The 144,179-nt window shown below is 41.8% G+C and overlaps 4 protein-coding genes across 10 annotated transcripts; 1 reads left to right on the top strand and 3 right to left on the bottom strand.

The window, feature by feature from the left end:
• Nucleotides 1–858: 858 nt before the first annotated feature.
• Nucleotides 859–48,890, bottom strand: stim2b (stromal interaction molecule 2b). 4 transcript variants are annotated; one of them, XM_038732207.1, is made up of 13 exons: nucleotides 47,708–48,890; nucleotides 32,021–32,115; nucleotides 26,245–26,375; nucleotides 12,779–12,890; nucleotides 11,091–11,202; nucleotides 9,519–9,634; nucleotides 9,212–9,389; nucleotides 8,824–9,001; nucleotides 8,263–8,424; nucleotides 7,123–7,223; nucleotides 5,785–6,023; nucleotides 5,448–5,691; nucleotides 859–3,306 (listed from the first exon to the last, which is right to left on the bottom strand). In XM_038732207.1, the coding sequence occupies exons 2-13, from the start codon at nucleotides 32,073–32,075 to the stop codon at nucleotides 2,688–2,690; spliced, it is 2,247 nt and encodes a 748-aa protein (XP_038588135.1). In that variant the 5' UTR covers nucleotides 32,076–32,115; nucleotides 47,708–48,890; the 3' UTR covers nucleotides 859–2,687. The 4 variants fall into 4 exon arrangements, with proteins under 4 accessions (XP_038588135.1, XP_038588133.1, XP_038588132.1 ...); XM_038732205.1 differs by lacking the exon at nucleotides 32,021–32,115 and having other exon boundaries at nucleotides 5,502–5,691; XM_038732204.1 differs by lacking the exon at nucleotides 32,021–32,115 and having other exon boundaries at nucleotides 5,448–5,688.
• A 2,949-nt stretch (nucleotides 48,891–51,839) lies between these two features.
• On the bottom strand, nucleotides 51,840–70,116 carry tbc1d19 (TBC1 domain family, member 19). Of its 2 annotated transcripts, XM_038732198.1 has the most exons (22): nucleotides 69,921–70,116; nucleotides 69,682–69,754; nucleotides 69,493–69,538; nucleotides 66,554–66,629; nucleotides 66,287–66,361; nucleotides 65,797–65,860; nucleotides 63,342–63,388; nucleotides 63,107–63,217; nucleotides 62,900–62,972; nucleotides 61,928–61,966; nucleotides 59,346–59,458; nucleotides 58,080–58,154; nucleotides 57,698–57,760; nucleotides 56,046–56,130; nucleotides 55,774–55,818; nucleotides 55,550–55,582; nucleotides 55,313–55,422; nucleotides 55,096–55,187; nucleotides 54,102–54,217; nucleotides 53,822–53,892; nucleotides 52,772–52,877; nucleotides 51,840–52,467 (listed from the first exon to the last, which is right to left on the bottom strand). In XM_038732198.1, exons 1-21 carry the CDS (start codon nucleotides 70,014–70,016, stop codon nucleotides 52,803–52,805), a joined length of 1,578 nt encoding a protein of 525 aa, XP_038588126.1. In that variant the 5' UTR covers nucleotides 70,017–70,116; the 3' UTR covers nucleotides 51,840–52,467; nucleotides 52,772–52,802. The 2 variants fall into 2 exon arrangements, with proteins under 2 accessions (XP_038588126.1, XP_038588124.1); XM_038732196.1 differs by having other exon boundaries at nucleotides 51,840–52,877.
• Nucleotides 70,117–71,697: 1,581 nt separating this feature from the next.
• Nucleotides 71,698–78,222, top strand: cckar (cholecystokinin A receptor). The gene is made up of 5 exons (XM_038732202.1): nucleotides 71,698–71,824; nucleotides 72,420–72,671; nucleotides 75,920–76,181; nucleotides 76,638–76,765; nucleotides 77,611–78,222. The coding sequence occupies exons 1-5, from the start codon at nucleotides 71,698–71,700 to the stop codon at nucleotides 78,207–78,209; spliced, it is 1,368 nt and encodes a 455-aa protein (XP_038588130.1). The 3' UTR covers nucleotides 78,210–78,222.
• A 2,701-nt stretch (nucleotides 78,223–80,923) lies between these two features.
• On the bottom strand, nucleotides 80,924–131,262 carry rbpjb (recombination signal binding protein for immunoglobulin kappa J region b). Of its 3 annotated transcripts, none has more exons than XM_038732199.1 (11): nucleotides 131,060–131,262; nucleotides 100,357–100,395; nucleotides 93,916–94,011; nucleotides 90,805–90,970; nucleotides 90,244–90,418; nucleotides 88,850–88,987; nucleotides 88,418–88,530; nucleotides 87,897–88,037; nucleotides 87,442–87,597; nucleotides 87,174–87,277; nucleotides 80,924–84,941 (listed from the first exon to the last, which is right to left on the bottom strand). In XM_038732199.1, exons 1-11 carry the CDS (start codon nucleotides 131,077–131,079, stop codon nucleotides 84,617–84,619), a joined length of 1,473 nt encoding a protein of 490 aa, XP_038588127.1. In that variant the 5' UTR covers nucleotides 131,080–131,262; the 3' UTR covers nucleotides 80,924–84,616. The 3 variants fall into 3 exon arrangements, with proteins under 3 accessions (XP_038588127.1, XP_038588128.1, XP_038588129.1); XM_038732200.1 differs by lacking the exon at nucleotides 131,060–131,262 and adding an exon at nucleotides 124,456–124,474 and having other exon boundaries at nucleotides 84,617–84,941; XM_038732201.1 differs by lacking the exon at nucleotides 131,060–131,262 and adding an exon at nucleotides 111,731–111,752 and having other exon boundaries at nucleotides 84,617–84,941.
• Nucleotides 131,263–144,179: the final 12,917 nt, after the last annotated feature.

The following is a 144,179-nucleotide window of genomic DNA, read 5'->3' as shown; positions in this document are numbered from 1 at the left end:
AAAGTGATAAAAAAATATAGACGGCAAGGATGGTACTAAGGCAATTAGTTGATTAGTAGATAAACAGGAGATGAATCTGTAGCGATTTTTTCTAATGATGAAACATCAACAACAATTTATCAAATCATCATTGTACATTTATAATCTTTGGTTTGGGGCAACTTGTTGCAACTATTGGCTGGCATTATTTTGGACTCTGGGAATGCGATGAGATTTTTTTTCAATATGACATTTTAAAAACATAATTTGATGGATTGTTAATGAAAATTATAGTTAATTGCAGCCTAGATGTGTCCTGTTTTTTATTTAATTTCCAGTTATGTAATTGCAAGAAAAGAAAAAAAAATTATTCTAAATTGTAGCGGCAGATGCCAACCTTTATATTTGGCTCCATTCAATACCTAAAACACCAATATTTCCCATAATGCAACGTGATACCATATTTTGTTAGTCCCGCCATGGTTGGATATGCCCTCTACACACCTCCAGTTTGTAACTCAGGCTTTCTGTTTTAAATTTGCCATCTGAAAGCCCAAGCTAGAGGTCACCCTGATGACATCATCAGGTATTATGCCACAAAAGACATACAACTCTTTTTATAGATTTTATATCAAATCATAATCTCAAGACAAATAAACTGTAAAATTAGAGGGTGTTTCTTTAACATGAAAAGAACGACATCAGTGTTATCCTTTTAAATGTTTTATTTGTCCACTTGCTCAGTGACAGGTACACAGAGCAGTTAGAAATGAAATATATAACTTAATAACATCTGAAATGGGCTTTTTTTCCCAATACATGTATAGAAAAAGTAAACATGACCATGAAACAGTGCAGCAAACATGACTCTGAAACGTCTACGATTGCCTCCATTTTTTTTTATTAATTCTTCTACAGTATACAAATATTCACACACAAAATGTTCTCAAAAAACCTAATGTCTCGTAAACATTCATCTTCTCCTCGTCCTGCAGTTCCGTCGTCTTTTTCCTTCATTGTGTGCTGTGTTGCCACAAAGTTCCAATATATTATTATTTTTTCTTTAAAAACAGAGCCCTCTGGATCCTCACGTCATTCTGTCACCCAGACACACCTCGTACACGGCACCACGCCCCCCTTTCACCCAACCTGACATTTCACCGCCTCTGTCACAGTCGTCACATGACGGGTCGTGTTTAAATTGCAGCAGTGACAGCCAGGTCCAGGGATGAAGGGAAGAAGGCAGAAATCACAGTGTGAAGCAGAAGCTCTTGACATCAGTGCGCTCGGTGCGGGCCCTGAGGTGGGGAATGGGAAAGGTGCCATATTGCATGGGTCTGCTTCGAGCTTAGTGGATGTAATGGGGGGGGGGGGGTATTGATCAGATCTGGACCAAGTAATTTTTTAATACAGATAATCCTTAAGTGCTGGTCTTAGAGCAACACAGATGGTACAGGTCACATCAAAACAATACAGCAAAGACAGTGTAGTCAGCTGCAGTCTTGTGTAAGATTAAATGTGGCACAAATACTCCACTCCAACCACAAAAATAATTTTTTGCACAGACAATTTGGCCAAAATCTGTTAGTAACACCCAAATTCTACTGAGGTGACAGGATATTTAAGACAAAAAAGTGGAAATGGTACGTTGGTATGGCTACAGGACACAGTAAATCAAGTAATATGGGACAGATTACAGGGAAAATGACTCGTACGGGTTGATTCTGCATAATCAATAAACTTTCAGTTCATAAGAACACCCACTGATATAAATCTATTTAAAACATCTATAGGAACATAATAATGTGAAAACAAAGTGTGTGTATATAGTATGTATATATATATATATTGAGACATCCATAAGTAGTGGCGTTGAAGATGCATCAGATAATATTGGCTCTGGCATTATGTTACTGCATCTCCACTGCCGCTGCCCATGTATTAATCTCATCTCTATATCTTTATTCAATATGTACTCCGCAAGCAGCGGCGCCTTCCCAAAATACCAGGAAAGCAGTAGTGCAACAAACTTTTAGCAGGATTCTTTTGTTTCTCAAAGGAAATTAATCAAGTACACGAGTTTAGGACTCAAACACTTTTGCAAGATGCAATCCATAATTTGAACGGAGAGAAGTAGTTAGAACGCTTTAGAAAGACAACGTCAAAATTATGTTTTTAAGAAATCTTAGAGCCTTTTTTCTGGGTGGTATTCAGGTGTTGCTGTTACTGCTGTTTCAGCAGCAACAGCACTAGTCAGTCTGGAGTACACATCGACAGTGAAACACTGGACCTTGTGTACTTAAGAACACATTTATGGACTGCACCTTTAGACAGCTACACAAAGTGGCTTTTCGGTTTGAAACTCAAACCAAAATGAATAGAAGACAGTAAACAGGTCACGCGTTTTGGCTGCCTGGATGACAACGATCATGAGCTTTGACCTTTCCTTGACCATCTCAGGTTTCCCTGTGAGGCTATAAGTGGACTAAATAAAATGACATTATTGAAAAATAAGGCTACCAGTCTGAGGCGTTTAAAGGCACCCAGACTGAGCTACATTCCATCTTTGACGACAAAAAGATGAAAAATAAGAGAGAAAATGAAATGTTTTAGCTTTCAGTGATGTCCATTTTTTAATATTAGGGCTAAAACAATCTTTACATTTTATTTTCTCTGTCTCGCTCACACTATTTCTCATTCTGCAAGTTTTATTTCTTCTTCTTAAATAAGCTTTTAATTTTAGAGGAGGAGCGCTTGATTTTCTCTCCATTGTCGCTGGAGTCCTGGGAGGAGGTGCTCTGGAGCTTGTGTTCCCTTCCCATGCTCCGTCCCTCCGAGTCCAGGGAGGTAAGAGACGGGTAGCGCCCCACGTTGGGCTGCATGCTGGCGGGCAGCTGGCCGAAGCTGTAGGACTTCTCCAGGATGCCGTTATACATGCCCTTGCCAGTCGGAGAGGTTACGTTCCCCTGTGAGAAGGTTGCGCTTTGGGACTCTGGTATGATGCGGGTTAGGTCGGGCGAGCCTCTGTGTGCAAAGGGGTGGTGCTCCAAGGCCGGGGAAGGCGAGGTGGAGGGTGGACCAGAGGGGGTGGTGGCCGGGGTTGGAGGCAGAGGGGGAGGCGTGGAGTCCCTGAGACTGCTGCTGCTGCTGCTGCTGGTGTGGGTGGACGCGGGAAGCTCCGGACTCTGGCCAAACAGCAGCAGCTCCTCGCGGGAGATCTTGCGGTATGGGGTGTCTGAGCCCGGCACGCAGGTGTTGTGCAGCTGCTTGCGGCCCATGGAGGAGTTGAGGGAGTCTGTGTCGGAGCTGCCCTCCTGTGACGCTTCCCTGAGGAAGGAGAGCAGACGCACCACGGTCACAACTCATAAACACTGCCCAACAACAGAAAAAGACAAAAATGTTCTGTCATTTTTAGTTCTGAAAATGTCTCAGTATGTATTTTAGCCAATACATCTTTATTTTGATTTATGTTTTACGCCTCCAAGTCAAATTAAGACCTTTTTATATGTCTGTGACTGGACACTTAAAATATAGGACAGATAATAATCCCATCTGTCGTCGTACGTCAGCAGTAGAACAGACTCCAGCATGGAGGTCACCTGAAGCAACTGAATATAAACAGATGGAGGAGGTGCAATTATTGTGGCCCTTTCTTGGAGAGGGGCCCTGTGTCTTATTCTACTTTCAACATGTTTATTATTTGAATCTATATTTTTTATATATAAAAAAACAAACTTACAAAGCCAGTTAGTTTTATTCCTGGTTGGTCTCTGGGCAGTCCAGTCTGTTGTGTGTTCTGTACTCAATGGGTACTTGGAGGGCACATGCACAGAGGGCAGTAGGTAGTAGGCAGGGTGTCAATAGAGGCCCAAAAGCAAATAGGTAAATATGGCCATGTGTGCACATTATTCTGTGACATTTTTCAATCTATATATATATATTGCAAAAATGTCACTTCCCCAAATCTACCAACTGTTGGTGTGCATCATGTATTATTAATGGCTATAGAGAGCCAAGTCACTCACTTCTGCTTCCGGCCCATGGGACCTTATTTTTGAAAAAACTCTCTTAAACTCTCTCAACTTATTTTTTTTATCCTGTTTGCCCTGAATTACACATACGATGTTGATGTCAATTTAAAAGGTTTTGTCTGTCAAGAAAGTTGCAGTTTGTTGTAAATCAGTAAAGTTACATGTCGTACACAAGTACACAGAAGTGCTAACAAACAGTATAAACTACAGCTTTCACTAACTGTTGATACCCAGAGCAGCCATCTTGGATCACAAAGTGATGGTAGTGTGGTTCTCTCGACTTTTGAAGTTGGAAATCCGACTTACGGGGGCGTTCGCATTGAAATTTCCGACTTTGAACTCGGAGATTACAACTTCCTATGTCAAATGGAATGCAAAAAAATGTACGTTAGTCAACAGGGAAAGACAACTTATTTATTTATCCCGCTTGAATCGCGCCCTGGATTACACATATGATGTTTGTCAATTTAAAAGATAATTTTGTCTGCTAAGAAAGTCGCACTTAAAATAAAAATAAAAACATAAAACAGTAAAGAGACATTTAGTTTTCTGTAAAAAAACAAAACATTGAATGAATTACATCTTTTGTCTCACACGATATGCATCAGCAACATGTTAACCCGGTAATGCTAGCTACTGTTAATTGCTTGGTTGCTGCTAATTAGAAAACTCCGCTATGTTCCACACAGAAATATATCTCACCTGATGTGTTTAATCCAACGGCTCTTGGTCCTTTCATCAAATCATCTACACATGTAACTTCTTTCAGTCTTATACTTCAGCAGTTTTAAAACAAACTGCAAATTTCTTGACTTTTAAATGTACATTTTAAATTGAACATCATCATGTGTGTAATTCAGAGCACAATTCAAACGGGATCAAAAATGTTGTTCTCTTGCCATTGTCTACCGTACAGATTTTTTCCAAAGTAAGGTCCCATGGTAGTCCGGCGGAAGGGGAGGGACTCAGGCTCTCTATAACGTATGTATTTTTAAAAAGAAATCACTTAAGAGTTGGTAGAGCGTGCGCCTCTCTCTATCCACTGTCCTAGGTAGGTACAGGTAAGTTGGGCATCCGTTCACAAAGGCTTCTTATTTAATCAGAATGCAAAACTAGAAAAGTAAAACTTATCCAGTCAGGCGCTTGAGTCATGAAAATTACAAATTCTTGCTGGTGGATTTTTTTGTTATAGTTGTCATTCATTCATTTCACTTTTTCCTTCAGTCTATACTGACACATTAGTAATGCAAATTGGGGACAAAGTTTAGGAATTGAAATGGAGATAAGATCTTTCTTATTAATTATGGTAGACATTAACTAATTATGGTGTTAACAGGTAATTCATGCGTCCTCCACAGACTAGATGGCACCCAGTAACAAATGGCACTGTTTAACCGCCAAGCTTAAAGCATCAGTGTGAGGGTCTGGATAAAACACCTGTGAGTCCAAACTGTAAAACCATTCCGCGGTGTTCCGGCCACCGCTACATACCCCCTCCTATCCGAGCTGAACATGATATGTTCGTCGTCTGCCTCGGGGCGATAGGAGAGGGAAGAGCTGGCCATGGACAGTAGGTCGGGGTCCGCGGACATCAGCGAGGACTGCGGAGAGCTTAGCAGGCTCCGGCGGGAACGACACAGGCTGCTGCTGCGGGTCAGCGAGGGCCGGATCATCGTGGCCGCTGGAGGGAAAGGCGAGGACATTATTTATTATAGCACAATTCATTTCACTGTGTCAGTAAAGGGCGGTAAAAATCCTCGGCCATCTTACGCACTTGGGAACTGCGGAATGATGGGAGGCGTGTCCTCGTCCAGGTCATCCACTCCCCCTGCGATGGGGTAGGGAGGCACCGAGACTCGCGGCATGACCACCCAGCTGTGGTCTGAGTAGAGGCTGGCTGTCAGGCTCGGCAGCCCCGAGTTATTGACAACAGGGAAGTTGCAAAGCTTCTCGATCTGCTGCCAGCGATGCAGACGCTCCCTCAGGCATGCCGTTACCTCTGACAGGGCTTTCCTGTAGAAAAGGGGGATCCGGTCACTGATACTGATTGAAATTCTTGAGACAGACCCAGAGAGGAGCTGTCTTTGCTTTGATTTAACAGGATTTAGACAGTTTTGGCACACAAGCTGGCTCTTTTATGATAATGGATGTGCCTATAAAGTGGTCATGCAGAAGATTTCACTTTGTTCCCCTCTGTTATGTGACTCTCTTTTCTTTTTGGCTTTTAAACACAAAGGAATTCTTTATATCAGCGACAACACCTGGATTCTAAAAGAGTTCTGAATATATTAAATATATGTGGAATAAAACTTTTGCTGTCTACCTAATAAAATGTAAGTGTAATTAAGTGTTCAAATTTGTGCATGAGCTCGACATAGTACAGTCAGGTATGGTCACTGCTTGGTTAACTTCAATTTAGACAGTACCTCTGATGGCCCTGAGCAAACAAAGATAAAGTCTTTATTAGTGTAAAATGGCACCAAAGGCCTAGTTTAATCTATCAGCAGATTCTGAATAGTGTGTATGTATATATAATATAAATAAATGTATTATATATTATGTGCCCAGCTGAGATCTGGTATTTTACCATGTACTGTTGAAACTGGACGATATGTCTGACTGGAAGAGGAAAAGCAGATTTGTTCAACGTGCTGTTAGGTGCAATACTTTTAAAGATGTAACTTGAAAGATTTTAAAGTTCCTCTTTTCTTTGTTTTTGTTTTGTGTACTGTATTACTGAGAGATGCATGCATTGTAAAGTATCGATGTCTTGTAATCCACACAGAAATAAAAGTAAAGTAAACTAAGCTAAACTATACGGCTGACTGAAGGTTTCAGTATCGCCATATTGATAACATACCATATGACCTGCTATTCAATATGACACATTGACACGAAAGGGCCTTTCTTGCAATATTTCGTATCAATAAGCATTGTGATACATTATAGCAAGTCAATAGGTATGGCTAAAAAGATGTGGCTGACAAAATATGCAGACAAAGACAGTGAACTCTCCTGAAGTCACATGTTTGGCTCCACACATTGTTAGAATTGACCTCCAGCTGCCGTTGTATCACGTGCAGTGTGTGTATGTGAGGGGTTTGTATCTTACTTTGCTTCTAGTATCTTGTGGTCCACCTCATCCAGCGATGAACTGTGGGCTACATGAAGAGTTCCAAACACAGAACTTCTTTTCTTTTTTATTTTCTCTGCCTGAGATTTAAAACAAACAAACAAACATTCTATGAAAAGACTGGACCGATATCAGGATGGCCCCAAAAGGTCTCCCGCTGTAACACAGACTTATGACTCTTCAACAGGCTTTCTAAAATGGAAAGTAAATGGAAATGTGGATGAACTCATTAATCAAACAAGCAAGCTATGTTTTTAGTCCACCCCCACTTGAAGGTTTGATGTGAATTTGCAGCCAAAGTTAATCGAGTTTGGCAGCTTCTGCCAGACTTCTGCCAGATGCAAGGAGCAAAAACAAAAATGGCCAATTACAACACCATTTAACCACATCGTTATGAAAAAGTCATTTGAAAAATGGAACCATTAACTATATCATTTCTGCTGTGGTTTTTTCAACTGATCAGTGACAGCATAAAAATACAGTTAAATGTATCATATTTATATTTAAACTTTTGATATATGAAGATGAAGAGACATTTCTCTGTTTCAGGTGTGAAGCAGAAGATTATTATCACCTGCCATCACTGGATCCCTCACGCTCTTCAGATAACCAGTGAAAATATTAAAGTGATATTTTACACTATTCCAGCACTATTGAGTAACACTGCCTTTAAACAATGTCGGGCTGTCTACGAAAAAGCAGACTGACACACTGAGCTCTCACTGCAGCCCAATATAAAGAGTAGTGCTAAGTTCCTTTTTAATGTTAAAAACTGTATTGTTTTGTTTTTCACAGTTCCACGCAATTTCAATCAAAATCGAAATAGTAGCTGAAATCAAATGCTTTCATTCAACAAATGTATTTTTCAAATTGGTGGTTCATTGGCTTATGAACGAGATAAATTCAAATTCATGCCATTGTAAAATCTGTGCCAGACACAATCTCTTTTCACTTGGTAATTCCCACAACATATGAGCATGCCGAACATTAAATAAACCCACTGAACACACTATGTGACGTGTAAGCCGTTGCTGACTAACGCCACATGCTCACTTTTCTTGCTGTTCATTCACCGTATGTAAAGGGCATTAATTAGTATAATTAATAAATAAACCTCACCTCATCTTTGGCGACGCACAGCTGAAACTCTGCATTCTGTTTCTTGATGTTGTAGTACTGAACCTCGACCTCGTGCGTGAGCTGGAGCCACTTCTGAAGCGCTTCGGGCACCGACCGCTCCGACTGCATCTCCTTCTCTGCTCGCTTTAGAGCTTTTCGCACCTACGAGGGGTGGGGGAGGACAGGACATGACACGTTCAGGGTCCAGGTTAAATTCACTCTGAAATATTTAAAAACCTCTCCCCGCGAGATCTTTGATCAAATACTGTGAGCGGGAGTGAATGCTCGTTGAATTTTAAAAATGAGTCTGATCCCGGCTCGTCTGTGCGTAGAGGACCTCTTGATGTATTGGTGCTGTATTTTTTATGTGTAGGGCCAAAGGAGGTATTTTGTGAAAAAATTAAAAGTTAACATGAAAAATATGAAATTAATCTTTTCACATCAAGGTGTTTTACATAAACATTTATATACAGGGACGATCCGTATACTGGCTATGTAAATACATTTGAACATCTTAATAGTGACAAATCTGTTTGCAAGTGGCAGTCTGGAAAGCCCTACCTGTACAAGCTCTTCCTCTGCATATTTGAGGCGGCTGAGTTCGCATTCGGCACCCTCTCGCAGCTCTCGAAGCCTGTGAGCCTCTGTTTTGGCGCCGGTGATCTCATCCCTCATCTTCTGCTCCAGGTTCTGCTTCTCCACGGCCACCGTCCGGTTCTCCTCCTGAGCCTTTTCCAGCCTGCAACATGAGGGGGTGGACAAAAAAAATGCAGAATATTAAGTCTGGCGTGGTGTAGGTTTAAGCCAATAGTTTTGCATGCACTATTTCTACACAGCCTGAAGAAGTTTGACCAAAGAAAGTTAAAAGTGAACTCCATTTCATCCCCATCTCATTATATATGTTTACATTCCCATTTTAATATAAATCTGATCCGTTTCCTTCTCTTACCGGCTCTGCAGGTCTAAGAGGCTTTGCTCAGCATGTTGCAGGCTCTCCAGATCCTTCATCATCTGAGAGATGTGCACCTTGCTGGACTTGTTCTGCACATAGGCAAACCAGCAGCCCCCGACACCAATCACTATGGAAACCATGAGGACAAAGTCTTTCATCCAGTTATGTTGTGGACCTGCGGAGACGAGGAGGAACAGGAGAAGAGGGAAGGCTTTAGCAAATACTTCACTTTATTTCTTTCTGCCTGCAAACATTAATAGTGTGGGCAAAACTAATGTCCAAGTTAAATGCATTGCATACTTACGGAGAGGAGGGCCAAAAAGCACTGCATCTAGTGCCTTTAGGTTTAGTTTTTGTTTATGCCGCTGGTCTAATATCTTCAGCTGCATCGACATAAACGACGGTTCATTTGCCGCTATTCTGAAATACGGAGAAAAAGAACATCAGCTTGCTAAACAGTTAGAGTTCAACTATTTCAGTTTCCAGTGTGCATTATATTTGTCTTTAAGTGGAGAGTCAAGTATATGTCTGTGTTTTTGAGTCTTTGAGCATTTAAAATTTGTATACAGCCACGAGAGAAAACTTAAGTGTAGGGTAACTATTAAAGGTTAGAAACAGGGCTTGTTGTTGGGGATGGTGTTAAGGGTTACAGAGTGAATAAAACATTTTATTTATCTTGCAGACAGTACATATGACGTACAATCAATATGACTGAAAATGCCCGTCAGGAGTACAAAAAAGTTAGATTACAGATGTGCACGAGTATCAACTGATTTGTGCAAGGTACAACTAAAAAAGACGTGATGCCAGGTTGTTTTGAAGCATGTTGCAGAAAAAAAAGTGTATGATTCACTGAAAAGAAGACACATCTAGAAATGCAAGAGCGTATTTATCCAGGAAAATGTCAGCGAATATTAGTTAGGTTATGAGTCTAATGTTGTCAGATCATTAAAAAGATCATTCATTCAAAAAAAAATTAGATCACATAAAAATACATATAGTATCTCACACTGGTATTTAAAAAATAACACTTTTGAGTTGGGGTGCTGAATGAACAGTCATGTAATGTAACTTCATCAAGCATCTTTTAATTGCTGTGGCGTTCTTTACAGTCACTGAAGTGTTCTCATTGTCTGAACTGTTAAGACGCTGTAACACCACCACCATGTTAAACAGTTCACACAACATGGCCCCCTTGCTGTGACATCACTTCATGAGTCAGCGCCATTCAGCCCCGTGGCGTAACATGAAACGCCTCAATAACCCCGCCCCCCGACACACACACACACACACACACACACACACACACACACACACACACACACACACACACACACTGACCCCTCTGTCTACACATGCCGTACATGTAGTCTGCAGCGAGTCACATTCCACAAGTGTCCCACCAGCCTCATCTAGAATGTCGGCACTCAGATGACTTTGTTAACAATTTTATCTTTACTGTGCTGTAGGAAGGAATTATGCAGCATTCAGATTGTAACAATGGCTGCGTTTAAGATCATGTGACGAAAAATGTCTACAAGCCCTGAGAAACATTTCTCAATACAACAGCAGCAGAAGACCAACGGCAGTGAGGCTGAATCTACCTGTTCCAGAGCATCTTTTCTTGTTGTGCTGCCTTTATGTGACCAGCAGTGGGCAGCGTTAAACAGAGCAATGAAGATTAAAGGTGCCCTTGGGTATTGTAAGAAAGACCATAACACTGTTACTGTTCATAAAAACACTTCACTGCTCACCAATGGCAAAGCAAAACATCTTAATTAAGGGCAAAGAAGTGGCACTGCGAGCACACACGCAGTGTTAATATAAAGCACTGCTCCTGTGAGGGAAGACGTCACTTGAGGTGAGACAAACTAACCGTGGTAAGGTGTTCCCTGTGACCGGGAAGTCCCGGAAGTTCTTCTCATACTGCGGCAGCTCCACAGACTCCTTCAGCCACTGCACGGTGTCCTCCGTGGTCCAGTTGTGGACTGGATGAGGAGACAGGAAAGGAAAAAGTGGAAGGGGAAAGATGAAGGTCATTACTTTCCTGTTAAACATTTAGCTGATGCTTTAATCAAGAGCAACACACAGAGTTACACAAGGTTAAGAACAAACAGTGATGGAAGAAGAATTAACAGACTTTACTTCAGTAGAAGTACAAATACACCAAGTGAAAGTCCTTCATTTAGAATGAAGTAAAAGTACAGAAATTATCAGCTAAATGTACTAAATGTATCATAGCAAAAGTACTTGTGAAACAGAAAAATGGCCCCATGATTGATATATTATTAAATATTTTATCATTAGGTTGTTAATACTGATTCATCATTGCTTAAGCAGCATTTTACTGTCTGGTCGAGGTGGAGCTAGTTTTAACTACCTACTATATATACCATTTTGGTATTCTAGTCCAGTTAAGCCTGACCCCCTTCAAAGGGTAACAAGATAGAGACAAAGAAAAAAACTAGTTCTGCTCCCCAAATTTGTATTTTATTTTTTGGACTTTTCTCTAAGCTTAGGTTTTAGGAAATATCATCAAGTCGTCCCTCTTTGAGCCTTGAAACAATTGTTTAAATTTAAATCTGAGACATTTAAAGGGGAATCACTCTTTGCTGGAATCTCTAACATGGGTTTAACCCTCTTTATCTGAAAAGAGACTAAGGAATAGAAGTAAATACTAACAGAAAATTTAAACACTCAGGTAAAGTAGCTTAAAATTGTACATAAGTATAAATGTTGTACAGTCAGCAAATGAGTGTGAGCCATGAAAGAAGATAGTAAACTGATTAAAATATGCAAAATATTTATTATTAACTATGAGAAAAAAATGTTTATATAACACCAATGCGTTTATTTGTGGTGGCGTGCGGGCAATGGCCCTGCAGGTAGCAAAAAAGCCTCGCCACCATAACACGTTTGTTGATGTTTGGTTTCTGCAGAGTGTGTATTTATTTCAAATGCTGAGGAAACATGAGCGCACATGTTCCAAAACCAGCTAGCTCCACACGCATACTCAGAGTCATAAACAAACACTTGCAAATACAGGCTGAGGATGACAGACTGGGGGGGCGTGCGTGTTTGAAGATGAACCACAGACGTGTTATAAAAAGAAGAGGACTTTGGGTCACATTTTGTCCCCATCGGAAATTCAAGACGGGATTTTTCAAGATGTATCATTTACAGGGGAAGTGTGTGTGACCAAAATTAAAACTGAAAGCACTTGAGCTGACTAATAATTAAAATAACAGCAGTAAATGAATAAAACTCCTCCTAATCTGTGATGGGTTTCTTGAATAAATAAGTTCCTCAAACATAAATGCGAGTCTTTTTACTTGTACTTTTATATCTCTAGATGTTCCATTACACATTGTGCAGAGAAAACATAGATCACATTCAGTGTAAATATGCCCTTGAGCGTGCATCATCAAGTCCACTTTGAGTTTTCAGAAAACTGGACAAACATTCTCCCAAAGAGATAGCCGACAAAAGCTTGTTGTTTGTCATTTTTTCCCCGACGTTACTACAGATGTAGTAGCAGCAGACAGCTGACTTCTCTTGCTTTACCTTCAGAGGTCTTCCAGGCCTTCCACAGCTCCTCCACAGTGATGTGCTGGTCTTCACGATGCAGGTTGCTGTGTTTGTTGGTTTGCTGCTGCTTCATGTCTTCTATTATAAACTAGAAAGTAAAGAGAGACAGAATTGAGTTTTACAGGCTTTTCAGAAGAGGAAGTGAATGGCTTTACATATAGTTTGTTTGTTTTTTTTTTAAAACAAGCATTTTTCCCTGTGAACTCGGGGGAGAGATACAGACGGCTGTGCTTGTCTGTGTATGTCCATGTGTGGTTTTAACAGAGAGAGCTGTAGAGAGTTGGCTTTGCCTAAACGTCTGGCTTTGGATCTTTTTGCTCTCCTTTCTTCCTTTTAGGGACTTTGAAAAGAGAAAGAGACCCACCACTTCCACCTGTGTGTGTGTGTGTGTCTGTGTCTGTGTGTGTCTGTCTGTGTGTGTCTGTGTGTGTGTGTCTGTGTGTGTGTGTGTGTGTGTGTGTGTGTGTGTGTGTGTGTGTGTCTGTGTGTCTGTGTGTCTGTGTGTCTGTGTGTGTGTGTGTGTGTGTGTGTTTTTTAGTTTCCGGCTGTCCTCCTTTTGGTCGCTCAGAACTAAATGCCCCTGCAGAGAAAGCCTTAGCAACCAAACCCGCTAAAGAATTGCCAGAACACGAGCAGCATTAACAGCAAAGAGGAAAAGGACCACATCAAAACATTCATCTTGTAGCACTGTGTGTATGTGTGTGTGGACTGTAAACTAAAACCTCCTGTCTAGTTCAAACACCCCACCTGCTGTTGATAATTAGCCTGTGATATAACTGTAGTACAGTATTATACGTTACACGGTACAGTTAGCATGCACTGTAACTTTGATGATTGCCTCGGCTATGTTAGCTGTATTAGAGGAAAAAAAGCAAATGGTTGCTGCGCTAAAAGTTGCATCCTGTTGGTGTTTTCCCATGCAAAATGATAATTAGTTGAATTTAAACTTGAGGTGTAGATTACATTTCGGTTAGTAGTGCTCTCACAGTACTACTGTATGTCAGAAAGACCTTATAATACCGGACTTTCTGTGGTTTAAAAAATCCAATTTACTTATAGATGTGGTTTGCTACGACCTTTCCAACTACCTCTCAAAGTTAGCTAGCTAAACTGCCGCCAGGCAAACACTATTTACACTGTAACTGGACAGATGAGTTTTATGCTAATGTCATTATAGTGAGCTACTACAATAACTTTTTTGCTTAAACTTTTTATCGTCCACCCCGTTTGGGAGTGATTGGCCTAGATTTAAACAAGCGGACTAATTTTAATAATTAGATGGACTTAAAGTTTTCAAGCATTTATAGTTGACGTCACGCCGTGCTGAATTATGTGTAACATTTTGTTGATGCCACCATGTTGTGAGGATCCTGCGGTTTTCTTTTTATGCACACACTGCAAGACTAACCTGTAAAATCATATCACCATTAATTTCTACTTGACATAACCAAATACTAAATCTATCTGCCCACTGGTAGAAAAGCATGTGTTTTTTAAATGAGGTCCAAGATTAAAGAAAATATTTGTAATTAATAATGTGACTGATCTAACCCACTGCCTATGACTGAATAAAATAACGTAGCTGAATGTTTTTGAAAGTGTCCATTTAGAGGAGCCATCTTACCTTTGCGAGTATGGCTCTTGCAGTTTGCCGGCTTGTGAATGAGCAGGTCTTGCACCCAACCACTGCAAAGCTGTTCATGAGCATCTAGTGATTTATAACTTTTAAACTCACGCAAAGAGTACGCACTCAGTCCAAAAAGAAGGTAATTGACAATGTCCTGGTATCTGACTGTAATCCAGTCTTGGGCTGCCAAGTCTTATGGATCGATGTTTATACTTGTTACTAGTTTGTCCAAATACCGTTTCTTGGCAGTGACATTCAATTTCTCCTGATAGGATTCTTTTTCTTTTTCTCTTCCTTTCTCCATCAGATTTCACCGATTTAAAGAACTTTGTGGCCAAACTGGGGCTGGGCGATATGGCCAAAAATTTAATGTTCCGATAAAAACATTTCATATCATTCGATATCAATAGTTGTCATGATAAATGTCAAATAATTATTTCTTCCAAGTTTAAAGGCTGAATTTTGCTCCTGAGTGAATGTTGAAGAGACCATCTGGTTAATTGTGGATCAACTACCAAATCTGAGGTAGAATATTCAAAACTATTATGATAAATCAATTAAAATGATTAGTAAATCTTTTTTCAGTCCCTTTTCGTCAACAAAATAAATATCTTAATAGAAAAATTAAGAGCTAATTCATTCGTGATTCAAATTAATTAAACCAAACTTTTTTTGACGATATACTGAACATTCATTATACTGTTATTGAAGGAAGGATTGTTTATTGCCCAGCCCTAGGCCAAACTAAACAAAAGGTAATCAGGTAACCAGGATAGCAACCAGGAGGCTCACTGGTAAACAGAGCGGGTACCTCACAAGATGCCGACCCTGTCCCAACATGGAAAACACGGCGAGACGTACCTTCACATTCCCTGTTACATTGTTTGATTGCTTGACTGTTGTGACACCATATTTTGAAGGTTTTGGCATTAGCCTATACTAAGCTGTGCATTGTAGCCTACCTTAATTATTTTTATGACTGGATGTTTTTCAAAATTGTCCACAATGTCTGGAAAGATGAGAGTGTACTTAATTTCAATACATACATTACATGCTCATATTCATATTCAACTTTTCATTGTAGTGGCAGTTCTAGTCTTCACCACAGAGACCTAGTCCTAGCGTGCGCTAAGTACGGAGCTGTAGCCGGAGTTAGTTTAGCATAAAGAACAGAAACAATGGGAAATAGCAATGTACCTCCCCATATAAAACTTTTTGTAAGGATAAAACAAACTACATAACATGTGTCAGTTAGTGAGGTGTATTTTTGAATGTTAGAGTAAGCTAGGCTAAATGTTTTCCTCTAGCTTCCAGTTTTTACGTTAAGGATCTGTAGCAAGGAGGCATTAGCCTAGCTTAACGCGCACACTTGAGAATGGTTTTGATCTTCTCACCTGACAAGAAAACAAGTGTGTTTCAAAAACTATTCCTTAAATTCTCATCCTTTTATCTGGACACAAGACAAAATTCCTAAAAATGTCTGATGACCTACTTGAATAAAGTAAATAAACCTACCTGAAACTTGTTTGTTATTATACTCATAAATAAGCGATATGCTGAAGGTGCATGTAACTATTTAATATATTATGTATATAATGTAAGCTAGTAGAAAGGTCTGCAGCTAGATGTTAAGTGTTGTTAAGGGGCACATTAAGAGAAGCTTAGCTGGTAGAATCAGTAGTTAAGATGCATAAGTGCGTTAATTCACAGACTAATTAAAAGTTCCTGAGTTTTGAACCTAGGTGTGATCCGTGGGAAGCTGAATGTGCTGTCTGTTAAGTGCAAGCAAGAAAACTCATCAGAAACATAGACAGACTACAGTAGCTTGAATCATGTGAAACTGTAGCTGTAGCTGAGGGTGTTTTGACATTTCACACCCTTATCTATCACAACAGTTACAGATCTGACTTGAAGAAATGTCTGCTCTAAGACAGACGTCATCATCAACGCCTGACTGCACCAAATCCCTCTGGAACAGCATGTAAAGATACATCTTGAACAACTGTACTTTATCATGACATAGAGACATGTACACGTCATGTGGCTTTCATTCTCAAAATCCACCTGTCCTTTCACACATCTACGCTGTGTACACAGAGATTCTGAAGGAGTGCTGCGAGTTTGACATTGAATGCGTAATGACAGTCTGGTACAGAGAGGCTGCCTGCAACTACATACTCCAGTGATGAACACATTTTTCCTGTCAGAAGAAAAAAAAAAAACTCCCTCTGTGATCAAGAAATCATTTAAAAATGTCCTCTGTGAGATTCACTTCTGGCACATGCACACATTTGAATGTTCTAATCACACAATCAAGACATAGGAATGGATGATACTTAAGTTGTCAGAGCGAAGAAAAAAAACAAAAAAAGACCCCACACAATCTGGTGTCTCTCCCACTGACAAAAAAAGGTGAAAATGTATGTGCTAGCCAAAAGTCTGTACGATTCACGGCAGGAATATAGTGAAACATAAACGTCGACGACACCCTCGTTTTGAGATCTCTTCGTTTGCTTGGATGAATCTGAGCCCCTGCCTGTGGCAAAGGGGATGTGCCCACTGGTGATGTAATCAGCACTCCAATTTTTCACTTTCACTCACACACACACTCTCACACACACTCTCACACACACTCTCACACACACTCTCACACACACACACACACACACACACACACACACACACACACACACCTGGTGTGTGATGCAGGATATTGAACACTCAACAACAAAACAAAGGTGGCATATTCTCTGTCTAAAGGGGCTCTTGTATTGGGCTTTAATGGCGAATCTGAAAACCTTTTAATTCCCCTTATCCAATTGTTTGTTTTGGGTGGGAGACAATTTGCTTTGTGAATAAAAAGTGTAGTGTTTTCTATTGATCTCAAAAGTTATAAACAACTAAGAATACCTGAAGACAGAGAACATTTACAACATTTGCTCAACATTGGTGATTTAGCTTGATAACTACGTGAATCTTCTTGCTAGTAATCAAGACTAAGAGTCAGAGCTCCATAAGCACTGCGCTGCTTGACAATGCTAACATGCTGATATCTAGTATATAGGGCTGCGACTATTTTCATTGTTGATTAATCTGTCAGTTATTTTGATGAATTATCGTTGAAACTCTTTTAGTCAGGACTATGTTCACGAGTTTAGGTTAACACGTTAACATTTACCAGTTCATGCTAAACACAAGTACAGCTAAGGCTGATGTGAATGTCATTGGTTTTGCAAGTATTTGGTCAACAAAGTACTGGACAAATTAAAAGTCTGATCTGACGACAGATGAAAAGTTAAGTGATCGCCACAGTTCTGACAATTCGTCTTGAGAGGGGTCATAATACACAATATATATTTGTACACAAGTTCATGGCCATCCACCCATCGTTGAGATATTTTAGTTTGGAACATCCTCAGGGCAAAAAAAATCAGAGGAGGTAAAATATTTCATAAGAGATTCATTAGACTCAGATTAATGTATCATGGATTTTTCCAGAATCTAATCCTATTATTTTATCTCATTATAAAAGGATCATCCAACACTACTGTAATGCAATAGAGAAGAGTGGAATTTATTTTTGAGAGGCCTTGAACACTGGTAGCTACAGTTGTAGGGTTGCAGAAATAATAGATTTATATCGAACCTTAACCCTTTCACGCAGAGTGATCACTACAGTGGACAGCTATTCAAAAGCCATTTACTTGAATGGGCAGTGGACACTAGTGTGCCATGCCATACACTGCCACCCTCTGGTAAACCGTTGTAAGTGCAACTTAAATTCGTCAAAACCAAGATGGCCGACGGACGTTCGGGAACACTGTGCAGCTCAGGTAAATCTTGCCATTCCTCCAATTATAGGAGACCCCTGCAGGTAAATAAAATTTGGTAACATCAAGTAACAACTTTCCAAGTATTGATTTTATGTTGGGAGGAAATTAGGATTAATCACCTGTCCACTAAATTGGACATTATGTATCACTGGCTATATTTCAACTACAATGAACTATTACTGAGACTTTGTTTTTCTATAAAATACTTCATGTGCACTAACTTTTTTGGATGTAAATCAATGGATTTATGTTACACTTGCAGTTTTTGTAACAAAAACAACATTTTGTGCAGATTAGTTCCATTATGTAAGTAACATTTAGTGTGTTGCAGCAAGTGATAGAAAGAATCAAGTAAGGATAATAGTAGTATAGGAGAAACCCCAAATGAAAAAATCCTGACAGACGCCTCATAATTCATGCATCTCTTTATCTGTTTTAGCCTCTGTTCACGTAGGTCAAAACTTTTTCTAGTGTCTGAAAAGATCTTTCAGCACAGCAGTACTAATGACAAAATAGGAGCCTGAAAACCTTGCCCAGTGTTTTTTCCCTTTGCCTCCTTCTTACACAATACAAATGCAAATTGGTTTTCACACTGACGTAAAGCCACAAACCAACTGTCTGCTGAGTCACTGGATGGACTACAATGTGTGCAGTACGAGTCCCAACAAATGTCTCGCAAAGCCTTTAATGCTCACTGTACTTTATGACAAATGAAGTCCTGCTGGCAAAGACGCAAATGACATTTGCCAGAGGATGTGAACGAGAATAGAAAAGGCCTGATGACTGAACAGACAGATGTAAGTTCTCTTTATAGCCAGAAAAGAAAACATTTCAAATGTCTAAATTTGTCTTCATTTTGTTTGTAAGACATTTATAAAAAGGTCATTATTTAAAAGTTAAACTAGGTAAATTTGGTTAGAAATATTATCAAGTGTCACTAGAGTGCAGACATGTGTTGACTGTTAAAGGTGTTCTTATTTGAAATCCTACACCTGATCACTTTATTAAAGTCATACTGTGTAATCAAAAACTTACAAATTATCCAAGTTTACTTTATGCACTTGTTAAAGAGAGATAACTCTTCTCAAAAAACTACAAAAAAATCTGCTTAAAAGAGTATTAAAAAGTAAATGTAATTGGTTCAAGTGTTGCTATCTCAGTATGTAACTTCTATTTGCGGACAGGCTAGCGGAGCAGTTTTGCATATGGTCAAAGACAGCTCTGTGATGCTTTATGGAGTCATATAAAATATGTGGTGAGCCGCACATATAAAGATAGGCCTTTGTGTGGGTGCCTCGCAGCTTCTGTGGTTAAGAGTTTAGATAGTGTGATAGCGGCGATAATTACGGCCATGTGGTGTAGCAGATAGAAACGTCAAAGGAGAAGTTCCTGCAACAAGAACAGATAAAGCTGTCTCATGATTGTGTTTGCACTTTGATGTGATAGTAAACACTCAAAGACGTGTTGCATGACTTGTAAACATGACTTTGGGATAAAGCGTCTCAACTCTGCCTGGGGACCAACAGTCTGTCCTGAAAAGACAATACAGTATGTACACAGGCAGATGCCTAGCACAGACAGGGTATGACACATGCTCAGATACAGACAGGAACAGACAAAGACATATTTGTTCCTATCAGATTCCAGATTGTGGGGAGCTGGCTGAGTTCCAGGCTCTTCCCATGAGCCTCTGCTCTCTCCAGGGAACTCTAGTCTCTCCTGATATCTACTGTATCAGTCCATCTGTCCACATCTACTCGTCTAATTCACTGACAGTTATTACATCCGTCGCTCATCTATCATCATAAACTCAAATTGTATTCTTATTTTAACTCAACAAATGCACCTCAACATTAATCAGACCCGTTATGTGAAACTGCAGGAAGGGGATTATCCATCCATCCATCCATCCATCCATTGTCAACCGCTTATCCTGCGTACAGGGTCGCGGGGGGGGGGCTGGAGCCAATCCCAGCTGACATTGGGCGCAAGGCGGGGTACACCTTGGACAGGTCGCCAGTAAGGGGATTATTAGATTGTTTAATTGTTATTAATCTGTTGGGACAAAAACTATGCTGTACTTGAACATGATTTATAAAAACACGTGAACTACTTGGAACACAGCTGATTTATCACACACGTCAGCCGGCCAGTCTCGACTGTGAAACTGTTACTTATGCGATAAAATCTTCCTCGAGTTCAGTGAGACCTGTTCCCTTGACCGAGATCAAAGTGGATGACAATGTGCTCTGTTGTTAGACATTTTAAACAACATGTTGCAGGGTCTTATCAAGTTGTCCTCAGAGTAGCAGAGGTGTCTGCTTTTTGACTTTAGATGGTGTAAATAATGAAAATTGCCATGTAAGTTGTGATGGAAACAGGGTATGGATAAAATAACTAAATACAAATGGCTGGCTAATGCTAATCCACAAATGAAGGTGCTTAATGAGAAAGTTAAAGAAATTGTGAAAATCCAATATTACTATTTGCGCCGCTGCTTACTGATTAAAATACTCAGTGTACTCTAACTCGCTGAAAGTTAGAGGAGACAATTGATACCATTCTCATGTGTGCTATATATGGAGCTAGAACCGGGAAACGATTAGCTTAGCTTAGCATAAAGACTGGAAGCAGGGGGAAACAGTTAGCGTAGCTCTGTCTCTGGTGTTTTTAATCCATACACGAACGTACGAGGTGAGGTTAATTACGCCACTTTAGTTATTTGTGGGCACATTTTTCCATTTTTAAAAGAAAGCCAGGCTAGCAGTTTCACCTTGCATCTAGTCCGTATGCTAAGCTAGTGGGGAGGTGACTAGCTTAGTATATGGACTAAAGTTCTAGGTTCTTGCACAGATATCTGAACAGTATCAATCCCCTCATCTTGGCAAGAGAGCAAATTATCACGTCCCAAAATGTTGAACAAATTGCTAGATATCACTAGGTTTAAGAGAGAAAATATGTTTTTATGTTGAACCAACCCTTCAATGCACCAGTTCTACGTCTCCATTCAAAGCAGTAGGTCATAAATAAAATCTCTCTCTTGAAGGTTCCCACTATCCTCAGACAAGCCAAACACCTTCTTGAACCTTCTGAGATTTCTCCTTTCTATTACAACCTACACACTTGACGGGCCTCCTACTGTTTCTTCTGTTCATATCCACCAAGACACGAGCAAGTCATACATGCAGTAGGCTTGCACAGATGTAGGACTAGTTTTTCCACTAAGGTCTGTCAAGACTGAATAAAGTACACAGACACACACAAGCAGCGCCATAGTCCCTCTGCTGTGATGTGGGCTGGGTTCTTGTGATATCAAAGTGATGCAACACGATCCAGCCAAGTGTCTCCTAGGCAGACCGGCAGCACATAGCCCACCACCCTGCGGAGAGTACTCGCACCTGCCGTCCCCAGATATGGCGCTCAGAAAAAGACCCCCCGGATGTTACTCAAAACCCAGACTACGCCCAGACCCACACAGTAATCAGAGACTTATGTTTCACAGGATTAGAGCTGTAAAATAAAATTCCTCCACAGCCGTCAAATTATAGATGCTTTTGGAAGACTGTAAAAAAAGACAAAGTGATTTTATTTTATTTTGAGACTATACATACACGTTGTTTCTGTATTTATTTAGGCTGATGTAGACATTGAGGGCATACATATTTGACAGTTTTGATCTGAGACAAACTTCACAAATAGAAAATCACTATCTGGGAGATTTCTGGCCACAGGCTACACACTATTCCACACCCCTTCAAATATCAAAGAATCATGAGATTGTGTGGCAAGGCTGGTGAAATTGCATCATTCAACTACAAAACCGACCTTTTACCCTCATCATGCCAACTCATTCTGACAAAAATCAATCCGTTTGCTTCACTACGGACTTATTTCTCTCTGATCCACCTCACCACTTCCTTGTTTGCATTCCACCACTCCGCATTATCATGTGGAAGGTACACATTGTTACTGGGTCCAGAGGTGTTTTAATGCTCTGGATTACTTTGCTGTGGTGACCATTGCAACTTCTGAAAATCATGTGTGGTGATATAAACTGTGAAACATGGGTAGGCGTTAATATATCTGTGGGTTCATTTCCCTGTTACTTAGCATCACCGATTGTTGTTAAGTCACAGGGGAATTTTAACATTAAAGGAAATGTTACGTTTCAGCGCTACCAGGTAACTCAAAGTCACTCCTGATAAGGCCGCTTTCTATTAGGCTACAGAAAGTTGTTAGCTAAAGCTCAACTGTTGAAAGGTGAATAGATAGTGTTTCAGATCTTCCAGTTAAGACCATGACTAAAGCGGTTGTGATAGCGCAACGTGCCAGTGTCTGGTTCATGCATGACTTGAAAATGGCCATGACAAATGACCTGCAATCAAAATACCATTAATACGTGTGAAATGACTTAGCTGTAGCCAAAATTGCTAGACTGCCTGAACAAAAACAATCCGTAAATATTCTCTTTGTCTGCCTGGACCTTTTTATTGCTGCAGTCCCTCTTAATACATGGACAATCTCATGCTGCCTTGAATCTACACTGAACAAAATTATAAACGCAACACTTTTGTTTTTGCCCCCATTCATCATGAGCTGAACTCAAAGATCTAAGACTTTCTCTATGTACACAAGACCCATTTCTCTCAAATATTGTTCACAAATCTGTCAAAAGACAGGATTCTCTATATTTTTTACCCAAAAGCCAGTGGTATCATTGCCTCCATGTATCACCACTCATATCATCTTTACCACAAGCGTTAAGAATCTCTGAAATGCATGTCATAAAAAACTCGATATCCTGACCACGGCTGTAACATTACAAATATGTCCATCCTCTCATCTTACTCATCCTCTCATATTCTCGGATGAGGATGACAAGCAGGGGCTTTCAGCTGAGTGCTCCTTTTTAGTGAGCTCTCTTTTAAGGCCACTTTAAAGTGTGCTGTCAAGTAAAACATTGTGTTTTAGGCCTGAAAGCCTTGAACATAACTTTGATTCAAAGTTGCACAAAGGCCATGAATTTGAGCCTTTTTTGTAGCCAATATGAATAAATGCATAGTTAAGTAATAAGTTTTCAAAATGGCTGTGTACTGTTTCTTGATTTTCTTCATGCAATGGCTGTTATTGGGTAAGCAGTATCTGCATCACCCCTGCAGCAAAGACCAGGCAAGTCTTTTCACTTAAAGGATAACTGGTATTTTTCAACCTAGAACTTATTGTCCCATGTTTTTGTGTCTACGTGACAAACTGGGTTAACATTTTTGGAAACTGGTCCAGAAATGAGCAAGTGCGCTGCAGTTGGCAGCAGTGAGACAGGGCTCCAACGTAATCCTTGTGAGCAAGTGCGCCCCGTCAAAGCACGTCCACTGAAGAGCTTGTTTTTGCCACCAACTGAGATTGTTATCATAAGTGTCTGACAACATCATGGAAAGGATCACTACAGAGATAGACCCTTTTTTTTGCTCTCATCACAGCCACCAGACTCCATTGATAAATACAGATGTTTTACCTTGCAGTTGCTGGTCTCGACGCTTAGTTTATTTGTGTTTTTGTGTGACTTATTTGTTTCAAGGATTCAAAACACCAAAGTCAATAACACAAACAAACTGATCAAGGCAGCAGTAGAGAAGAGAAGTAAAATAATTTTTTGTGGTGGTTTTGATGCTCAATACTGGACCAATTTCAAAAAATGTCATCCCAATTAGTCACGAGACACAAAAACATCGGAAAATAAGGTCCAGATTGATAACTACAGATGTTACCCTTTAATGTCAGTTAACCTGTGAAAATCCACTTTGTTTTGCTTTGTTCCTACGCTCTTGGTCACATGACAGTGTCCTTCTTCCATAACTGATAGACAGCCACTTATTTGGTGTAAGGGGCATCAATCATGTTATGAAATCCTGCTCTGCCTGTCACCAGAGCCCAGAGAAGAAGCCTGGAAATCCTCAGTAATGAGTGGCGGCCAAAAACAACCAGGGCTTACTGCTGAGAAGAAACACTGCCCTTATAAAGACAAAGTGTGAAAACAGGGCAGGGGGAAATGTGCACAACACCTATACAGCACAGCAAAAACAGGCAGCAGATATATGCATAGATGCACATCGCCTTAATGTGGGCTGGGGGCCAGTTTAAACACTGCAGCCCTCAGGAGTCTTAAGCTGGGAACCAGCTCTTTACCGAAGGGCCAAAGCAGGGCTGCAGGGTATAACCGTTTCTCACACCAGCACTTCTCAGCCAGTTAAAAATGACTCCTGCCAACACACACACACACAAACAGAATGTGTCCATGGTCCCAAGTGGTTTCTTTTAAACTTAATAGGTTGCTGATTACCAAGAGAAGCAGAGGGCGCGGCAGGTCAGACTGATCTCAGGTGTCAGCTCTACCCCTCTAGTCACTCAAAGAAACCTGTCCCTTTTCTCTTCAGACCCACATCCACAAATACACACACACACACACACACACAGAATGTAACCATGATCCCAAGTGGTTTCCTTTAAATGTAAGAGGTTGCTGAATACCCAGAGGGCGCGGCAGGTCTGACTGCTCTCAGGTGTCAGTTCTACCTCTCTAGTCACTCACAATACCAGTGTCACTCCGTCCATTCTTCAACTACATCATATAAAGTTACATGATCACTAGCAAAGTTTGACCACAACTTTACGGGTCGGTAAGTGCTTTACGTTTAACATTTCGTAATGCCTCTCAAAGGGCAGGATGGTCACGTGAGCATGTATTTGTATGTGTGCGTATATATTTGTGCATAAAAAATAAAATCCAGATAAAACTACAAATATAAAATATATCTGCCTTTCTTGGCTTAAACTGAAGGTGTAATGTCTGTGAAAAGGATCTGTGTGCGTTTCTGATTAATATGTCACTGTTAAAAATTGTTGACACCAATTTGGCTCATTCCTGCAATTTAATATTAAAAATGATTTGACTTGTACCAGAGCTACAAAGCTTGACCCATTGATTTTCACTGTTACACACAGTTTACTTTGTAAACTCAATATTTACTTTACTATTCATTTTCTATGTACGGCCAATTCACTTACAGAGCTAACTGGCAATTAGTCTTTAATTAATAAGTAATTAATAAAATGAACTCAACCTGCATATATTTGGGACAGGTGTCTATATGAGACAGGACTTTAATTAGTTAAGAGTTGCTCAGCAAAAACAGGACATACCATCAAATAGTTTATTTAAACCAGTATGAATAATACTTAAAACATTAATTAAAAGTCATTTATTTGATCTAGCACTGAGAGACAGCGCATCTAGAGAGAGAGAGACCCGTATCAAAGTAGTGGTAGTCTACCTTAGAAAGGATGGCAGACTGGTGATTTAATTGTCGTTATCCGGGGATACACAGACTGCAGAAACCTCCCAAAGCTCCTTGCTGCATCCACTATAACTATTAGAAATAGCATCACTGCTGTTTGTTATTGTGTTTTTTAAATGACGTACTTATTTCACATATTTGTCAGTTGTGTCTAAACAGAGTGACAGAGAAGAGCACCTCCCTGCAGATCATCACACAAGGCGATGGGCCTTTTAACTTCATTGTTGCAGAAGAATCAATTTAGAGATTAGCCTGGCTGAGGGGGAGGTGGAGGCTACATGCTGCCTCCTATTTGTTTGGAGCATGTGGCCACAAATGACACACTGTACCTTTTAAGAGGTAAAATCATCAAATCATCATTCAGTATTTCACAAGAAAACAAAACTTAGATAAAAGTCTGTAAAAATATACATAATTTTGTGTTTGAAAAACTTTGTTATCCCTTTAATCATCTGATGACCACCTCATATTTACTTTGGGAGCCCTTCAGGAGGTCTGGCCCCCAGGCTGAAAACCACTACTTAAGCCTAAAAGATCCAACATTTTGCATTAGGTACCATTTAGAACCCATGTGCTTTGTCACAGATCCTCATGCCATAATACCCAAAATCATACATTCGCAAAGCTCACCTCCACACTCTCATTGACCTCTATTCCCCCGTCATTGTCGTCATCCAGCTGTTTGTGGATGTGCCGCAGCGCCTCCAGACTGAAGCGGTCGGCTTCGCCAACGCATGGCGGCATCACTATAAGACAGGGGTCTGCAGGGGGACCAAAAAAAAAATCAGGTCAGAGGCAAAGGGTCAAGTGAGGGTTAAGAAGCAGACAGTAAATGTACACAATGATCACACTGATTTACTGTATGTGCGAGGAGCAAACAAAAGAGCAATCAGCATACTTCCTCGTTCCGTATCACTTAGAGTTATAGCAGTAAATATAATTGTTGAGTTATTGTGAGCCAACAGTAGCTTCCAGGTGAAGGCTGCCTCTGCAGCGTTTGTTCCAGCCAACTTAAAATGAGCTCTGGCACAGATGCTAATTCAAAACACCATGACTTCCGAGGAATTGCTGCCATGTGGTTCACTGAAAACTGCATACTTGGCACACAGGAGACGGTACCTGCTGCAAAATGGGGATTACATTCAGAGCAAAACATAATGACACATCTTACTGTAGTAACGTGAGGTTGTGTTTTGCTAAGATAGTTCACGTTTTGTTTTAGTAGTCTATTCGATGACTCAAGAAAATCCCTTTTTCCCCCTTGAGAGTAAGCCGACTTGTTAAAATCTTTTTTTCCTGCGTCCAGAGCTGCAATGTTTGGTCTGTTAATCGATTAGCCTCTCGACAGACCAAACATTTGAGACTGTCCACTGTCTTTTATTATAATAAAATTATACCTTAGGCTGTAAAAAAACGTCATATTTAACAGTTTTCTGGTGTTATACAGATGAAACGATTATAATCAATTAATTGAGAAAATATTGTAGATGAATTTTCATTGGCATCCATGCGATAGACTTTGATTTCAATTATATCCAAATGCCAGGTGTCTTGAGTGGCAGAGTCACTTTGAGCTGCAGCTTTAGCTTTGCATAAACTTCTGATTTTGCATTGTAAAGAGGTGATAATGTTATGAACTACCTGGGATGATACAGTCACTAGCTGTGGTGTAGAAGTTAAAAATATTGATTGTCCCTCGCATAGTATTTGTTTCCCTTGAGATTATCGGCATCAGCCGATACCTGCACTCACAAGGCCGATAAACAATTAATGTCTGCAGGCGCATCTGCAGGCAGCCTGGTCAGTGCAGCTGCTGTGGAACGATGTCAACCGTGCACCTTGTGAGTTTTGGGAAGGTGGTGAAAAATTTAGTTTGGAGCACTAAATGTCCTCAGTCACCATTGTCTTTTTAAAATGTTAACATGTTTCTCCGAAATGACAGCAAATGTAATCTAAAACCAATACTGGCCAGCGTTAAATATATAGTTATACTGTAGAGGATAATGCAATTGAGTGATGTCACCTCTAACAAACTGTACCCCACTCTCCCTTAAACACCAGCCACGTTCTGAAATCTACAGATGAACCCAATGTATTTTTCTATTTCATTAATAAAAATTCCTTCTAAAACAACAACATACTGACTAAGATAGGCATGTATATTAGATTGTATCTGCATGGAATAACAGAATTATATAGGACTTTTCTTTATTTTGATAACAGTATTATATATTTCAGCCATCAGCCACACTGATCTCTAAATAATGGCATCAGCCTTCAAAAATCCATAAAGGTCGACCACTAGTTTGTGCTAACCTGGCTCCACCTGCCTCCAAGGGGGGTGACCACACCTGTTCTCCAGGTCTTTGTTAAAATTCTGGCCACTTCCTTGTGTGATCTGGAATAAGGACAAATTATGAAATGTGTTTACAAGCACTCAGCGTTCCTGCTGGACTCTCTCGTGTGCTGTTGTCATTCCCGCAGCGTCCCCAGGCATCCCCCACTTGTTTTAATTCAGTCCCCCTCCCGTCCCACCAGGGAAATGAGCCCATTACTTCCAGCCCTCCAAGCGACGGACAGTCTGAGCTGGCCAGGAGCCATACTGTCTCAGTGGAGCCACAAAACACACACAGCCGCAGAAACAGTGGCTCGTACACAAAAACACACATATAGGCACAAAACCACATTTTAAGAAGATTTAAGTCACAATGTTAAATCCACCGCTCCATCACCTGGACAAAAAATGACAGAAACAATTTGTTAAACCTTTAAATGTTTGTTTAATGTCAGCCTAAGTAGTGCCATGGCCTTGTCAAGCCGACCAAATAATGACGCTCCCTGTTTGCCAACAGTTTCAGACCAAACACAAAGCCGCACAGCAGCTGAGGGAGACACAGGAAGAACCAAACAGCAAGCAGACAGCAACACACCGGCCAAATGCATGTATCAGGCTTTGCTGCTGGCGATGAGTTGTGTATCAAAGGAGCTATCTGGCCAACAGGAAAAAAAACCCCACCAGAAACCTGCACACAAAAACTATAAACAAGAGACAGAAAATAAATATCTGTAAACGTAGTGCTTTTGGATCCACAAAATGTTACTGCAGAAACTCAGTAAATTATTTTATTTATAACATATTCACATTTTTTTTTTAAAACATGAGTTCAAAAGCTTGACATTTTCAGGAAATATACTGCTTCACTTGACAAGATTGATTCCTCCGCACGGTAAATATGAAGCTGGAGACAGTGGTTAGCAGGGGTTAGCTTAGCTTAGCATAAAGACTAAAAACAGGGGAATGTAAACAAAAAATACCTGTCAAATTAACACATAACATCTCGTTTGTTTAACCAGTACAAAACCAACAAGTTTAAAAACTAAAGTTATGGGTCTTTTTTGTTACCTTTGGACAGAGCCAGGCCAGCTGTTTAAACAGTTTCCAGTCTGCTAAGCTAAGCGCCTGCCTGTTCTAGCTCCATAGTTAACACACAGAAACAAGTGTGACATCAATCTTTTAATCTAACTCTCTGCAACAAAGCGAAGAAACGGATTTCCTAAAACTTCAAACTGCCGACTCTCAAATACTGAACAAACTTGCAAATAAGTCATAGCTATTTTGAATGCATGTTTTAAAAAAAGTATGCATCAGCACGTACAGTATAGCTGTATAGGCGACCATGTGGCATTGTCTGTGGGTTTCTGATGTGGGGTCAGTTTACTGAAACAACAAGACTTGACACGTCAGTTATAGGGTTGCCACTTGGCAATGCAGAGAAGAAGCAAAAGGAGACCTCTGATTGGACATGTGCCCGGGGCTAAGTCTGGATGAGAGGACACTGGGGAGGATGTCCAGGTCAAGTGGAGAAACTGGCACTGGCAAAGGCCTGCAAGTGGACTGAGCCTCACGACGACACAGAGGTTGAATAACACAGAGGTGGTTTGTTTTCGTGTAAACAGACACAGCAGGTTGGCCGGAGCGAGTGAAACCACAGCTAACATGACGGAGGCAGCACTGAACAAAATGATTAGCTTGTGTTTTGACTAAGCCAATTAGAAAATCCCCAGCCACTTCCTGGTATGACAACATAGCGTGTACCAATCAAGGCTCGACCTGCCTGACTGCTACAAAACGGTGCATAAAGCGCACATGCCGTAATTACTCTAAGCACTGTGCAGCACAAAAACAATGAAACATCAACCACAAAACACTGCTTCTGTTTTCAGCTTCCCACTTTAAGATAACCGCACTGGATGAAGATATGGCGTAGAATTATCGACACATTGAGGCTCTTTCAGATCAGCCTTATGTGTAAGTCTGTGTGCAGCCAAAAAGCATCTGATGCTTATAAAATAGGGTTACATAATGCATTTGAATAGCTTGCCAGTGCAGTTTACATAGCCTGTTGTTTGCATAGCATGCATATCTATTTGGCTGTTTGGTTATTTAAACAGGCACAAAACTCAAATGCTTTACTCGTGTTTTACATAAACACACACACACACACACACACACACACACACACACACACACACACACACACACACACACACACGGCTGCACGTCTTGTTGTGACTTCCTGTTCAATTTAATTCTTTGTTTTGCAGAAACATCAGAATTGATAACTTTTACAAACCACCTTCCACGACGGTGATAATTTTTTATTGCCATTTCTTTCAATACTGGCGTCCTAATTCTGTTCCTTTCATGAACCAGCTATTCTTCTGAAACTCAGAGGAAAAGATAATCCTAACATAAAACAAAACAAACAAACAAAAAACGCTGTCATTCGCTGACAGTATTTAGGCTGAGCCACCTTGTGTGCAATTCAGAAATATGAAAGCACAAGCCTTTACTTCCCTGGTGTCCTATTTTTGGGTATGTTTAATACATTTAAGGGACAGCTGTGACAGGAAGTGGCCGTCGGCGACCCCGAGCATTCCAGGGGGACGCACGCCAAATCAAAACAGGCGGGAAAAGCGGTCCCAAAAGATGACAAAATTGGAAAGCGCTGGGTTATTTTTAACCCATCACGCTCCAAGTTGTCAGGATGTAGAAGCCCAACAATGACAGAGGTCTCCCTTGCACAAACACACACACGCAGGCAAGCAGGAAAGCAGTTGTACAGGAATTCACTTTAGCTCACAAATGTGCGCAAGCTGTCACAGAGGGGGGCAGGTTTGGTTCAAAAGAATCTGATAATAAAAGCATTTAGCTGTCAGCTGCTTCCTTTAAAGTGAAGCCCAACACTTCAAAATAGTTTTTTTTCCTCTTCCTGCACAATGCACGCATTTTGATTAATAAGGTTGAGTCTTTACAGTCACAGAAAGCTAGTTAGGTAGTGACAGGACAAGCACACAGTCTGATGTGTTTACGGTGACTTTTTGGGGACTTCCTTAGTTGATCCCAATCCCTTGAGACATGTGGACATCATGTTTATACAACTGAATGTGATAAAGCGGACCTAGCTCGCCAAAAAGCCCACCACATTCTGGGCCACGTTAGGCATCTTCACAAAGTGCCATTAAAAATACATTTTCTCACGCAGGTTTGATGTGCTGATATGAGAGAAGTGGCAGCGTTGGACAAAAATTAGTTTTTCTGCATTCCAATTCTTGTGTGTGCTCCAATCAGTGCTGCGACAGGACTGGATTTTGTATTTATGCTACTGGTCTAAGTGGTTTAAGTATTTTTATCTTAACAGAGACACACTGCAATACATCAAAAGGATGGATTGTCAACAAATCTCATGGAAAGACCAAAACCAACGATTTACTGATCAACAGTATTTTGAGTCATTCCCATATACACTGTCCTGCTTCCGTAAATACTCAGTGAAGTACTGCACCAAATGTGTGTTAACCCACAGCTTTAAATAGTTCCCAACAAATGTAATAACTACAGTACCCAGCTGTCTTTGCTACTCAAAAATAACACTCTATATTTGTGACCCGTTTTGAAAGATTCACATGTCTTTAGGTACTAATGGGCTTGTGACTGAATGCCACAGGGAGGGTAGGGAAGATATCGTGACAATAAAAATACCAAGACAGAATCACAATATACAAGTGATGTAAGTGAAATGCACTCCCCTCACCTTACTTAAAAACCGGATCTTGGATGAGGAGTCAGTTTCAGTGAAAAAGTATCTGTGCTATGGGAGGGGAGCGGGTGGGTATGGGCCAAGGCGACGTTGAATTAAGACAGCAGGTTATGATGGACCTGAAACACGACTCTGTGCAGCCAAGGGGGGCTGAAATCGCCTCTTATTACCTGCAAACTGCTCCGAGATGCTTCTCCGTGTCCTCCGCTAATTCCTGCTTGCTTCTCACTCCCTCTCTCTCTAAGACACAGACATTTCAAAGGACACACACCTTGTGCACACATACGGCACCTACTCATACACACCCTGAATGGCAGCGCAGGCGGCGGCCTCAACAAGCAGACCAGGATGAGGTGACATGGAAGCAGATTAGAGAACAAGTCAGCGAACACACCACCTGCTAAAACAGATGAGAGAGAGCTCACTTACACACAGAAGAGTGTCTCCTCTTCATATTTCAGCCCCCTGACGGTGAACACCTCTCAGATACTCTGGGGACATGAGCTGCTAGGGTCAGACAGTATTTGTGTCTGCGGCTGAAGCCTAATTAGGTCAGGATTAGCCTCAGAAAACAATAAATTACGGATGAAAATGTTTGTATGAAAAAAACCCAAAAGCCACACTTCTGTGAGTTCCTTTCCCACCATACTACCCATGCGTACACTGCTGCTTTTGCCCAACATCCATGTAAAGCATGTGGCCTCATACATACAACATTAGTAGCATCAAAGCTTCAAGGAACTTGACCTGATCCTGAGCCACATCCACTTTCACACAATGCTCGAATCTGTGCCCTCAGTGCAATGGAAAAAGTACTTTTTCCAACAGTCCCACAACGTGTGGGGCTTTTTTTAACATGGGTCCTTTTTCATTTGTGTCTAAAACCTTAATTTTTGACTCATTAAAGAGAAAAACCTGTGTAGAGGAATAAGTCACAGATTCCAGCCCCACTAAAAGACGTGTGTGGAAATATTAGCTAGAATTAACTTGCAGGAGAAGTTCGGGTTGGTTAATTAAAGGGAGACTCAACTTCACCTTTAAACATTAGACTGACTATAGAATAATAAAAAAAGAAAAATCCTACTTCATTCAAATAAAATTTGATTTTCTAATACTTGCGCAAACTGTCCAACAATATTTTTGGTGTACGTCCTTTATTGTCAGCTTTAAAACACTGTACGTCTCAGCAGTAGTAACCTATTCAGTCAATTAACAATATGAGTCAGCTGGACACAGATAAGAGAATATGATTTGATCTGCTGCTGCTCGGGACTCTTGTCTTGCTCAGGTACAGCATTCAGCATTGCAGACACTGGGGCCTGAACTCTATTGTTTGTATTTTTTTTACCAGTCTCTGACCAAGGGCGTGTCCCTCAGCTCTCCGTACGGCAAAGTGCACCCAGTGGTGAACCTTTCACCAAGCAGCACATTACCACACTGTGTCAGCAGTTCATCAGATCCACAGGCAGGGCGCCGTGCCAAACTCTTATCAGCTTTCACACGTTTATGATGTGTGCACTTACCATATGGATGACGACTGAGATGTTGAGTTTACTCAGATAAATTCCTGCATTTTATTGATTGCTTCGGTAGTCACGGGTTAGTCAACCTCTGCTCCTGGGGACTCTTGTGATCACTTGGAAGTTATGTCTGTGTGTGTTGTGAATTATGCTGAAATCCTAATTGCACTGTTTTAAATACATCAATTAGATGATCCAAATTGTGTTAAAGTTGGAGGGTGTGCGTGTTAGGGGGGTCAGTATGTACCCGACCTGTCCCCTGTAACTGGTGCCCATATGGCGCAGTCATAAGTCAAGCTGACGGGTCAGTATTAAAGGCAAGTAAATAAAGCTTCTGGAGAGTCTACCATTTCAGCTCATCAGCAGCCATTAATAAGACACCAATATCATTAGCTGCCTCCAAATACCACCAGCTAGTGCAGAGGGTCGGAGAGAGAGAGTGAGGCAGAAAGGGAGGGTGGTTTAATAGAAGAGGAAGAAACAAGATACAGAAGGTGTTACTAGCTGCGAAGATGGACGCGTCATGAGCGTACATTTAAAAAAACTGACCTCTCTGAGTGACACAGGAAAGCAGGAGGGGAAAAGGATCTGACAGATGATAGCGAACATCTCTATCCGATTGATTTCCCATCTCGATGCACTTGCAGAAGAAAGCAGTATTTACTTGCCAGGCTTTGGGCTTTTGTTATGTTTGAGCTACTGCTGCGCTGACAGGTGAGCTTTCTAACTCCCCGGGGTGCCCTTGGGCATGGAAGGAGACTGTGGCACTGCAAAATCACCGATGAGCAAACAAAAAAAGCACAGTGTCACACACAAACGCATAAGTACTCTTTTTACTTTTTTTTTGGAGTTGGAGTCAAAAAAATTTTCTTTTTTTTTTTTTTAACGTACACACCCATGATTCTTTTAAGAGCCACCTACACATACACAGAGTCTGACTCCAAGCCCAAACAACTTCTTGCAAAACCACACACACACACTAAGGTACACTGTACGGGCTCCAGACGTTTGACATGTCTCAACTAAACCTGATCCACCTTTGTCACCATTTCCCTGTAAAAACTGTAAGAAGCAAACAGGTTTTACAAACAATACAGGTGGAGCTGGAGCAGCTCAGGCAAAAGCGTCTGGACTTTCAATGAATAAAAGGTCCGACTCATTTAGGGCTCAGCAGGGTCTATGAGTACATTAAAGGCACCCTGTGGAGTTTGGAGCAATGTTTTTACAAGTGGGTCCCCGTTGTGTTGGAGGGAAACACTGAATGTAAACAGCACCTCTGAGGGCACCTTTAAGTTTGCAAAAGTAGAATCTAAAAAATGTTAAAATACTGAATAGATACAAGCCTTCTACTTCCCTTTCTCTGGTTCAGTGTGGGATGGGGAATCATCTTTGACCAGCTGAACCCAGTCATTTCCACTGGTATCACTTACTCATCTAAACCACCTTAATGAGCATCAGTAATCCTCTGCTTAGGCCACATCTTTAAAAAATAGAGGGCAAATGGGGGTGGGGGCCTGGCTCTGATCTAAAAACTTCCACAAAAGGAGACACTCCTCGCGCTCCGGCGTCCCTGGAATGTTTCAATAGCAGCCCTGAACACGAGATGTGTGATATATATGCGTCCCGAGGAAGAAAATAAGGAGAGGAGAATGAAAAGACGTGAAGAGGCCAAGCACTCGTTTACTTATCTCACTTTGCCCCTGACATGCTCTTCTGGATATAAGGTTAATGGACTGTATGTCAGACCAGCCGTCTGCTGGTCTGAGGAAGAGATCACATGCTAGGCTTTAACAATTAACAAAGAACAATGAAAAGCATGATGCGCACTCAACATGCATTAGCCAATTAGTAATGGGATTTAATGTTCTTGCGCAGTTAGTGATTACAAAGGCAAAGTAAATGATTTTAGTCTAAATCCTGCCCACAAGTGTGTAGAAGATGCAGCCTGGATAACCACAAGAGTGATTATGTTTTCCTCGTCTGTGTCGTGGCCTCAGTAAAGAAAAGCTGAGGGTTAAGACTTTCCCACTGGACTTCTGAGAAGCATCTCCTTAAGGGTATGGTACCCCATGGTCCCCGACCTTGTCACGAATTGGATAAACAAATAAAAGAAGGAAACCAAATGTGTATGGACGCAATAAATAATCTTTTGAATCTTGCAGACAACTGAACACCTAATTGGGAAATTCAATCACTTATGAATACTTGAAGATCAATTTCAAATGCCCCCAAATTAATAACACATTAATTAATTAATTAATAACAACATAACAAAAAGCAACTTAAGTTTTAATATATTACCCTCTTTGAACATTTCCAGAAAGCAATTTCACTTCAGGCTTTAAGAAACAAGACACTGCACACTGCTCCTGCAAAAGATTTTAATATTACTAACGTAATCATACATTGCCGGAGCATCGTTTAAGATGTGGGCAAATGGTAGGTATCTGGACTGTCAAAATCCATGGCTTAGACCTCTTGCACGGCCTTGAAAGATTTAAAATGACATTTATGTAAAGGAAAGGAACATTGAGACCAGCCTTTTTTACCACTACCTTTAAACCAACCACTTTTGGCAAAACAAACCGTTGCCTGTGTGCTCGGCGTGCTAGGACACGTGTTTTCACTTTAATTTTGAAAAGTGGCACTAAAAGACACATCTAATGGTTTTGGACGCTTCCGTCGCTGCATTAGAGCAGGAATGTCTCACTGTGACGATTTGTAGCTGACAGCAGACAGCAGGTTTGGCTCTCTGCCAGCTTCCTCTGTATGTCTACCTTCCTGCTTGACAGGATTCGGGTGGGTTTTTCTTTACTTGGTGCACCTAAATATGGTGTAGAAGCTAAAAATAAGCGACACAGTTCTGACAATAGCAAAGCCCAAATGAAGAGGCATATCAAATCTGAACAACGGAAAGAAGCTGAGATACACAAGTGATACAAGACAGAGGATTAATAGTGACAAAATATCAACATGCCACATTTCTTACTGGCTGCATCTTACAACAAAACCTCTGACATGAAACAATCACGTGGAGACAGAAGGCCTTAACCTCTGGCAGACCTTTGCTTCTGGACAGGAATAGAAGAAGAAAACAAATGAAAGTCATTCTGTTGTAATTAGGTGCTTTGATGTGTAATACAAACTGAATCCATTTTGGAAGAGATCAAGGGAAGGCTCCTGAAGTGACTCCTGAGAACCCACCTGTTGGTCCGGACATGCTACCGTAATCAGCACTATGATGGATTAGCAGTCAACAGCCTGACGGTGCCCAACCAAGACATGGGGCGGGAAAAAAACTGTTAATCCGCTCGCTTGAAAGTTGGAGCTCATGTTTCCTTTTACTGATATTCAAGTTTACATCTGCGGGAGATTGTCACAGCTGATTTCTAGCTCGTGTGATCAATATAAATCAAATGTTTAATCAAGCAACCCTGGGAACAGAAAGTTTCTGGGGGCCGACCGGACCTCGCTGATTACTGTACAAAAACAAAAACACATCTTTATTAACTGATTTTGGTAAAACTGGATCATATTTGATGGAGAACAATATTTTTTGGTTCTCCCTCTGATGTCCCCCGGCTGCTCTACCTCAGCTATCTGTGATTTACTGAGTTTGCTGATGAACAGATAGCTTTACTTGTTGCTAAACTAACAGCTAACTGCTACTAGCTGTTGTTCGTTAGCTCAGTTAGCTGTCAGCAGTCCATATGTCATATGGACTGGGAGCTTGGTGCACTGGAGGAGTGTTAGTGTTTAATGTTACACTTCTAGCGTTACTCAAACCATAGAGGTTTTTAGGCCAGGGGGCTATGTACAATCTATGGCCAGGGGCAGGGAACCCAGCAGGCAGTGGTGGCGGGTAGCGGCCCCAGAATGGGCGCCGGAGCCGTGCAAGCAAGCAATGAAAAAGCGCTCAGCAGCCTCCTGGTGAACACAGCCTGAAAAAGACCAAGCACACTGCGGAATGCAGTCCCGGGGGGATTCTGTCTGCATCTGTAGCTAATTAGCTTGGTTAACATTAGCCGCGCTGCTAGTGGTCCTATTAGCTGACTACAGTCCCGGGATTCTAAGAGCCAAACCTGGCAAAAAAACCCGCTCGGTACTGTATTCCGTCTCGTCAAACTGGCCTCTGTTAGCTCTCGGACCGCGGTGCCGTGTTCACTAGGTGGGACGTGGAACTAGTCCGCAAAGAGACGGGGTGGGGGCGTAACGCAGATTCAGCTCTACTAGCTACTGTAATCTTCAATCAATATTTGCAGTGCCTCCCTAGATTTGTGTTTTAACAGGAAACGCGTATATATCCTGAAGCAATAGCGCTCTGGTTTCTGTTTCATGGGAACTTTAAACCTGTATTAATGGTTTGGTTTTTTTGTGGGAGCAGCAGAAAGATGCTGTAATCCCAGCACTAACACATTATCAGTTTTAAAGATGAGTTTACTGACTGATGAGGGGGAATCACAGCTGTAAAGCACCTGAAACGCTCCATGGAGCTGAGGGGAAACTGCACAACATGTCTATTGCACATGGGCATGCAACCTTGTGCAGCTTTTCTCCACTTTACTTCACTTGCATATTAGTTTGTTACGAGCACAGGCCAAAGCACGGACATAGGTGGAGACAGACTTGAGAGGGGACAGCATACCAAAGAAATGCACACCGCTGTTTGCCCCTCTTGCCCAGGCCACCACATCACGTGCCCTCTGCTAAGGGAAAGTCCCTGAAATCAGAGACTCCTCACGTCCAATATCTAACTTTAAATCAATCAAATATATATATATATATATATATATATATATTTAGAGAGAGAGAGAGATGCATTTGCCTGAATTTGAATGGTTTCTATGACAACCAGCTGCAGACATAACATCTCTTGGCTTATTTGCTCCGTTGTGAAAATGCGAAATCTGTTCACCTCCCTCATTTCTACATAGTCAAACATCTACGTAACTGACTTCCACAGGTAGTCTCACACTGTAAAACAAAAAGAGCTTGACTTAAACCTTTGCATGTTTAATCTCTTTAAGCTTAAAGCAAATTAAAAACGTAAGGTTTTGTTTGCGCCGCTGAGAAAACAAATGCTTCAGTAAATATATGTGATTAGCCAGGAAACAACATGCCAAGTGAGTAAGCCAGGGGCAATATTAAGCTTCCGTGAAGGACACGGCGTCGGCTTCTTCCTGTGTTAAGGTGGCGAGTATTATTACAGCAGGACACCACTCTCATAACAGGATGAGGCTGTGATCAGCCTTTTATTCAGCAGTGAACAGCTGATTTCTTTCTATGGATGCAACTCACAGTGATTGTTCTACGATAAATCCATGAGTCGTGTAGTCTATCAAATGTTGGGAAACGGCGAAACACAGCCATCAAAGTTTCCTTGAGCCAAAAGGTGACCATTTCAAATAGCTTTTTTTGACTGAAAACTTATTTTCAATTATATAAACCAGAGAGAAGTACCAGATATTTGCTTTGTAGAGAATATAAAACCTGGCAAATGTTTAGCATTTTCCCTTCAAAAATGATTATCCAAATACTTGCCGATTCATTTTCTGTCAGTTGTTTCAGCACTACTATGTTTATACCCGACTACATCAAACTAAGAACAGCCAAAGACACAGGAAGTGAGAAAAAGGAACCTACACAAATGCATTTGCCCATACACATCCCTGTATGTGTTTGTGCTGTCTGCCAGCTCGTGTGTATCCATTGCAAAGGCCTCACCCAGCTAAGCACCCATGCATTGCCAGCTTGGGGGGATCAACACCTTAAAGTGTGGTCGAGCAGGACAACAATAGCCCCCTCTGGACTAGGAGAGGGCAAACAGTTCTGCTCCTGTAGGCCACTCACAGCAGGAAACACTGTACAGCTGAGTACAGTGACCTACATCTCTTACTGAGGCGCTTTCTGCTTGAGTGAATCAGCTTACTGGCTGCTGGTGTTGTCCACTTATGAATGAACTATCTAGAACACACTGCTGTGTGCATTAGAGATTAAAGAATATAAAACATATGGATATGTTTCAGGGTTACCTTGAAGTTGACAAAACATATGGTGTGACATGTCCTCATAATCACAAAGAAATTAAATGAAATACTTGCATCTTGACAAATGGAAAATAAGAACAATATCTCCTCATGAGTAACTTTACAATGCCTACATGCCAGTGAATCATTGGTCGTCTCAGCACTTGTTAGTGGCTTCAAATCCAATCGTTGCGCTCTGTCATGGCTGTTGACCGTGGGCACAGTGGGGTAAACCATTAATTAAAGCCCCTTTATCTCCCTGGAAAGCCTACTAGAAAGTCAGACTGGCCCGATGCCAGGCAGTGACAGATCTCAGTAATAATATGAAACACTCTGAACCCACAGCATTAATGTCAGCAGCAGCAAAAACAGGGAGCATGATGGAAAATGCACATGGAAAACTTCACTAGAGGCTTTATAAATGCACAGAGGGGGTGGAGATGACAGTGTTCTGATTGGTGACCGACCTTATTCGGTTGGATCACAACCCTAAAGCCCCCTGATTGAGATGGGAAGCAGCTGTCCATGTGGAAGCCGCCTGGGCAACTGAGCGGCGTCAGTGCGGCAATGCAGCGCCGGCCTTTCGTTTGAGGTAATTAATGATCTATAACTGGACACATGCTCTCTTGACGGATGGATTTTGAATTAAAGAAGTATTAATTGATTTTTTGGGCCACTTGGTAGCTGACATTTTATCAATGCATGGGAGAACAAATTATAATAAATTTAATAGCAAACAGTTGCTGATTTATTCATCCAGCAGAGCAACATTATCATTCATTGGGAGTCATGTTTCTGGCCACGTAATGACAGTAGGTCCAACATTCACTCTGCTTTTAGCTCTGTTTTGGTCTCCACCGACTCCTGAGGGAAAGGTCTGGCTTTTTAGCTACTAAGTGCTTCACCACGTTCACCAGCATAAGAGATTTGTGTCCTGTGTTTGGTGCTGGTCAGGTAGCATACAGTGCTGAGAGCTTCTTTTTTTTTTTTTTTGCTAAAAACAGCTGACTGCTGTGGTTTGAAGCACAGATGCTCACGCTAAGTTAGCTAACGTCTCCCCTCCCTTTCAGACTGCGCATCTGAGCAGGAAAGCTTACACAGTAGGCTGCGTCTTTTGGCTGCTATGTAACTTAACATTAGCTCAATTTATAGAGAGTAACTGGTAGCTGTATTTTATTACTACCTACTTGTCCAATGTTGAGAACATCAAGTAGACAAACTTAGACTAAACTGGTTCATCCTAAATTATTTTTCAGGTTTCAGATGAGTCTGAAAAAGTGGTTGTTAGGAAAAGAAAGGACGATGGTGACTGGAGGAGCTGAGGTTAGTAAAGCAAACTAGTGGTGCAAACTAGTCCTTTTAAGCTAATGAGGAGACGTTTCTTTTTGAATCTGAATGTGCAAATAAAATGCGGTGGTGGTTTCTCATGTTGACTATTTTTTATTTATAATAATGTCTGTACAGATAAATGTCAAAAGCTGTAAAAAAAATAAAGACACAAAAGGCAAACAAGAACAATCCTATCTATAATGATTGAGTTCATATTAACAGGGTTTTCCTGCCGTTAAGGCTTAGGGGGTGATGCCCAAAACATGCTGTGCCATAAATGTAAAATCACTGTGGAGAGCATCGTAACTAACAAAATTACTTTCCCCAAATCTAAAGGGTGTAGTTCCTCTCCAGTAGACTGATCTTTAGGTGTTGTTTCTTTATTATCTGCCCTAGCTATTTCAACTATTTTTTAGAGATATGGTAAAAATAATGTCTCAATGTGATGTGAAATTACATATTTTTCATTGGAAAATGTAAAATTTTCTTGGGGGAGGACCCCCAAACCCCCTGACCATGACTACTATGACCACCACCACCAAAACATTCATCTAAAGCTCACATAAAATTGGGAAAACAATGACATTTTAAGCTATTCTAGTGTGCATCGCATGCTCATGGACACAAGAGCAATGCTGCTGAGACATGCTGTGTAGGGGTTTTATTCAGACATACTATGCGCACAAAAAAACAACAACAATTGCTTCACCTCCGATGCTACAACTCCATCCTAGGGGAAACACAGCTTATTAACTACTGTAGGTGAACACATTCTCCAGACTCTCAAACCCAGTGTAACGTTATAACTAAATAAAACTCACTGTAACGTTACACGACCAACAATAAACCTGTAACTGGCAGCCAGCGTTAATAATTACCGTGATGGCAGCCAGCGGGACGTAAATGGTTACGTTAATCGGCTGCCACAAGTTTGGCAAGCTAACAAACGTTCATTCATCTTTTCATAAGGAACGACAGTCGGAGTTAACCTCTCGTAGGTCGTAGCTAAAGCAAGAAGCAAGCTAACATTAGATGGCCAATGCTGAGCTAAACATGTTTACTCACTACAGGTAAGCTATTTTGCGTTCAGTGCTTTTTTGTTTGGGTCTTGTTGTATGACGTTTTACAGTTTTTCTCGATTTCTTAAACAGTGGTCTTGAAATTATGCCTCAAAACTAAAAAAAGTATTTCTCAAAACTAAGCACAAATCCACAACTTCACACCCAATTCCCCAAACATCCTATTTTCAGGTCAAAATGAAGCCCTCCACTCAAAACCATTCAATCTTGCTGAAAAACCAAACTTTGCCCGCAGACATAACACACAAGCCCTCAAAAACACCCACACACTGCAACGCAGTCTTACACACTGGTGAGATAAATTCAAAACAATACTACAAAAACTGGTTATTAGTTATATTGCTTGTGGTTCTCCTCAAAAACCTTTTCACATGATGAACAAAACAAATGTAAACATATGCACACATTTTTTATTCCTTATTGTGCCGTACTGTACAACACACCAAACGACACATTTTCTGCCCCAGCGTCCTGTCTTTGGTTTGGGGCAGGCCAGTGATTCTTGTTCTCCACCTCCTTCCTCACCTTCTCCCAACTCCTCCTCCGCCTCCTCCTCCTACTCATCTTCCTCCTATCCCATCTCCTCCTCCAACTCTTCCTATTCCTCTTCCTTCACCTCTTACTCCTCTCCATATTGCTCCTCCTCCTCCTCATCTTCTTCCTTTTCCCCTCTGTTGTCCTCTATATCTTCCTTCAGATTACTCTGGATCCATTATTTTAAAACTGAATGAACTGACTCTGGCCTCTTTATCTATCTAATGAAGCTTCTGACTGGTGTGCTATCAGTTAGTTCAATATCCTGCTTATAGTGTTTAAGTAATGGAGAAAAACTGTAAAGCCAAAGTTTATGATGAATGGCACAGCAGCTGCAGGTGTTTGTTGTCCTCTCTCACATGTGGTCGCACGCAGCTGATACTACGTCTTATGTATGCAGGTTATAGGTAACAGAGGGAGGGAATAACAGCAAGCTCAGACGTTTCCTAAAAATAAACATTTTTCACGATTCACGCACCTCGAGTCTCAAGTCAAGTCTGAAGTCTTTTGAGGACGAGTCTCAAGTCAAGTCTGAAGTCACTGTTTGTGCGACTTAAGTTGGACTCGAGTCCAAGTCTCAAACTCGAGTCCCCATCTCTGGTTTGAAGCGAGGCTGAACCGAAACATTAAAGTTGCAGTCTGTAAAACTAAATCAAGCAGAAAGATGCTGCAACCATCAAGACTTTTAGCATTTTTCAGCTGAGAGAAACTGCAGAGTCGGGGGATGATTCTCTCTCTAGAACATCACAAATAACAATTTGATCTACTGTTGTTATAAAAATATTTATTAGTGCAGCTTTAAGTAACAAAATGTGCACAATTTAAATGTAACTTGTCTCAGCGGTGGTTGCAGAGTTTTGGTAAAGTTTGACTTCTCAAGTCTGTTGTTTTTCTTGTTGGCTCATGAAGAACCTTTCAGAACGATCTGTTCTAGTCAAGGAAAGGAAATGGCTTTGCCTGTTATGTTGTACTCCACAGAACCACGACATTATGACTCGCTCCACGTTCGCTCAGACACTCTATCACTGTTCGCCCCCGGCAGCGAACCCAAATGGCTCCAACACCACAGTAAGTAAGAAAGCCTGGCTTTCCTCAAGCTCCTGTGTGTTAGTTTGATACAACAGGGGCCAGCAGGCAGCGACAGAAGTATCACCAAAATGCAAATCCTTATGATCCCTGCTGACTTAAGCAAGCAATGGTGAGATAGTTAAATGTTCACCCTCTTTTCCAAACAAATCTCTGTATTGATGCAGTCACTCTGCTGTGAGACAGCAAATGTCACCTCTGATTTTGCTAAATAAACAAAGCAATCCTGGACACGCTTTGAATGAATTCTTAGGGACAGAGTTATAGATCATGTAGGAATACACAGTAGAAAGTGAGAAAGCCCCTACTCATGTTTGCTTTACTGCATCTGAATCCGTGTAACTGAACCTACAGCAGCCAGTTCCTGTATCTGTAAGTTATGTAAAGCTTGTGCTGAATGGGGGCCCCTGTATCTGAGACCGCTATCACCCAGTAGGCAAATTACTTGAGAACTGGATGTTCCTTGCGGCAGGAGGGAAGAGCTTTGTTTGTTGAAACGCTAAACAAGGTAAATACACAACACCATTAAATCAGGGGACGGCCACGTTCACATCGCCATTCGCCCCACCCCCCTTCACAAATTCTCTCTTTTTTGCATGTTTTGGTCATCCTTAGGGCGTATAGAGATGATGTATGATTCCCATTGTTTACATCTGCTCATGTTAAAAATGAAAAAAAAACTCTCAACTGAATGCATACTGCAGTGCATGCGAAACCAGGAACCCTGAGCGACCGAAAAGGCGCACAACGAGGAACACACTGCTAAAAGCATGACAAATACCTGAAAGATGTATTTTACTTTAGAAATGGGTTCAACAGCAGCACAAAACCAACTCCACACCATGACATTCAATTCAAATCACGGGCAACTGGTTATCCGCAACACAGACATCAATTGCCTGATTCATCTTTCGTCCAAGATAAAGGAAGTATCCTGAAAGACGAAAGTCGGCCGTTGTCTATTTTTAGATCATATCTTTTCTAGACGTTGGCTGATGCTCACTGTGATGACAGCTTTTTGCAGTTGCAGAAATGACATTGACAGTTATTAACTATGGTACCATTATCAGTCAGGGGGGAAATAAATAAATAAATAACACAACACAATACACCGGCCTGGTTTTTTGAAGATCCTAAATCACAAGGGAGCTGCATCACCCACAAAATGTTAACCCCCCAACCACTCTCACCACCTCCCCAGTCTCACAGCGTGCTAAATGGCAGCTTTGAACCCTAAGCTGCTGCAATAACAGCCTCATCTCTAACCTCAGTTGCCAGGCAAGAATTTCCTTCATTTCTAGAGAAAGTGCGTGGTAATTACATTACGGTGTGCAAATATAGTCATTCCCAAAGACTAATTTCTCAATATGCAAACACCCCAGAGTAAGTGTTACTTGTCATAGATGTAATAAATCATATCATTAAAGCCACACGATGTGACTTTTGCTGAACTGCTGCATTTAGGTGATAATGCTAAACTACAGTTTATTTAGTTCATGTAGCTCAAATGCTACGCTACACTAACAGTAGCACAAGTGGACAAGAATCAAAGTCAGCAGACTGACTCAGTCATGTGTACTGTATAGCATGTTAGCTTACATTAGCCACCATAAGCTACTAGTCATACCAGACCAACTACGCCTTTTGCACCAGAACCCCTGAGTGTACTGAACTGAGCAATGGTGCGCTGTATTCCCTATGAATTCAACTTTTCATACAAGGAATAATGTGTTATTTCTGCTCTCAAAGGTTTTATAATCAAAAGTTTTACAACTGACTTGTTTTAAAAGGAGATTTGTGAAAATATATCACGCCTTAAAACCCAGATTAAATTAAGTGAAATCATAGCAACACAAACACAATTCAGGAAACTGCATTCATACAGGAGCTACATGAACACACACACAAAAACACACACACACTTGTGTTTTCTTCCCCTGACGCCAGTCAGACCAGTGAAAAGGCAGCCGACCTTTCCATGGAGCCGGCTGGGAAATGGGTAACGCTGCAGTCATGTTTACTGACACTGTGTAAAGTCACCACTATCTCTGCACGCACTACACTTCATTGTTCTTGGGGAGAGAGAGCTGACATTGTCCCTCGGGCCGCCCATTTTTACATTGAGCTGTTGTCGTGGAAAGGGGCAAGTGTGCTTTTTGCCTTATTAATCAATATACTGTACACCCCTGGTTTATTTTCAGGAGCAGCGTAACGCTTATAAACAGACATTCATGAATGCTTGAACAGCTGTGTGGGACGAGGTTTATTACTTTCTCCGGCAGCCCTAATAGACAGGCAGGTGTGGATGTGTTAGATAAACATAAATATATAGATGCGCATTTAGGCCTCCATTTACAAGCTGTGGCACCAAACTGTGTTCTATCAGTGATTGCAGTACAACACCTTGAAACTGTGCTAAAAAAATGAATGCTAATATTTGTATCAGTGACACCTTATTTAACTCATCCTTGATAATCTGCCTGTGAGGGTGTGTGAGTGGAAGCAAAGTGAAGGTGAACGGTTCACAAACCTACTTGTAAATAGAAAAACTAGGATGTGGTTTGAGCTTTTTGGTGGCCTGAGTTTGCTCAGTTGTCATGGAGAGAGTTCAGTTGTTATCACATGATCCACATGTGGGATTTCAGTCACATGACAGCATATGTGGAGGGGAGGGTTTCTTTGCATGGACGGTCAACTGTACTATCTCTGTGACAACTGAGCCACGAGATGCAATTAGCAGACCTTGAGCTAAGATTTTTTTGTCAAATAAGTCTTGTTTTTTTTTGTTTTTTGGCTAAGGTAATTAAAAAAATAGTTGGACATTCACTTGCTTGTCGAGAATTAGATGATCCCACTCTCGTATCTATACCTACAATATGAAGCCCGCAGCCAGTTAGCTTAAAGCTTAGCATACAGACTGGAAAAGGGGGGAGACAGGCAACCTGACTTTGTCCACAGGTTATAAAATCTACCTACCAGCAGCACTGAAGCTCACTAATTTACACATTTTATCTTGTTTGTTTAATCTGTACAAAAAAAACAAAAGCATAAAAACACCAATTCCCCTGTTTTTTTAGGAGAGGCTAATAATAATCGCATTTTCCAAAACACTGAACTATCGCCTTTAAAGCCTAGTTTGTGTTTGGAGCTGTGTTTTGTTTGGAGCTTAAAGCAAAACCATAAACAAACCTCGGCAGGCTTGTCAAACAGATCAGCAAGAATGTCGTTGTGAAAACATTTATTTGAAAGTCCTCTCTCGTTACATGTCAAGCAGTTATTACTGCCACCTTGAGTGCTGTGTCTACGTCACTGACAAAGGCTGAGGTACTCTCTGAGCAGATAAAAGCAAGTGGTTTCCACAGTAAAAGAAGAATCTCAAACAAAATTAAAGTAATCCACATTTAAAATAAGTAACCACCTTATTTTACCATCTTACTGACACATGAGCGTGGTGTTTTCATTCGATTCAGTCAGGTGGGTTAAAGTAGTAGTACTAGTCACTTATTATGTTAACATTAACAGCATTTACTCACAGTCCGTGTTATCTGTTCTGGTGTTTTAACCTGGGAGCTGCCATATCTTGTTGTTATTTACTCCTTTAGCTGATTTAAATGTAATTAACCTATAATTTAAATTGGGACATGTGCTGCAAATTAGATTCAACTAGGTGCCTCACATAGGCCTACTGGACATTATATCTGCTGCAAAACGTCCACCTACCCTATATCACAATGTTTATCTGCACTGTCCCTGTTAAATAACCAAACACAAATAAATAGACACAGCTGTTTCTACACATTTTTTCTCTGCATGCATGGGCCTTTATTTACCTTAAGGCGCCTGTCACCTACAAAAAAGCTTGTTAAACAACCAATCAATACTGCATAGTTAAAACAAATGCAAATAGATGGAAATCCTCCTCTTATTAGGTTTATGTCAATAGCACACTTTCACCTGTGGCCTTCTGGCAATGACCAGCCTGATTTAAATCACCTACCAGTGTAAATATTCAGGTGGGCTTCCTTTGTTATAAGGGACCTGTCATCTTAGAACGTGCCTACATGTGATGCCTACTGACTACACTGCGCGTGTGTGCACTATTATTCACGGGTGTATGGATCGCGGGTGGGCAGGTTACCCTCCACAATATCCCTGAAGACTACCATTACAGTGAATTTATCCTCGTGCCCCTGGTGAGGATGCTTCCTGCATTCCTGTCATGTCACGCATTGCTCGGCAACGTCGACACAAAATGCATCACTTTCAATTAAAGCCCCTGCGCAGGGTATTCCTCGGCTTCCCCCGAGAAAGCCATTGGGAACAAGAAGACGGGATGAGGGGGAGTGGGGGGAGAGGGGGGTAATGCTGTATGCGTAAGTAAATTGGAGACACTTGTATCCGACACGGACTGCGCTTACCTGTGGTGGCTACATTTGCAGCATCAGACGAGTGGTTGGGTAGATCATTCGAGTAAGTGCACTCCAAGCCCAGTACCGCATAGATGACGAGTCCACGTAGCAATACATTCAGTACCTTGTGGATGTAACTCATGGTGGAAAAAGATGGTGAAAATCTGGTCATTCGTATCCGTGGGACCGGGAGTGGGGGATTTAAACCACACGCGGGGGGGCGGCAATCCCGACAACAACAACAAAAAAATGATGTCGCGTTCAGACTGGAAAACACATCAATAAGGCAGTAAAAAAAAAAAAAGAAATAAAAAAAATTAGTCTTTTATTTTTTGGCAGAAGTATAAATACGGTGGTGGCACAAGAAGGGAAAAAAAGACACCTGGAAAATGCACCAACTTACGCAGCAGACTAGTTTGCAAAACCTACCGGCTAACAGCTAAAACTGGAGCAGTCATTGCTGTCACAAAACCTCACAGGAGCGTGAAAAACACCCACGAAATAATAGTTCATCGTGGGCCAGCGAGAAGCCAAAGTACTTTGAAAGGAGAACCCTAAACAAAACTAATAGCCTAGCCTCTAATGGCTTTACAGGCTGTTTCAGTGGGGTGCCTGCTGCGAGCTACAAGCCAGACCCCCATATCTAAATGTATCAGTTTTAAAAAATAATAGCTACCAAACAAAACAAAAATACAGACAGCCAAAGAGCAAAGCACATGCAGCCTATCTAAAGGAATTCCCTGTCCAAAACAAAAACAGGCAACAAAAAAAATGGTAGTAGCCTTTTTTGTTTTACCGTGGATATCCGTGAGCTACAAAATAATATCCTGCTGTATTAAATCCTTACGTAGGCCTGTGAGTTGGAAGAAAATAGTCTCTGTACTTCCACGTACAGTATACAAACACCGGGGAAAGCTTCAGCATATTGAACTCGCAGCGTCTCATAGGTCCGCCTCTTCATACCAAAGTAGCAAATCCCATTGCATCAAAACATACATTCGCGTCTTCCTCCGTTTCCCCAAATCCTTCTACCTGTATCAACCGCACACGACATCCGCCTACTGTCCAAATTAAGTTTTTAAGTCAGCTCGTCGTGGCTCCGTGTGATACTGTATCATCCTGTCATAATAGCTGCTCGCCGGCTGATGCAGACTAGGGAGGGAGAGCCAAGCGGGGCGGAAGTCAGTATGCAAAATGGTTTGACATCAGGAGAGGAGGAGGAGAGGAGGAGGAGGAGGAGGGTGGGAATTTAATTTTGCCGCGTGCCGGACACCACTGAAGAGATTTGTTTTTGTTTGTATTGAATGTTGCGACATTCAGCGAGGCTTTGTTAAGCTGCGGGGCATCACGTCCATGCGGGTTTCATGCAGTGGGAATGGGCAGCACACCTCACTACCGCCGGGTGTTTTAGGTCGAGCTGAGAGTCCAAATAACACAATCCTCCACAGAAACTCCGTGCAAGTTTTTCCTCCTGGCTGAGCGCTCTCATTGGCTGGATGGTCCCAACATGGCAGAGCCTGATTGGCTGGTCCAGGCGCCACTGTTTTGTGTGTGTGCGTGTGTGTTTTGAAGATGCTCAGCGCGGGAAATAAAGTGACGTTAAAGAGTAATACCGGTTGGGTTTTATAGCTTTTCATTTTCTTTAGTTTGGAACCATTTGCTGCTGTTATTTTTAGCCATTACAGGGACCTAACTGGAAACCCTGGGTCCATTACAACTACTACTGCTATAATAGTAGCTTAGTAATAAATGCCCTCACCCATCCCCATACTATTCCTTCTGATATTATTATTAACCACTATTCACACCACTACCAAGTGATACCAGCTAATTTTAAGGTTTAAGGTTTGACACTATGTAATTTGGGTGTGTATTTTGAAGAATAAAAAGAAAAATAATAATGTAAGTGTAAAGAATCTAATTAGGCCCAACACATGGCCTGCAATTACAATGTTATTGACTTATTAAACCTTAAGTTAAGAATTGTTTTTCAAATGACTCTTTCCAAAGTCAAGAATAAACTTCCTGACAAAGATTGTTTTTTTAAATACATAAGAAATTGAATATGGGTTAACCTTCAAGGACGGTGGAAACTACCCATGATGTCACCCATTAAACTTCTTTTTCATGACAGTCAACCAATTGTTGGAACATCACAAAGGTTTATGGAGCCCTGTTACCATTTCTGTACATTCCTGATCTGTGGAAGGACCTATGTAGCAATGGCGTTGCGCGTACACTAAATTGAGCTTTTTGGTGGCCTGAGAGAAATCAGTTAATTCAGCTGAATCCTCACATTTATCTCCCCCTTCCAAGCTACATGGGTTTAACACCAATTTCACATCCCTTTGTTTTGGATGTGGTCTAGTTGGGGGGAATTTTCCTTCATTTCGCTTGGCAGTGTAGTAAATTACAGTGAGTTATTTTCCCAATGAATCGTGAGCTATGCCTTTTGGGCAACCTCTCAAATTCTAATCTTACACATAGTCATTCCATCAAGTTTACAGAAATCCTGCCAAAAATGGATTGCAATGAAATGGAAATCAGGGTCTCCCATTGCCCGTTGGATTGTGGCTCTCAGAAGTGAACCACTGCATAGCCTATCTCTGGAAAAGATAACTTACTCAGTATGGAATAAGATACTTTTTTTCTACATGGAGAATCTCACCATGATTGAATGATAATCTGCATGGTCCCTACTGTGACCACACTAGTGTCGTAAAGTATACCATTCTGTTAAAGCTACCTCTCAAAGATTTCCTTTTTTATGTAGTTTTACTTACTGTTAGTAGTTACTTTTTTATTTTGTTACGTTCATTTATTTTATCGTCTGTTCGTACAGTCTGTAATGTATAGTGGGCAGTTGTGTATTGTCAGTGTGTGACTGTGAATGGGGCCTGTCAGGGCTAACCCATGCAAACTGGGTGGAGGTTCATTTCAGTATTAGCCTATTTGCTTCATTGTGTTTAAACAACACGTTATGTTTCCATGTTAAAGGCCCAACAAATACAAAGAAGATACAGGATAGTTAAGATTTTGTCAAAGGAAAATTAAATTAACTCACTTACCAACAGATTTAAGTTCCTTCATGCAATCACCCTCACTGAAATGACATGCTCTACTTTCTTACTTTTTTCCTAATATACTTTTGCTTTGTATCTACTGAGGGTTGGCGGTCAGCAGTGTCAGGTGTCTGTCTTTGCCTGTTCGGCTTCTGTTGCATACTGAGCTACTTGATTTTGACGTGAAATCTTCTGACAAATGCTTCTGAGAAAGCACTATTAAAATACATGAACTTGAACTTAAAGGTTGCACCGGAGGTGGAGCATTTTCACATAGTGCTGTAGAAATTAAATACCTTCAAATTGTTTTTCCTTTTGATCAGGTATATCTTTTAAAAATTATTTTGTTAGTATTTCATATGCATTTCAATGCAAGACAGGAAAAGAACAGTATATATTTATAAATCTAACCTGAAAGTTGTCATTTTAAATAATCAGTAATGAGAGCATGAAGCAACATGCTGCTGTCCAAACACATATTAAGTTCACTGTACTTGATACAGCTTTCAACGAGAAATCTTTCAGCGGTGGCCAACCTCACAGCGCTGACGGACAGGAGGCACATCTCCCTGCAATGCAACAGGGTCAGCCAGCAGGCGGGGCCTCTGCATGAGTGAACTACACAGTAGGTAATATTTGTCTCAGGAGGAACAGACTCCTGGGGGCCAAAGGAGGTGCGTGATAAACGCTGTTGGGAGTCCTAGTAAACAGGTGGCAGATGTAGCAGGAAGCGGGAGAGAGAGAGAGACGAAAGAGAAGAACGAGCATAATTCGATATGAGCCCGCAGAGGGGGCAGCAGCTAGGAAGGCAGCCAGCAACGAGGGAGGAATAGAGCAGATGCTACATGTGGGAGGAGGCAGTGGGGGTGGGCAGACCATCAAGTCCCTCAATGCTGCTACCCGTCACTTACCCTTCCTGCCTTCTGTAGACATACCTATAGTACGCTTCCAAAATCCAGTAGGCCCCGTCCAAATATTTACCATCACACAAACTGAGAGAAATATTCACATAAAGCAGCAACGTGCTGACTGTCAAACATTTCAATGTCTTTTAAGGTTTTATACAACAACCCAGAGGATCCAATTCAACAAAACATCATTTTATTTGCAAAGAAAAGAGTTATTTGAGGTCATAATGAACATTAAAATGTGGATGAAAGGCATTGGCACTGACTGACAAAGAACACTGCTGATAATAAATGAAAAAAATTATTTGATTGCATTTAAATCAAAAAGGTGACATACACTGTGTGTTTTTGAAAAACTGTACAAAACAGGTGAATACATTCAGGAATTAAATGCATAATTTAAAAATGAAAAATGTTCATAATGAAATAAATACTGGCACTGGAGGTGCTAAATGTCCCTTGAGAGCGATTTCTTCATAAATACAATAAATTATGTGTACACACAGCAGCTTCTAAACATATAAGTTACATATTAATCCAGTTTGTGTTTTTTGACTGTTATTTTTCAACACGCTGGCGCAGCTAGTCCAATCTCCTCGTTCATCAGCAGCAGCATTATCTAATAGTGTTACAAGCAGGAGCTAAAGCGCAAAATAAATTGCAAGAGCTAATTAACACTTCATTAGCCAAGCTTGGAGATGTTACTGTTGTTCTCTCGGAATACAATTACTGTTCCATGCAACTCATCACCTGACGAGCTACTCAGATGATCCCAGCACTGCTGTGGGTATCATCTTTCCTGCAGAGCATATGGCGTAAGGAGGTTACTTTAACCTTACTGGTTTGTAGGCTATACTTACAATATCTAACAACACAATAACATGATACAGGGTATTCACTATTTATGGTGCATACACGCTAAAGAGTTGTTTGGCTTTTCGCTTGAACCAGTGCAAGATTAAGTGTGTAATGCATGTGTTCCTTCATTTCTTGATGTCCTTGATATTTAGCCTGGCATTTCTTGATGGATGGTTAATAGTGTTGGTGTGGTTATGGCATTTTTTGAGCATCTCTTTATCCGCCAAGTGTACACATGTACGTACCACGACTCACACACTGTAGTTTCCTTGCTCCTCAGATGGCGGTGGCAAATAGAAAGATCTGGATGAGCGGCATGACCTTCAGAGTTGAAAGGTCAGCGAGGACAGCCTGTCGTGTGCCAAACAAAAACACAAATAAGATTCTAAAGTCATCTAAATCCACGCCCCTCCTGACCAAAGGAATCTTACCTTAGCCCGCTAAGCCCATGAGAAGGGCCATAAAGCACACCCTCCCCCGTCTCAAGAGACATATTTCAAGATTTAAAAAAAGAACCACGCAGAGCGACATGCATAATGATGATGCAGGATCCTTGGGAAGCGACAATCCTTGCTTAATCGTACACCTCTCCCCACTCTGTCCTTTTGGGATCGGTGGGAGATTAAATTTAGGGACCCTATCTTGTTTAAAGAGAGGGTTTAATGTTTCAACGCTGGGTTTGAGGTTCTAAATATAAGATAAGGAGCAGTATGTTATGATATCTTCTCTCTGCTGGGGCAGGTGGTAAATGAGTAAGCAAATAGTGCCGGCCAGCGTCTTAGAGCAGCAGATCAGCCTGTCGCCCCAATGCGTCATATTGTAGTTTAACCCCTTCACCCTCAAGGCAGGAAGAGGGGGCTGTCATTGTATGGTTTACTCTTGGTTTCAGTCATATGATAGTGGGATCACAGTATTGGAGCGGTTTATAGCGCAGGCATTACTGGTTAGTGTAATAATGCAACATGAGTGACAGTGCCGAAGCTGTGCATGCATGCCCATGTCTTTAGGAAATAGCAAGTTTGTTCCTTTTCAGTGGAGGTGGTGTTGGGATATGGCGGCAGGAGACTCAGGGAGTGTTGGCGGGCTGGTAGACAGGGCGGGGTAAGAGGGTGAAGGTTCTTAAGTGTCTAGCCAGCTGTTTTTTTAAACATGTGCATGCAGAAGACTGAGTTACTGTTACTGGCTGGTCATCACCGACTATTTACAGCCGTCCAGGACTATGTGGGGGGACAGGGAGAGGACTGGAGTTTCAAACACACACACACACACACACGTCTAATGCGAGATGGACATACCTCAGCTGAAGCCAGTGACGTCACTTCCATCAGGTTCTCGGCGCGGAAGGCAAACACAGAAGCTGCTAGGACTGGAGTGTGTGTGTAGAGGGGTATTCAGAGAGCACCAGAAGTAATAGAAGAGAATTAGAGGATATCATTCAGAGGAAAGAGGAGGTTAAAATAAAGGGAGATGGGTTAAATAATGGAGTGGAATGAGAAAATGAAAGAAAAAGAGGATGTCAGATTGTTAATACCGTCTGTACAAATATCAGGGCTATATGAGTGCAACAACTCTCACCTGCAACTACCTCCAGTGAATCATATCCCAGGATTCGGTCCCACAGAAGAAGCAGCTGGTCTGTAGACAGATAGCCAGAAAAGGCCCGCACCATCCACTTAAAGGCGATACGCAACCTGGAGACAAAACCATCACATCTGTTTGCATAGTTGACACGTGATGGCTTCCAGAGGTGGAGGTCTACAGTGAGAGAAAAGTGAGAACTAACCACGGACATTCAAATGAAACTTCTTTAATTTGTTCCCCATTATCTCTTTTTTTATCCATGAATGTGTTTCATTGTTTTTATTCTTTAAGTTATGAAATTGTGATTCCAGTGATTAACCACAAGATGGCTGTAGCTCACAACTATATTGTACGACTGCAATGACACTGCAGCGCCACAAGAACACAAAGCGTCTGTGTGCAGGGTGTATGTGACTCACTGAAACAACAGCTCAGCACAGAAATATGAAGTTACTGATATATGAATTAGTTAACGATCCAGATAGGAACAGACAAATGTTGTATGATAGAAAATGCATCTTTTATGGCCAACTTGTGGTGCTGTGAAAAAGATCACGCTGAACATGTGACTTCTATGGACCGGACAAGGAAGAAATGCTGTGACAAAGACGAGCACACTGAACTTTCTTCATGAAGGTGGAGACTCTTAGATTTGTCACTGCAGCCAGGCACGTGTGCAGGAAGAACATTCAGGAGAGCATTTTTCCATGGCAAGGACTTAAGTTTCACCGATACTCTGTGGACTGAAATCAATCTTCACTGAACAGGTTTTTGTTGGCATTTAACTGCACGTTCAACGTTTCCATCAAATCACTTTCAGGACTTTAGGATGATCAATTGTCACACTGGAATGTTTTGCACCTTTGGTTCTGTGTCATTTTATCATCGTGATGAGTAGAGAACATAAGCCCGTCATTTAGTAGTGTTGGTACCAAAGCCTACTGTTGAGCTACACAGGAACACATGAAGCGGTGTGCGGGCTACTCACGGCTGCGCCCCGATCTGTCGAAGGTGGTAGAAGAGCTGAGGCAGGTGGGTCTGGAGCAGACGCTCAAACTGCAGGCACAAAGACACGATACCCTGCGGGAGCACATGCGCACAAGTTAGGTACATGCGTGACGGTGACGTGCAGACATGAACACGCAAGGTGAATAATCAGATCTTGGCATTTGGCGGCTGTCACATGCAAAGATCAGCGAGCTCACCGAGGGCGAGGAGGAGATGGAGTGTAATCTGAAGAAGTAGCGGATGTACATTTCCCTGAATACACTGTACAGCTTGGATGGCTCGTTGTACAAGAAACACAAAGGTGCCACTGCGGGACAAACGTGCACATACACAAATACATACACACACACACACACACACACGCTCCCTGTTATATCTTCCTCCTGCAAGTTCAGCTTGAGAATTGAATGTTACCTGGTGCAAAACATACTTACCATACATTGAAAACCCATGAAAAAGGATTACACCTGTTTAAATGATTAAATGGTTTTTCAGTTAACACACAGAAACATTTATTGTATGATCAGTGTAGATAAGAAATATATTTTAGTCCTCAGACAAAACGCTCACTGACATCTAATATACTTTACGTGAATAAGTAAGAAAATGTCATTATTATATAAAATAATATGATGTGAATGTCAAGTTGCAGACTCACCGTTGGGAGGATAAACAACAGCACACTCTTCATCTCCTGTCTTCCCTGATAGACGGACACGCAGACATCAATAACAAAGACCTACAGCGTGTGTGTGTGTGTGTGTGTGTGTGTGTGTGTGTGTGTGTGTGTGTGTGTGTGTGTGTGTGTGCCCTCATTACTACGGTCATACACATACGCACACAGATTACACAAGGTCATCTGAGTGAAGATGCATTCAGGTGAGTTCATGTGAAGTGTGTCTAAGTGTTTGTGTGTGTACATCATCTCACCCTGAATGTAGGATTTGGGAGGAGTGGCACTGTTGTATTTGAAGTGATCCAAGACGGCGGTGTCCCGAGAGAAACACAGCAACACCTGGGAACACACAGGTTTTGTACTGAGCATGCTCACACCACCGTTTTTTAGATATTCCGATGGCTTGTTCAGACTGTGCATCCTTGCACTGTACTAGTACTACTGTACTAGTTTAATCAAAGTTTATTAATTCAAAACACGTCGCCTGTCCGAATGGCACTAAATGCGAACCTGCACTCCCTCTGGTCCGCAGCAACACACGTGTGAGGTCAATTGGATGAATGGTTCTCGACATAATCGAAATACAATCACAAAGAGATGTTGTAAGGATGTTTAACCTAACCTCCTCTGTCACACACACACACACACACTCACGCGTATGTATGGATTACATGCCCAATATGTAATATTATCTATGCCTGATCACAGGGGATAAGGGAGACAGTAGCTAATACCCGCAGTCCAGCTTTAAGTGTCTATCATCTGTACTGGAAGTGTTTTTGTCTGTTTGTGATATATTGTATACTAGGAGACATTCTCGCAGGATGGAGTTTAAAATGAGAAAGTGGGTGTATATATGCTATGTCCGTAGATGTCACAGCTCAGTATATGTTTTATCTACTTAATGTTGTCTGAAACAGAAAGCTTTTTATTGAGTCTAAACTCTGTTTTGTGGCGGTACCTAATCAGGTGGAGAATTATTCTTTATCTATTTCCTATATTTAAAGGCATTTCTTTTAATAAACCGTAAAGGAACACATCATAAAAAGCCACAAAGTGACTTCTCTTCAAACATTTCTGGGAAACTGCACTTCTTAAGGACTTCCTACACTTTCCTCTTGCATAACTACACCGGCGTGAATCCACGCTCACCCCACAATGACTGGATTCTTTCACTGCCTAGTGAGTGTATCATCAGTCAATATTGACAGTCGTACTGGGGCTTTGTTCTTGCTACACCTGTGTACTCATCGCTTAGCCACCAAGGAGAATGACACGTTAACAGCTGCTGACTAAACCGGTTGCCGAGTACATTTTCTTGTTTATCAGCTGGGCACTGAAGACAAACAGAGCAGTGACTACCAGAGAGGCTGATGATGACAGGTTGTTGCCTTGTCTGGGCAGAATGCTGCCATACAGTAACCCTCCTCACATGACAGGGAAGTGACCCAAGTTTAAATGTTGGGGGCAGTCAAATAATTCATGAGTGATGTTTAATCTCTCGTGTCCCCTTTTATTTTTGAACAGTCAGTTATTGTATTTGATACTTGTGGGAACTATGCTGAACTGCTGGCTTCTTAATAGAGGTACTATTAGTCTTATAAAATCAACTGAGAATCAAGCCTCCACGGTTTGGAAACAGAAATGTGATGACAGTTTTGGGGTGCTGTGCTTATAATGCCAGGGCACCATCAATAAACTCTGATCAAACCACACCCACAATCATCCACACAATGATACAGATTAGATGAGGGTTTTTTTATATAATAAGTAAGGTTAATTTTTATTTTTGTTGCTTATAATGGATATTTTGCTGTTATAGAGAAGTTTTCAGGGGCTTTTTAAGCAAGAGTACTGGTATGGTGAGTGATGAGAGACGCAGAGCTGAACTGTGAGAGAATACTACCTGATAGAGGAAGTCTTCAAACACAAAGTAGTAGTCATCATTACTGGCAGTGAGCTTCACATCCTGGTGGGCAGAGCATTTGGAATTCAGGTTTTATCTCAAATGTCATAAATAGTTTCACTAATGTTAGAAACAACTGTTTACAACAGAAGCACTGGTAATGTGTATAGGGGATTGTGTGAACCTTATCAGACAACGCGCAGGAAAATATTTCCAGAAAACAACTTTGGTATCAACATTTATGTTACGCAGGGTAAATGTTTTGGTGATGGTACTCATAAATTCAACAGAAATCCAAAGCTTTCGGTATTTGTTAATTTATTGTAGCAGGTTGCCTATGCAGCTTCACAGACATAAACAGCGGCGGTGTAGAGGAGTGTACCTTATAGATAAGGTTGTCCACCAGCAGGTCGTGTTGTATGACTCCAGCCATTAGCTGTTCGTAGTGCATCACATCCTGAAACGGCAGAGATGCAACATGTTTTGAGTGTGCAATAACTCTGGACAAAAATGTGTTAGTTCCAGGTCTCTGATAAATACGGTAAGTAAAAGATCGCCCTCTTTACAGACGCTGCTGAATCAACTTGATGTATTATGACACTGATGACAGAAGGATTAAACCAAACTTAACGGAAGGGTGTCGTTTTCCCGACCACCTGCTTAAACTCAAATGCGTCTCCGGTTTGAGACAGGTTATCATAAATGAATAACAGACAACCGTGTGGAAGAGCGATAAAAATGTTCTCTATGACAGTTGTGAAACACTTTGGCAGTGATCAGCACTGCGGATGTGAGGAGAACTGAAACAGAGATGGTCATTTTGACAGCTGAGGTACAACATTGAAACCATTGCAGTTATACGGACAGCACCAGTGGAAGAGAATTAAAAGAAGCTAAAAAAAATACTTAAATTTGAATATATATATATATATATATATATATATATATATATATATATATCTTAGAGATTATGGTCATGGCAGTTCACTATTGCTGTATTTTGCACTCCTCAAATTCACACTGCATACACTGTCCTTTGCCAACTCTGACTGCTTAATGTGTTTGCCCTTGTGCCGGCCAGAGCCGAGCGAACACTCTCCAGACCTCAGTCAGGTCCCTGCACCTCTCCCACGGAGAATTCAATCTTCACATCACAAGCATCGTTTTATCGACTTGGCCTCAACAGGAGACTCGGTACTCCGGCGTTTACACAGCACTTTGCCACACAGGCAGGCAGCTGCTCTGTTTGGGCTAACTGTTCTAAATCCGCAGCATTTGATTATCTTGGCGTTTGTACACACGGGACAAGCCACAGTGAACTAAGGTAAACAGGAAAGGGGCTAATACACAGATTATGTAGAAGTTGTCGGTCAGTTGATGTCCCATGTGTTGGTTTTCTACTGTACAGTCTAAATCCGGAGACACAAAATGAACAGCACAATGGGAATTCTAAAAGGCCCAAAATAAGCACCGACCGTTAACTGCAAAAATTACTGCAGTTGTAATGATGACTGTAATAATTGTAAACATGCAGTCTGGGAATCACTGCAGCTGTGTGTGCACGGCTGCTTTATAACAAACACTGACAGCTGACAGCCGCTAACCAGGGTGCTACTCAGCTGTGTGTATGTGTGTGTGTATATGGTACCTGTGGCTGGTTTGTACAGTTGAGGATGAGGGCCCACAGGTCTGCACGGAGCCCGGTGGGGCAGCCCTGCCTGCTGTACTGCTGCGCTGCTGCGCTGTCCTGCTCCTCAAGCACTAGACCAAAAAAGAGAGAAAACACAAAAGAGAATGACAGAATGGTGCATCAGGCAGAATATGCAACTGCGTTTTTGTCTTCCCTTTCTGTTGTTTTTATTTTTAGTCAACTGTTACTGGTGCGCTGTCTTGGCCAGGTCTCCCTAGGAAAACATATTTCAGTGTCAAGGGACATTCTGGTTAAATTAAGGTTAAAGATGCTTTTATAGGTTAGCGTAGCTTAATGACTTTCTTGGCCAGGAGATGTTACTTTGTGGAGTCTGTGGGGAGTTTGTTATCTCGCGAGGATGAAAACAATTCCCAAGAAGTCTCACAAATCTGGACAACCGCTCCACCATCTATAAACGTCTATAGATATCTATAATATCTATACGTATATAGCTGACATTGCTCAGTCAGCTAACTGGCTCTACTTGTACTACTGTTACAGAACATTTTACAGCGTTTACAGAACATTGCCATTACTCAGTGACCTCCACTGGCTACCCGTTGCCTCCCAAATCAAATTCAAGTCACTGATGGTTGCATACAGAGTGACTACTGGGTCTGCAGCCATCTACCTAAACTTCATAATACGAGCTTACGTTCCTTCTTGGCCACTGAGTTCCTCCAACAAACGCCCTCTGGCTCTACCATCCCTACACACAAAGCAATCTCTGTCCCTGTTCTCATCTGTGACACCACGATGGTGGAACCAGCTACAACACGCCATCAGAGCAGGACGTCCCTCTCAAACTTCAAGAAGCTCTTGAAAACTCATCTCTTCATGAACTTCCTGTGCTCTTCTTCTTCTATCCCCATACAATTATCTTGTATTGATTTAACTTTTACTCCTTTCCCTTGGTATTTACCCCATTGTTGCCATACATGCTATTAGCTCTTACTAGTATTTACTGCTGCTCTTACTAGTGTCTGCTGTCACTTGTAGATCTCGTGCTGTTTTGATGCTTGTATGTTGTTCCTCAAATGTAAGTCGCTTTGGATAAAAGCGTCTGCCAAATGAATAAATGTAAATGTTTTAACATTTAGCATTACCCCATAATTGTCACTTGTGTTCACTGTCTAGAAAAAATTACATATTATTGCTTTGAAGGAAAACTACAATGCTAAAAAACTGGAAGAACAATGCTGAAATTTAAAACCAACCACCTGACTGACGAGAATCAAGAGAAAGCCCCGTGGCTTCCTGGGAGAATGACATAATATGTACAAACAGCAGAATCATCCAAAATGGTACAGAGCCAACTGAATCAGCTGGGGAAATTAACACCTGCCCGAGTGACGAGCAGGCGGTTCGAACTGTTAAGAGGTTTGTTTTCTCCAAGAAAACTTGGAAAGCATGACCCCCATTAGGAGAGAAATAAAACATCCTTCAATAGGGACGACAGAACCACAACAAATATGTCACATAAAAATGATGACACTGTTTAAATAAAAAGAGTGGGAAATGTTTTATGGCCTTGCCCAAACTTCATTAAAACCCTGCAAAATGCATCATCAACAACAACAAAAAAATCATAACACAGACTGTCCCATAATGGTGATCATTGCATAACTTTCCAGAAAACTCTCAGGCACATGCTGGAAACAATCTCTCCCACATCTCCATTCAACCCTAAATCCCTGTTGTGACAGTAGCCAAAAACACACAGTCCTTGACTTAAGGTGCTGGCCAGTCATAACATAAACGAACACACTCCTCCGCTCTTAAATTTCCTATTGGAGTGCACTTAACACTCAGCCTGGAATATAACTCGCAGCTCGGCAGCCAACGCATAGCCAACAGAGGGTAAAAGTAGCGGACCAGGGCCTTGTAGCTGTGTGTATAAAATACAGCATGTGTTTTTAAGACTCTTGTCGATTGATGTGTGATTGGTGTCCATAATAAGGTTGGTGTTTACACTAGGTTCATAGCAGAGCAATGAGATAAGAGTTAAAGTGTCTCTAGTGCCGATTGAGGCACCTGAGGGGGGCAAAGAGGAGGATTCACTAATGGCAGGAGCTGACCATGTGGTGGTCAGTGATTGAGTCAGACATTTCTAAATGTACTGGATGTATTACTTCATGCATGTATACTCTATATATATATGACATTTTTTACTTTTTATAGCAGTGCCTATAAAAAGTATTCACCCCTCTTTAGCAGGTCTTTTTGATTAGTTTTGAAAGATTTATTCGAAGAGGATATAATTAGATTGTTTTATATTTATCTCCAGAAAAAGACTCTTTAATGTAAAAATAAAAACAGATTTCTAAAAGGTCTAAATTAAGTACAAATATAAAACACAAAATTACATAACACAAGCCAGACAGACAAGGTTTAATATCCAGGTAAAGCTTGGCCCCGTTTTACCTGTTTGCAGGTCTAGTATTTGTACTTCATTTGATCCGTTTGTAGGGAAAATGTCCCACATTTATGCAATTACATACTACAATTAAAGAGTTAGAACAACAGAACCAAACACTAACCTTTTTTCCCAATTTGAACATAATCGTTTTCAAATAAGTCTGCAGAAAGAAAGAGCAAAACAGATGCATCAATAATCGTCTGGTAGTGGCTCCGTTTTTCAAACCAGTGCTATCTCTCTGATTTACAAACATGGACATGGTGTATACAATTCTGTTTAAAGCCTAAACACCAGGCTGTAACAATGTCAATATCTGGACTTAACAAAGATATTGTTGGAGAAAACCCAGACAGCCATGTGGCACAGGAAGGGAACACGGGCAGATATGAGGCCAGAGTGGTATGCTTGCCATTAAAAACCAGGGTTCATTACGTAAACAGATTTATTTCTGTGTTCATAGAATAATAAATGTGTTTAGGTCTGATGTGAAAAATGTGCTGAATGGACATCTCTTTATTACCAATTATACATCATATGCTATATATTCGACAGGACCAAAAGTCATTCAGAGGTTAAATACTGTAAAAAGGAATTTAGGCTGCCAAATGGACAAACCAGTATCACAAAAGGGAAATTATTTAGCTAAGACATAATGTCCTGCATGCCACATGTCATGGTGACAGGATGCCGAAACTATTGAACTAGCTGACTTTTAGAGGAATAGTTTAAAGCTACTGCCAGCAGCTGGATATCTTAGCTTAGCTTAGCACACAGACTAGAGTCTCTGCTAGTTACCCGGTGACCTCACAGTGAAGAACACAACCCCACCTTCAGGGTTGCCAGTAGGTTGATTTTTTTTAATTTTGGACCGGTCCAGGCTGGCTGGTTCCCCTTGTTTCCAGTCTTTATGCTAAGCTAAGCTAACCAGTCACTGGCTCCAGGTACATGTTTACCGTACCGACACGAGAGTGGCATCAATTGTTTGATCTAACTCTCAGAAAGAAAACAAATGTGCGTATTTCTCAAAATGTTACACTGTTCCTTTAACTGCAGTGGAGCACAAAGAAGAGGATTCGCTTCTTTTTATGAATACCTGGATGGATGTGTGCATGGTCATCAATCCCCAATTGCCCAGTGGTCAGGCTGAGCTCTGAATAGGCCTGTCTCTGAGAAAAAAAGTGTAGATTTTAAATCCATTGTGCATTTCCTAGGGCAGCTCAACAGGATGTATTGTTATATGCGTTGAACAATGTTAAGATAAGACACATACAGTCACAGTGATGCACACAGGTGTCCCTACCAGCTGTGGAATGTCCCTGACATTGAGGGGAACCTGGATGAGACCCCAGTGGCTCCTGGCGCTGATGTCCTCGCTCCTATCATGATTCGGGTTCCGCAAGCTGATTAACACCTGTGTACAAAGCAATAATGTAGTTTAATGGAATACATTTTTTATACTTAAAGTTTCAACTTTTCTTTATCTCAAAAATATATAATAAAATAATAAAATACACTGAATACTCTGAGCTGCTTACCTCCAGAAAGTCTTTAGGGGCGTAAACAGGTCTAAAACGACTTAAATCTGTAGCGACACAAAGACATTAATGTATCTCTATAACACCTTAGTTGACAGTACCACTTACACTTTGGAAGTGGTACTTCCAGCTGCTCCATGTACACAATGTTTGCGTATGTTATTTCAGCACAGATTTAACAGATATAAAAAGTAGACTATACAAATGAATCCAACCACACAGTCCATTTAACCAACTTGGCCTTGAACTACTTCAAAACACATCTGTGACACTTTGCCAGATCCGGCCGTTCCTAAAACAGTCGAAAGAACAGCAGTGGGCCGCTTTAAGAGGGATTTCCATCCACTGTCTTTCGGAACGCTGCAGTAAATTCAAGTGCTGTGTCATCCCCAGAATGAGGGCACATTAAGGTTTGGATGGAAGGAGGGGTGCTGCTCCTTATCGCAGCTCCGTTGAAGGAGTCTGGACAGCTTCTGTATTCACAGTCCAAAGTGTTTATAGCCGGGGGACGGCACATCCTAAATGTTATTATACGCCACTGAGATGTGATAGCATTGTTAGGACACAAGGATACCATGTTCTTTGTGAATTTACCGGCGTAAAGGGCAAATGGTTGGTTCACTGCGAGCCAACGATGCAGCTTTCATAGTTTAGGAATCTAAAACTAAATGCAATATATAAAAATAAAAATGTATAGTTATAACGCTTGGACAATAGCAATTAAATTCAATACTGAACCAGCTCAAGGGCTAATAATTACTGTGGCTCTAGGCAGCTCAAGGCGTCAATGTCTATATGTACTGTTAGCTGTTATTCCCAGCCAAAGGCTGTGATTTACCTGATATACAATCCCCTACAAAGGTTTTGGAACAGTAAGGCAAATTCCTTTGTTTTTGTTGTTCACAGTTCAGAATTTCAGATTTTATTTCCTGGTATTCACATCTAGATGTGTTAAACAACTGTGGTGAGCAAAAGTAATGGAACAAATAATCTTAAAGTAAATAACATTTAATATTTGGTGGCATATCCCTTGCTTGCAATAACTAACTCAAGCCTGCGACCCATCGACATCACCAAACTGTTGCATTCTTCATTTGTGATGCTATTCCAGGCTTTTACCGCAGCTTCTTTCAGTTTGTTTCGGGGTGTTTCTCCCTTCAGTCTCCTCTTAAGGAGGTGAAATGCAGCTATTTTGGGTTAAGGTCAGGTGACTGACTTGGCCAGTCTAAAACCTTCCACTTTTCCCCTGATGAAGTCCTTTGTTTTGTTGGCAGTGTGCTTTGGGTCATTGTCCTGCTGCATGATAAACTTCCCCCCGATTAGTTTCAATGCATTTCTCCATAAATTAGCAGACAAAATGTTTCTGTCCACTTCTGAATTCATTCTGCTGCTACCATCATCAGTTACATCATCAATAAATATTAATGAGCCTGTTCCAGAAGCAGCCATGCACGCCCAAGCCATGACATTACCTCCACCATGCTTCACAGATGAGCTTGTAAGCATAAGATCGTGTTACTGAACTTTTGTTGCTCATCTCTGTACTTCTTCAGTCTGGCCTTCCGATTCTTCCTGCTGCTGAGTGGTTTGCATCTTGTGGTGTGGCCCCTAGATTTCTGCTCTCTGAGTCTTCTTCCAACAGTGGATTGTGATACCTTCACCCCTGCACTGTGGAGGTCGTTGGTGATGTCACTTACTGATGTTTTGGGGGTTTTCTTCACAGCTCTCACGATCTTTCTGTCATCAACTACTACTACTACTACTCTCAGCTTGACAGTGGCTTGCTTTTCTCCCATAGAGAGCTCTCTGGTCTTCATGTTGGTTCATCTTCTTTAACAGGAAATGCAGTCTGTATAGGTTTGAACCAAGGATGAAAATTAGACTAGTCATGCAGAGCTATTTAATGTTTGGACAATCAACCTAAAAGGCAACACCTGAGCAACAAGAAACATCTTTCAGTCACATGTTCCAATAGTTTTGCTCACTTGAAAAATGGGTGGATTCAAACAAGGGAGGTATGTCCCGAGTTGTTTAACACATACCAGGAAATGAGAGCTGAAATTCTGAACTCTTGTCTCATACTCATCTTTTGATCTTAAACCCAACTGTCTTCAGTGAACAACAAAAACAAAGGAATTTGCCTTATCGTTCCAATACTTTTGTTACTGTAATCTAACAGCTATTTGTAAAGAGAGAAAACCAGAATGAACATCTGGAAACTACACTACATATGTCAGCTGCTGCAGAGTTGCGCCCAGTTGCCAAGAAAACCTTCCCTGGACAAATACCGGTTAAAAAGCAAACAGGGAAGTGGTAGATCAGGTTCAGAGATGTGTTAAGTTGATGTAAAATACACCAGTGTATGACCGATGCACCAGCACACACACGCATCAACACTAATCTTTCTTAAAAGGCAGATTGCCCCGGGCCAAACCCCTGGGTAATGTCTTGAGACCTGGTTCATCTGTGCCCATCTCGTTCCATTTGCTGGCGAGCTCCCTCTGCTCCGTTGCGGGCCTCTGTGGTGTGGGGGGCATAAACAGAGGATTTCAACAAAGCACACAGCGAAAACACAACCAATCTTGAAAATTTCACATAGGAAAAATGGCGTTCTTTGGTCAGGAACACAATCACATGTGCACAGAACCAAATAATAGAACTGATACACAAATTCCAAGGTATCACTCAACAGCTCCTGCATCATTGCTAACAGGTCTAATTAGCTCTGGGCTACAGTCAAACAAATCAGAGCGCAGTCAGCTTGGGGTCAATAGAATAATAATAAAAAGATGCACTATGCTAAAAAATCATGTTAAAACAATACCATATGACCAAAAGGCAATGCTACGAAGGTCTTTGCACTGGAGAAGATGCTGCCAGAGAATCTGAGTTAAGAGCTGTTGTAATTACGCTGCATTAGCTGTGATTGACAATATTTTAGCTACCATGCGAGCCAGAGGCACTTCAAGCTCTGTACTCATGCTGTTCAGGCTTTTGAGGACACGCTTCTCCCAGCTGGCCTGTGTAAGAGAGCGCACACACACACACAAACACACACACAAAGAGACACTTGGTTGGCTTCAGATACCCTGTTACAAAAACAAAAAAAACGGTCTGCGTCTTTGAATTCGACAGGGCAAAAACAGACAAGAGTCAGAGAGGTAGAAGAAGAATAAGCGCGGAGTGACGGAGATTAGAGGAGACAGACTGACCTGTGCCTTGCGCATATAGACCAGCGGCTCTTTGAGATGCTCTGGAGGAGCCGCAGGATGGCTCGGGGGCAGCTGGCTTGAATAAGCAAACACAAAAGTACAATAGGAGAAGAGTTTATCAAGTACAGTAAATACATCAAAATGCAGCTGTGTTTTTACCCCCCCAAACAATTAATACAAAAAAAATAAGTGCTTGACAGAAGCAAGCTTTTAGACTAATGGCACTAAAATGTTAAGATTTTTCTTAAAAACAGGCAGTCGTTTATCATTAGTGCCCAGCACGTAGAGCTCAGATGAGTCAGAACGCATCCCCACCACATGCAGATATTGTCTCATGTCTTTTCCGCATGAAGCTCCGGGCGTACCGAATGACTCAAGATCTCTGGGCATATTGAATGATTCAATGTCTCAGTGCGTTCAACCTTATCCAAACACCTATAAGAGCGCATAGGGCTGACTAACGGCCAAGGAGGCATTAATCAACGTTATATGTCATATGTTGAGGAACACTTCTCAAAGCTGTTTGTTGAAGCTAAAAAGAGTTTTCGCGCGACTGCACTGTGCTGTGCTGTACATTTCTCTAAAAACAATGCAAAAACGTGTACAAAAAGCGGCGCAGGGCAACTCTGCATCCAAATTCTAAAATTGATTAACAAAAACTCCACACACTGCGCACAAACTGCATGTCTACCAAGTGTGTGATACTTAAACTTTGTCCTAGTTCTTACACATTTTCCCAACAATGTACAGTATATGCACATAAAAAAAAAGACTTTAAAACTTTTTACAACATAAGGCAATACTTCACCTGGCCAGTGGGATGTTTGTCAGGTTAAATGCATGAAAGGCCTTAAACACAGATGTTCAATTTAACTACCAAAATAAACACGTATACAGGTGAAACTCGGAAAATTAGCATATCGTGCAAAAGTTAATTTATTTCAGTAATTCAACTGAAAAGGTGAAACTAATATTATATAGACTCATTACATGCAAAGTGAGATATTTCAAGCCTTTATTTGATATAATTTCGATAATTATTGCGTACAGCTTATGAAAACCCCAAATTCAAAATTATAATATTACATGAAATCGATAAAAAAAAAAAGGATTTTAAATACAGAAATGTCAGCCCTCTGAAAACTATAATCATGCATATGTACTCAGTTCTTGGTTTGGGCCCCTTTTGCATGAATTACTGCCTCAATGCGGCGTGGCATGGATACTATCAGCCTGTGGCACTGCTGAGGTGTTATGGAAGACCAGGATGCTTCAATAGCGGCCTTCAGCTCTTCTGCATTGTTCGGTCTCATGTCTTTCATCTTTTTCTTCAGGTCAGGCGAGTTTGTTGGCCAATCAAGAACAGTAATCCCATGGTCATTGAACCAGGTTTTGGTACTTTTGGCAGTGTGTGCAGGTGCCAAGTCCTGCTGCAAAATGAAGTCAGCATCTCCATAAAGCTCGTCTGCTGAAGGAAGCATAAAGTGCTCTAAAATGTCCTGGTAGATGGCTGCGCAGACTCTGGACTTATTAAAGAACAGTGGACCAACACCAGCAGATGACATGGCTCCCCAAACCAACAGACTGTGGAAACGTCACACTGGACTTAAAGCATCTCAGACTGTGTGCCTCTCCATTCGTCCTCCAGACTCTGGGACCTTGTTTCCAAATGAGATGCAAAATTTGCTCTCATCAGAAAAGAGGACTTTGGACCACTGAGAAACAGACCAGTTCTTTTTTTCTTTAGCCCAGGTAAGACGCTTCTGACATTGTTTGTTGTTCAGGAGCGGTTTGACAAGAGGAATACGACATTTGAAGCCCATGTCCAGGACCCGTCTGTGTGTGGTGGCTCTTGATGCAGTAACTCCAGCCTCAGTCCACTCCTTGTGAAGCTCCCCCACACATTTGAATGGCCTTTTCCTGACAATCCTCTCCAGGCTACGGTCATCCCTGCTGCTTGTGCACCTTTTTCTTCCACTTAACTTTCTATTAATGTGCCTTGATACAGCACTTTGAGAACATCCAACTTGTTTTGCAATTACCTTCTGAGGAATTCCCTCCTTGTGGAGGGTGTCAATGATGGTTTTCTGCACAACTGTCAGCTCAGCAGTCTTCCCCATGATTGTGAATTCCACTGAACCAGACTGAGAGACCAATTAAAGGCTCAGGAACCCTTTGCAGGTGTTTTGGATTAATTAGCTGATTAGAGTGTGACACTTTGAGCCTACAATACTGAACATTTTCACAATATTCTAATTTTCTGAGATTTTGAATTTGGGGTTTTCATAAGCTGTAAGCCATAATCATCGAAATTATATCAAATCAAGGCTTGAAATATCTCACTTTGCATGTAATGAGTCTATATAATATATTAGTTTCACTTTTTAAGTTGAATTACTGAAATAAATGAACTTTTGCACGATATGCTAATTTTTTGAGTTTCACCTGTAAACTGTATTTTAATTGTTTAATGGCGTTTCTTGGATGTGGTTATGCGTAACTACATTTATAAACATCCTTCTACCACCCGGCGGCCTGATAGCTCTTGATATGAGTGTATGTGTGTGCGTATTTGCTTTTCGATATACTTGTTTCCATCTATGTTAATTTAGAACAAAGTATAATAACAGGACCAAGAGAGGATAAGTATTCAGTGTTGATGAGAGGGCAGAGCACTCTGCGCTGCTAAGCAGGTGACAGCTTGTGTCACATCTCACGTAGGCATGAGGTTACCCTGAGGTTCTTGAGTGTCTACTGTGCCACTGCATATTTTCAAAGTGTACAGTTACTAAATATTGAGAATTTCATGCATCATTTGATGTGACACGCCTCATTTGCAAACCACGTGAAAAAAAAGTGATTCATACTAGGTGGGTGTGTGTGTGTGTGTGTGTGTGTACGAACACCACAAACACCACATTAGCCTGAGTGTAACTTACACATGCAGTTCTCTGTATACTGCATTCTGCAGCTTCCTTTCCCAGCCTGTAAAACAGTGATGTTGTCACCACACAGAAAGAAAAAATAGTTAATATATATATAAAGGTTATTTTAATTACAATACGCAGCAAAATCGTCGTGATGTATGTGTTATACAGTAGCTGAAAATGTGTCATCAACGTGCCCACCTGACGTTTTGAGAAAACTGCGTACGTCCTCTTTAAGGGACTCCAGTTTTATCTCGGGCTGATGTAAACACTCCTAAATGACATTTGGGAAAGGATAAAATAAAGTTGAATAAGTTTTGTAGCTCGAGTGCTTCCTTCTCACATTAGGATAATAAACTAGAAGTACAAATTGTTGGTGAGTCCCTCTGAGGTTGACAGCTGCCTGCTCCGCATCATTAGCCACATGCTAACTCACTCACTTTGGCTTGTCTCTCTATCTGAGAGTGTAAATGGCTTCCCTTCAGCCGCTGCACGATCTGAGCGATGGTCAGGGATAACTCGGTGCCGTCGTCCATCCTCTTTATCAAAGCGAGTTCAGTTTTCCGTCTGAAACGGCACAATTTGATTCACTGTACACTAGAAATTAGCATCCCCTGCAGAGGTTACTTAGCAACTGAGGATGGTCAGTGTGCGTGCAGGGGAAACAAGACAGACACTTTGGTTCCGGGCGGAACGTCCCTGTTATGATGGTGTTTCAGGGCAACGAGAAAGGGTGATAACTTAAGATTTCTCAGTAAAAACGGATCATTAACCACAGTCTTACATCTCCACACGTTGAACATGACACTTACAAATAAGCATTTGTTATTTTTTGAGTGATTTAACTGGTTGAAAAGAAAATGCACACATTTTTAAACATAACGTCCTATTTGAAACACAGTACACATGTGATACATGTCAGTGGTGGGACTGAACTAAGTATATTTACTCAAGTACTGTACTATTTTTAGGTATTTATACTAATACAGATAATTTTCAGATGTCATTGTCCTTCACTACATATGATAGCTTAATATGATTTTTATATTATATTATTATAATATATATTATAAAATATTAGTGTAAAATCACTATATAGCTCCACCTCAACCAACTAAAATATTAAAATATTGCTTACATACATCAGTTTGAGTAAGTCTCAGGACACTTCTTCCACCACTGATAAATTCACAAATTGGCACATGTGAAAAAAATCATGCTACAGGTAAATGTGGGTTTCCAACATGAGCTAATTTCACCTGTGAATTTCAATCTGGGGCATAACTGAATTACAGTACGAGGATGTTTCCTTTCTCAGGGAGGCACTATAGGCCACTCATCTATTGTGTTTGATTACCCACAATTAATAAGAACGGGTTGCAACAAGCCTTAAAACGTCGATAGTTCTTTCTCTCACAGCTTCTTTCCCAAGGCTTTTTAATTAAGAGTCCATCGAACAATAACAATAATTTCTTGGCTGCTGCAGGAATGTAAGACAATATCAGCGCAGCTCAACACATGACTGGTTCCAAAGTCGTGGCGTTGTTTGGGCACTAATGACAGCACATCTCTCCACCCATCAGAACAATTAAAGCACGAGTCAATGAGCTTTGTTATTCCTGCTGACATGTTCACATGAAATGCCACAGCAGGAAATATCATGCTTTGAAACGTGCCAGGGGAAGCATGATAACCTACAGCAGCTGCAGTAATAGTACAGAACACTGCTGGCTGATTTTAAACCAATTTCACTTCAGTTTTTTCAACATTTTGTGTCATGTAGCCCAAGTGATTAGTAGAAATTAAAAATATTTAAGATATTAACAGAGAATCAGAAAGGATAGTCAGTGCAGACATCTCTGCAATGATTTAGAACTGGGTGTTTTGTACAAAAGGGGAGATGCTGAATTGCACAGACGCTGAAGGCGGGCTGAGCACTCAAGACTGCGACCCGTCCACATGTTGTCAGTAGCTGGAAATGCTGAGAACGCAGCGCACCAGACTGGGAGTGGACGGAAACTTGTAGAGAATACTTTTATTATTATTTTTCCTCATTTCTTATTATCTTCTTCTTTTTTTAAATCGACTGAGAGGAAACAAAATCCTTATACATCTCATCCTTCAGGGCGATTTATTTTCATTTTCTTGCTACAGCATGGCGAATGCTGTCCATACAGTATGACTGATTTTACTTGAAGCCACAGGAGAGAACACGAAATGGAGACGTTCACAATCCACGACATGCTCATAAATTCTACTGACTTGAACAAGATTTTGTGTAATTTCGGGATCAAGAATATTTCGGAGTGCGAGAGCGAGCAGAATCCGTCAACTGAACCTCAAGGTACACTGATTTTATCTTTTTGTATCGCCATCAAATGCTGTGGAACATCATGTCGAATAGTAGATGATTTTATTTAGAAATGTAATAATAATTTGATTCCAAAATAAGCCCATTTATCTCCAGTGTATGCCAAAAGAGCGACTGCTTTGGGCATTTTTTTTGCGTCAGAGCGCATTACGCATATGGCTCAGGTCGTCCATAAAGCTAATGAAGTCTGCTAGATGTTAGCAGTGACACATATGTTGTCACTGTACACTAGATCTGCTAATGGCAAGTGACTAGAACTGCAATTGTACACTTTAAAGCCACAAAATGGCAGAAACCTTACACATTTCTATGGATGAAATAAATCCAAGGACACCGCATATAGCCGAGATTCCGTTTAGGCTTCCAAGGTGATCCTCCCAGAGATGCTATTCTGCACACACTGACCACCAAACTACTGTACCTACATAAGTCACTAGATAGGAAAAATCTTCTTATAGGGTGTAAATTAATGGAAGAATATAAATAAGCGCTTGGGTCACATTTTAAGAATGACATATCCAGAGTTTATGTGTTTGTGCCCACGTGTCTCCTTCCACGTGTGTCTCAGATATCAACCAGACAGTGCGGATCGTCCTCTACAGCCTCATCTTCCTCCTCGGCGTCCTGGGCAACAGCCTCATCATCGCCGTGCTGGTGAGGAACAGGCGCATGAGGACCGTCACCAACCTCTTCCTGCTGTCCCTGTCCGTCAGCGACCTGATGGTCTCCCTGGTCTGCATCCCCTTCACCCTCATCCCCAACCTGATGAGGGACTTCGTCTTCGGCACTGGCATTTGCAAGTTGGTCATGTACTTCATGGGTGAGTGAAATGATGAATTCTGCTTGTTGTTTTTTTGATTGAGCTTTGAGGTAAATGATCTTAATTGTCATCTTTTTCTGTTCTTAAATCTTCTTTTACAATCAAACTGGCTAGCTAAAGAAGGGGCCAATTAATGTCTCTACTATTCAATATTGTATGAAACCACTAACAGCCGTACCAGCCCTTCTAGATATAAAAAAATGTAATACCTGATCATATCACTATCACCCAAAGTAGACTTTTCTTTTTACTTAATGACAAAAAAATGACAACATTTGCAAAAGAATTGGCCAAATTTGTTCAAATCTTGCATCCAACTTTTTGTATTGCATTCTGCCCCATGCAAAATAATTCCACTCTGCATGTCCATGGTGAATTATTATTTTTTTAAAGTAATTGTATTATATGTAGGAGAGAGGATAACTGAAGTCATCTAAGTCCATGTCCTGCACAACTTTCATTTCCCTGCATGTTTCTGGTGATTTAATGAGCTTGAGCTAAAAATGAGCTTAAACAGTTCTAGTCAAAGGAAACATGTTGTCAGAAAGTGTAGATTTACCTGAAGGCCATGTCTGCAGCAATAGTTTTTCCTGTTACTATATTTACAATTCAATGCTGTTGTTTCCTGATGTTCATACTCGGTCACATTCATGAACAATCACAGGGTCTATAAGCAGTCTTGAGCAAAATGGTGGACTGTGTGAAGGATCCAGACACAACAAAAATTAATATTTATGAAAGACAAGGGGAAACAAAATCAATTTGTACAAATCTCAAGTGTGGGACCATAATAACTGAGGTCAACAGAACTTTAAAGTCCCCTATAATCAAAAATGGGTTTTGCTTATTGTTACTTGAATGTTTGAGCTTCAATTTGCACAATGATGCATATGCAGAGCTCGACACTAAAAGCTATTTTTACATTAATCTGCTAAAGGGTGAAAGTTTCTCTGGGATCACTTTCAATCTTCTTTCAAAACACTAGCTGATTCAGTATGCTCCACTATACAACTTACAGAATTGTGATGGGGAACTCAATACCTCCTGTATTTAACCCTGTTGGGGTTACCTTTTAAGTTGATATAGCAAACTTGTTAGGAAACAGTTGCTTATTTACATATCCAGCAGTTAGAGAGCAACTTAATAATTAATTTGGAGTCAGCAGTGTTTCTGGCCACCTGATGAATGTAAGGACCACCTCTTTAGCTGCTAAATGGTCGCTATGTTCACCAGCTTGTCACTAACTGTGTCTGTCTGCCGTTTTACTGCTGAGTAGAGAGTGTACAGTGGGTTTTTAGAGTTTTCTTTCTCGACAACAACACTATGAGAGCGGTGAGAATAAAATAAACCAGTAGGCTACAGTTGCAGGCGGGACAGCTATAAACAATGAGCTCAAATGAGCCCCTATAAAGCTCGGTGAAACCTAGGAAAGCTACAAATTCAGGTGATAATCACTACAAACGACTGCTTTCATATTGTTGAGTTCTTTTCACTTTGTCGTAAATGATATTAAAATATCAACTATAGCTGCTTTAAGTAGGAAACATCTTGTGTGCAGTAGTTTAACTTTTACTGTGTGTTAACAGCATTCTCCTCTCATGACATGGAGCAATGGACTTCCTTGAAGTTGTTTTTATTATCATTTCTATCTCTTTGTGCAGAAGAGAAATTTAAATAATTTTAAATATGACCTAAACCAGGACATGACCAAACCAAAATGCCTGCTTTTAGTTTAGCTTGTACTTTGACTTTAAACCACTCATCTTACTTTGTCTAGAACCCATGCAAAATCCTTCCTGTCAACGGTCCCCATCATCATACCGCTGAGTTTGTGTTGAGTACTTACCAATTTTTATACCACCTCCCTATTTATATTATTTCCAAATGATTTGTCAAACAATCAATAGCAGAGGCCACGTACAGCTTCCAGAGAGATGAGTCAGTCAGCTCAAGGATATGAATCAACTCTTCCTTCTTTGGCTTTAATTTACTTGTAATTTTGATAAAATCCCAAGGTTTTTTCTTCTATCTCCCAGAAAGCCTCTTCTGGAAGCTTTGTAATAAGGCACACTCATTACAGATGGTGCACCTTTACTAATATTTCATTTTTATCCAATTACAGGTCCGCTAGGAAATCTGATTTTCACTTTTCTCCTTACTTCCTGATGCTCTATTTAGCCGTTGAGTGAGATCAGAGCGCTGTCATCCAGGATTATTACCTCGTTCGTCCACATGCTTACAGGATGTGCTCTGTCGTTGCTCAGCAGTTAAATTTAATGTGACAAAACATGTGCCATAGCATCACAAGTACAACAGTAAGCCTACACAGTGACATGGTGTAAGGATGCTGACCATTCAGGGTGTTACAAAGCCCATGGCAGAGGGAGAAATAGACCAACGTGAAGGGGAATGCTACCTAATTAAAGGAATACTTCTATTTCGGGAAATACACTTAATCCTCTTTTCTGCTTGTGAGAAGATTGATTCTACGTAGCTTAGCATAAAGACTGGAAACAGGGGAAAAAGCTAGCCTGGCTCTGTCCAAACGTTAATCCTCAATGTTTAACACATTATTTCTCGTTTGTCCATTCCGTGCAAGAAATTAAGTGCAAAAATTTAATTCTATGGTTACGTTTGGTGGCTAAGCTAACCAGCTGTGGAATCAATCTTCTCATCTAACTCTAGTCAAATGGAGGTTATGTGCCTGAGTATTTCTTGGCTTGTGACGGATTTACATACAAGTGACAGATTGCAGAGTTAGATGAGGAGATCGATACCACTCTCATGTCTGTTTGCTAAATATGAAGCTAAAGCCAGCAGCCGGTTAGCTTAGCTTAACCAACACAACTAAAACACAAATGTGTCTTTTTACAATTAGTTTTGGTATTTTTTTTTTTTTTACCTTTGGACAGAGCCAGGCTAGCTGTTTCTCCCAGTTTCCAGTCTTTATGCTAAGCTAAGCTAGCAATCTTCTGGTTCTTGCATGGTTCTGGTTTTACCGTACAGACAGAGTAGTATCAAACATCTGATCTAAATCTAAAGAAAACAAATGAGCGTATTTCCTACAATGTTGTACTATTCCTTTTTTAAAAAATGTTTCCATGATTTGTTTGGTCAAATGTGGCTGGTCTTTCTTTATTATATATCATAGTTTTAACATTTCAGATTAAGGTTTTTTAACAAATCAGAGCTCAACACTGAAACAAAGAAGTGACATCATGAATTTTTAAATTTTCTGATCTGTGCAGGTCTCTCAGTAAGCGTTTCCACATTCAACCTGGTGGCCATTTCCCTGGAGCGCTACAGCGCCATTTGCAACCCGCTGACCTCCAGGACGTGGCAGACCAAATCCCACGCCGTCAAGGTCATCACTGCCACCTGGGTGGTGTCATTCATCCTGATGCTGCCCTACCCCATTTCCAGCACCCTGAAGCCCTTCACCCGCCTCAACAACAGCACTGGGCACATGTGCCGCCTGGTGTGGCCGAACGATGTCATCCAGCAGTCCTGGTGAGCTGAAAATAAGTGCATCAGGGAGCATCATACCTTCACTGTCCCACCAGGGTGTCTTCACACTCAGATGCACTCAAACACACAGATTGTGTGGCAGCTTAAGTAGCCCATTTGCTAATTTCAGATGGTCCCTCTATTGATTTTGTCAGGGTGATGCTGCTGGTGAGAGACGGCCACTTGGGGAAATCTTCTGGCAGATCTGACTCTTCAAAACAAAATCACACAAAAAATAATAATTTCTGAAAAAGTGTTTTTCCAAAAAAAAGTATATTGAAATAATCATTATACTTCTTTTAACACATCAAATGCAATAAAATCAATCATGTCAATGTTGTAATGATGATATTAGTCAAGCCTCAGGGCTTTCTAATATTAGCAGTTTGCCTCTGATGTTGATCAATGAATGCTTGTTTTCACCCACTTAGACTCCTGCCTCAAATTTATCTCTTGCAGGTATGTGTCCCTGTTGCTGCTACTCTTCCTGATCCCTGGGATTGTCATGATGACAGCCTATGGACTCATTTCCCTGGAGCTCTACCGGGGCATCAAGTGTGAGGTGTCCAGCAGGAAATCTAGCAGAGGTATGAAAACAAAACATAGCAAGTCACTGTGTTCTTTAGGAAAAGCAGCTCCGGCTTTAGGAAAGTCTTCCATTTGTTGGTCTGAAGTGACCGACAGGACCCCAACTTTCCAAGTCATGAGGGCTTTGCTCCTGCAAATCTTTTTATGTTGCTGATAAAGTTGCACTCAGCTTGTATTCACACTAAATCGGGCACTGTGGCAAAAACGTCAGTCCTTCCATTCATTTGAATGTGGGTATTGTGTTTAGGTCAAAAAGTTTAAACAGAATCAACGTTCAGAGAAACGCAACACTACGGTGGCCAGTCACGCAAGCCGGCGATTGGACCAGAAGATGCTCACTGGAAAAAGAACCTTGTTCACCATGTAGCCTTATAGCATACTTAGCAACTGTGAAGAAGATGGAAGAGAAACTGATCGGTGCTGTGATGACCTTTCCAGAGCAGTACAAAAACATTAATCTCCTTGCAGTCAGTTGGCGTTCATTACATTTCCTCATTTTCGATATTTTTACAATTGCTATATATGTCAGAGGTCGCACGCCTATTGAGCATATAGGGGTTAAGTTAAGTCAGGTGGATGTGTCATAGTGGGAATTGAACCCGGGTTTCTCACACCAAAGGCATGTGTCTTATCCACGGCTCCATCGCCACCCCTATCACCCTTCAAGTCGGGTTGTCTGGTTAGTAACTACTACAATCAGCACACCAAAGCATCACAAAAATGGGCCATGTCATGATGCTCCCATGCCGCCACACAACCCTGCACTGACTGCAGCAACGCCTGACTTGGTGTGAATACAGCCTTACACTCTAGTCTTATCCTTTTCACATCTCTCCCCTGACAGACAGACAACTCAGCACTGGCAGCATCAAGGCCGGTGACAGTGATGGCTGCTACCTGCAGCAGTCTAAAAAGAAGAGCATCGCAAAGAGTACAGGCAACTCCAGCAGCAAGCCCATGGTGGGCCGTGTGTGCGGCAGCAGCTCTACAGCCAACCTGATGGCCAAGAAGCGTGTGATCCGCATGCTCCTGGTCATTGTCTTCCTCTTTTTCCTGTGCTGGACTCCCGTCTTTGTGGTCAATGCGTGGCAGGCGTTCGACCGACGCTCGGCCTACCGCCTGACCGGCGCACCCATCTCCTTCATTCACCTGCTGTCCTACACCTCGGCTTGTGTCAACCCCATCATTTACTGCTTCATGAACAAGCGCTTCCGCCAGGGCATGCTGGCTACATTCACCTGCTGCAGCTGCTTACGGAGGAGCGGCGGAGCGAGCAGCAGCTTAGGGAGGTCAGCTGGAATCGGAGCGGCTAAGGGGGAAGCGGGCAGATCAAGAGCGGGGCCAAAGACCACTGAGCAGAATGGCCATACCCCGCCTAGCGGAGCCAGCACACGCCTCACCTGCACCGGCATCCGTGCATCCGCCTGGAGTGAGCTGACTTAAACTGGATTGATATGTATGTGTGTGTGTGTGTGTGTGTGTGTGTGTGTGTTTGTTTAAGTCCTCTGGCCTGAGTGCAGACACTTAAAGGGAATCTGTAGTATGTCATTTCTTTAACGTAAAGCCCTCACAGTGCTTATAGGACTAGTTTATGAGCAGCTATGTTGCTTTTGTTTGGAGTGTGACATGACGTGGGTATGGTAGTTAACGACTGTGGAGCAGAAGTGGTGTCCACTCAGTGCTCTCACAGCAGATCAACACAGCCAGATGTTTCCCTAAAGCTCGCAGTGTCCTGAGTGGATGCCTGGCCATATAAAGCTTTGAAAATACTCAAGTCTGGCATAGCAAGGGAGTGTTTTTATAAAGCAGAATACCATTTTATGTAGTTTACCACTCTCCATATAGGCTACTCACATTTCCATGTGAACTGACCATATGCTGTTGAAGATTGAGCCACATGATCAAAAGCTCTTAAACAGCTACTTAATAGGTAACTTTCTGGTGAGATTGTTTTGTCAACTGCTGTTTCCAAAGTGAAGATTGAACCATACCAATGTTTTTGTCCTTAATAATGTATAATTTAATGTTTATGTTTTTTAATCCACCCTCATGTCTGTGTGTGAAGTATGCAGGTTGAGATGGCAGGCAGTTAGCTTAGCGATTAGCAATACTGGTAGCAGGGCAAAACAGCTAGCCTGTACAACTACCAACGCCTCTAAAGATGATGAACTTTGTGTCTCTTTTGTCCTAATCCTTAAACAGAAATAGTATAAACAGTAAGCTGTTCCTGTTGGTGTACTAATGCGCCGTATGCTAAGCTAAACTCAAGCCCTCCAGGCAATGGATCCATATTTAACAGAGAAAGAAAGCAAATAAGCTTATTCCCCAAAATGTCAACAAATTCCTTTTAACATTCACTGTGATGCACTACACTAGTCCAACATTTGACTTTCTGTATGGAAATAACTGCAAACTAATGGCCGCCTGCAAGATGGGAAAAGACATTTAAAAAAACACAAAATCATCAACAGTAACGTAAATTAGTCATGATTTGTAGGAAATTGGCTAGAACGTCAAAAATCTCTGGTATGGCCCTTTAATTTTTTTTTCAGACTCATATTTGTAAGCAGGCTTTTATTTGTGATCTTCAGCAGCAGCAGCAGCCTGTCACACTGACTCAGAACGGGGGGGGGCTAGAGCCACTTCAGGGGGTTGTGGATGTTGAGCGGAGCCAAAGTTGCATGAAAATGATTCATGTTGCGACATAAATAAACAAAAATGCGCTAATGCTAACATGAATCTTGTTTATTCCAATCGCCTGTATTGTTAATGATTGATAAAAATGAACTTTTTGGCCTCTGTGACAGAAAAACTTGGGAGAACCTCGGCACCAACTGTACTCAGTAGCTTCAAAGCAGCCCTCCAGTGCACAAAGACTTCTGCTCTCATCCTTGACCCACTCTGTCTGTGTGTGTGTGTGTGTCTGAGGGGGTGGTGCTGTGTGTACTACAGGAACTGGAGAGGCCTTATCATTTAGTGGGACTTTGAACACCTGTCTCCCCACCTCTTCTTCAAAGAGTGAATTCCCGGCATTACCCACCTGATTTCCACTGATTCATACTGTTAAATATAGCAGAGTTAATGTAGCATTTTATTTTCTTGTTTCAACACTGTATGTTGCGAGGTTAATTGTACAGCCTCAGTGTTGCTGTATAAATTCCTACTTTTAGGTTTTGACGCATTAATGAAGATTTTTGTATTTTGTTTGATTGCATGATAAACCTGCGGGCACATAGTTGAATGTAATCCCTGTGATTTTACAGGTTTGTCATATACATCTGGAAGTGGTCCTGGGAAAGGTAGTGTATTCCTTTGGTTATGTACAGACACAAAACGCATCTCCGCATAACCAACGTCTGGTTGACCATATAAAGACATTGAGTGCAACTGTGTCGGCAAAGACTCGGGGCAGAGAAACTCGGAGCTTTTAACAGCTTTAATAAAAGTGGCTCTAAAAGGACAGAGGGCATTAGGGCCCAGCCAGACAAGTGGCAGAAATAAAAGGGGGAATCTGCTGGGACTACTTCCCAGGGATAAGAGCTCCATTTGGGCTTGGTAGATGCCCAAAGCCCTTCCCATCTTCACCCTGCAGCCACTGGGAGATGCTTAACTGTCACCAGAGGGGGAGATGAAAACAGCTTAACAAGATGTTTATACTTCACATAAAAGATACACAAGTCTGTGTTATTTGTTTGTTCTTTTCCAGTTAAAACCTGAATTATTTGGGTTTAAAGTGTTTTTAAAAAAAAATGTACATGCTTATGCTTCTGATGACAATTAAAAACAAAACAAAGCAAGATTTTATATCACCTTTTTTATTTCTCATTTTTATGCCAATATTGCAAGTTTTTTTTTTCCTTGTTTTTTTTTTTTCTTCTTTTAATGACATACAGATTTGAGCATGACCTGGAGCTGCAATATGTACAAAAAACAAACTAACGTATGTTATCAAAAAACCGTCCCCTTTGTTTTGACATTATTGCTAAATGTTACAAACGGCACAGGTTTCTACCATCAGCAACCCTTTGGAGCACTGAGTATACTACCACAATGACACCTCTGCTTACCATTTACTAGAATAATACACAGACACAGTGAGAGTGAAAGATAGTGAAAGGACATGGAGAAGGAGGGGGGGGGGATGACAAGAAAAAAAAGTGATCCAACTGTAGCAAAGCTAAGCATAACAGGCTGCATGTTAAAACCAAAAAAAAAATAAAATAAAATAAGAGGAGAAAGTGAGAACACTCCAAATGTACATACATAAACATGAGCGATGACGAGTGAGGATGAAATGTGTGAGAGAAAGAGAAAGGTTAGCGCTCTGTAGTGCAAACAGCCAGATAAGTCTTAAGGAGAAGTAAGGCTGAGTGCGACAGAGAAGGGCTCCACACTCCTTTGTTTTGTTTTTTTATTTGTTTAAAGCTGCCTCTCACTCTGCCCTGTTTTGTTTAGCAGTGCATGAAAACTACATTATAAAAAAGACATTTGGCATATTAGAGGATACATACATTGTTCAGAGCTCATTACAAAAAAAACAAACACACACAAGAACAGCTGCTTTTGGAAGAGCAAAAACAAATATGACCAGACAGACACGAAGTAGAAAGAAACTGGTTAAGCCATTTTGTAAAAGCATCGCTAATGAGATTTGATTCCCTCTCTGAAAGCTTTGTCGCCAGGTTAACAGAGCGTGCGTTTTATTTATTTTTTCCAAGAAGGCATGTAACATTTTTCTGACCGCTTTTGACAGTTCGTGAGCAAGGCATGTGATCAAGTTATTCTGGACCCTCCCTATCTCTCAAAACGGCAGAACGTTTGAAGAGAAAAACTAACTGTAAACCAGCTCGGATTGTCAAGGCGACACATTATTATTATTTTTAAACAGCGTGCACCACCCCCTTTATTAGTTTGAGCGAATGTGACAAAGCTGCTCTGTTCAGACTCGCGTGAGGAAGATGAAGAGGAGCCAGGGGTGGTCGGCCTAAAGAGGCAACTCGACTGTAAACAAAAACCCCAAAATATCCAAGCTCAGAGGGGGTTGTGATGCAAATGTGGAGGCTATGTTAAAAACTGTCTGAATTTAGAGCTAATAAACATGGAGAAAACACGCAGGTTAAAAATCTACAGATGGGATTTAGTGACCTCCATCCTGCAGACTAAAAGAATTCAGGTTGACCTGCAGCTCGTCACAAGACTTCAGCGTGAAGAAGCGCAACTATTAGGTTTGGATGCTACATTACAGCTGCAGCACCAAGTCCTCCACAATTCCAGGACAGACAGAAAGTGGCCAACCTAGGCAGCACGGGCAATAATGCACTTTTCTTTTCTTTTTTTTTCCTGACATAAGGGGAGACTTTGTACCAATAATTTAAAAAATATCATTATTACAATATAAAACATTTTACACTAATGACTGACAGGTGGGCAGGGTGCCGAAACAGGGGGCATAACTTAAGTTCATCTTTTTTTCTTTTTTTTTTTTACATCGAAGGGGGTGCAAGCGAATCCTTTTTTGTTCCTATTTCAAGGGTTTGTTTGTAAGAAAAATTCTGAAATTACTTCATTAAGCAGACATTCAAGTTACAGTATCGTTGTTCTATTCCTTTTTCCCCGGAAGAGTTTACAGTTGTACTGTAATACTAAAATCACAAGTATTGCCTTTGAATGTTTATCCACAATTATAAGACATTTGGATCCGGGTGGAAGACAGAAAAGACCCGTGAATCTCAAAGGTTTTTTCCTTTTTGGAGAGCGGTTGGTTGAAATGGAGCGAGTCTGACTCAGTATTCCATTACGGCAACTACATATGACAGTCACCCACACGCACGCACACTGGCTGGTGAACTAGTGCTCAGGCAGACAAAGACGATGAAATGACCTGTACAATATTGCTGTTATGTTTGGAACTGCACATCTGCAATAATACACATTTAAGAAGGCCTTTATACTCCTACAGGAGACGCGGTCGGCATGAACACAGATGAGTGCAACTACTTAGACAGTGCGTTTACAATGTACACACACACACACACACACATACACACACACACACGTTTCTGCAAAGATAATAAACCACAGGAGATTGTTTTGTTTTTTAAAAAAAAAGAAGGCTGAAAAGAGCTTACAGCGCTCGTGAGACATTGTACCAAAAGTGAAAAGGTGCTGGGCACCGGCATGAGAATAAAAAACGGGGTTCTTTGTACTTGTACACCAAAAGACGAAGGCTAAGAGATCCTTCAGAAGGCTGCTATGCACGACAAGGTGGTTCAACGAGCTCCAAACAGCAGAGCTCCTGTGATAAGAAGCGAGGCATTAGCATGTTTGTGTGCTATGCACAGGTTCCTCCAAGGTGAGTTAACAACAGATAAGAAAAAGATGAAGTATTTTTTTTTGTAATTGAAGTTATCAGTAAGGCCACATCAAATTGAAAAGAGTATTGAAAAGTCTTTTTTTGGAAAACCACTGGAGTTAAATGCCAACAGAACTACAGCACACACTGGAAGACACCTGGCTAGGTGCAGTTTGGAGAGACAACTTTCACTACATTATCTGATACAGTGACCAATAAAGCAACAGACACAGGATATAAGATATGTGACTGGTTTGAATGTGTACACAGTAAGAATATACAGTACTAAGGCTATCCTTTTAAGTCAGTGACTACGCTCGTTACTATAGTTTGAAAATGACAAACCGAGTTTGTTTTCGTAACCATGGAAGTCTATTTTTTCATGTATTCTGCAAATGTTGCTATGGCTCCATGTGAGATGTACTGATGTGTATACTTTTCAAAGGAGACATCGCGCACATAGAGTATTGCAGGCAAGGCAGAGGCGTTGCTTAAAGCTTTTCTTTTTAAAGACTTCATAAAAACCAATGATAAAAACATAGGCCCTCTGAGGTTATTCCCCAATTTAAAAACCAAAAAAACCAAAAAGCAACCTTTGCTTACGCAAATAAACAACCCAGACTTCAGATTTTTCCCCCCATCAGAAGAAGCAAGAGTATCAAAAGGAAAAAAAACAAAACAAACAAAAAGCTCAATCCAAAGACTGAAAAAGCAGGCGTTTGTAGTAAGGTCGCAGTAACATACAGGTTGGGATTTTGGACCTCAAAGGGGGAAAACAAAGCCCAAGCTCAGAGGAAGAATAGAAACTATTTGGTAACAAAAGTGTACTATATGTTTAATACAAAAAAGGTATGGAGAAAAATGTACCTTTACTAAAGCTTATACAAGATCCTTGGTCCATAAAAACTATGTTATCGTCACGTTTTATGTGTCCCTCGGCATCCTTGCGCTCCCTCCAACAACAATACATCCAGCCCCCTTTAAGGAACGAATGCAAAATAACACAAAACAAAAGGAATAATTATAAAACAAGTGGTGGAAGGGGGGCGGGGGCAAAAAAATATACTTTCAAGAGATTTTTTTTTGTACACGGCGACATGTTGGATGTATTGTTGTTGTGGTTTCCATTCTCACAGCCGTAGAAAGGTGCTGGTGCTCTGAGCCTGCAGGAACTCCACTCATTCCAAACACCAGAACTGTATAGGCAGGTCCCTAAAGTAACCAAAGAGGGGGGGGGGGGTGGGGGTGGGGGGGGTTTCAAGGAGCACTTTCACTTATTCCTATTGGCTGACAGCGTTGTGACGTCGCTCCTCCTTCAGTTTTCCCCTGCGTTTGCTCCTTTCTCCCACCAAGTTTTCCTTTTCAGCTTCTTTGTATCCAAAATTAATACGCAGCACTTTAGAGTGAGTCAGTTTTTGTTTATTTCCCATAGTCTTTATATACCTTTGCGGTACATTTGCTCTCAAGGCATATTGTAACGAGTGGCCCCCTGTGTGCGTTAGGAGACCACAGCTGCGGCGGCAGAGGATGAGGATGTGACTCCCGTGTTGGAGGTGCTGTTGGGGCCGTAGACGCCAGGGCCGGAATCCTGGCTGCTGTTGCTGAGCAGGCTGGAGCTTCCGGCCCGCAGGATGGCCCCGGCGGCGCTGCAGTGTGGCCGCGGCCCGGGCTCCGGCGTGTAGGTGAAGGTCAGTGTGGTGGAGTAGATGATGCCGTCGTTCCTAACCAGCGTGACAGGCACCTGGACGGGCTGCCGCACCCAGCGCCAGCCCTCGCGGAAGGCGGAGATGTCAGGCACCACGCACAGCATGCTCTCCGCACACCTGCAGTGTGTTTGGTGGAAAAGGAACACAAAGAGTGAGGGCAACGTACAATACAGACTCGTGATACAAGATAACTATCAAGGGTCTCTTTGTTCATTCGTGTTTGAGCCTTGAAGAGCTCTGATTCAGAATGAGGTATCCAAGTAACACCTAAACCTCTACAATAGCTCAAAAAGTAAAACCAGTTTATTGTACTTTCTTATGACAACTTGAGCTGAAACTATTAATTAATCTGTTAATTGATTTGTTTTGAATTGAACTGTTGATTTACATAAAATTAATTGCAAACTATTGATATTCAAATAATCGCTAAAATCCAATTTTTAGGAAAATCACCGAAAGATTCCCTTCTTACTTCTCTGTTGGGGTCTGAGGATTTGTTACTTTTCTTTGTCTTATGTGACAATAAATCAGACTGTTGGCTGGAGAAAACAATTTAAAAAGACATCAACGTTGGCTTCAGGGAACAATTTTCACTATTTTCTGACGTTTTATAGTCCAAAAGATTAATCAATGGTGAAATAAATCATTAGTTGCGGCCCTACGAAGGATTCCTTAAAACACTAGAATTGAAAGCACTATTTTACATTGAAAATAACCGATAATAAAATGCTGTGTTTCCCATTAATTAACGAGACCATGGTGGCCAACCACAGTCTAATTTGCTCTGTCACAGTTTCAAAATGAACCGAAAATATTTTTACACATCTCATAGCAACATTACAGACCGCTAACGTTGTGTTCACAAGCATACAAACTTAGGCATTGATAGACTCTTAATTTTGCACCAAATTAATGCATTTAACTTTAAAATGTATAAAAAAGTGAGAAGGTCTGAGGCCCTCCCACCATAGTCTCTTAAAATCCTGTGGGAAACACTGAAATGGAGGTTATATTTGTAACTTGAAGAAACAAACTCATGTATCTCCAAAATGCCATCATAAGCTTAAAAAAAAAAACTGTAAATTTGGATATTTAAAATCATTTTTCATCTCACAAAGAAGGAAAATGTTTTTCAAACCAAATCTAACATGCGTAATCTTCTAATTTAACTGAAACATTAGAAATCGGAAAAACTGGATTTACATGGTTTTTATTGGACAGCCACAATATGTAAATGCAAAACACCATTGTCTGTTAATGAAAGTGGAGACAAACGTTAACTTGTGTCTGTCTGAGAGGGAGCGATATGGATAAAAGCCTGTCATGATGCATTAAATTCCAAGGCCAGATATCTGTAAAAGGTATCACTTGTTATATTACTGAATTGTCAGGAAAGTCAGAAAACTATATACCAGAAGAAAACGTATGTTTTTTTTGATAATTCAGCAAATCAAATACCAGACCAAATCGTTCACTTCATCACAACGATTAAAAATTGTCCGGTCTGATACAAGAGTTATTAAAATGGATCGCTACCACTACGTAAATGGTTCTTTCATAATGCCTAATGCTAAATCTATTAAAAGCTCACATTTGTAAAGCCAGGAAATCTTATTATATATAAAGGTAGGATAATATGTGTGTGAGACATCAACATAAAGGCATTTCAGAGGGCTGTAGGACTGCAGTCAGGGAGGTCCCTCGGCTCAACTGACGGTCGTGGACATTCACACTCCTCCACTGTCTCTGACTTGATGCTCGGTGGGTGGCACTGATAAACAACTTAAATCTAAATCAGTCTATAAGACGCAAAGCCAAGGCGATGGCATTTTACAAGGGTGTAATGTCACAGTACCTTGGCTCTTTAAACATTTTTGGTTCACTTCAAACTCGCTGCACAGGTGTGAAGGATTACACGACTTGACTCGTGTGATATAGTAGCCAGCTGAATCACTAAAGCGGAGAATACTATCTGTTTCTTGCAGTAGCCAATTGTGCCATTACACATTCACAGGATCTGCAGCATTATGTCTGACAGAGAGTATTTTTTTAATTCAAATTACAATACTAACTTATTCACATCTCCATTATATTCATTACACTTGATGCCGAACTTTATGATCCCTAATAAATCGCTCTAATGCACAATTTGTATGCTTTTAGGCATAAATAATCTACATAGTGTGGAGAAGATGATGATTGGCCAAGAAATGAAAAGAGGCCTATAAGTAGGTGTGATAAAATACAGTGTGCATAAAAAGTAACAGGCGGCGGGGGGAATAATCCAAAGAAACACAGTACATTTCTCAGAAAATCATAAAGTAAAAAGAAACCGAAGCAAAGACACACCTGTACATGGTCTCAGCCTCAACGTCTCCGAACCAGACCCGCAGATTTGGAGTGAAGTTCTGTCCCGTCAGCTCCAGCATGGCGACATCGCCGCCACCGTTTAGCTGCAGACAAAGATGATCATTTTAAGGAAATGTACAAAAAAAAGAGTAAGTCCTAATCCTACACTGTGCGCTGATGTATGTTCAGGGACTTGTGGAAGTACAACAAAGCTAAAAATCTTTTGTTGCCGTTTGTGCATCCACAGTCACGTCTCTCCAGTGTGTACCTGTAAGCTCTCTACTACAGGCACAGGGGTGACAGGCGAGTGGACGGGGCCCATGCCCTCGTAGAAAGTGTATTCGGCCTTGTCTGTGCTGATGATTGTCCAGGAGGCGCCGTCGTTGATCATCTCCTTGTTTGGTTCCTTTGGGCATGGAGTGGCCTAGCAGAAGGGAAAGGAGGGCACATCAGGGGTAGAGATAACCACTAGCTATTACGCTCAATCAAGACTACTCGCCTCAGGGCTGCAATCAAACGTCCCCCTTCGGCTTTGCAACTATCTTAACAAGTAAAAAATGCTGGAGGTAAGTAGACTGCACATGCTTTGCTAACGCAATCATCCTCAACCATCTGTGAACTGTATGAGATTAACTGGATCTGAGGGTGAAGTGACCTCAAACCCTGATTTTATGTGCACAGGCGAAGAGACAGCAGACGTGACAGACTGGCTGAGACACTAACTTGAAACTGGATGATCCTTTCTTGGGAAAGGCACAGGTACATGCGTTCTGTGTCCTTCAGGTAGAAGGCACACTTGTGGAGCTGGGAGACAGGGTCGTCGGCGTCCAGCAGCGCTGTCTGCTTGTCCACTTTACGGATTATCTGAAAGGGGAAAAGAGAGAGAGACAGAGATTAGCCAACTGGAAGATAGATGGGAGAGGGAGGGGAAGGGAATGATGGAAAAACGGGAGGGAGGGAGGACAGGGGGTGTATTCACCAGACCAAGAAATAGCACTGCACATAATATATTTCCCAAATGTCAAACTATTCCTTTAAGATAAGGACGATATCATAAAGACATTTGTTTAGGCAATAAGAGTTTCCCTGACAAGCTATTCTTCTCAATAGCTCCCATTTGCATTTTGATGTTATTTTCTTTATTCTTTTTCAATCTTAGCAGCTGCTGTGATCCCCGTTGGGATCATTAGTTTCTATTTCTATTATCTATATATTTCTATTTCTTTCTATTTCGTTTCTTTTACCAGTCTGGGCAGGGCCATGCCAGTGACGGAGCAAACCAGCTTGACAGTCTGGCCGTAGTGGATGTAACCGTCTCTCACAGTGAACTCTTCTCCTTCTGACTCCTCGTCATCCACTGAAAAACGAAGGGGAGAAGAAGTCAGTGCTGCGGCGAGCCACCCACGAGCCTCAACATTTCCTATTTACACAAACCCACATTCAATCAATCAATCAATCATTTTCTCTTTGTCTGTGATGAACCAGCTGTGTAATAACTTTAATACAGCGTGGGTTGCATTTACAACAGAGAAAGAGACGTGAAGACAATGTGACAAGCTGTCAAACCACAGTCCTCACTTTACTCCTGCTGAACGTCGGCATGATGTGAAGCTTTTCTAAAAATCGTTTGCATGATGTTTGTGTACCACCGACGGCTCAGGGTGAATGAGGCTTACACAGGTGGATGTAAAAGGCGCCCCACTGCTGGGAGCTGGCGTGAAAGTTGCCGCCCTCCACGTGTAGATAGCGCGTGCTGACTGTTTGGGACCGAAGCCGGTTGAACAACGCCACCTTGGTCCCCGATGCAATGCACACTGAGGATAAACATGAACAAGAACACACACACACACACACACACGGGCAGGTTACATAACAACCCAAACATGACATGCTGCTTTCAGGACAGTTGTGTTAACAGTGTGATAACCTCGGCAGTGTGCATTACAGGTGTGCTGGACACTTGTGTGAGGCTACACTGACCTCTAGTGGTTGGAAATATTAATAATGATAAACTATTGTTTCAACACCTTTCTACACAAACTAAAACATTTCCGTGCTAAAATTAAATAAAATCAAATAAATAAAGTATAAAAGTAAAAATAAAGTAAAAGTACATAAATAAATAAGTGAAAAGTAATATTGATGTGGACATTTAAAGACGGAAATGCTTAAAGAGGTAGTATTATGCTTTTTGGCTTTTCCCCCTCTCCTTTATTGAGTTATATACCTTTTTTGTGCATGTAATAGGTTTGCAAAGTGAAAAAGCCCAAAGGGAGTTCCCATCTCCCACAGAAAACTCTGCTCTGAACTGCCTGAAAACAGCTCGTTTGTAGCCCAGCCGTTTCTTCCTCTTTACTGTGACATCAGTGAAACAGGCGTCATAATGCTAGCCTGGCAGACACTAGCTACCCTCCAGACAGACAGTGGACATAAAGTTGTTACAGTGATGTAGAGACAGAGCTCAGTTAAAACGTTATGGATGAAAGATTCTTTTGTTACAGATTAATAACTCACCACTCTGAAACTCTTGCTCCTGTCTATGTTGATAAGCTGGTCGGCAACATATACAGCTGAACCGAAGCTGTTTACCGGCTTCTCAGGGCTCAACCTACTCTGCTCCTGATTGGCTAGTAGTCCTTAACTAGGTACTGCGCATGTGCAACTCCCAACAAAGATCATTTAGAGGTAAGATTTATCACTCCATAGCTAAAACAAAGCCTTCAACAAAGGGTGAAAAGAGGAGCTGCAGCAATGTGCAGTATGACAAAAAAAAAATTGTGTTTTTTGAAAACGAAACCAAGTAAAACAAATAAAGCTTTTGAACCTGAAAATACCACCTCTTTAAAATCCAAAGCTTAATTTCTGTTAAAATAGTGTGCAATATTGTAAAGGCTGATCGTAGTGTTTAACATTTAATCTTTGCCCAAAATTAAACATGTAGGCCAATATTTTCTGTGCAACACAAACCACAGCAAAAGACTCCCACGGCCATCAGAACTCATCAGTATCCCCGGCAGAAATAACTGACAAACACACACTGTGTCTAAGGCACAGACAAGGACAAACTTACAGTCAGCGTTTTTCAGGGACTGCTTCTTTTTGGAGGGCTTGGAGATGACTTTGATCCTCTTGCTGAGGAAGACACCGATGTCAGCGCTGTTGCCGTAGAACATCTTGACAGACAACATGAAGTGCTTTCTCTTGTCGGAGTCGGATATGTACAAGGTTTTGGCTGTGCAATAATTCTGCCGATGAGCAGAGGACACGGCGGGGGAAGGAGAGGAAGACATGGGCAAAGGGGAGAGAAATCAGAACACATTAGATCAATGCATTCTGTCCTAATAAAAAGGCAAAACACTGCAGTGATACTAGAACACAGCTCACATTCCTTTAGCAACTTCAGTGATGTTTTACCACATCATCTCTTACATAATTGTCACCACAGTCAATGGTGGAATTAAAAACCCTCAAATGCACCAACGGTAAACAAGAGACTTCCCATACTGCCTGGTGGCAAGCTGTGTATCTTCTTGTGAGTAACTATGTGTGTGTTTGTGTTGAGGTAAAGAACAGAGTGATGCTCTGTGCGCGTGCGCGTGTGTGTGTGTGTGTGTGTGTGTGTGTGTTGTACCTTTCCCTCTAAGTTAAGCTGTTGCATTTCCTGGTCGCTGTTGCCGATGCCGATGAAGGCACATGGCTGCGACTCCTGCTCAGAGCAGCCGTCTCGCTCCATCTGCTCCTTCTTTTTCTTCCAGCCACTGCCCATCAGGTAAACACAGGGAGGAGGGCAGAAGAACCTGGACACATGCACAAATATTAAATTTTTTCATTCAAATCCCTCAAACCATCTAAAACATGCCCTCTTTTCTTCCTCACAGATATTCAAGTATGCATTTTTTTTAATGGTAGCAGACGCTAAAGAGGCCACCTGAACGGTCCCAGCTGAGCAGGTCCCACATCAGACACCAAATGTTTGTGACCCTTTTAGCTCTTGTTAGTAATATTTGAGCTTGTTAGGTATGTTATGTTCCATCCATTTGTGGATTTAAAAAAAAAACAAAAGGACCACTACATGGACGGCTCAGAAGGTTTGGTGGTTTTAAGAACAACTTCTACATTATTTGTCCTGAAAAAGTCAAGACATGTCAACAAAGAAATACATTTTGAAAAGCACATTTCAAGGATACAGTCACCGGGCAAGACAGCAATTTTAGCCTGGATGTCACTGACTAAATAAAACCCCAACAACACCTCTTTAAATTGTACAAACTGAACATGCATTTCCTAATTTACACCAGAAGAGGGCAGACCTGTACTTTGCTTCCACATGACAGTCAGAAACTATGCTCTTATGTACAATTGAACTAAACACTTTCCTAAAACTGGCAAGTCTAATTTAGCAGATGTTAACATGATCAGCCCAGCATGAAAGTGATCTGTTGAAATACATATAAACCAGAATTTCAAGAAAAAAAAAGGTAACTTTTTTTCCATTTCAGGATTTCATACTTTTCCTGCTCTACTCCCTTGAAGCTCTTTCTAACGTCAAGTAAAAGAACTCCATTTAGAAAAAATGCCTTATCAAAAGGGAAATCAACTCATAGCTCAACCAGCACACTTCAAATAAATGCATGTGCGTCAGTGTGGAACTGGAAAGCGACCTATTTCGCAACACCAGTGTCTGTCTCTGTGGGTGTTTGTCTACTTTCACCTCCTATAAAAAGCACAGACAGAAAAGAGGCAGCTCGAAAGGAGGGAGAAGGCACATTTGCATTCTCCATGCACCCACTTTCTTGGGCTCCCTTCTTACAACAGGGGCGAAAGTCGTCAGAGGTGCAAGATAGACACATATGACATAAGCACTGTGGGGTTTTGCAGGCCCAAAGGTTGTGGAAACACGAACTTCACTTTTTATATGTGATGTGAGTGTTGTGACTGCGATGCAGCAGAAATCCCTTTGGGACTAGCTAAGTAGCTAATTCAGACACTTGTCTGTGACCCAGCTGGTTACAGACGCTGTGGTTTTACATCAGCATCCACACTTAAAGCCCTTCATCGGCATGTCTTTCAGCTACTCACAATCCGGCAACACTGATCCTGAAACTGTGCACGCATACAGTGTTTGAGTGGTTCCTTTTGATGCCGTTTGCCTCACTCGTTTTACATTAACTGGACGAGTCAGCCACACTTTATCTGAGGAATTCATCTAAGTCTCAGCCCCTCTCTCCCATCTTTCTCTCCCCTGTTGCGCTCCAACTCTCCGAGGTGTCTCGGAGTTGGCCTGCAAACGGCTGATTTAGCCAGGAGATAGGCCCGGTGAGATCGCAGGCAGAGCTGCAGCTCGGGCCAAGAAAACAGGCGGCGGATGGAGTGCTGAAAAGAGTTGCGTAATGAGCAAGAGGGGGCTACAAAAAGTTTGAGAGTGAGAGGTAGAAAGGTGAGAGCAGAGTTACAGGAAAGGTTATGAGGAATAGAAGACGAGTTGCAGAGACAGAGAAAAAAAGTGGGGGCTGAGACAGCCAGTGATCACCCTGCACTTGAGTGGAAATTACAAAAAAGCAAGAAAGCATCAGGTTAAGTTGGCCGGTCGATGAACCACAGAGACCTGTCTGCTCTCATCCTTGAACCCTTACACCTAAATGCCCCACGGTTTCACCAGCACACTCCCACCAAGAGCCTTTTTATCTCCCTCATTCCCATAACTCCTGACCCCCCCCCCACGCTCCCCTGTCCTTCCGCCTCTCTGCGGCCTTCACCTAAACGTGGCCTCATGCAGGAGGTCGCCACTCGTTTCCTCCTCCGAACTTTTTTGATACAGCAGGTCAGGAGGGGTCGAGATGCCAGCGCTGCACAGAGGCAAGCTGGAATGTGTGTTTTTCCATTAACTCCTTAGCCCGATCCCCTTCAGTGACAGACGCTACCTGTCCATAAATCCTTGCAATGAAAGGGTCCGCTTCTCAAAGGTGGACAAGGACGAGAAGCCAGGGCCAAGTTTGTGTTTCTACATGATGCTAATAAGTCTCTTTGAGGTTGAGCTGTTTGCAATCAGTGAACTAAACAATAGGGCAGTGTGTACGAAGGCTACTTAATCATTCATTAAGAAAGGCTGACACATTCACACAAGGGTTTTTTACTTCTTACGTGGAAGATGAAGAAAAAACAGCACCACTCTCATATCTATCTAACGCTATAACCAGCAGCCAGTTAGCTTAGCTTAGCATAAACACTGGAAACGGGGGAAACAGCTGGCCTGCTCCCAGCCAAGAAATAATCTGGCACATCATCCCCTGCGAAGCTACAGCTTGTGCAGATCAAACAAGTTATGACGTGATAATTAGTGAGTTTTCGAGGTGGTGGTGGTGTGTGGATAGTGTTACTGTTGGACGGAGCCAGGCTAGCTGCTTCAACCAGTCTCCAGTCCTGAGATTAAGCAATCCACTGCAGCTTCATATTCATCGAACATCTTCTGATCTAATCTAAAATAAATTACATTTCCCCAAAGCGATGAACTATACCTCCAAGACCAGAGATCAGTCTTATGGATGTGAAGTGTTAATCCTACACTGGAGAGAGATCCAGGGAGATTAGATCTACAGATAAAACTGCTTGCATTTCCCCATCTATGAATCTGTTAAAACTTCAAAAACCTTATTTCACTTTATTCCAATGATTCTCCAGGCCCGAGGAAACCTCGATAAAAGAGGCATACCAGGGAAGAAGCTGCTGTTTATATCTCACTCACCTTTTCTCGTTGCCGTAGGATTTCTGTGCAACTTTTGCATGCAGGATCATGACAGTTTGGTCGCCTCGCTCCTTCAGGTAATTCCTCATCGCTTCTCTGCAAGATGACAAGAAAAGAAAAAAAGAAATGTGTTTACATGCAGGCCCATTAATGTTATCTGGCAGATGAGGTGAAGTGATACTGGGTGTGTTGAAACCTAAAGCTGACAAAGAGGGAGCTTCAGGGGGTCGGTGTGTGTGTGTGTTGGAGGGGGGGGGGGGGGGGTCGCTGTGTACAGAGGAACAGGTTTTTAAAGGCAATGCTTTAGTGTAGACGGATAAAAAAAACAACGTGCGAAGCATGGAACGAGAGTGTACACTTGCAGTGACCTCTGGAAAGCCTGCACAACCTGCTAGCTAAAAAGCTATGTTTCTCCACTAGCTGGGTCCGTTTGAGGTGGGCTGAACCTTTAATGTCCGGCTCAAAGGGACACTGAGGAGCAAGGGAAAAGGAACATGGGGGAGAAGAGAAGGAGGAGCAGGGGTGGTGGTGGTGGTGGGGGGGGGGGGGGGGGGGGAGAACACCAGAGCTGAAAAATCTAAAAACAACAAAGCTGAGCTCACCAGCAAAGATTCCTCATCTCGTGTCCAAATGTTGCAAAGCCCGCACTCCAATTACTTCTGTCAACTCCACCAAACCCTCCCACACCTCTATGCAAACAGGCCTAAAATTATTTCAATGTTTGGGAGACCAGTAGGGCTTATTGCCGGGCCTGCAAGGGAGGTCAGAGATTGGGCTTAGATGCACAATTAAGATGCGTCGCACACACTGGACATTAACACACCCTGACCCAATCAGAGCACACGCACAGATGTCAGTGACACCCGACACGCTAGGGTGCTCGGAGGGCTTCCCACTCAGACACACACGGCTTTCCACTCATGCAATACTGGGCCACACGTTCGGGTTAGACAGGGCCTTTGTTATGAAAAGCAAGGGGCCCCTCACAGAGTGTGTGTGTGTGTGTGTGTGTGTGTGTGTGTGTAAGCCGAGAACGATTTTGGTTTATCCATAATGGACTGGGAAATGTTTTATTTCTCACTTCACTATGATGAGACGATCACTATCGCTTCTCACAGAGATACAAAATCACACTCTGTTGTTTATATTCGGTATTTCCTCCTACTGTAACTGTAAATGATGGAGGTACAGTCCTAGAATTCCAAACATTTGAAGCCATTTCACTGATCCGATGCAATCTGATACCATTTACACACCACATGGAGAAAATTAGTTTCCTTTCCTAAACCAAGCCAGGAAAAAAAGGTGCGCAACTCGAGCCAAACTCACAGAAAAGCTGCGGTTTGATTCAAACATTTCTCCTTTATTTGCTGAAGTAACAATTTTTTCGTGTTTACATTACATGACATCACCTTCCTCTGGGGATTCTATGAGCGATACGCTCACCAGTGTCATACACAGACACACAAAAACCTCAGCGAGGCTCCGGAGCTCACAGGTCTGATTGATTATATGGAGAGCACGCAGTGCAAACCTGCTGATGTGAGGCCCGCAGGGCACATGTCACCAGACACCTCTGCTGACACCTGTGACCTCGCAGGGAAGGTGACATCACAGACAGAACAACACACAACTTATTTTATACACTGTTTGAATGCATTTATATTCAAATTTGAATCAGCATCTATTTTGCTTTTTAAATTTTTTGCTGTTATTAGATAGCAACTGTGGTTCCAGACTAGCAATTAAGAGGATTTAAAGCTTTCCTTTGACTTGTGTGCCCTGAATAGCTGTGTCATTTCCCTGGGTATTTGCATACGTGGAAAGAAATGAAAAGTTGTTTCTCATCAGCTCCCATTGTAGTGCATGATACGACAATAATAAATACCTAGCTAAAATAGTATAATAATAGTTGGTTGAACAAAAGAAGCAAAATACATGAATGAATTACAGTTTTAATTGATATCAATAGCATTACTAAATCCTACATGTGCTGTTAACTTAATTGCTTTGCTGGTTTTCATTATGAAAACATCTGTTTTGCTAAACTTCCTATTTGAACGCCACCTTGCCAACTCCAATTATTACACGGTTAACCAACGCCGACCCCCCCACCCCAAAAGCAAAATCAGCCACATACCCCTGGCTCTATAATGAAATGTCATCTTATATTCGAGCCAAGAGAGTGAGTAAATAACCCAACACAATGCAGCATAGTTATTTTATGACACCAGAATCTCACACTAGTGTTGGGAATGCTTCGTGCGACAGCCCTGGCTTGTGGTTAACACGTTTTCACTGCTCACCAAACCGTTCCAGACCACTGCGGGTAAGCTGGGGAGAGACCATTCTCTGGTAGGACAGAAATACTTCACCGTAAGATCAAGCTTTCACTGACTTGTTCTTAACCTATTGTCCTCTGCTACGCAATCCCCTAAATAACCTCTGAACAGATAACAAAGATGCCCCACATGTGGCAACAATCAAATGAAACACAATACCCTGTGATCAAATGAGTAACATAAACCCAGTGATGGGTCCAGTTTTACAAACTCGTGTTGCGTAGCCAAGCATTGTTCAAACCCACAGAATGTTATAATAAATTCTAGTGGGGAACCCAAGGTTTACAAAGATACCAAATATGTCAGGCTGAATTTTGGGGAAATGTGTATGAAATAATGAACAGGACGTTGAAAATATTTCCATCTGATGCAACGCTGCAGCCATAAAAGTCACCATGGGTTTGACTATTGCACTCTGTGTATGAATAGTACAACCACAATCAAATATTGGACAAAGTACACACAAAATACACTGTACATGACGATTGCCACAAAGTGAGGAAAAGCTGGCAGCTGGGGGGAATTCAGAGATTAAAAGCATATGCAAAAGAGGGGGAAAAACAATCACTTCAACAGGAATTAAAGACCATGACACACCCAATATATAAAATGCAGATGAGTGCAACGCCGTCAAAATGAGTAAGACATCTAAACGGTGTACTGAAAAACATCTAGATATAAGACGTAGCCTATTCATCATCTAAACAGAACAGCCCATTCACTAATACGCATTTACTTGCCGTACCACGCTGTCACACCAGCACCATTAATATTGATGTTTGAGTGCTAAGGGGCTAGTAAAAAGTCAGTAGATACAAAGTCAAAAACCTTTACCAATCATTTTAGGCCACATGATTATATGAGTTGATGACAGTTGGAGAATGATGAGGGCAGTGTTGCCCAAGAAGCTGTCTAGAATTGATTTCATTACAATATGGAGGTAAAGACTGTTATGCAACACACTGTAGTGACCTCCTGGAAAGGAAGGGGGAAATATATACACTAAAAAGATGCAGGGATCAGTGACGCTGAAGGGGACAAAAGGGACGTGCGAATAATCACTCACCTCTGACAAATACTGAAACGCATACAAAATATAAAGATTAGGTCTCTTCCTGAGAACAGAAAGGAAGCAGAAGTGAGAGAGACAGTGACCAGTGCACGACTGAACTTCCTATGCAAGAGTAGCGTGCAGACACAAAAAATTCAAAACATATCCATATAAACAAGGATTATGCACCAGCAAATAAATACAAAAGGACAGGGTCAATTAAAAACACTCAAATAAAAATATATCTAGAGGGACATTTAAAAAAGAAGAAAAAAAAGAGCAAACTGAGTCAAAATCATTCAGTCTTTATTTCATCAGATTTCATCAGCAACAGGAGGTGAGGCTAATGGGCATTTCAAACTGACACACACACACATAATATAAAAAGTAGTACGCAACCCAGCCAGAGACAAGTGATCACAATGCCACATCCAAGCAAGAAAAATTAAACACTTTTTATCTGTCAAGGCAGGCGGTTTAGCAGCCTCTGCAACCCCAGCAGATTATTGATGCAGATTCTGGCCGTTTACCTGCCCGTTACAGTGAGCTAACTAAAACATGTGCACAGTTGTTCGGGTTAAACACGCAACATGCAGGTGAGTAAAAGTGAAGAGGAGCTGAACCAGCACAGGAGCAAACACACAGCGCAAAGTGGTGGACAAGAAGCAAATGACAGGGGAACTTCGTCTAAGTGACAGGTTTAATTCTTTTGTTGGCGAGAAAATGTGCTTGAGGGCAATCAGCAAATGTCAGAGAGAGGAAGAAGAGGTGACAGGGTTTAGTAGTACAGGACAGAAAGATGGAGCGAGAGATAAACATACCAGAGAAAACTGAAATAGAAGCACGTAACAAGTGAGGCAAAAACGTGCCAGACAGATTCGCAAAAAGAGACACATATTCAACAGCAGGCACCACGGGAGGTCATGGTGGGTGAGTGTGTGTGCGTGTGTGTGTGCGTGTGTGTGTGTGTGCACACGCAAGGGGAGGGGCTAGGTCCAGCCAGGCTACAGATGCAGCCGAGCAGACAGGCATCTGTCCTGTACATCTGCCACAGCGTCTACAGCAGAGCGAGGCTGTCACAAGACCCCCTGTGAACACACACACACACACACACACACACACACAGGCATCCTAATAAATAACACACTGTAAAATAGCTCAATTAAAATGATCAGACTGCAATTAGCGTGTGCCCTTGTGAATCAAAACAGGCAGATCACACACATCCGCGGTGTCACGCTCCACCTGAGACGTTACCCATCAGCTCGCCCTCCTTTTAAATCTACTCTCCATCTGTGAACGTACAGACAAGTGCCTGTTCAATATCCTGGGAATCTGCAGACGGCCGCTTGTGAGCCTCTAAAACGCTGATAGGAAGTTTAAAGTCTAAAACAACAAGATCTTATTTTACTGTCTAAACAGTGTGAAAACAAAGAGCAGCACAAATCTGCCTACAGCATCAAGAGCAAATGAAGGAGGTGAAGAAAAAACAAATGTTTAGAATTTGTATAGAGTGAAAGCAAAACGGCAGATTAAGCTGATTTTGTGACAGTGAAACAGGAAATTCACTTGTCAATCAACTGCACGCATCTTTTCACTCAGGGGAATGTTGAAAAAATGTATTTGGAAGAAAATGACTTGAGAGCAAAACATTTTAAATGCCAGTGTGCAACTCCAGACCAAACAACAGTCTGGCCCAAATTATTTTAGTTCTGAGTTTAAGTGTTTTTGACAAAGCAGATAACTAAAAGGCGCTTTCTACTGAGCATTTCCATCTGAGGCGTTGGATTCTGCAGAGCTGGCCCTTCCTCTGTTGTCTGGGAGAATAAATCCTTGAAGGGGCGGCTTATCCAGCCTGTATGTTCACGCTGTTTGTGTCTGTGTGTAGATTTGTGCATCGGTCTGAATCAAAGATGAGTGTGTGTGTGTGTGTGTGCGCTCATTTCCAGTGTATGTGCGTCGTGTATTGTATTTCCAGTCGAGTAGCCTTCCTGACAGGGCGGCCCTGCAGGACCCGGAGCTTTAGCTGCCCTTAAAAAGCCCCTGCAGGACGAGTGCACTATTTTAGCTGCCCGTGCTGCTGCCTGACATAAAAATCACAGGGCTGCTGTTGCTGCAAGAAGGGGGACAAGTGGGTGTGAGTGAACATGCAGCCGTGAATACACTGAGCCAGATACAAAGAGACAAACACAAAGAACACAACACCATGATACACTGGGGTACAAACACACACATACACACACATACACACACACACACACACACACACACACACACACACTAACTGCTGGGTAAAGAGTGTTCTGTGTCACATTTCTGGCCATCGAAACCATCAGACAAATGGAGGGGCCGGTGCAAGCCAGCTGACTGGCAGCACATGAATGAACAAGGGGACACATCAAAAGGTGCTGGGGCCCCCCCTTTTTCCAAAACCATGCTCGGCTGTTCCCGGCAAAGTGCAAGCCCTCATTTTCCCCGCTGAGCGCCACGCGCAAAAAGAACGAGCACCAGCGCACACACACACGAAAGGCAAAACTCTTGCCCGTCCGCAGCAACAAAGAGAAACACCAACAAGCAAACAAGCATACACACCCATTTACTCAGCAACACACACAAACCTCCAGAAGCAAGCCACAACATCCATCAATGTTATGTTTGCCCAAATGTTGCTCCAAATGACTTGGAACAAACATAAGAGGGGCAGAGTAATCAAAAACTTGCACCATGCAAGCCGAGTGCACTACGCATGAAAGGTTTTACACCCTTTTCTAATTAACCATCTTTACAACAAGTCCTGTGCTAATCTGATTATAACTTTTTAAGACATGATCCCTGTCAAATTCAAATGACAGCAATCGGCAATTAGGCCTGCACGTATCACGTCAATAAGAGTGTCTTTTAGACGTTTGTAATTCTTTTAACTTATCTAATGGGATTTTACTCTTTACTGTATTCACAAGAATGTGTAGTGTCAACACAGAGGTAGACATACAAATACCACGATGACAACAAAACAAGGCCTTGTGTTGTCTGTGTATGCACGCTCACCTTGTCAGGCGCTGTGGCTGAGGGCACTCCCCGAACTTCCTGCAAAGACACAAAGTGAGAGGAAAACATGAGTGGGCCGGCTATCAACCACAAACACACACAGAGTAAACACTGCATTACACAATGGTGCACACACACACACACACACACAGACACCACTGTGGTCACTGTGTAGCTATACTCAAACAAAGGCAAGTGACAAGACGTTTCGGGGTATTTTTGTGTTTTCATGGCAGTAGGCAGGTTAAAGCAGGTGTACACACACTGAACACTGAAACTCATTCTCGTCGAGAGCGTGTCACAACCGGTTGAGTATCATCAGAAAATCTTCAGATTTCACTAATCATTATAGGTACTATTATATTTTGGAAACTCAAGTGTAGAATAACCCACCATTCCTAAGCCACATGAAACCCATAAATAGACTTAACAAAGTGCTCACAATTTGGTTTCTAGGTTTTTACAACCTACAGCTTTAAACGTCTAATAGGCCTTAGATGTGGTGATGATTCAGATCTCATTGTCTGGCAACATGGTGCTAACCCCATTAAGTGTAGAGCACTACTAATGTAATAACCCGATAACAGCAACAACTTTCAGGCTTCATGTGTCCTGATGTGAATTGTAAAAATGCATCCGACTTGATTCTTTCCTGACGCTGCTGCTGGTAAATCCTTCTGTATTCTCAAAGACATGAGGCACTAACTAGGTAATAACTTCATCAGATCATAATGCTTTTTAAATGCACAGAGGGAGGTACAAATCTCACCTTAACAAGATATGGCTGGACAATAAACAACAACAATAATTATCACATTAAAAAATTTTTCAATAACAAGTCTTCAATAAATGTTTGATTTTATTACATGAATTGGGACTTGTTTTTTTATTAAGATGTTTATTTTGTTGAGGAAAAGGACCTACAAAAGCTTTTCATTTTACTTGTGCATATTTGTTGACAAAGGTTTTATCATAATTGTTTTGAATATTCTACCTCAAATTTGTGAAGTGATCCACTGTTTAGTAGTAATAGTTGTATATAACATTCTTTTATTATTTTTATATAACTTGCATTTGTTTATTTCATATTTATATTTCTACATCTATGTTTGTCTATGGTGCTGCACATAGACAAACATAGATGTAGAATTATGACCAAAGCAAATTCCTTGTGTGTGAAACACTCCTTGGCAATAAAGCACGTTCTGATTCTGATTGTTGACACAACGAGACTTGTGTGGTGTTCAACTGTGTTGAAATGCGTCTCCTTGCAGGTTCTTCTGACACATTCAGGATCACTACCGCTTGTCGTTAACAGGCGGCTCGCTTTGTGCCCCTTGTAACATTTTGTATTTTAAAAGTGTCATCATTACAGTTTTGTATTTCTATACAATGTCTGTGGTCGGGGATGGCGCTGTGGATAAGACACGTCTTTGGTGAGAGAGATCCGGGCTAAATTCACATTGCGACATAAGGGATGTCACAAGAGGCTCCAGAGGCGTGTGACCTCCACCATTTTCTGATGCCGCAAAAATAGATATTGAAATAATTAAAGTTAAAGTTAAAATTAATTAATTATTAAATAGAATTATTTAGCCACAGACAAACGGCTTGAACTAACAGCTAGTCAACAAGGAAAATCTTTAGTCGGGGCTGCAAAATGTTTGAAAATGATTATTTTTTAAGCAGAGGACGCCGTGCTAGGACACCAACATGATGAAAGCTTCTTATCCTGATTCTATCTGGTCTAAACGTGGGACAAATGAACCCCTTTCAACATTACTGACAGCCCACAATTACATGAAAGGCAAATAGCTGTCAAATTAATAAAACCTTTGGTAAAACATTTATAGATAGACACGCAAGTTCTCTTTTTCCTTCCCAAGAAGAGGTTCTGGAAACTAATGAGTCAGCGGTTTTCCAAATAGGCCTGCTGCGTGTGCACAGTGGCCAGCTTACCCTATGACACAACTTTCCGCCAAAGTATTTAGATCAATTTATTTGACAGTCGGCATGTTTGAAATGCCACAGCGTGCAGGGCTGGAATGTCGTTGTCTCCCCTCAACTCTGGATGCCTCGTCCCTTTTTATACTTTACATCTTTGTGATATTACCATCAATGAAGCATCTTACACCTGCACCTGTGCACACAAGTAAAATCCAGCTATATCAGTTAACCGTGATTGAGTCATACCTGAAAACTCTTAGTCAGATCGCATTTAACTAGGAAACCACGGTGATCACCACATGTGCAGAAAAAGGGCCGTAAACTTGCAGCATATCTCAGCTGAGGATGACCATTTTCTGGTCAACTTTTTTTTGGGTTTGTAAAGCAATGACGTGTATGACAATACGGCCTGTCCCGCGCTCTTTGAACATTTTCCTGAGTGATAACAGATAAACACAACATGCCAAAAGAATTTTTTCAAAAGATTTAAACTGGTTTTTCTATTGTTTCTCGCACTCAACATAACTGAATTTTAAACCCCTTTGTTGCACTACTTACTTAAAAAAACTAAATTATACCAAGTGCATTGCCTGAGCCACTGACAGGAGCGAAAGACTGGAGAGAAGAGGAGTGAAAAGTAAAACGAGCAGAGTAGAAAAATCAATAGCAACTCCTTGCCTCTTCCTTTCTACGGGGTTGTATTTCACCAGGGGTTGTTAACAGCGCACAGGTTTCAAGAGCTGCCATTCAAGGCCATTGATTGAGTGCGCCCTATCTACCAAATAATTGCAGCCTTATTAGTCTCACACAGTCAAATTACAGCGCATGTCTTGGCACGTGCAGAGGCTAGATTCAAAAGTGTGAATCCCACCTGGGAAGCTTTGGCAGTGTGTCAGTTATTGACACGATAGCTATGTGGCAGCCTGCAGGAAGCATGATCCATACAGTGAGCACAAATAGGGGAGCCAGAGCTCTGAGATGGGCCATTTTGTTTGCCTCTGGAAATACATTAGTTAAATCAAACATCAGGGAAAATAACTTCAGTGGACATCAAACAATGGAAATGACTCATCACAGACTTGTACTTTCTCTGCTATTTCACCGTTTGGTCAGACGGCATCTTCATCAGGACCAGTTGGCTTCCTTTTTGCTTTGGTCACACTGCATGACAACGTCGTCAAATCGCTACACTGTTCTCACTTCACTACTTTCTGTTGGTGAAGGTGTGGTTTGGCCCACTACATGACTGTTGCACGACAGGGGGTCTCTCACACTCACTCACACACAAACACACGACAAGATCTTTCACCAGGAGGAATCCTAGATGAGTCTGTCTAGGCTCCAAACTACGTTTAGTCACGAAAACAGGTGACACAGGAAATGCCCAGAAAAAGGAAAGAATGTGGGTGAGACTGGATTGGGATACACGGAAAGCAATGATTTACTGTTCTGCAGAGAGAGCTGGAGGCTAACAAATAAAAATAAATAAAACATATTTTTGCAATGGCAACATATAGCTGCCTGCTTGTATTGTGGTTCAGGGAGGTCGACGAGGTTACAAATCCTTAAAAACTTGTGTATATTCTGATTCTATTGTGCCCCCTCCATACAAATAGATGCATGATCAGACCGGGTTCATGGAGCTACTGCAGATGACTGCAGAGCCCGTGTCTGCTCTCCTTGGCTGTAGCTCGCCAACACGCCCAGATATTTAGCCTGCTTGATATCTTTCGGGCGCCTTGCGAGGCATCGGCCACGTCTCAGATCAGGTCTTTGAGCAGTTCAAACAGCGATCGAGCGCAGATTCACCTTTGATCTCTGCGGGGGGGGGGTTTGTTGTCTGCAAACTCCAAAAACTGCTGGCGAGTGGAGTTTGCATCACCTAAACCTGTATTACCAGAGCCTTACTGGGGTGAAACTCCTCCCCACGGCGTTCCTCCTGCTGCAGCAATAAACTATCGGAGTGTGTGTCAATGCAGAAATGGGATCGCGCTCACTCACAGACGACACATTTTGAGCATCACTATAGTGTTCCTTCAGTGCACATAGCTTTGTAGTAAAGCTAATAACTCTGCAAGTTTCCTTTTGTTGTTGTTGACCCTTCAACATCTCTTTTAAGGCACTATGGTAACACGCAGCTAAGGGCACATGGCTGGCATAAAGAGGAGGTACAAGATGAGGCAGCACGTGGAGGTGACTGTACAGTACAGAGGGGTGTGTGCGCACATGTGTCTACGAGTGCGACACAAAGACTTGAGAGTGAGTCAGATTTTCTCCTTGTGTAGGATGTGGTAGCTTTTGCATGCTGCTGATAAGTATGTCAATACATCTTACATGCCATCAACAAAACACCCAGATTGTGTTGTCATTCGGTTGGTTAGGGGTTTTGTTGCACGCAGGCAGACTCGGTGCAAAGTTGAAAAAAAAAAGAAACATGCAAGAAGAAATAAGAGGGATGAAAATAGCACCCAATAAAAAAAGCCAGGAAAGAGGCAAAGAGGGGAGAAAGGGAAGGGGGAAAAAGAGACAAACTGAAAGTATGATTTGTGCAGGAGCAAGAAGGAGGGAGTGGAGGTGGAATAATTATAAAGGAGGGCAATCAATAAGGTTCCCACAGCGATACACTGATGCCTCAACCGGCTAATGGATTCCAGACGGCTCTCTTCTGCCTCCCCTCCTCCTCCCTCCTAAACTTCACCCCCTCCGCTGCAAACAGGGAGCGACGGAGGAAAGGATACTGCGGAGAAAGAGTAGAGCGAGATTAAAGGCGAGGCAAGGAGAAGGTGTATGGCGTGTTGTGGAAAGAGGGAGGACGCGATACACATTTAGAGGTGGACGTTCAGAGAATAAAAGGAAGGTGATCTGGGAGGAGGCAGAAGCTGCGACTGGCACAGAAGACACATTAGTGGACACATTTACTCGCCATTAAAGAAAACAAGTTAAACATCATAAAAATAAACAGACAAAAGCCATAAAGGTACATACTGGATGTATTTTGTGTAGGGCTGAAACGATTCATCGATTAATTCGATTACTAAAATCCATCGGCGCAAATTCTTATTGCATCAACGCTTCATTTAATCCATTTAACTACATAGCGCACTGTTTCACACGGACATTTATTACTGTCGCACATCGCGCTTACGCTGTGTGAACACGACGTGATTATGATGCCCCTGTTTGCAAAGTGGAGGAAGAGAGAGAAAATAGTGAGGGACAAAGAAGAAAGTGTCCAAAGTATGGGATTATTTCAAGCTAAAAGAAAACAAAAACTCTGTAATGTCACAGTCCATCCACGTATAACGAAATCGATACCGCACCATAGCACACCGCCGCTGCCAAGCAAAAGTACTTCTTAAACGATGCATCGATGAATCAATGTAATAATCTGTAGAAGCTTCGAGTACTAAAATCATCGTTAGCTGCAGCAATTTACAGTGTGCACGCATCAAAGTACACATCCCTAATCTCCGCCATCTTCTAACTGGTGTCATGTGAAAATGCTGTGGACAGAAAGGGTTTTACTGAGAACAAGTGATGTGTAAGACGTGAGACGAAGGTGGTCAGAAGTTTTCAGGAGTCAGGTTTGCAAGTTCTGTGAAAAACCGCCGCTTTGTATCACCTCCACAGCTGACTTTGACACACTCCCTCGAGAAACAAACACCAACAAGAGAAGAAGACCAAACACAGGAAACCGCAAAAAGGTAGAGTTGCAAAAGGCAAAAAGAAAGGCCCCGCTTACTGTTGCATCTGCAGTTGTCTCTGGTAGGCTCGACTCTGAGACGGCATGCATGATGGTTAAACTACAGAATTTTGACTTTGGCTTCATATAAATGTAGGGTCTGACTTATTTCACGTGTCATGAGTTGCACAAAAGTTCAGGCTATTGTCTTGGAAATTATATTATAATTAAAAGATTAAATGTAAGAGGACACAACAGCTATCATTCAATATAAAAACGAATCAAAGCCTGAAGATCAAAACGAGCCATAAAAACAAGATACTCTTGATTGCGAGGATTCACATTTCTTTTTTTATTTAATGTCAACCATTTTAAGGTTTACTTTGTAATGTTTTCCAGCACTTTATTTATTCTTAGAGCCTATTTTTGTTTCCATCTTTGCAAAAGTGCAGCACAAGTAGTCATTAAATAAGTAAGATCTGTCTCATCTTTTTCCCTTTGCAAATGATGCCATGTGACGTGTGCTGGAGCACCAAACGCAAGCAGCTGTGTGATGCACACATAGACTCTTGTAAATGAGGCCAGAGGTCAGTGGAGGAAAGGGAAACTGTTAGAAGTAGGGCTGAACGGTTCTGAAAAATATCTAACTGAGATTATTTTGATGATATTGCAATTGCGATATAATTCTCATTTTCATTTAAAAAAACATATTTAAATGTGTATAAAGTGGTTTTGCCAGGATCTGTCCCAAATAAAGATGTTTTCTTAAGTCTGTAGAATGAGATGTTCTACTTTAACAAATATTGCACCTACTCTGATTAGAAAACTGCAGGAGGCCATATTGTGATTTTGATTCATTGTTCAGTCACAGTTTAAAGAAGACAATCGTCTAATTTGCTCTCCATTCATTATCACTAGTCTCCCTTCCCTCCTTCTCCTCACCTCCTGCTTACCATCACCAATTCCTCTGGATATAATGAGTGAGTGAGAACACTGCGGTCAGACGTCACGCAACTGGACAGGACTCGCTACAATGAAACGTGGACGGGAAGAGGAGACAACTAGTCAATTTTAAATTCCCACTGCATTATCAAAAACCTCAACCGTCTAACGCCCAACTTGCTCTCACAATCCATGTTACTTTACTTGAGTGTGTCGAGGAAATACCTGAAATAAACAAGCATAATACAAAAAAAACCAACAAACTCAAAAGCCCTTTTTTCAATATACAATTGCACATTTTCAAATGTATTTCAAAAACCGGTGGACTGGCTGCATTTTTGCCACTAAACTCATTTCAAAAAAAAAAAAAAAAAAAAAAAAAAAAAGAGAACATGGGGAAGCGATCATTTCAAAAGTAAATTATGTCTATTTAGCAGGTTAAGGGCCAACAACACGACTCGAGTTTGTTGGTAGTTTTGTTAAAGCACAGCTTGCACGCAGATTGTCACGTCCTTTATCTTCCTCATCTTTCCATCCAGAAGCATCAAAATTAACATCTGGCAGCAAAGCCCCAACCTATAGTCCTGAACACCATTACTAGTTCATATTAATTTAAATTCATATATAAATACATAGTATTTAACATTACTGCCTCCAAACATCGTAATAGGGTAAAGCATTTTAGCCGTTAAAGCACTCTACAGAGAGTAATGGTATCAAAACACACAACTACCTCCTCCTGCATTAACCCAGCCTCCTGCTGAGTCCCTCTGCTTTCGAAGAACTGTAAACCAGCAAACTAATTTCCCATACGTTTCTTTTCCTTCCAGGTCTGTTTGTGAACCCTGTAACATGCCCTTTTTACTTTAGCAATATCCTATTAGGAACCTGATAGGCCCATTAAACCTCCAAACCAACTCGCTGGTAGCTTGCCCTGGCATGGTTACTAATGGGCGAGGTGTGCCAAGGCCTGGACTGGTATGAGACAAAAAGTCGCTCCATTTACAGTAGACGGGAGCAGTGGAAGAGGATGTCCTGACCGGGCTTTCACTGGGAGGTGAGAGTGATGTCACTGTCGGCTTACAGAAACATGATAGCGCCTGTTGTGTTGTGCCTGTGTCCATCAATACAAAACCGCTAGGCTAGCACTTTGGTCTTGAGCTGTTGTAATGCAAAAGTTTGGGAAATGCCGAAGCAGGACAAATGTTTGCATTTTTAAAAATCATCCCCATAATGCACACTGCCAACTGAGCCAAAATAAGGAAAGCGGCAAAAATAAATAATAAATAAATTTAAAAAAAGGACACTCAGGAATAGGGATGGGGATCATTAATTTTTATTGATACCCTTATTGAGACTACTTAACGATCCAACTCTTCATCGATACTTTACTATTTGGTGACGGTTATTTGGTAAGACCAGACCCAACGGGCATGAGGTAGGCCTGCTCAGACATCAGTCTGTTTCAGTCTCTTCTCTCCCTCCTCCTCTCTGCTGTTATTCACTGCCTGCAGGTAACGTTACCTGGTCGAAGGAGGAGCGGCTGGTGTGTCTCAGCCAGCAGCTGACTTTACAACAATGTGCCAACTTGTTCTTAACATTTGGCTAGTGCAAAGCTAATGTTAGCTGTGCTAACACACAGGATGACAGACAACAGATGATTAAATTAACCCTTTTTACACGTTTAACTTACACACAGGTCAGGGCTCAATGCTAAACTTTTTTGCAACTGGCCCCACTGACAATTTTTACTGTCCCTCCTTCCAAAAGTGTTTAATCGCTTATTAAATACATCCTGGATATAAAAAAAACTAAACAAAAATGTAATCACAGTTAAAATTATAACTTTCACTTTCAGAGCCAGAGGTTGCCGCATGATTGAGATTAGAGAAATAAAATTTTACAATCTCGTCACGTAACTACAACTCTCGGCAATTGGAACTAGTTGAAGACACTGAAAGATGTTTCCTCTCTCACTCAAGAGACTTCTTCAGTTCTAGATGAGAGAAGAAGCATCTTTCGGTCCTTCCTTGGATGTAACTACCACTACAACTTAATGTTTACTACAGTTATTTTTTAGACAACAATTACATGTTTTATATTACTATGATATTTTCAGTTGTCTCAAAACAAAGGTTGACTAAATGTAATTAGGCAGCCTCAGTAAAGACAAGTTCAAACTGCTACCATCTGAAATCAGCATTTCTTTTCCCATTTAATTTTTTATGGACTCTGGCTGGAGGCTTGTGATTGACAGAAACAGAGCCCTAACAGATCCACAGAGAGCATTTGCCATTGGCTGAAAGTTTCAGACGCCAGGAAGGGTACACTATGGAAGTACCAGGCGCTCGTTCCCGTCACTAGTTTGTTTGTCTGAACGCATTAAATATGAGACAGTGGAGGGGAACCATACTTTATAGTGTAAAAGTTTAGAGCCCGATGTTTCCATTCTGATGCAACTTCGCATACCAAGATTGTCAGTTTCTCTTTCACAGTGAAGGATGCTGTTTGGAACAAAACTGTAGCCCGAGAGCAATGGGAGAATTGATAAAAGCTCCTCCATCCTGCCAGGAACAATAATAATCACAATAAGTATGAATTCGTTATTTCTTCGTTATTTATTTGGTAAAGTTGAAAGTTGAAGAAACCTGATGGTTAAGTGTGGTTTAAACTGTTTATGGTCAGAACAAAACACTTGATGCCAAACAGTGGATCATATATTTGAGGTAGAACATTCAAAACAATCATGATAAAGCTTTTTTCAGTCCTTTTTGCTCAACAAAATAAACATCTTAGTATGATTAAAGTGAATAAAATCAAACATTTATTGAAAATGTATTGAACATTTGTAATTTTGTAATTGTTTGTTGTAATTATTGTCCAGCCAGTTCAAGACTCCTAATGTCATTTGTTTATAATATTAATTTTGCTTACTTAGTTCAAAAAACAAATTTTCTATCCACTTTAGAGAAAACAGACACACACACACAGATGTCCACAAATATGCAGAGACTGACATCAGACTGACACTTTAATTTCTCAGAGGCGAAACACAAAAGCAGCCGGAGGGTGACAGACCATATCTTTGTGGTAGCTTATTAAAACCCAACACCTCTAACCAACAGCAGATACGACTCAAAAACACAGAGCGAAACTCCACACCAAACCTCCCCTCAGGCTTCTTTCACAGAACACACACGCAACCACAAACACTCATAGTGAGCCTCTCTTAGGGGGAAAAAAATGGTTTTGTCAAATCTGGACCAGAGCGTGGCTGACAGTAAGATGCGGGGTATCCAGTCATCTAGAAATCAGGAGGGAGTTCTTGCAGTGACATGGGGGGGGGGGGGTGGGGGGGGGGGGGGGGGTGGGGGGAGTGAGGCTTTGTATCTTCCGTTTATCAGGATTAATAAAACACTCTCCTTTTTCAATCTGAAGATGTAGGCCAGTGGTTACACACATTAATAGTGGTTAAACAATGTGTCAACCACCATTAATGTACAGATAAAGATTTTACTTGTCAAGAAATTTTATTTTAGAAGTGCATGGAGCTTTAGAGTTTCTCCAAAACAATAGCTTTTTTTCTACGTTGTACTGGTCTTTGATGACCTGCACCATGACGACCCTGTTTTGGACTGAAGTGTCACAACCTTTCAGCACCACCAGAAATGCCAAAACATAAAGACCAAAAGAAAAGAAAAGTGTGTCAATGTTTAGAAAGACAACAAAATCTATTTTAGTTTGCAACACTGTAGCACATAATAAAAACACAAAGCTGCCCAAATCAAATACAACCTTAAAATGAGACGAGGTAGAACTTTTTCATCCCAAAGTTTCTGTGCAAAAGATCCATTAATCAAACAACTAATTTACCGACTATAATAAAGTTAAAATAAACAGAAAATAAAACGTCAGATCGTAGAGGAGGCACGGCGTGACGTTACTTTACCTGTGATGCTAAAGAAACATGTTACCGGTTAAATGATAATCCATGGTAAAATTCAAGACAGTTATTATTACAGTACACATTTTATTACCGTGATGATCGGGTTCGGTTACTGCGTTTTGACAAAGTCACAGCAAACACTGTCCCGCATTAACCAAAGTTATCGACTGCCTCCGAGAAGCAGGCGGGCGCATGTGTAGCAGGCGATGTGGGTCTGTTTGGGTCAATGACAACACGGTGTAAGACAGCACTGTGGAGATTTTTCAGTCACTCTGAAGTCTGGTTGTATTCTGGTTTACGCAGGGTGAGTTAACTTTTAGCTTTGGGTTGTCTGTCAGACATGCTAACAGCTTGTAAACTGAAGCTCTGTGTTAGCTACACGTTGTTCTGCTGCTGTGTGCATTGTGTGTCTGCAGACTCTATTCATCCACTGCACATGATAACGTTATGCACTTTAGTCACCCAACCAACATATCTTGTTCTTATTTTAAATCCATAAGTCGTCAAATTAGTTTTAAAAGTGTCAGAACAGGAGAAACGCTGCAGACTGCTCTGTATTTATGTCAGTTGTTGGGCTCATTGCAGTTACTATCACTGTCTTCTAAAGACTTATTTGTTTTCGTGTAATTGTGCATGGGGTCATTGCATTACCTATATAATATCAAATATTTAATGATAATACATACTTTTTTTGTTTTCATATGTTTACATAAAAGGTATTGGCTGTTATTTTATGTAAACGAAAAGTTACTTTTTCCAATATAAAACCTGTTGAAATGGTTTCAGTATGTGTATCAGCACATGCGAATGACACTGATAATTTTGGTCACTATAATCATGATATGAAATTTTCATACCGTTTTAGCTGCAGCGCCTTGTTCTCCTGGGGAACCCTGCTTAGACCGGGCGTGGCACTTCATTGCGATGCGCCGACATCGTTGCACGTTATGCAAATTGAAGTATTTCTGTAATCAATGACATCGACGAGTCGCCCCAGCCCTAATATACACAGCAACAGAAGGTGTGCAAATGTGGTTAAATTTGTATCTTGACACATTGCTTGTGGCTGTAGCTTTCTCAGTTTGGCTCATCTTATTTTCCACAAGCTACTGTATCCAAACACTGAAGACCCCCCGTTCAAGAATATTAAGTCGATAAGCTGAAATTACTAAGTTTGGCCACAGGAGAAAAAACAACTGACGCTCAATGGAGCTCGTGTAGTTGTAGCTTTCACTGGTAAATCGAAGTCTCTTCCAGTTCAATACACAATGTAGGTACATCTTCAGTGCACACACACTGACTAAACAGTAGTAGAATAAAATGAACCTCTGGGCAGAGCATGCTGGGAAACTTGCGGGGTTCTATCATCGCTCTTTGGCAGGTAGTGTGACATATGAGGTATTGGTGGCAGAGAGGGATGGGAGTTGCTATGAATAGAACGTCGACCACCCACCTTCACATGCTAACACACAAACGCACGTCGACACATGCACATGCGACGGGGGGTTGATTGAGAGAGTGTGAACCCAGCCCGCCGTTCAGACAGGGATGTGTTTGACAGCTGTGACTGACAGTCCAAACGCTGCTGAGGGGGAAAAAAACCACACACGAACACACACACACACACACACCGCCCACCCACCCCCGACGGCTCAGAAGAGACCAAAATATACACACCCTGACATGTCCTCAGCACTTGTACGAAAGTGCACAAGCACACATACAGTTTTTGCTCTTTTGTTCAGGCATGTCTCTGATACAACTCTCTAATAAATCAAACAGGAGCAAAGTTTTCTGTGCGTCACAAACTTTTCCACGCTGTGATGCAACGATACGGCCAGATTAATGTGATCAGGCAATATCAACTTTGAGAAGCTCGTATCCTCGTGGGCAGGTAAGTTGTGTTACCAATACTCTGTTTGATGACTGATGTGGCCAAACACTCAAGTTAAGGAAATGCTCAAAATAGGCATCCCTGGCAGGAACTGAGCTACAGTTCAGCAGAAGATTCAACTTGTTGATTTCATAGAAGTATTGCAACACTATGAAGGTGATGTGCATTAACGAGCCATTTGGTGCTGTGCTATAAATATACTGGTTTCCTTCACCATCAACACACACTACCATCACCAGAAACACAAGAAATGACCTATCGCATTTCTTTCCGTCAATACCCCGTGTATGGAGGTGTATGTCACCTGTAACTGAAATATGATAACGCCATCTGGACAGAGAACTCACCCCCTTTATGGTAACTGGGAGGCATTATACAGGAAACAATGTCTCCCCTCACAGGAACTGAGACACTGCAGCAGTCCTGACAACTTAGAAATCAACATGTTGCCATGTTTGGAGGCAAAGTTGACAAAAAGGCGCAGAAGCTGCAACATCAGCTGGTGCATATCTGGATAATCTGCTTCATGTCCTCACCTCTCAGCTTCACCAGCTACATGAAATGTAAAGGATGTGAGAAAATGATTGTTCTCAAAAAGGTGAGATTGGCCAGAACCTAATCGATCTGCACTACAGACGACATTTAAATGAGGGCATTTACTGCTTATCTAAGATGATGAGTAGTGACAGGGCTTTTCTGTGTTGCTCAAGACAACGTGGCTTCTAACGAACACCCTGGGTGTTAGTAATACTGCAAACCTGTTGCAAATGCTGTTGTGCATCGGCAGAAACAGAATATGCTCTCTCCATATTACTTTACAAAACTTGGGAGAGCTGGATGCCAATTTGTGCATCACACTGACCCTGTAGAGTAATACCAAAACATTAAGGAGCTCATTGGAATCAAATGTAAATTCAGATTTCCCCTCCAAAAGTTAGATCATTTTCACACAAAAAACCCTGCAGCATTATTGAAACTTGAACTATGATGCTGTGAAAGTGATAACAGTTGACAAATATGGCGGAGCGCTTTCATGTTTTGTCTACATTTCAGATGGACAGACACACACGTATCTATCTTTTGTAGACACAGTGCTTCACGAGGGGGGGGGGGGGGGGGGCAAACACAACCCACAGACAAAATTATTCATGTGCTCAAGGTCAAAGGGTTAGGTTGCAACCTGTAAGGTCAACTGGCAGGCAGCCTGAAGCAGATTCTACTACCATACAAAGACGTCTAATGGTAGTCCCTTTCCAATTTATCTGACACAGAAAAAATAATAAGTGGGTACATATTAGGCTCAAACGTAGGACAACGTGGTACCACAACAATGACCTACTAAACCTTTCCCTTCCTTTTAAGTAATTCAAACATGTGCGAGGTGCTAAGCAGATGCACACGGCTCCATCTGCCCACTCTGTCAATAGGAAGCCCGTGATATCATGTTTAAATACCACAACCATTAATTTGGTGTTTCACATATGTTAACCGTTTTTCCACACATCTGTCAAACTTGCACACCAGGGTGGGTCAATTGCACTCTGACATAGGCCCACTGTGTGTGTGTGGATTGAGAGAGAGAGAGAGACAGACAGAGACAGAGAGAGAGACAGAGACAGAGACAGAGAGAGAGACAGAGAGTTAGGCCTATAAAAAGGTGTCTGGTTTTCCTGCCTGATGGCCGATAGCAGATATCACAACTCTTCGGAGTGGCTGTGCACCTCATTATCAACACCATGCTCCCTCGCACCTTCCACTGGCCGTCTCAGTGACACCAAATATACAATCCCTGCTCTAAACCATAGCTGAAGACAAGGTGCTTATACACAGAGTGTCTTTTCAGGGGCAAATTCATTAAATTCAGTTTTAAATATGTGTTGAGCAATTTGTCTACAACATTTTCAGCTAAACCAAAAGGTTCAAGATTAAATGTAATTAAAACATAGTCTGTAACCTCTAGGGGACCAAGAAGGACTTTGGTTTGTGTAGAAACAGGTTTGTGTTTTTTTTGTAATTAGGATGTTACCTAATGATTGACTGCAGTAAGTCTTCTCCATTTTCTTCCCTCGCAAGTGACCTTTGACGCAACCAGGTCTGCATGCTCTGCCCAACTCATTTGCATATTTATTTTGATCACAACACAGGCAGCATGCATTAATACCAGGTGTTAAGTGGGGGCTAATATGCATCGGCCCGATAAGTATACTATGGCAGAAGTGATGAGGTGAAATTGACTCTCAGAACTTCTGAAGCATGAGTCTGCAACTGCGTGGATTCATTTATGAACAGACTTGTAGCAGTCTAGCAAAGTGTTCATTAAGTCAGGTGAAGGAGGCTGATGAGTGAGAGAAGGAGGCATCTATTGTACAGCCTACATAAACTGACGCTTGTCAACAAGCTTATTGATATTCACCAGACACCAGTAAGGGTGTAACTGATCTGAAACAGAGACTGAATCCGCGATATAAATGTCCACAGTCTCGAGTCACAGATCCATCTTCTGTGTCACGGTCTCCACCCTGTGTTAGAAAGTCTAAATAGTCTATGTCTTCTACTCACACAGGAGAAAATCCAGAGTGCAAGTTTTACCCGGAAGGTTTTGGTGGTGCACCAGTTGCTGCCTATCAGCTGTAGAATGCTAGTCGACTTAGCCTGGTTAGCCAGGTGAGTCAGGCTCATGTAGTGTCGGTTTCACGGTACGTAACAGCAAAAATGGACAATCAGTGTCAAACTGTGTGCCCACATTGTTCAACTGCAGTCAGGTATGTCTGTGGAAACATGTCCTTTACGATAGTATCACCTGAATGTGTCGATGAGCAGAATGAGATAAAAACAGACTGGAAGGTGAGTCCTTCTCCCCACAGTCTTCAGGTCGCCTCTCACTGCAGCTTTGGACAGTGCTAATAATAACTAGGCCTAATTAGCGCAGGGCAATATAATATTATAACGATGGAAAACTTCACATCATTCGATAACGATAATTATCACGATAAATGTCATACAAATCATTATTTCTTTCAAGTTTAAAGGCTGATTTTTGCTCCAGAGTGAAAGTTGAAGAAACCTGATGGTTAATTGTGGTTTAAACTTTTTTTTAAGGGCAGAACACACACTTCATGTCAAACAGTGGATCACTTAACAAATATGAAGTAGAAAATTCAAAATAATTATGATAAAAGTTCCTTTTTTCCCCCCCTAACAACCGAATGCATGACAAAAATAATGTAAAATCTTTTTTCAGTCACTTTCCCTAAACAAAATAAATATCTTAATAGAAAAATTAATTAGTGTATAATAATTATTGTTATGGTTTTATTGCCCAGCCCTAATGCTACAGGAGTGTTTATCGCTACAGATATTAGGGCTGGGCGGTACAGCGGTACAATGAGGTATACCGATATAATTTCAAAAGAGATATAAAAGTTACTACATTACAAGTCGTGACATGGTGGATATTTTACAAGAGCGGACCAGGTAAAGCGACAGTGAACACACCATTCAGATGTCGTTTTTTTATCTAACACTTTGGTTTTGTTGTGATAGGCTACGTCGTTAACTCGCCTCCTCAACATGCGGTGCAGCTGCTGCTGTGAACGGAATTACAGGAGGAAAAGTCCAGAAGACAACTGCTTTTTTCGGCGACTTTATACAACATAGCTTACTAGTGATGGAGAAAGTCACCGGAGCAGATATACAGGGAGGGAGAGACTGAAAGAAGCGAAGCACGCCGACGTGTTTGCAGCAGAGGTACATTAGTATGAGTGTGAAGAGAACTGAAGGATGCGGAATCAATAAGTTCATTTAAGTGAGTGACACTTAAATAAGGTGAAGAATGAAGTATAACTGAAACAATGAAATAAGAAACAGGCTACTACAAAATAGTAAAAACACGCCCCTTAACCCCCCCCCCCCCTTTTTGGTGCACATCGCCCAGCCCTAACAGATATGCAACGGTACTCGGTCGCAGAGGATGAAGAATTTAAGCACATGGTCAAAGCCCTTTCATGTATTTGAGTGCATTAACTGTTACAGTAAGAATTCATGGCCAGTGAGCCACAGTTTATATTTTTCTAAATAATTTTTCTCTCTTCCTTGCTGTACCGAAAACCAATGACGCCAAAACTAAGGTACATACTGAACTGTGAAATTTTGTGTACCATTACACCTCTACACAACAGGTGAAGCAGAATTGTGGGCTAGAGTTGACAAGAAAACCTGTTATTGGGCTTATAAAAAACTTTTCAGTATCAACTCGTGGCTGCAAGCTGAAAAAAAGTCAGCACTATTTGCAAGACAAGAACAGGCTGAGACTGAGACACTGTGCTCCTTGTTCCAGTTACCTGTGTATGACGTGTTCAAAACTTTCAAGATGGGACAGAGAAAAATGGGTGGAAATAACATGCCTCGCCAAGCAAGTCAGTGTGTTTGTGTGCACTTTTGACTAGGTAAAAGAAATTTGGAAATTTGAGCCTGCTGGCTACATTTGCCCTGGCAGCATATTGAAAAAATACATGCATACTGATGTCACAGCCTCAAACACACAGTTATAATACCCACCAAACATAAACATCAGCCTTTTCCTTCAGCACATACACTCAGTTCCTCAGCAGTGCCATGCTGTGTGTGGCCTGCAGCGAGGGTATTATGCACACATCTTTCAAGCACGTATTTAATCATTGAGGGAAAAAAGAAAAAAACTGTTGCAGTGTGGGTACTAAACTTGTATCATAAGTCAACCCGGGACAAGTGTTTCAAAGACCGGGCGGAGGCAAGATGGGACAATGACAAAGATGTAAATAGGGGAAGAGGAGTGGACAGAGAGTCTCCAAGACAACAGGGAGACGTGGCTGGAGTTGGAGGCTCGCTCTGCACTTGGCACTGCTGCCTGGCATGTGCCACCGTGCACGCCAACAATCGCAGCGGCCAAGCAGGATCGGTGAGGGCAGAGTCACTACAAACACTCTCACAATCTTTGCCTGTTAGCACACTTGCTAAAGAGCGTCCACAACTATGACAAGAGGATGCAAAGAAACAAGAGGGAGATCAGTTAAATTTGTTGATAAATTTACCCTTTGGGACTTGAGAGGGAATATGAGTTATACAGTACGAAAGAAATGGTCTGGATAGGACGGTAAAGGCTATGTTTCTGGCCAAATGCTATCCGCACGAAAGGGAATGAAGGCACACTGCATGATTGTGGTTAAATGAATAATAGTTATTAATCATGTTTGCCTTGAATTTTAGGGGGAATCCATTTTCTTTCTTGCGGACAGTACTATTTACATGCTTTCTGGGGTTTTCCTGCTCATGTCAGGCAAAGATAGGACAAAAACGAGTCAACTGTCGCAATTATATTAAGACTTTTATTATTGAAATTTCCCCTCACATTAATCTGCTCCGGGTTGCAAATCTAAAAGCGGCAATGTGAGACAGAAAGACTGAAGGATGGCAAGATCACAAACTGCCGTAAATGATCTTTTTCTAAGAAATAACATCTCAATGTTTGCGTGATACAAGCAGAAACAAAGAGAACTTAGTTGAGTGAGTTTACTGACTATTGATGAGCTGTCCGACCCTCAAGGCTGGCTGACTGCAGATGGCAGAGGTCTGGTAGCTGCCCTGAGACGCACCGCTGGAGGCTGAATCAAGGGCAGGGCTCAATGGTGTGTGTGTGTGTGAGAGAGTGTAGAGTTGGGTGGGTCACATCAGTCTGCACTTGCAAGTGCCTGCACGCACACACACACACACACACACAGGGCACCAGCTCCATCTGTCTTTGACATGGGAGAGCTTAATGACAGAGGCAGAAAAGCCAAAGAAAAGGCCTCCTCTCTCTCCCTCTCTTCATTTTCCTTCCCTCCATCTCTCTCTCTCTCTTGACCGCACTCTCCAACATCAATGCAACATATGGAGCTCTCTGGGCAGAATCTTTTTTTTGTTTTTGTGTTTTTTTTATTTTTTATAAACTCATCTTGGCCTGGCACACAATCAATAAGACATCTAGACGTACACTCACTTGCACAACAACTGTCCACATTAGCGAGTGTAATCTGGCGCAGAGGCTGGAACATACTGAGCAAGTGTATTACTTGTGCACACATGCAATACATCCTCAACACAAAGTAATGAAATTTCCAGTGAGTGCTGTGGAGCCGACCTGGACTCACACACACGGACACTCCCTCGATGCTTGTTCTATCTTTAATGAAGTCTCCTTTGTGAATTCCGCAGCTCTGACTCCGTTTTCTGTACACTGCCTGCCACCTGGCTCCTTTCAGTCCTCAGATAACATGCGTTCTAAAATTGAAAGTGTCTGACACGTCTGACCAGTCGCAGTGGATCCTACAAAGGGGGTTGTCACTGAGCTGATTTGCCTCCATTCAAAACGATTCAATACAGAAAATGGTATTACTGAACACAAACAGGTTAAATCACTTCACCCGGGTTTGATGGAGCTCAAGCTCGGGGGTAAAGCTGGAGAGGGTTGGTGAAGGTGCATTTTCATTTCAGTTCATGAGTGTTTTTCTGTTCAGTCAGACAGATAATAAAGGAAACAAGAGTCAGTGAGTGTGTAGCACGGCCTTATTACTCCTCAGACGGAGCAACCAACATCATACTCTGTCCTAGCTTAGCATTTAATGCAAGGAAAAAATAACTGATGCCACTCTGTGGAAAACAAAAACCCTGAACAGGTCTCTGAATTTAAAAAGGCTGTTATACCTGCATTATCTCTCTGTGATGAATTCAACATGAATTTTACCGTCTAATCTTGTCAGGGTGCAGTTAAGACATATCTGTACACTCAGTGTAAGAGTGATAAGTTTGTACTGGACTGAAAGTGCATATAACTGGGTCACAATTCAACCACAACTGTACTTAGATTCAAAATCAACAGAGGTACCTGATGGAAAAGACAAACCTCTGGAACCATGGAGTTCCGAACAGCTCCAATAAGATCCAGCTGTGGACTGTTTGCTCCGCTGACGCCACGCCCCTCATCTCCTCACTCACGCCACGCCCCCTGAGCTACAGTCCACAGCCAGACCCTTCAACAGCTCACCCAGGAAAGAGAAGAGAGGCGAGGGAGCCTTGAACCCTGAATGAACCACCCCTTTCCCGCTCCCCTTTCACCCAGTCTCACTCTGCTGAGCTGATGATTCACTGGGGGGGATTGTGAATAGTTGAGATCGACCGCACCAACACTACTGTAGCCCACGCAGAACGGTCTTCACTGGAAGGAGCAGGTAGTGGTTCTGGTAAAGGATGTGATAACCACACTGGCATCTGTGAGGATCTAATTCAGGTCCTATTTTAGCCTGCATGCAGACATTTGCTGCTGAATTGCTGTACTGACCACAAGCCAGAGTGTCAACTGTCACTGACACCCTTTTGTTTCTTTTTTTAAAAGCATGCATTTCCAATGCTCAATCATTTTTACATACAATGCTGCTTGCAAAAAAAGAGAGCAAACAAACGGGTGTGGACTGGAAGTGAAGTTTTAATTTACAAAAGGAAAAGAATAATGAGCGCAAACAATTCAGCAAACGCCTTCTTTAGTGTGCAAGTAAAATGGTGTTGCATAGATTAGATCACCATTTCTGAAACTGTAGTAAAGATCTGATAAAAATGATAATTCATTACTTCATTATCTGGTTCCAGCTTCTCTAACATGAGGGTGCTGCTCTGACACTGTAATGGAAACATGGTTCACTGGTGGGTTAACCAATAACAAAAAATTATTTATTATTAGTTACGGACACCAGCCAAACGCTGGAAAAATATGCAAATGGCTGCTAGATTTAGACTCACCAGCCAAAAAAACAATGGTCAACATTCACTAGCCATTTGGTCGGTGGACAAATTTTTTTTTTTTATAATTTTGCCCTTGTGAGACTAATGTGATACCCGAATCTTACGTGGTTAACTCTGGTATTAAAATAATGGTACATGCACATTAGTTAATTAAAGTTATGAGAAAATGATCTTTCCTTTTATTTCAAAGCTCAGAGCACAGTGCGACACATTGGGGCTGGCAGGGTTTCAGTGTTTCTGTGCAAATGTTTGTTATCATGGGTCTCTCTGTTGAAAGGTGGTCTTCCTACTAACTACGCCACCCTGTTGCCTCCTTACTGAATTTCATTCTCATTCATTTTCACCAGGCATTGATCCCACTGCACAGAACAGTTCCAGTATTTTTGTCTTGATTAACCAAAACAACCCTTAAGGTGTCAGTATTCCTCGCTGAAGCCAAAGACAACCTGAGCCCCCAGGTGCTTCATAGCACTGAAGGTTGTCCCCCCCCACTTTCCTAAGTAGGAACTTTCCTTCCCAATGTAAACCCAGTGGGTTTGCTAAAGCACCACAGACTCAGTCTGCACAGCTAAAGTGCCCAGTAACACCACAGGGTTTACAGCAACTACAGATACAATATAAATACATTTTGTCAAGCGTAACAAAAAATGTCATATCAGCGCATCCCTGCAACATATAGAGTGAATAACAATTCTAAAAGGCAACAATGCAGTGGTCGTTGAGGATTAAGAAAACCAGCAAAATATTCACTTGTAAGGAAGTGTTTTGCTTAAATTTTTTTTTTTACAATTTTTAACTCATTATTAATTAATTTGGTATCCTACATACCTTCATCAATTAATTAAGTAATCGCTTCAGCTCTTTTTGTCACTACTGACCTGCAGGTTATTAGGCATTAAGTCTATAAAATGTCAAGAGGTCAAAACACAAAGATCTTCACTTTACAAGACAGAGAAAAGCAGGAAATCCTCACAATTGGAGATTGACTGGCATTTTGTTGTTTGAAATAATTATTGAAATGAGTAGTTGATTTAAAAGAAGCTGCTGATTCATTCATCATCCGTCAAACTCATTGATTAAATGGCTTCTCATTTCAAGCCTTGCCTTTATCTTTCCAGCCTGAATTGTAAAATGGCACTGTCCAAAAGAAAGCGCTGTCACTCTGGACTGATCCACCAGCTCGGGGCAAACTAACCACCGTCTTGCCCTGCCCTAGCCTCAAAAACCACCCAAAGGACTGACTGCGCTGCAACTCGAGAAAAAAAATAGAATTCCTGGCAGAAACGGGAGGGAGAGAGCGAGACCCGACCTTTAGCCCACATGCTGTGAGAGGATCCTACACAAACCAAACCAAATGTAGAGACCACTGCACGTTTGTGTGTGTGTGTGTGTGTGTGTGTGTGTGTGTGTGTGTGTGTGTGTGTGTGTGTGTGTGTGTGTGTAGTTCAGCAACGGCTCGGGACGAGTGCCTGCCTGGTTTCAGTGTTGCTGTAATGATGGGGACGGGTGCTGTTGTTCCTGCTACCTGTTCATCTTCAAAATATGATTTCTTTGCAAAAATACTCTGCTCTGTCCAAAATGTGAAACACCAGTTGAATGCTGGTAAATTAAGACAAAGCAGGGTTTATTTGTCTTCCAGAAACTTTGGCGAGTTGGGTTGAGGTTAAAATATTTGAGGTCCAGTTCTAATAAATCCAGCAGGGTGATAAATGGAGAAACTTTGCTGGTGACTTTTTAGGAGAAAGCAGCAGATATAAAAATAAATAAACAAACAAGTTCATTTCCTTCCATGAGCTCATGTGAAACCTCACGTACACTCTCCAGCAGTGCATCCAAAATGATGGCAACGGTAGAGAACATCAAACTGCAGCCGCAAGTGCAAGATGATCAACCACAACACGAACATCACTCTCTTCAAGAAGAAAAAAAAAAAAGGGGGGGGGGGGGGGGCATTGTTTCCGCAACCACAATCAATAGACTGCTCCACAAAATGACACACACGTCTATTACTTCATTGTGATTCGAAGCACAGGCCAAAACCTCCCGACATCAGCCGCCACAGGAATGCCACCAGGCGGATTCTTCAGTAAAACTCTCCGGCACCCTTAAGGCTTGTGCAGACTATATGATTTTCAGCGTCGGCCTATGGCCGTGCTGTTCACACTACACAACTTGCCGTCTTGTTACAGGAGTCCTGAAATCATTGTGGCGTTCACACTATGTGACTCTGTCACCTGACGCTGGTCTCCAAACCACGTTTTGTCAAGAAAACACACAAGAAACGTGAAATGATGCAAACCTACACACAAAACAGCTGTTGTTTGTTATTATAAAGACAAGAAAATCTGTGTGAAAGAATGGATTAGCACACTCAGGTATCAGGGATTGTCTGAGCTACAGAGAGAGCTGAGGTGAGTTGAGTAAAAAGTGTTTTGCGGTGAAAAAGTAGCTGCCTGCTCTCATTGGCTGGATAAGGATGTCGAGTCGGCCGACTCCGCCAGATATTTGGCATGCTAGATATCTGGCAGACGTCGCCAATGTGTCAGAAATGTGTCGGGAGCCGTTTTGATGGATCATTGAGTAGCCTGACAAGCCTGACAGTCGCCGAGCGGCAAATCGGGCTAAAAATCGTGTAGTGTGAACTTGGGCTGGGCAATATGGCCAAAACGTCATATCCCGGTACTGTTAGGCAGAATTCCGGTATAAAATATATCGGTATTTTCTGCTAAGCGGGCTGGGGGGGGGGGGGGGGGGTTTAGCAGGCATGTTTTTACAATTTTTAGTAACTTAGCTGTTTTTTATTTCACCATTTTAATTATACTTCATTCTACATCTTAAGTATCACTCATATTGAATTTGCCTCCTTCATTTCCCTTCCCACTCACAGACCTCTCCGCTGCAAACACCTCTTCCCTGCTTCTTATGCCGTTTTTCCATTACCAGTACCAGCTCGACTCGGTTTGGCCGTGCTCCGTTTTCCATTGCAGATAGTACCCAGAGATAGCGCCCCTCAATCTAGCTGGTCGTCATAGCGACGCCACACACAACTGCCGCGACGTAATGTTCAATGCGACACACACACACACGGAAACGCACACACAGCTGCTCTTGATTAAAAGTTTAAACGTTTCAACATTACTCAGAATTTAAAGACAGATAAGACGGAGGTGATACGAAAAAGGTACCTGGTATCAGGTACAAGTACAATTTTTACACAATGGAAAACTAAAGAAAAGTGAGTAGAGTCGAGCTGTTACTGAGCAGTGGAAGACTGCCTTTACCGTCTCTCTCTCCCTGTGTGTCTGCTTCAGTGACTTTCTCCATCAGTAACTTTTCCTCCCGTGATTCCGTTCACAGCAGCAGCTAAGCTGCACGTTGAGGAGACGTGTTGACGACGCAGCCTTTAAGAACAAAACCAACGTGGTAGCTGACAAATAACAGATGACTGGTGTGTTCACAGTCGCTTTACCTGGTCCGCTCTTGTAAAATATCCACAGTGTCGCGACTTGTAACGTAATCACTGTTTCTCTGATAAATGCTACAGTGTGTCGCCTAACCTGGGCGGCCCACCGAAGTAAAGTGTATGTGTGGGAAACACTGAATGAAGGAGGAGCAAACGCTGGCAGGACTTTACGGAAACATTAATTAACTCAACATCAAACTATATCGGTATAAACGGTATTGTCTAATTTCATATCTCTAAATTATATTGGTATACATTATATACCGATATACCGCCCAGCCCTAGTGTGAACTAGGCTTTAGTTAAACAACCAGACAAGGCAAAGAAACATTCTGCGATAACAGTGTGCCTTTTCCTGTCCTCCCAGCCCCTCTCTCTATCTCTTTGTTCTTTTCCTTGGATATTTTCCTGACCCTTGATAACTCCTTTTTGTGCCCTTCTTGCTCGTTCTCTCTCGGCGCCTCTCTCTTGCAGAAGGGGGGATGCGGGCTGCTCGTCTCCCCTGTGGCTGCCATCACTTGCCCGGGCAAAGACAAGCAGTGGTGTCCCTGGAGGCTGGCTCGCAGAAACCCTGGGCTGAAATGTGGCATTTAAAAGACATGACAGATACATGCTGAACGCAAGGTTTGGAGCATAGTGGTACAAAAAAAAAAAAGTGATTAGGAATTCAAAGGCTTGCAGGGATCAATCAACAGCAGAGCAATGATTTTATCAGTAATGAGCCATTTACCAGAGGAGGATGGGAGTGATATAGTGCTCGGAGAATATCAGCAGACTTTACATGAGTACAGTCCCAAGGCTACAACAACATTTCTTTCAGGAGGGTTTACTACAGGCTGGCTCACCCCTTGCCACTCCCTTCTTATCTAACGCAGTAATAGTGGCAGTTGCTTACAGCCGTGGGAGGCGGCATCACGAGGGGCTTTCCCAACATGGGAGATCCTATGTATATTTGTAACTTTCCTCTGAATGGATCCCAGCGTGGTCGTCGGAGAGAACAGACAGAACGCTCTGACAACAGAGAGCCACTTAAACAGTGCTTCTGAGCCCTCGCTACGGAGAACAACAAGGCAACTATTTGGGCCAAGAGAAGAAGAAGAAAATAAAGCTTTTCTGTCTAAGCCCGGCTCTCTGGTGAATTCTCCAGAAAGCTTACAGCAGCATATTCTAGTCTTATACAGCATATTAAAGGCCTGGCGAAAGTCCCCCACTTAAAAGACAAATTCAAAATACAGATTGGGGTCTGTCATCCCAAGGGAGAGAAAAATGTAGTTGAGGAAAAACAAAAAGGAGAGGAGCACACCCAAGTGTGCTCTTTTTCATAAATTTCTGCTGCCCGGACAAAGGAAGTAGGTAAGAGTCTGCTCACTGAGGCTCAATGAAAGAAAACAGGAGTCAGACAGGGGGAATCAGTTCATGTTTTCTGAATGAAACATCCTGAATGTGGAGGGACAGCGGGGGCAAAAACTGCTGACACAGTTGAAACCACCGTTCCCTTGGCGAAGCTGTAATCGCCACAAACAGCAAAAGGAACAGGGGCAGGGAAAGGCGAGCGCCGGGGCTGAGGAAACACTCTTGGAAGAGGAGAGCGAACGCGAGAAAAACGCAGAGCCGCTCCAAAACAAGAGTCAGTGGATGGGTACGCACTTCCACCGCCTGCCGCGCTTGCCTTGCGTTAGCTTTCCGTCTCTCCTGTCTTAGCTAAGCAGCGAAGCCGACGCCAACAACAACAACACCGAGAGGACTTGGGCCTCTGTCAAACATGACGCCAGGGCTGTTTTAAAAACCACAGTGGTTTTAGATTTACATCAGAATGTTCCATCCCAATCCTCGCCGAGGCAAACAGCAGTAAGATTGTTTGGAAGAGCCAGAGATAAAAAAAAGTATGAGGTCAGACTAATACACTCCAAGTCTTGCACAAGTAAATAAATGTCCCCCTTGTGATGGCTTTTGAGTGAGAAATCCAACCCTCCTGTCAGGCACTGGGCTTGGAGAAATGGCTACGCAAGCCCCTTAAAAGGTCACTCAAATTCATCACCAATAAATGGAAGTTATGAATAAGCAGAGAAGACGTGAAAAACTACAGGGACATGCTACGATGCTATATTGGCCCAGGTTTGTGCACACTTTAGCACGTGGCTGAGGACCAAGGATGAGGAGTGCCAAGCTGGAGGCAATCCAAGCCAAATTACGCAAAAAAGTGCATTTCTATCCCTGTGGGTGTCTCCTGCGGTCGTTCCCCCGAGACAGGCAGATACAAACAGGCTGAACGAGGAAACAAGAGAACGAAGACACAGAGTCAACGGGGGCGTGTGGTTCTTTAAGAGGCCCGTCATCACCCGACCGAACAAGATGAATCTGAACCCTGAATGAAACGACAGCCTTCGGGGGGATATTTCAATCATGTGAGGTAATGGATATGCATGAACTACCAAAACAATAGGCTACTGTAAGCATCAGAATAAATCCCCCTAAAGATGTCTGGCAGTGGCACATTTGCTTTGGTGCTTTGCCTGCGACTTCTGTACAGCTCCCCTCTGGCTTGTACCCCCCACCCCCACCGCCAACACACACCACACACTTTGAAGATTTTCACAGCTCTGGGCGGATATAGAAAAAGCTTTAGAGACTGCAGGATACTGAGGTGACACACAGATCAGGTAGCTTGTATCATCTCCATCGTTAACCTATCTATCAGGGCTGCAGCTAAAGCAGTAGTGTGTGTGTGTGTGTGTGTACGGGTGGACGTGGGGCTGCTGCTTTGAGGGGTGGGGTAACTCGGTATGTCTTTTAACTCTAGCCCAAGCCCTTGCCTCCATAAAAGGTCAGCGCATTGACATCTGCTGCTCTCTCTGAACTTCTCCTTTCATAAAAGGGATGCGGGGAGAGGACCCTGGGGAATGGATGCACGTGCACATGCGTACACACAAAACACACGCAGATCAACTTTTATGTCTAGGTACACTCGCCATCTCGAGCATTACACACGCACACTCACTTGATCACCTTCAACACAGCCGCAGAGCTCAAACTGCACGCTCATGCTAACAAATACATGAACACAAGGTTTGCATCTCAAAGAAAGACTCAGTGGTATCATTACACCAGAGACACACAGAGACGCTTGGCTTTTGGCCTGAAAGACTCCATCTCCTGTATTTTTGTTTTTTTGGCAGAAGGATGGGCGGTGGGGGTGGGAGCTGTTTGGGGGTGGAGGCGGTTGGGGCTTAATGGAATCCCGTCCCCCCAGGGGCACAGCAGTGTTGAAATAAGTGATTCATGCTTTTATCATCGCAGGTGAACAGTGCTGCTCTTTCAGCTATCAGTTCATCTGTTTCTCTGGCACAGAGCAGTAAAGATTATGAAAGCAACACATTCCTTCCCCCCCCATTTGTTTGTTGTTGGGTTTTTTTTTGTGGTGACCGGCTTTCCAATGACGGACGCCAATATTTAGAGAGCAGGGCGGCCGATGGCCGATATGTAATGCCGATATCAAAACAAAGCACTCCTTGCAGAGTACAATCTAATATACAATTGCGATTTTTCTGCCAGGTACAGCAATTACGATTCGATTTGCGATTTTTTTTATTGAAGTTTTGCTAAAGTTCAATATTCACTGCCAGTCTGTTTTTGACAGAAGCCGCGCCAAGCAGCACAGAGCAGATGAACCACGCAGGAAGTCAGACAGAACGGCACAGAGGATCTGGTCAATTTTCAAAATAAAACATCCATTGCAGACTCCCAATCGTACATCAACAATAAACACAGTTAAAACAGACAAAAAATATATACAATTTAACTACATAGCAACTTAACCATATTAGAAACACAAAAATCAAGGACAACTGAACAAAATCAAGTTAACAAAAAAATGCTCTTATGTCTGTGATGGTTCAGCTGGTGCTGTTTGTTGTTGGAAAATGTACACACCCTGTACCTGCTCTGATTGGTGAGCAGGACATGTGTGCATGTGATTAGCGAGCAGATCTGTCACACAAGGATGACACAAGGAAATCATTTGTAACTACATGACTGTTTAAAACGGGTCTATAGTTAACTTACATTTTAATGTCTAAACGATTAGCTAATTTCCTTCTTTCAAATCGCAATTTCGATTTGCCCTAGTGGAAACATTCATGTACTGCTCTAAACCTTAATGTACACATGTGCACAGCGCACAAGTGCTGAAAAATCAATTGGCAGCTATTCTGACAATCGCTTGAGACACAAATCAAGCAAACATGCCAAACATTTGCTGGTACCAGATTCTTACATTTTAATATGTTAATCTGTTTTATCTCATTGTAAAAGCAGTATTTTGGGATTTTTGGACTGTTGGCTGGAAAAAACAAGCAGTCTCAATGTGTCAGATGTGAGAAATTAATCATCAGATTAATCGATAATGAAAATAGGCCAACTCTTAGTTGCAGCCCTAGTGTCATTGCCTTTACATAGCATGTAAAGTGTTGAACATTTATATTCAATGGTTTAAAAGGATATTCTTCATGATAACATTTAAGGCATATAACATAATGAAAGGAAAACCTACGAAAAGATCACTTTAATATCAGCCATGGAAATCGACTGCTACTGACACGAATCCAAGCCAACCGCAGCTACTACTCTTTGCGAAGAAGAAAACTACAAACTCTTCACAGCCACTTTTAAAGCCTACAAAGGAATGAGCGTTTGATACTTAAATATACAGTAGTTTTATTGTGTATCACAGCTGCTTCATAAAGGCAAAGGTTTATTGTGAATTGTCAGATTAATAACTGCCACCTGCAACCGTGCACATCAAGCATCAAACGCCACAGTAAGAATGGTGTTCAGACACACACACACTTGTTCTTCTATCATTTGTAAATAAACAGACTTCCAGACTAATTCAGGCAGAAACACAATATCAATGTGCAACACGGACTAAAGCACTGCCTACAAATAACCTCTACAAATGAATAAACGAACAACTTTAGTGACAGTGAAATCAGTGAAAGCTACAACCTTTAATCCAAAGACAGAAACATACAACCACAGCCTCTCTGTAATACTACAACAGAGTCATAGTACCATGAACAACCCCATGGTTGAGAAGCCCGTCCCTGTGTAAAGCCAGAACCATGGGGCTGTGGTCAGGCTCCATAATGCCTCCAACCGTTACTGTGAACATGGCCTGCCATCAGCTTAAAATACCCCTTATGGCACTTTAATTTTCTTTTAAACCTCTCTTCCTGTCACACACTGACCCCGACTCCCTTGCAGAAAAACCAAACAGACACGAATCTGGAGATATCATCAGGCCAGGTGGCCAGCCACCCAGACCTGACCCGCCTGCCCTCTGGCTTGCATCCCCCCCCCACCACCCCCTCAACTGAAATCAGTTCAGGTCTGCTGGAAAGCCCCACATGAAAATGCACAGAAACCCCCCCCCCCACCCCGATCCACCTCCCCTTCCCCTGCCAACACACAACATGCCCAGCAAATGTCTGTCACCCACTGAGCTGTCTGTGGGGATTACAGCCTCAGAAAGCAGGTTCGTGTCCAGCTAATGTGCAGACAAATAATTTTAATCTGGGTTTACTCTACAGACCAGCCAAAACAGTAAAGGCAATCAGCTCACTTGAACACAGCACTGGGCCCAGGCTGCAGTCTATTAATGTTGAATGATATGGTTTCATTACTGATGAAAACAAGGCTGCACTGCTCTGCTTCACAAGGAAATGTATCTTTGACATTCTCCAGCTATCAATTCAATAGGCAGTTTGAAAATGTTAACAAAGACCACTTTCCCCATTTTAAAGCCTTGGCTGATACACTTATCACAAGATGCATTATCTAGTAGCAATTACTAAACGAGCACTAAGCCTAATGAACTCTTTTTAAATTTGTGAAAATGTAACCATCTCAAAGATAAAAACTTTTGAATTTGACTGGGATGGGGGGAAATGGATTTCAAGACTTGTGTGTTATCTAATATTTAAAGCACATCGGGGAAAATAACTTCCATGTTTTTCAGGGCAGAAAACGTCACTTTTACTATCAGACTTTAAACGACAAACTAACGTTATTGGTAAATCAAATGCTCGGGTTAACTTAAAGACTTAATATACTAAGGATAATTTTTCTGGGTAGATTTCACTGCAATGTGGGTGTTTATCAGTGAGTTTCATCCAAAGATGCCCTCCAACCAGAGCAAGTGTTATACGGGGTTTTTAATTACTAATCCACTTCCACAATTTAGATGCATATCGCCGTGTTTATTAGTGAATACTATTTTCTAGCACTGTCGTCCAACTTAACAGGGAGCTGAAGTCATAAAAGTGCACGCTATTCGCTGTGTGCTGCAGCTTAAATATGCAAGCGAGCACGCCGAGAGAAGCGAAAATTGTCTCACGGCGTCAACAAATGCAGCCAGCATATTTTAAAAACAAAAAAGCATGCCTTTGCTCACAAAGCCGCAACACGTTTCACTCGCTAGCTAACGTAACGTCCACTACCGGACAGCTAACGTTTGCTGTGTTAAAGTCGTAAAGCCAATCCGTAAACGTGCTGCCCGGCTAACACGGGCAGCACGTTTCGGAAACAAATGCAGGACCAGGAATTATACTACAGCTTCCAGTCGGGAGAAAAGAGGCGACATATCAAATTGCTTTTAAACCCATGCCTCACTGGTTGTGTTTAGCTCGCTGGCTAGCCTGCTAACTTAGCTAACTGCTCGCCGTTGTCGGGGGGGGGGACCACCGAGGGTGAAGTATCGCTTAGCTGGGGCTAGCTCACAAAACACTGCAGCAACAGTCAGCTCGGGCAAGTAACGTTAACTGGGCAAAGAAAGGAAAAACACACTCGCACGCACACACACTGAGACAAAGAAAGGACTTGTAGCGACTAAACCCGTGGCCAAAGCACTGCGGTGTGCCCAGGCTCCAGCACACGGACAAATATTAAGCTGTTTCGTGGCAGTAACTTGTATTATCTCCAACTCCGATCCCCACCACCAGCCCCGAATCTCAGACTCACCCTGTCACAACAGGCGCCATCTTCCACAAACTCTCACCAAAACTCCAATACTCGCGATATCCTTTCTCTCCCACAGCCCAACAATCCGCCGAGACAACAGAAGTAGACTGAAGGTGTAGGAACGAGGGAGACTGAGAGAAAGGGGGTGGGTGAGGAAGACAGAGAAAAAAGGGGGAGGCGGCGGGCAGCAGCAACAGAGAGAGAGAGAGAGCGAAAAGGGCAGACGCCACAACAACAGGCGTGGGAAACTTCCAAGATCACGCGAGGTTTGGAAAACTCTCACAATAGGCGAGCACAGAGGGAGCGTCCCCTATCGCGAGATGTGCGTGAAGCGGAGCAGTTGTTTATCTTGTGGCGCTGAAATACTATTCCCACGTGTTTACCGGGGTAATAAATTACAGCACCGATCGGTTTTGGGGAAATAAACGCTAGTGGCGAGGAAACCGTCGGTTTTCCCAGGCTCACACGGATTGTGCAGTACGCGCATCCTGTCTGCTTGTGGCGTCTCTGCAGTGTTCAGCATTGACATCTGTATGCAATTACAGCCAAATATCTTTTTATTTTATTTTATTATACTTCCCAGTAGTACAGACAAGAAGCACCAGAGGTGATGGGATTTGTAAGGACACGCTGTTTTTAAATAAGAGGAGGAATTAGTGGAGGGTTTCTGCAAACCAAATTTACAATTCCCTTGGGTCACATTGCAGTTCCTGTTCAGAATTTGCAAACAATGGTGTGAACACATGTGAATGGCCCATACAGGGCAGATTAGTGCATTGCCATCACATTGGGGAGCCCCATGACCACCCTCCTCAGCCCAAACCTCAGTCGAAGTACAAGGAAGGCTATTATTTAGAATGATCATGCTTGGAAATGTGGCATGGGCTTTATTAGCCTTTCTGTTTGTGACTGCCTCGGTTTCTCCCCCAGCTAGAGTGCATTTCTAAAAGTTTGTGTGTTGTATCCTTCCTGACCACAAAACGGGTCAGGTCATTCTTGTTTATCTGGGAGGGGTCAAAAAGCCATAAACCTTCATGTAGGTCTGTGTTGTTGTCTCCACAGCCGTCATTTAAATACATCTTTTGTTAATCTTACAAGTGAATTGTGGTGGGAGTTTTTCCGACTTCAAAGAAATGTGAAGACTTCTGAGACCACACTGATGGCAAGTCAATGCTCTCTCTCATCTGTTTGGTGTGTGTGTGTGTTTGTGTGTGTGTGTGTGTGTGTGTGTGTGTATGTGTGTGTGATCTCCTTGTAGCTGTTTTGTTTGTAAAAAGTGGCTGTTGGCTGAAAAAAGAGTTGCCTCCATGTTTGAACGGGTGGTGATGGTGCAGTGGATAAGATGCCTGGGTTCAATCCCCCACTGTGACCCATCCACTGTTGTGTCCCTGAGCAAGACCCCTAGTGCGATCTCTGACATGTACAGCAATTGTAAGTCGCTTTATAAAAAAAAGCGGAAGCTAAATGAAATGAATGCAGTCAATATATTAAACCTCAGGTGTATAGCCTTCTTGAAATATGTGGGTGTGACTGGTTAAAGAATTAAACATCTTGGGAAAAACACATATTCAAAATGACAAATTCTTGTTTTAATACTTTACATTTTGTACGGATTAAATTACCTCGAAAGAACATATTAATTAGTGAGCTTTAATGGTGCTGGAAGCTGGATTTTGTCACTTTTGGACGGAACAATGCTAGCTGTTTCCCTCTTGTTTATATTCTTTGTGCTAAGCTAAGCTAACTGGCTGCTGGCTCCACCTTCATATTTACCGCACAGACATGAGAGTGTTATTAATGTTCTCATCTAACTCTCGGTAAGAAAGCCTGGTAGCGTGCTTCACAAAACATGAAACTGTTCATTTAAGTTTCTGAACATGAATCAAGAACAAATAAAGCAATTCAAATGCTTAAATGTTTTTTGCCTACCTATCCAGACACCAGACACTTAACTCTATAAAGTAGCAGATGCAGTCTCCCCCAGTGTACACTGTAGAAATCTACACATTTCAGATTTTTCAGATGCATAATTCATTTTTATGGAGCTTCACTCTACTGCCAGAAAGAAAGAGGGAGGGAAGAAAAGGGGAGAGAAAAGAGTTGCAGGGATGAGGTTTTGCATGAGAGTGTGCCTGGCCCGCAGCCCGCACTATGAAGACACAGAGACGAGAACCTCATCCTGCCCTCAACCATTTTTCCCCCTTCCCTCTCTTTTTTATGGTCGGCGGAGAACCTCCAGTTACACTCAGATTTGAATGGGGAAGCATAAAGTTTCCTCAAATGTTTTACAGCTGAACACAGTAAAAAAAATAATTTAAAAAAAAAGAAGGAGCGACTACACAAGTGCAAGAGTTTTTCAGAGAAAATCAGAGCGAAATAGGGAAGGGGAAGAGGCCCTTTTTTGAGGATATGTTAACTTTTAAATTTAGAGGTGTTCAGGATTTGAACTTTGACCAACAAAACATATAACATGCTTGAGGCTGTCACTGTCATTTTCATGGGTCTTTTATCTGGAAACAGGATTTTTCTCTGTATTTTTGTTATTTTGTTCATTGGCCTGGACTGAAAAGATATTTCTCAATGCTTTTATTTACCTCAATGAGCATGTAGTGATCTTCTGCAACTGTCTCCACCCCCCCACCCCCACCCCAAATGTCTCGTTCTCTCATTAGGAGTAAAACCGATTTATTTTAATTGAGAGTGAGCCAATTCAAGCAATCGTGATTAAGCCATAAGCCTCAGGTCCATAAATCCACTCACTTGACTGCTTAAGCTCGTGGCTCACAAGGAAAGGGAGAATAGAAAGATTGTCGTCCCCATGCGACCCTAACACCAGTAGATCATGTTACCTGTATTATCTCTATATAGATTTGGTCCACACACACTGTCGAATGTATTGTTTGTCATCAAACCCCATAACCTCATAAAGAGGTGTCACAGAATTAGGCAACTTTGTGATTGGTGCGCCACAGATTGATAGTTAAGACTCATAATACCTTTTGAGAGTGCTGAACATAAATTGTAAAATTAACAGGTTTTGTTCTGTTCTGTACAGGCAATTTTCACATCCGTCTTATCCCGCTAAGCTGAAGCACTACCAGCACTTATTATAAATATAAAGCCATAAATGATTTTTATCTGCAGATTTGAGGCGTAAAAAACAGAACTACAGAGAAAGCAAGCCAATTAAGGAAGTGCGGTTCGAGTTTCCTGATTAGCAGCTCTATGACTGAAAGTCATTTGATACAGCCAGAGAGTGGGGAAACTTCCTGAAATGAGCACGCCGTCAAAGTTAGAACCAGAGACAGACGGAGATAGGTGGGTCGAAAGACACTGGGTCAGATGCTAGACTAGACTAGTGAGCAGACAGACAAGCCGATGACATGGACACGAAGGATTGGCTGGGTGCCAGACAGAGACAGGAAATCAGACTTTGGCACCTCATACAACTCAACATATACAACATATACCAGCAGCAAACAAACTCAACTTTTCAGTAGCAATTGGAGCGAGCCACTTGATAAGATGAACATCACAAGATTAAAAGTCACAAGTGAATCAAGTCTGGTTCGTGTGAGTCTGGGTTCACAGCCAGGGGAAGGGTGTCCCTGTCTGTCCGTTATGTCCATCTGTCTGGCGGTCCAGCCACACGGGAAAACCTTCGGGTGGACGAGGGCAGACAGCTTGACAAATGGAGAGAACGATCTGTCCGAAAGGGGTGCGCCTTTACTCCCCTTTTGCCCTCTGTTCAAAGGCTCCAACTTTAATCACATGACTGTCATTACAATTAGGTCTCAAAGACAACACAGAGCTTAACAGAAAGAAGTGACAGTGTGACAAATTTGCAGACTGCCAAGGGAACTAAAGCGCCTGTTTTGCAAGCCTGCTCTTTTGAAAGAGAGGCGAATCGGAGGCATGAGGAAAGAGACATTTCCCCTTTCCCGGACCTGTACGGTTCACAGTGAGTTCAAGCTGCCAAACATATTTGGGGTGAGAACTGCACAGGCACGCTATTTGGCAGGTCTGACATAGCCTGTATATGACATTGGAAAATAAGCAATATGATATGATTGACTTATACCATAGTGGCTTTGTAAAGTCTACCTTTAGAAACAGAATCTGACAGTTTGTGGCTTTAATGAAAGCCTTTACAATGTCTGGTAACTGATAACACCCCCAATTTATAATCAAGAGCAATCAATCCATATTGTGCATATTTTACAGCCTTTCATACTGTGGTAATAGTGCTAGATTATGGGCTTTCACACGCATGACACATTCACAAGGGCCCATAAATCCATTAGTGTGATGGTTATCAGCAGAAACAGCAAGCACAGATAATGGCAAAATCCAGCATGTCCTCGGTTACCCCTAGGAGATATGTCAGCTCTGCAGCCATAGCACTTTTCAGATCATCCTGCTGAGGATTGTGCACGGCAGATTTCATTCTCGTTTTCACTAGAGGGAAGCCTTTTCATAAAAAGTTATATGAGTGCCGGTCTGGGCTGACTCGACTCTGTTTCATGTCACCATCTTTTTAAATCAGCGTTTGCCTCAGGGAATTGAACTTTGATTAAAAAAGCAGAGTTGATCACGAGTTCTGAAAATATGTTGAATGCATTATGGTATGAAAAGTATAAAAGCAGCTCGTTGCCTTTATTTATGCTTGCAAGCTGTCCCTTGAAAAACACGGGACACTGTAAGTATAGGGGATTTTTGGGAATTGAAGGATTTTAGTGGGCTGAAGTGAAGTGAAATCAACCATTTGCGTGCCTCCACCCATATATTTAGACTTGCTGTATATGAAACACATTGTATAATGACATTTTCAATAATATCTATGGAGTTCTAAGGAAGCCCTGAAAGTACATAATACAGGTTTTTAAGTGTCCCTTTAAATTCTAGTACTCCTTTCATGAACACTTGTTTTTTGTCCATGGTCACATATTGCAAGACATTACTGTAAGTCACTATACTTTATATGCCAACTTAAATAAAAAATTCAGTGTATTTTACCTCTGTGCACACCCGTGAGGTATTCCTTCGGTAAAAGATGTGGATACTAACAAAGTTGTTCCAATCTTAAGGAATAGTTTAACTTTCTGGGATAGATTGGCAATTACTTCTCTGGGAGTGAGAAGAGAAGATCGACCTCATGTCTGAGTGTCAACAGTTTGATATTTTGAGACATTCGTTACATGAGAAGGTCGATACCATGCATGTGTTTGTGTGCTACATATGAAGCTACAGCTAGCAGCTGGTTAGCCTGGCTCTGTCCAAAGGTAGAATAACCCTCCTACCAGCACTTCTAAATCTCACAAATTAATAACTAAGTTAGGAGACTAGCTAACTGTTTCAACATGTCCTGTCTTTATGCTATGCTAGGCTTGGCTAACCCCTAGCAGCCAGTCCAATGTCAATAAAAACACCTGCTAACAACTAAAGCTAATAAAATATCACATTGTATCTCATTTGTTTAATCCATACACAAACAGAAGTGTATAAACAACATTTGTGGTTTTAGTGGGAGTTACGTGGTGTAACTATTTCTTGGTAAGCAATAGTTGGCTACAGGGATTGTGCGCATCTTCTCAGTCTTGTTGTCACAGCGAAGTTGCCAGGTTTGCGACCACTGTGCATCTACAGAGATCTATACTGAAACCTTTCCTCCTCGACTATATCTGGTAACCTGTGCTAGAGAAGCTGCACAGCTGTTGATTGTCAAGAAATACTTACAGCATATGACTACAAAACCACAAACTGTTTGTGTACCGATTACACCAAGAGATTAAATGTATCCATCTGTGAGCTCTCTGCTTTTTATATGACTGCGTATGTTTTAAACAGACAGAACCAGGCTAGTTGATTTCCCCCTGCTTCCAGGCTTTATGCTAAGCTAGGCAAACCATGCTCTGTCTCTAGCTCTGTACTTAACACACAGGCACAATACTTCGATCTTACTCTGGAAAGTAAGCAAGCTGGAGTTCAGTTACTTTATTAGGAATTAGGAGCCAAACAGAGAAGCCAGATAGGCTTCTTGAAAGGTTGGTGGTTCCAGTTCTCAGTCCAGATTGGGAGAATGTCAAGGAAAGCAAATGTGTAATGCTCTCCAATTCTCTCACAACTACCACTGAGACTCGTTTACTGAGCATAAATCCCTGTTACTCAAATGTAGCTGTTAAGTAAAGAGAAGACAGACACAGGAAGTCAAAACATGACTGTTCTTTTTTTCTGGCAAGGTGTTGTAATACATGTACACTCATTCAACCCTCCCTGGATGATTCAGCATTTAAAGAGTAATGATTTTGCATGTCAGAGCTGTTGCAAGCAGTTATTAGAATCATCTTAAAAACACAGCAAGGGCAATCATGAAACATTCAAAGAGGAAAGCCAAGTTGATTTGCATTTGCAGTTTTCACTCCATCAGTGCTTTCTTTGGTGGCTCAGCTGTGATGCATCCAGTCACTTCCACTTGTGGAGTGCTTCGCTGGATGCACGTTACTGTGAGTGACAACTATGTTCCACTTCGGAAAATCTTAGTCGACGCATGCAGCCCCAAACAAAGTCCCCCCTCGACCCCTTTTGTACATGCATGAATCCAAAGCCTGATTTATGGAAGCTATAAGGTACATAGGCTGCAAGAGTCCTCTAACCGCAACACAAGTTATTTTGTTTGTTGTCAGGATGCGGTTGAAACATCATCTCCAGAGCCCAAAGATTCGGTATCGCGGTTGGCTATAGGCAGGGGGCCAGTGTTTTCAGAGAGGCTTTGTTGCTGAAAAAAAAAGGAGTGAAAACTCCTCCAAAATTCAAACCCTTGAGAGACTAATCAGGAACAGGGTCAAAGTGTCATAACAAGGGAGCCTTCCAACAAAAGTAAAGCTCTCCACTTTGCGAAAACCCTCCTGGGATATTCACATCCAGTAAAGTAAGAGCATAACTCGTTTAGCTTGGCCTGCCGCCCTTGTCAGTTAAGACTTCTAAAGCCAAAGCTTGGTGAGGGCTCATAGCAGAAGCAGCCTTATAATGTTACAACACAGAGAGTTAATGTTTTTTTAACAAGAGCGAGTGACAGGCTGTATTATATCATGACAAAAAGATTGATGGACAGTTATTAGTGGGTACAAAGCACTTTGGTCAGCTCAACCCATACCCAAAGAAATAGGACATCAACAATGAATTGCTTCAGCGAAATGAAAAACAATAATTGTTCCCGCGATTATTAAACTAATATTCGTGTAAGTTTGCTCTCATTTTTCCTGTGCCTCATGCACTCGTGAACTTGTAAAACATGATATATTGTATATTTATATTACTTTTATAAAATTATGGGCTGCTGTTGCAATTGTTTAGGAGATAGTGTTTAGATAGACAGCTTCACTTTGTTCACCACAGCATATTTCGCTGGTGCGAGGTTTGGAGGGAACAAGCCTCAGCCAAGTGAACCTCTAAAACCTTGACCTTTGCCTCTTTAACGCCCACACACTCTGTCTCTCCTCATGCACAACACACACACACACACACACACACACACATATATATCTAACAAACATTTTGCAGCGCCTGCCTCGTCCTCAAAAATAAGACACACGAAGGGGAAGAGGTGATACAGTGCAAGATACACACACATAAACGCCCACACAGTGCATTCTCTCATACACACACTCTCTGGCCAAGTGACTGCACCGCTGAGGCCATGACCCTCTGCACCCTCCTCCTCCTCCTCCATCTCCCAGGCTGTCTGTCTGGAGGCCGACAGAGGCTAAGGAGGCCGGAGTTGGAGGGGGGCAGGAAGGGGACTGAACATAACCCTGACCTTCGGTCCCATTCTTGGCAGCCACCCTGCCGCTCCAGGAGAGAAAGAGGGAGAGAGGGAGGCCCTGCAAATATTTGTGATGGATCCACACCCACAGATTAGATAGCGGACATTCACACTTTTTAGCAGGGCTAGTGGCATGGCTCAATGGATACCAGTGTTATGGATGGATTGCTTTGAAATGTGGGGCAGATGTTCATGTTCCCCTCAGCTGTACTTTGTTTTAGTGCTTATTAGCAAAAGTTATCAAAGTTAAGATGGTGAACATAGTAAACATTACACCTGACAAGCATCATGTTAGCATTGGCATTGTGAACATTGTCAGCATTGAGACTTAGCTAAGCTTCCCCGAGCTTCTGTTATTTACTTATTTACCTCTTTTTATTTATTTTTGGGACTATTTTGCTTATTGACAAGGTTTTCTTTGGCATCCACATCTCTTCTTTTTAAACTGAAGATATTTACTTATGTATATGACTGTATGAGCTAAAATATTTGCTACCTCCTACTATACCATGTTGGGCATGAAGGTTCACAGGGAAAACAGTAGTTTTTAGTCAATATCTTATATATCGTTATATTATATGTATCATGTATATATATCAGTGGTTCTCAAAGTGGGGTTCACTATTAAAGGTGAATAAATTATTTTCACCATTTCCATCTATAAGAAACAAAATGACAGAATGGGTGTCTGTGGTCTAATTTGTGTCACACACACACACTACTTTAGTTTACTTGGTAAGTTTCGCTCAATTCCTGGATGCCTATGGGATCATGATTATATTATTTGATCCTACACTCAACATTTGAGCCAACATAGCCTAACACTGCTGTTTGACATAACTTCTGTCTACACCAAATAGTTTTAAAAAAGGTCTGTCCTAAGGCATTTATTAGTTTCTGACTCTGATGAGGGGAAAACAGTTCCCAACAACTACTGTAGCTCTGAATTCTCACACATGTAGGCCATTCTATGTGATCTCCTTTGAATAACTAATGTAATAAGTAATGTAATATTGTTTCTCTTCCATTCACTGAGCCGCCTCTGAAACTGTTTGGAGTCCCCCTAGGGAGGCCCGCTTCACACTTTGAAAACCCCTGGTGCATTATATTTGTTGATGTGTTTTCTGTGTGTGATAGAAATTCATGACCAGTTGTTATCACATGGACATATTTAGGTCATGTGATAAATGACAGCTGAACAAACACCGTTTTGTCACATAATAAAAAAAATGAGTGAGATAAAAACAAGAAGGCAAAAGAGGAAGTGGTTAAAGGCCCTGTCCTAACAAATGGAGATAAAATTAAAATCAGTTTTGGTTTACATGTCAAAAGTGGTGTTTTGTGCTCATTTTATTAAAGTTTGCAGTCCAAAATGATGAAATTCATAGATTTTGACGAAACTTTTTGCAAGCCTGTGCTAAGTCAGTTTTCTGTGGAAGACCAAAACTGCTGAAAAAAAGATGTGATTTCAGATTTATCTGCATTTAAGCGGCTTTGCTGAATGATTGGGCTGAGCCAGCAACTCTGTACATGAGCGAGTGAGGCCGGATATGAGAACAAGTGAGCAAGTGAACAGTAGTAGTAGTGTGAACAGACGGGTGAGGAAATGGGGTGCAGGCATTCAGCGGGGGAGCTTTAGAAATGCAGGTGCCTTGATTGTCCTCCAATAAAGCCTCGGCGAGTGGGCAAACCTGTGAATGAGTGTCTGTTAAAAAGAGGGATGAATGAGGCGTGCGTGAATAAATGAATGAGTGAATGAGTGAGTGAAGGAGCAAACGAGTGGCTGGAAGAGTAAGCACTCTGTGGGGAAGCTGGAGGAGATTGTGCATGTAGTGGGGGATCAGGGGGGAGTAGGAAGAGACAAGTGATGTGATGTATGGGAGGTAGAAAAAAGGCCCTGAAGAAGAGGAGGAGGGGGGACAAGAAAAAAAAAAGGAAAGGAGAGAGAAATGGCATAAGAGGGATAGAAAAGAGGTGGCTGAGACAGAGAGATAGGGGGAGGGAGGCGGGTGCAAAAATCAGGATAGAAGTGGGAAGCAGACTGGGGGGGTTCAGCAGACCTGTCTCAGACAATGTGACATGGCACACGCTATTAATTCTGGCTCAGCAGAGAGACCCTGCCTCGCCATCTGCTCAGGGTCAGGGGCGTTCGAAGGGGTCGGCGTCACATCCACCCCCCTCCCACCAACCCACCCAACTAAACACACACACACATACATACAGTGACACAGAATCCCCCCTCCCATTTTGTCCTCGCCTGGCAGACACCCGGCCAGGCCCGCGTGCATTTCCATAAAACAATTGCAAGCCAACCTGCTCCCGTGTCGGGTGGGTGGGGTTAAGAGGGGAGTGGAACGCTGGCTAGCCTCCCCTAACAATGGCCTGTCAGATGAAAAGGCCCTTGGTGAACTTGATATACATTACAAAAGAGCCACACCACGGTAGGCCCTGGGCCCAGCCTCGGCGACCTGCGGTTGAATTTGAGCTTGGCGTTCATTCGTTTGTTTGCAGTTTGCATCCACCCGAACTCCACCTCCTTTCTCTTAACCCTCCCCAAAATTACATATACACACACACACACACACACACACACATGCACGCGTGGCAGGCAGGTGTTATGTAGAGGTGGTGGTGTTCATTTCCAAATGCAGTAAAAATAAAACAATAAAAGCTTAGAACACAGCCATATCAGTTTTGATAATCTCCATCAAGTAATCAGTCATTTAAAAAATATTAAATGCAAAATATTCACAAGTTGCAGTCTCTAAATCCGAGCTTTTTGCTGAGTTTCTCTATTTTATATTATTGTAAATGTAATGTATTTGGGCTGTGGACGGTTGGTCCCACAAAAAAAAAGCAATTTAACGAAATAAACCATTAATTAGTTATTTTAAAAATGATAAAACAAGGTGTTTCCAGGGGTAGAAAAAGTATTCAAATATTTAACTTAAGTAAAAGTAACAATACCACAATGTAAAAATTATTCAAAATTTGACTTAAAAGTATAGAAGTTTTAGAAAAAAGAACCTTTTATACAGAATGGCTCTGCGTTATATTATTATATATCTTCTATTAGTGGATTATTATTACTGATGCATTAACATCGAGCTGGAGCTTAAAAGTGGACATACTTTATATACTATTGGGAAATTTAATCTATCAGAGTGCAAACTATTTTATACACTGTTTATATGTTTTGTATAAAAAACAATACCTTTGAATGGCGGTTGAATACACGTATAAAGCCTACATGCATAATCATTTCTAATTAATGGCATGATAAACAACAATTTATTGTATTAGCGTCGTAGAACAATGCAGTTACAGGAAGACTGTTTCTACTTGCTGACAGAGAAGCTCCTGTGCTGTAAGGAAGCCATTGCGTGTGAGAGCTGGTAAAGCTACAAGATTTTGAGGCCCTAATTCTGTCGGTGCTTAAATTTGGGATTAGCACTAAAACAAGAGAAGATCGGACAGCTGGAAGAGGTAGCACTGCGTCCACACATGTCTCCCTGTCTTCTTTCCACTTCCAACATTTTGTCTAACAATCCAACCGCTTTTATCTTTACATTACATTACATGTAATCTTCAACAAAACAATACTTCTTGATTTCTTCGACCCCCTCAGTTTGTGTGTGTGTTCAACAACCACGGATGTAAATGGGTGAGGAGTTTAAGTCCCTCCTGTGCCACCACCGCCGCCACCCCTCGAGCTAAATCCCTTAATCTGCTCTCGGACACGTCTGGAGGGCAAAACAAACAAATAGGATCCCCCTCGTCTTCCTCCCCCCTGTTACCACCAAGTCCACACACACACATACAGATCCCCCCCTGAGCCACCGCCAAAGCCCCATCACTGAACATGACATCAACAGGAGGAGAGGGTGACATTAACCCTCTCAAGGTTAACGAAGTGAGGTTGTGACTGCGACCACACAGAGCTGGTGATTCAAATTATGATGGCGGACGTCTTTTCACAAGGCACACCAAGGCTGAATATTGTCATGACTGCAACATGATCATGTATTTCAACATACTGTTCCCCAACGAGGCGAGACAATGTGATTTCAGATTTGACCAGGAAGCTGCTGTGATGAAAGTTAAGAGCATAGCGTGATCTCTCCTGCCAAACTTCCTGTTGATGAAAAACAATACCATTCTGCTGTTTCTGTTGATCTAAGCAAAGCATTTGATACAGTTGATCACTCTCATTTCTTTCACACACTTCTGCTCATTTCCTCTTCAAGACACCACAGTTTCCTGGTTTAGGAACTACTTAGATCTCAAGCTGGATTTTATCAAGAAGTCCTCCATATTAAACTTTAAAATTGTCCATGTTCTTTAGAATCACACACAGAAGTGTTTTATGATCTGACGCCCCCCCCATCACCAAACCGTTAAACATCACTGTTGAAAAAACGAATTAGTTTTATTATGTGTTAATGCTTTGGTCAGGGAACAATTGTGATCAGGCTTAAAAAACAAAAACATTGTCGGCTTGAAAAGCGAAATGAACAGCGGTCTCATGTATCAAGGTCTGATGATTTGTTGACCCATAAATCCACCTTAGGGGATCATTTCAGAATTTTAAACCCTATTTTCACATATTTTGGTGTCGACCGTCACTGTTGTCCTTCTGTAACAACTCGCTTCTCACAAGATTTCAAAACGAAAATTTTCCTTGAGCAAGACTTCTCTTTCTGGTTAAAAACAAAGGGTGTCACCGGGAGTCACTTGTAGGGATCCTTTCAATGATGTTGTCGGGCACCTTGTGTAACAGTCCGAGGTTGTTGGTGGCAAAAAAGAAACACTTTTTGTGGACTTAATTTTGACTGGCACAATTGCCCCAAAGGAATACGTTGTAGCCTTTGCAGCTGGATGCGGCTGCCAGCTGAAGTCATCTACGACACGGATTCCGCACATTTTTGTACCTAACAGACACCAAAATATGCCCGGGGTTGGGCCCGCTAGAGGGCTTTATTGCTTGACTGTAAACATATATTGTTTTGGGAAAGTTGCTGAAAGTTGATTTCTTAAGGATACATAAAGACGGTCAGGGGTCTATTCTGGGGCTTCTGCTGTTCTCTCTATATGTTAAAAATATCAGTGCCTCCGTAAAACTGTCTGAATATAATATTTATGCCGATGATACAATTTGCCGTGGGTAAAAAGGGATGTTCCCATCCACCATTGATTATTCCTGTGCCTGCGATGGTTAGATCTGGGTGAAGAGACGATCCAGTGTTAGATAGGCCTCCATCCCATATTTTGTTGACAAAGTATTCATTGCTGGTTTGA

Source organism: Micropterus salmoides, unplaced genomic scaffold, assembly GCF_014851395.1.
Source record: "Micropterus salmoides isolate LMB-PRFRI ecotype aquatic unplaced genomic scaffold, ASM1485139v1 Ms_hic_scaffold_2, whole genome shotgun sequence".
In the NCBI taxonomy this organism is placed as follows: Eukaryota; Metazoa; Chordata; class Actinopteri; order Centrarchiformes; family Centrarchidae; genus Micropterus; species Micropterus salmoides.
Note: the sequence above shows the minus strand (reverse complement) of the source record. Positions and strands in the feature narration are given on the sequence as shown.

Excerpts from the sequence above, each read along its gene's own strand:
- cckar (XM_038732202.1), top strand. The coding sequence starts at position 71,698 with ATGGAGACGTTCACAATCCACGACATGCTCATAAATTCTACTGACTTG. Across the intron at positions 71,825-72,419 it reads TCCGTCAACTGAACCTCAAG|ATATCAACCAGACAGTGCGG; the intron begins GTACACTGATTT and ends CGTGTGTCTCAG. Across the intron at positions 76,182-76,637 it reads GATGTCATCCAGCAGTCCTG|GTATGTGTCCCTGTTGCTGC; the intron begins GTGAGCTGAAAA and ends TATCTCTTGCAG.
- tbc1d19 (XM_038732196.1), bottom strand. The coding sequence starts at position 70,016 with ATGGACGACGGCACCGAGTTATCCCTGACCATCGCTCAGATCGTGCAG. Across the intron at positions 63,389-65,796 it reads GATGGGCACAGATGAACCAG|ATTTAAGTCGTTTTAGACCT; the intron begins GTCTCAAGACAT and ends GTGTCGCTACAG. Across the intron at positions 57,761-58,079 it reads TGGACAACCTTATCTATAAG|GATGTGAAGCTCACTGCCAG; the intron begins GTACACTCCTCT and ends TCTGCCCACCAG.
- stim2b (XM_038732203.1), bottom strand. The coding sequence starts at position 47,870 with ATGACCAGATTTTCACCATCTTTTTCCACCATGAGTTACATCCACAAG. Across the intron at positions 9,002-9,211 it reads CTCTTAGACCTGCAGAGCCG|GCTGGAAAAGGCTCAGGAGG; the intron begins GTAAGAGAAGGA and ends CTCATGTTGCAG. Across the intron at positions 5,692-5,784 it reads CATCATTCCGCAGTTCCCAA|CGGCCACGATGATCCGGCCC; the intron begins GTGCGTAAGATG and ends CTTTCCCTCCAG.
- rbpjb (XM_038732199.1), bottom strand. The coding sequence starts at position 131,079 with ATGGCGCCTGTTGTGACAGG. Across the intron at positions 90,419-90,804 it reads AGCTTAACTTAGAGGGAAAG|AATTATTGCACAGCCAAAAC; the intron begins GTACAACACACA and ends GCTCATCGGCAG. Across the intron at positions 88,988-90,243 it reads GTCCCTGAAAAACGCTGACT|TGTGCATTGCATCGGGGACC; the intron begins GTAAGTTTGTCC and ends GTTTATCCTCAG.